At 36.0% G+C, this 124,611-nt stretch overlaps 5 protein-coding genes across 6 annotated transcripts; 1 reads left to right on the forward strand and 4 right to left on the reverse strand.

The window, feature by feature from the left end:
• Nucleotides 1–15,965: 15,965 nt before the first annotated feature.
• On the reverse strand, nt 15,966–23,527 carry LOC129925385 (sodium-influx-stimulating peptide-like). Its single transcript, XM_056025129.1, has 2 exons — nt 23,374–23,527; nt 15,966–16,160 (listed from the first exon to the last, which is right to left on the reverse strand). Exons 1-2 carry the CDS (start codon nt 23,509–23,511, stop codon nt 16,035–16,037), a joined length of 264 nt encoding a protein of 87 aa, XP_055881104.1. The 5' UTR covers nt 23,512–23,527; the 3' UTR covers nt 15,966–16,034.
• Nucleotides 23,528–31,250: 7,723 nt separating this feature from the next.
• LOC106074024 (uncharacterized protein C14orf119-like) lies at nt 31,251–39,207 on the reverse strand. Its single transcript, XM_056025130.1, has 3 exons — nt 38,971–39,207; nt 33,709–33,832; nt 31,251–32,556 (listed from the first exon to the last, which is right to left on the reverse strand). Exons 2-3 carry the CDS (start codon nt 33,810–33,812, stop codon nt 32,319–32,321), a joined length of 342 nt encoding a protein of 113 aa, XP_055881105.1. The 5' UTR covers nt 33,813–33,832; nt 38,971–39,207; the 3' UTR covers nt 31,251–32,318.
• A 4,237-nt stretch (nt 39,208–43,444) lies between these two features.
• LOC106074025 (D-aminoacyl-tRNA deacylase 1-like) lies at nt 43,445–50,644 on the reverse strand. The gene is made up of 7 exons (XM_013234748.2): nt 50,447–50,644; nt 48,199–48,259; nt 47,718–47,808; nt 47,512–47,614; nt 46,569–46,701; nt 46,365–46,456; nt 43,445–44,003 (listed from the first exon to the last, which is right to left on the reverse strand). The coding sequence occupies exons 2-7, from the start codon at nt 48,239–48,241 to the stop codon at nt 43,962–43,964; spliced, it is 504 nt and encodes a 167-aa protein (XP_013090202.2). The 5' UTR covers nt 48,242–48,259; nt 50,447–50,644; the 3' UTR covers nt 43,445–43,961.
• Nucleotides 50,645–50,693: 49 nt separating this feature from the next.
• Nucleotides 50,694–76,442, forward strand: LOC106074023 (cilia- and flagella-associated protein 70-like). Of its 2 annotated transcripts, XM_056025131.1 has the most exons (30): nt 50,694–50,822; nt 51,658–51,738; nt 52,202–52,388; nt 53,052–53,150; nt 53,680–53,762; nt 55,670–55,846; nt 56,060–56,187; nt 56,612–56,758; nt 57,061–57,145; nt 57,644–57,713; nt 59,021–59,082; nt 59,471–59,596; nt 62,161–62,199; nt 64,281–64,429; nt 65,140–65,200; nt 65,371–65,432; nt 65,534–65,596; nt 66,025–66,163; nt 67,004–67,189; nt 67,355–67,435; nt 67,543–67,595; nt 68,420–68,535; nt 69,155–69,289; nt 69,462–69,593; nt 69,777–69,937; nt 72,914–73,066; nt 73,457–73,618; nt 74,045–74,134; nt 74,790–74,939; nt 75,916–76,442. In XM_056025131.1, exons 2-30 carry the CDS (start codon nt 51,661–51,663, stop codon nt 75,994–75,996), a joined length of 3,255 nt encoding a protein of 1,084 aa, XP_055881106.1. In that variant the 5' UTR covers nt 50,694–50,822; nt 51,658–51,660; the 3' UTR covers nt 75,997–76,442. The 2 variants fall into 2 exon arrangements, with proteins under 2 accessions (XP_055881106.1, XP_055881107.1); XM_056025132.1 differs by lacking the exon at nt 62,161–62,199.
• A 5,464-nt stretch (nt 76,443–81,906) lies between these two features.
• LOC106055407 (lysosome-associated membrane glycoprotein 5-like) lies at nt 81,907–115,370 on the reverse strand. The gene is made up of 8 exons (XM_056025134.1): nt 115,163–115,370; nt 102,815–103,070; nt 99,419–99,541; nt 93,225–93,355; nt 91,617–91,751; nt 89,621–89,720; nt 86,590–86,769; nt 81,907–83,895 (listed from the first exon to the last, which is right to left on the reverse strand). The coding sequence occupies exons 2-8, from the start codon at nt 102,864–102,866 to the stop codon at nt 83,723–83,725; spliced, it is 894 nt and encodes a 297-aa protein (XP_055881109.1). The 5' UTR covers nt 102,867–103,070; nt 115,163–115,370; the 3' UTR covers nt 81,907–83,722.
• Nucleotides 115,371–124,611: the final 9,241 nt, after the last annotated feature.

The following is a 124,611-nucleotide window of genomic DNA, read 5'->3' on the forward strand; positions in this document are numbered from 1 at the left end:
GAAGATAGAGAACTATAGGTTTACCAAGAACAAATGTGAAGATAGAGACCTCCATGTTTATTAAGAACAAATGTGAAGATAGAGAACTATAGGTTTATCAAGAACAAATGAGAAGATAGAGAACTACAGGTTTATCAAGAACAAATGTGAAGATAGAGAACTATATGTTTATCAAGAACAAATGTGAAGATAGAGAACTACAGGTTTATTAAGAACAAATGTGAAGATAGAGAACTACAGGTTTATCAAGAACAAATGTGAAGATAGAGAACTATATGTTTATCAAGAACAAATGTGAAGATAGAGAACTACAGGTTTATCAAGAACAAATGTGAAGATAGAGAACTACAGGTTTATCAAGAACAAATGTGAGGGCGCCATTGAAAGCAGGGAGCCTCTCAAACACTTGTGATCATTATAAACGTGTTGTGCTGCATCACTTCCAAACAGAAACAAAACAAGAAAGGGGGGGGGGGCAACCGATACAATGTTTTCGGAAAAACTACCTCCTTTGACTGCACTGACCTTCGACCCCACATCCCTAACCCTAACCCTACCTCCTTTGACTGCACTGACCTTCAACCCCACATCCCTCCCCCAATTCCTATCCCAATTACATATCATGGCCATTTCCTAAGTAATTATGATAGTCAAGTATTTTTTATAACAGTGGGAAAGATAACATGATTGACATAAAACATAACTTGAAATAACGTAAAGTGTACCCTAATATAACATGACCCTAATATAACATGACCCTAATATAACAACTGATTGTAACATAACATAACATTACTTATGGTAAGATAGAATCAGTTCTATTACGATTCAAAACTCCTACGACTAACTAATGATACTAACTAAAGTAGTAAAAAAAAATATTATAACAATTTATTTCATCTCTCTTCCTCTCACATTTCCCGGCTTCCTCTTTCTTTACATCCCTTCCATTCATTACACCAATTCGCACCTTTATTCATGCACACCATGATGCGCTACGACAGTAACAGCCAGGTACCCATCAGAGTTATAGATTCAACATTTTCCAAAACAAAGTATTTCTTAAAATAATTGTAAAAATTCGTGTCAGGAGATAATTATAGAACCTGAGGAATTACTTTGAAAACTGTTTGCCATAGTTATTTTTCTGATTCAATAATTTTGTACACAAGTTCTGATTTCTCAGAAAAAAAATCTTCTGCCCCTTCACCCTACTGAGACTGACTCATTTGTTGAGAAGATTTTTTTTTATTACCCCTGAGTTCTATAAAAAATCTATACACACTTATACACGTAGCATACAAATCTGATCAGTGGGTCACATAACAAGTTGATATTCAGCTCACCTTTTTTTTTTACAAAATTGTTAATAAAATGTTAATTAGTGGAACGACCAACAACAACTCTACATCAACCAATGTCAACAAATCAATAATAGGATTCGAACTCTTGACCTTTTGTTCGTTAGTAGGTCGCCGTTCTAGCAAATGTTAATTAAATGTGTTGTAAACCTAGTGGTGACACAGATGGGGGTGTGCTGTGTGTTCTTAGCCTTCACAAATCGCCCCAGTCCAGCGCAGGACGAGCGGTCAACTGTGACCAGTGACAGTACACGCCAGTTCGGCAACGACCTGTGTGTAAATATTACGCACGCAAGTCACGGCGATTGTGATCATTCTGAGTGGTCAAGAACGTTCCATCCGATTCTAGAAGGCCAGTAGAGACACTATATAAGAGCGAGTGTGTCAGAAAGACGGGACTTCACGTTACCTCGCAATGTGACTAGTACGAGGCGAGAACCAGGACGGTGTGTGAAGTCAGGCGGAGCAAGACTAGGTTTTTGTAAAGACAGTGTTAATGTTTTTGCCATTTGTGATGTATTTGAAATTAAATTGACTGATACTTTGGAGCCCTGAGTTGTGAGGTTCTTTGAGTTTGTTGTGTCGTGTGGTGCAGTTTGAAGAGAGCCTGGATAGTAGAGGAGAGATACGTAACAAATGTATTTACTTCGCTTCTCTACATGTTCGTGTTTCTATTAGTGGGAACACATCTACACACATACACGGGTGTGTGTGTGTGTGTCTTTTACTTATCTGTTACATCAGAGGTTCTCGATTTTTTTTTTTCAGTTTGTGGAACCCTTTACAATCCATACGATAATAGCTGTACTCGGACACAGCTTGATTTGTCTGCCCAAATCACATATTTCTAAAGCCGAGGGCATAATCCAACTCTCCGATACCCTGTGTGACTTTTTGCTCTGCGCTGTTAGTGTTCGTATTGCAATAATATAAGAAGCCTTAAAAGCTTTTTCATTTTCTGTTGTCGAATTGTTAATAATTTTGTTTGACTACACTTGTGCTCGTCGTTTGAAGAAATCAACTGGTTTTTCTTTCAATTTATTGTGACAAGATGACGCTCTGATTGAGCAGATTTTTAGCTTTCGTTCAATAGCACATTTAAACAAATGACACATTCAAACGCATGACACATTCAAACGCATGACTCATTCAAACAAATACATTTGTTTGGTATAAATCCGAATTAAAAATCTTCTGGAGCATATTTACGTAACTTTGTCTTACATGGTGCTGCCTTACATGGTGCTGCCTTACATGGTGCTGCCTTACATGGTGCTGCCTAACATGGTGCTGCCTTACATGGTGCTGCCTAACATGGTGCTGCCTCTCTTATGACATCATGTCTCAGTTCATTGTCACTATTTCCGTTACATTCTTACTCATCTGCACATGTCTGCTAACGCTTCAAATATGTATCCAAAATCTAACGGCTAGATGGACGTGTGAAAGACAATTGAACAAACACAAAGTACCACTGTATAATTTAATATTTAATCATAAAATGTGTGCCAGAAAAATGTCAATGTGTCGCTGAGTCTCAGAGTAGTCGGTTGGAAACTTTAAAACGAGGCTTGGACTACTTCTTTGAGCGGCAGGATACAACAGAGAAATTGAAAGATCAACTTTGATTGGTTTTTGTAAAATAAGTAAATGTTATATTCTTGGGCGAAATAAAATTCTATAATAGGACTGTTAACAATCACTTGTTGTTTTTACAAGCTGTGTCAAAAATGACGTCATCGTAGAAGAGTTCGTAATAGACTTTTTAAACAGTAGTGAGGGCCGAGTGTATTGTTATTCAGATTATCCGATGGGATAAACTGACTTTTAGCGAAGCTATTTTAATTGTATACAATTTTCATATTTCTGCGGACCCACTTTCTGTTCAGTTTGAGAACCACTGGGCTACATACTACACTGTGAGATGGTAAGACATCTTTGATGCAATATTAAAGACATTTCCTAACAGAAACCAAGGGAGAAAAATCTTGAGAACTTCCAACAGTGATCGATCCTGTCCTAGTCTGTGGTTCTATCACTGGACTAAACCTGTGATTTGCTACGTACGTACTGGGGTGTAAGTCAAACTGATCACTGTCAAGGACTGTGCTAACATTTTTAGCAAAACAAATCTGAAAACTGGGCTAACTGTAGGCTTCCATTGATCAGTTACCATCGCAGTCACAAACGAAATAAAATGAAATAAACTTTGTAAAGAGTCGTGATTCGTTGTCACAGTCAAACATGAGTCAGTGATGACACTATAGAATACACATGTGTTATGTATTAGAACTCGCTTAGCGCAACATGTTTTATTATGCACGAGAAATAAATAATAACGTAGTGTAGAATAAATAATTATAATGTCTTCATTTCGAAGATTAAGGAAATATACAGTTTTTCACATAACTGAGCAGACCCAGCTGTGACCTGCATATTTCGTCATATCTAATGCAGACAAAGCAGTTGTCCACCGGAGGTCGATTTCAGTTTTGTTTTCGTCTTCTTAGCAAGGGCTTTTTTTTTGGAAAAAGGGGGGGGGTCCAAATGTCCTGCGGCCATCTTGAGAGCTCTCCAACTTTTTCTGAGACCATCTGCTGCCAGCTACTTTCCTCTATGCCAGTGAAGGCACAAAGTGGATCTTTTTTTAGGGGTGGGGTGGGGTGGAGGGACTCCTCTGTTTAGATAATTAAAAACAGAAATTAGATTACAGACTTCATAGCTTTAACATCTTTCTGCCGATCTTGTGTTTGTCAATCAGTATGACGCTTTGTGGCTTGCTTAGTACATCATATATAGTGACTGCACTGTAATTCACCAGTACAAATAAAATATCTTCTAGTAATCACCCTATGGATCAACATTAGCATTAAATGATACAACAGTGATCTCCTACAAATACTGATCTCATAACAAGAAAATATAGTATGAACTATGAATGAAACATAACAGGTAAATGCACTTTACATAATTATAGATCTAGAGATGTAGCTAGTAAAAAACAAAATATCATCATCGTGTCCAATGAGTCTGTTGAAATGATACTAGCTGAAACCCGTACTTCACAACGTTGAAAAAATAAATACAACGACTTTATTTCACTCTACATGTCTTTACTGTTATTTCGGAGGAAATCCTTCTTGTAGTCAATCATCTCAGCGTACCTTCCCATCAGAAATTTATTGGCCCATGAATATTAGAAGTGCAGGGGCGTAGCTATGAATTTGTCATCATTTGGGGACCAGGGGGGGCTTGACCTCCTTGGGGGCCCCTGCATTTCGACATTCTAAATCATAACAAGATATAATGACTTAATATTTAATGTAAAAAAAAAATATCCGAACACTCATTTGGGGTGGGGCCCCATCAAGTGGGGGGCGTGGGAGGAATATCAAATTCCCCCCACTCTAGCTACGCCACTGTAGAAGTGCCTAAGAATTTTGATGCAAATGTTCTGCGTTAATGTTTTAAATTTAATTATCTCAATTCCACAGCAAGAGAACAGTGAAGTTTTAAATTCTTTGTGGCAAGCTACGAAACAATTTATTGTCCATGATGTTTCTACCCCAACAAAAAAGTTTTCCAAACAACTCAGAACCAACTTTATTGAATGAATGTTGGCGCTGTATGCAGTGAAACAAACACCCACATTACCGAGCTGTTTTGTCGAGGGTTTTTTTTGTTGTTGTTGCACCTAACAATCTGCAATTATTTTCTTAATTAGAAGGCTCAGTGTTGCATGACGCTCATGTATGACACCCTACCCGCTCGTCAACAGATCAATAACGCAACGAAGAAAACATTTCAAGTGTAAAGGAAACAAAATACTAAGTAGTTGCAATTTTGGAAGACTCGGTTTTAAAACAATGTTACAATTACCTGGATTGGAACTGAAACTAGATTAAGTAATTACATTGGGGAAAAAAAACACGATGGCTTCACATTGTGTATTAAGTTATTTCCGGGCAAATGGTATGAAGTTTCGTAAAAGGGACATGACTATTAAATAATAAATGATGTATAACATTGTACACATATAAAGGTAGCCCTAGGGACCAAAGTTTTAATGAGAGAAGTTAGTGAATTAAATATAACAAAATAAAGGACTTCATCGACCAAGGCACGAACCACTGACCCCCAATACGGTAACTCCATATAGCAGGGACGCAGTACTAAACGTGCTAATCTCTTGACCAGTGTTTCCCAAACTGTGTTCCACGAGGTCTGAATAGTGCTTCCACGAACTACTGGAAAATTAACTAGTTGGCCACCACGTGAATAAATCTCTCGTAAAAATAAGCATCGACATTCGTGTTCGGCTAAATACTCAGAATGTTCGAAGTGTTCCGTTAAGGAAAAAGTTTTGGAAACACTGGTTTAGAAGGTAGAGATGTTTAGACCGTAGAGATGTTTAGAAGGTAGAGATGTCTATAAAAACATCATTCTCATCTAAGGCATCTCGCATGCTTTACCACCCCTGTAGTCATTGGTCACATGGCCCATCTAGCTCCGCCCCACTTCGTCAAATCCGACTTCACCAACAATTTGTAACAGAGCCAACAGCATTAGATAAACAAAAGGCTCTATTAATTCTATTCTATCTCTCAATTAAACATTTGAACAACATCAATACATTCCATGTAGAGGCTTCAGTTACATATAGAGGCTTCAGTGGGCTATGTGCGTAGGAGCACTCAAGCTGTAAACGTAATATATAAATATGAAGTTAAGTGCTGAAACAAAGAATGATGCAAACATATTACATATATAAGTGCACATTTGTATTTAGGCTACTATTAAATAATAACTACAAGTTGTTTGGAGTTCAGAAAGTTCAGAGTATAACTCTAACAAAAACGTTCACCTCTCATAATCTATTCAGTGTAGACGATTGATAAGCAACACATTTACTGACGGACTGACTGACTGACTTTCCTCTTATATATATAGCTATTCTAGTTTAAAATTATGTTTTTGTAATGTTACGCTTGAGTTTAGTTGCAGTAAGGATCTTACAGTAGACAAACTCTCGCTCAACTTACAACACAGAAATAATTGTGTATAAATTGTGCAAGAGCTTAGTGTTGCTTTGTATGGCATTACATAACTGAAACTTCACATCTTGATACGAGAACGCAGAAGAGTTCATTAATATCGAGATCTAAGATCTTTTAAATTCAAAGTTTAACCGTAGACTACTTGAAATCTAGGAGTTCGAACTAAGTTCCTCTATTCTGATCAGACATGCAATGAAAACTGATGATGATTCAGAACAGCTGCTAATTAGCTCCCCAACTCATTGGGTAGACCTATTCGATATTCAAACTCAATATCCACCTGCCTAATTATTGTTGTCTAGTAAGCAAATCGAAGTCTATATTTATCTCTATCTATATAAATCTCAGGTTCCTTTATAAATTGTAACTGGCTCAGAGAAAATTGGACATGAAGAAAATATCTTTTAACTCAATCAAGGTCAACTTTAATGGCGCTTTCACAACTTCTTTTAAGTCTTCGGTCACGTGGTGTCACGCGTTTACTTGTGACCTCGACATCCAACTCCTTGCAAATGACATTAATTAGTGTCTCTGCGTAACCATGACAACAGAAACCCACAGCGTACGTTTTAAGTTTGATGAAGCAGTCTTAGCAGTTTGAAAATAAAACAACAACATCACGGTTTAAGTATTTATTTCCTGGTGATTCACCCGATTCATTACCTTTCTTTGTTTGTAATTTTAAAATCCTGATTGGCCGCCTCCATGTCTCTAGCATTGGTTGACACATGTTGAAGTGTTTTGTTTGCGGATCATGATTTCAGCCTAATGTTTTGGCATACATCACGCCGAGAAGTAAATATATGCTTTAAAGATGTCAGGCAGAAAAAAAAATATATATCTATGTAGAGATCTGTCAGACTATATTTCATTTGCCGCATGAATTTTTAACCGAACCAGGCTGCTTAGTGTGCTTGCAGTGTATAGGACTAGAACAAAGAGTTCTATATTCAGTGAAGCTGTATTATAGATAGATAGATAGATAGATAGATAGATAGATAGATAGATAGATAGATAGATAGATAGATAGATAGATAGATAGATAGATAGATAGATAGATGATTGATTGATTGGTTGGTTGATTGATTTATTGACTGATTGTAGAGTTTGATTGATTGTTTGATTGACTGATAGATAATTAAATTAATTTTTACAAAGCATATATCAACTCACACTGTCTGTCTGTGTGTCTGTCCGTGTGGCCAAAAGTTTATACACATTATTTCTCCAACACTCAATTTCGGATCAAGCTGAAATTTTGCACAACCATTTCTTTTACCTGACAAAACACAAGAATCAATTTAAAAATTAACCCATTAGTTTATTAACAATTGGTAATACATTACTTTGTTTCGGTATCGTAAACAATGGAAAGAAATAGTAATTGACAGAAGTGTTGGTATTAGCTGAATTAGTCCCCTTTAGATTAGGCTGCCGTCTCAGGCTTAGTGAACACAAACATGAAATAGAAACAATAGATAACTCTTCAATCTTCTAGACTCTTCGCTAGCAGAATGGTTACTGCGTTGGTTTGAGAAGCCTGAGAAGGCTTAAGCCCACAAGTTCGAAATGAAGTGCTTTTTTTATTGTTAGCCTATATCAATTACAAATTTAATTACATGACTGATCCAAAACTAATTGATAGAAGTACACTTAATATAAACTATGTTTTTTTAAGTTTTTTTTTCTGTTTTTCTTGTTTTATAATGTTACTGTAAAAATGTTAAAGGGAAAGAAAGCCAGGTTAATTTCAAGATTTAAAATTGTTACTGCACCCCCTTAATCTACGTAGATAAAAGCTTGTTTACTTTTGTAAAGATGTAGGCTACTTTCGTATTTATGAGCAATTACAACATCTTTTAAAGCAATAAAATGCAATAAGAGAGAAAATGAAGATTAAACGATAAGGAGAAATATTGGGGGGAGAGAATGAAACCTATTGAAGAAATAAAAAATATTTTAAAAAGTAATAATTGTATATTATATATAGTAAAATTACAGACGCTATGATTAGACTTCACACTTATCAACTAATTGGTGTTAATGTTCCTATACATAGGATCGGCATTGCATCGAGTGGTATGCGCGCCGGGCTGTCGTTTAGATTTCTCGATGGTTCCGGGTTCATACACTTCCCGCTGACATCTCCCGACTTCCTGCGAGAGGTTTAGACAAGAACGTAATTTTCTTCAACTCTGAAGGAACATCCGAAACATGTCAAAGATTTTAAACATTTCCGAAGTGTTAAAAATATTTTTAAAATGCTATTTAAAATGCACACCGAATATATTGAAGAGTGTATTATGATGAACAATAAGGTATTTGATGAACAATAAGGTATTTGATGAACAATAAGGTATTTGATGAACAATAAGGTATTTGATGAACAATAAGGTATTTGATGAACAATAAGGTATTTGATGAATGCTTTTGCAACTAGCTTTTAGTCGGAGCTTCTGTTAAATTCGTGCGTTGTCTCTTAAGATTAAGGTTGACATTGTTGACCTTAACGTATTTCAGTTAGTAGAGTTTATATTTTAAAAAAATGTTTCTTTTACAAAAGAAAAAAAAACTAGCATAGAAAAGCGCATTTCCTTTTAAATTATTGCAAAGCTTATACCAAGTCACTCTGCACTTCGCTGGCACTGTGATGACTTGAGGAGGCTTGAGCCCTCTAGTTCAAACGTAGGTCGTTCAACGTTTTGGTTTATACATTCTTTTAAAAAGCGATCACGGTCACAATTACACAGATGCTGCCCCCCCCCCCCAACTCTTTCCCAACTGGTCCAGACAAGTGCTAAGATCATAATCTATTGAAAACGCTAAAAGCATGGAATAGCGCTAAACAAAACTTTTGGTAAAAATATTTCTAATCGCACAGATTTATTATTGTTAGTCTAGATCTTATACAATTTTAATGACATGACTGATCCAAACTAATTAATACAACTACTCTTAATATAAGCTTTTTGTTTTTAAAGTATTTGTCTCTATTTTCTTATCTTGAAGTTGAAGCACGTGTTGACGGAGCAATATTGAAACGTGACCATGAATGATCTGACTAATAGGAAGACAAGTCACATTGACAGATCTCGGCTATCCTCCAGTTCCTGTCTGTGTCGGACAATGTTTGCCAAGATCTAGATCCAGTTGAAATGTTGATGACAGAGATGATGTCTGTAGCTGTGTTAGACATTGCGTTATTGTGAGAGAGCATACAGCAAATTTAGAGGTTAAAGAGGAAGAATTAATGATTGGCTTTAGGTCATACTAAAATGCATTTCCTTCGTTATTTGATATTTGCCTGCTTTTTTTCATGTTGTAACTCTGGTTATTTACCCTTTCATGTATCTTAGGAATCTCCCTTTGACTTTGTGTGCCGTTCAAAGAGTGAGTCGTGGAAGGGAGGTTACTCGAATGTAGAACTAGGAATGAAATCACGTTCTGATCATTTTTCCTGAGATTTTCATCAATGTCGTAAAACAAAAACTCTCACTAGCTTTTTGGTGTATCTGGTGTACAGAATAGTTTGAGTTGTTAGTAGTTGGCACCATTGAAGTTTGACTTAGGCCTTCTTGACTTTGTTTTTAGTTCAGTCAACCTCATAGTTCAACTTTGTAGACTTCATAGTTCAACTTTGTATACCTCATAGTTCAACTTTGTATACCTCATAGTTCAACTTTGTATACCTCATAGTTCAACTTTGTATACCTCATAGTTCAACTTTGTATACCTCATAGTTCAACTTTGTATACCTCATAGTTCAACTTTGTAAACCTCATAGTTCAACTTTGTATACCTCATAGTTCAACTTTGTAAACTTCATAGTTCAACTTTGTAAACCTCATAGTTCAAATTTGTAAACCTCATAGTTCAACTTTGTAAACCTCATAGTTCAACTTTGTAAACCTCATAGTTCAACTTTGTATACCTCATAGTTCAACTTTGTAAACTTCATAGTTCAACTTTGTAAACCTCATAGTTCAATTTTATATTTGTATGTGACACCATCTTCTCTTTTTTCTAATACTTTGTTGCAAAATAAAAAAGGAAAAAACATAGAATGTTGAGGAAAAAAAAGGTACGTGTACATCAATGACTCACTCTTGTATCTGTTATTTTAGGAGTGTTTCCGAAAGAAAAGAAGAACCTAGATCTAGGTGCCAATTGATTAAGTAGCTCAACTCTGTTTAATGATTTGTTCCTTAGCCTTCATATCATTCGGTCCACTAGAGTTAAACCCAAACATCGCTAACTAGATTTGTCGTCTGCAACCAGAACGAGAGTCTCGTCTAGACGTGATATGGCTTCAGTCACCATGGACACAGGCGGATGTTTGGTTTTAGGCTTGGCTCTTACCGTGTGGAATATCACACGCTGAGAAATACAGTTTGGGAACTCTGGGATACACTTGCACTAGTAAATGTGATACAGGGAAAGTTTACGTTTCCAGTCTGTCTCTAGCCCAGTGGTTCTACTTAGTGGACATGATGCGGCGGCTTCTTTTCATGTTCTCCGAAACACAACGAAACTCGGAACATAATTTTATCTCAAAAAACGTCAGTTGAGTGCTTCTCAAATTTTAACATGTCACACTTCTAAATAAAACATCTTGTGTTTGCGTCCATCGACCATCTAGGTCTGGGGAGCGTTGAAAGCTAGATTAGTGTATCAAGCGTTTTCCTGCATTCTCAACTGCATTGTACTGGCGTCCACAGTACACAATTTACCGTAGAAATTGTCACGTGATCTCTCAAGGCTGAATCGTACAATGCCAGATTTTTCAAGTACAGAACTCTATTATTTCAATAACTTATTAAATTGTTTTAAATCCGACTTTATTTTTAACACCAGTGATTTAAAATAAAAACAATAATAATAATAATACCTAATAATAATAATAAGTCAATTTAATTTCTCAACACTGTTGACAGTGAACTGTAACAATGGTAGTGTCATGGTACTTCCTGAAGTTCAATCTCCTGACCCCTAAGTTCCATAAGTATCCCAGGGGTTCTTGTATAGGAACAGAAATCCCAGACTTCCAATGTCAGAAGTACAACAATGAAATCCTTCAAGTAGACAAGATGAAAAGATTTGAGCTCACACTAAAGATCTAGCAATGATGTTCAAATTCAGTTATTTATTCTCAAAAGTAACTTAAAACAAGAAAAATATTTTTAAAAAACTGCTTTGCTATAAATCAAAGCTTATATTAAGTGTAATTGTACCCGGTATTAATTATTTTGGATTAGTCATGTAATTAAATTTGAAATAGATCTAGACTAAGAATAATAAATCAGTGCGATTACAATTTTTTTTACCAATTGTTTTTGTTTTGAAATATAATGTTCTCTTAGATTCCTCAATACGCTATGATCCTATCACTTGTCCGAACCAGTTGGAAAGAGGTGGAGAATGTGCAGTGTGATACCTGCGTCAATGTTACCGTTTTTTAAATGCTTTTATTAAGAAAAAAAAGGGTGAACGGCTTTTTTTTTATTGATTCTTGTTCTGTCAGATACAATAAATAATTTTATAAAGTTTCAACTTGATCCGAGTATGAATGTGGGAGAAATAACGTGTTCAAACTGTTTACTAGACAGACAGAGTTGAGTTGATCTAGAGGAATTCAAACTCTCTAATAATCTCCCTTACATAATATAATCTTCTGTGTAGATATTCGAAGCTGCTAGAAGGCTAAAGTGTTAAAAATTATGAGCTTGCCTTTTACAGTATCTAAACACTATTAGTGTATTGTTTGCTCAAGGAGCTTTGAGAATGCAACAGACATAAATATTGTTTAAATGTGGTATCGCTTACTTAAATTAAAGTCGCTTACATTAATGAAATGTTCAATGCTTCTAGGCCCAATGTTAAGGGAGATCCAGACCTTTGGCCTGATATTGAAACCGCTCTGAGTCGTACGTCTCGTGAAACACGGCGTCAATAATCATCTAAGACTCGGAGCGTTCTATGACTCGTCCAATAAATGAAACATCAAATATGTGTGTAGCTTTTCAAGAGGACAGTAAATTATTTCGTCCATTTCGTCTGGTGTCTATTCGCCGAGAAAGTAAATTATTTATTTCGGTGCTATCACGGAGGTTTATGCTTGAAAACAGTTCGTGGATTTATTCACAAAGATAGAATAAAGATATATTCTGTGATAGAAGGAATATTTATTTATATACATGATGTTTCTCAATTCATTGTCTAGACAGAGGGAAAAAGAAACATTTTTATTTCAGGGTGTTATTGTTTAGTGTTGGCATCACTGTGTTTATTATTGGCGTCATTTTTCTTGGTTTGTACTTCCCTCACCACACGAGCATGTCCAGGAGCTAACAATCAAACAACTCCCAAGCCCACATGTATAACAAGCCTATTTCTACAACTAACTCAGGAGCCAAAGTGTATTGAAATATAGTTATATATATAACAGTTGTTTTAACTCAATGTAAGTTGTTTTTGTAAAGTAATTTTTGTATAGTTTTGCTTGTTTGTTTTTTGAATGTACTGGGCCTAGGCAAAAGGAATGATTGAAGGATTGTTAAAGCAGATGATTACACACAATTTTCCTTAAGGGCTGCAGATATCTATTGCTGTATACACTCCTGGCTGCTATCCATGTCGTTAAGCTCGTAGTGTAATAAAGAGCGATCAATCTTCGATGGGCTTTATCAACAAATATCAAGAATGCATAAACTTACAAATTGTTTTCTTTTGTTTGAATATGAAGATAAATTGTATCATAAACTGAAACTAAATTTAAAAAAAAAAGGTTCCAGTAAAATAGTTTGTATATCTAGGATTAAATTATGACCATGTGTGTTGACATTTTGTCTCTAGTTGCCAATCCCATTAATCTGCAAACTGTACAACTGTGCAAACATTGAGGTAAAATAGAAACCATAATCCAATTATTTCAACTTGTCTGTATTGGAATGGAATTATCTCCCTTAAAATTGTTCACTTTAAACGAAAAGAAATTGTTGGCATGTGATTTTTGTTGCTATTGCATTACTCTCCTCTCTGTCCCAGGCAAAGTTTTCAGCACTGTTTTGTTGAGACGGCTTCAACAGTCTGTAGATGAAAGGCTCAGAGAAGAACAAGCAGGTTTCCGAAGAGGCAGATCATGTACAGAGCAGATTTTCGTTTTACGAAATATCATAGAACAAAGTCTTGAGTACCAACAACGGCTAACGATCAGTTTCGTGGACTTCAAAAAAGCGTTTGATAGTGTCCACCGAGAATCACTATGGAAAATAGTTAGAGAATACGGTATACCAGAAAAATTCGTCCAGATCCTACGACACCTTTACAGTCAGTCTAGTTGCTGCAATAAAACAGAAGAGGGAACAACAGAGTTTTTTTACAATCGAGACAGGTGTGAGACAGGGGTGCATCTTATCTCCCTTCCTTTTCCTCCTAGCCATCGACTACATAATGAGGAGAGCAATGAACCAGACTGCCTTTGGTATTCCATGGCATGAACAACTCCGATTGACGGACTTGGACTTTGCTGATGATGTTGCACTACTCGGGGCTACAAATAAATGCATTCAAGAAATGACGGAGAGCCTAGACAGAGAGGCACCCAAAATTGGCCTCCGCATAAACTTGGATAAGACTAAAATTATGCGAGTGGGATATAAGGCAAAGGGTGTCCCCGTCAGACTTGGCGAGTCAAAGCTTGAAGAGCTGGACAAGTTCACGTACCTTGGCAGCATCATAACAAATGATGGAGATGCTTACCATGATGTAGCGTGCCGAATAGGAAAGGCAGGGAGCATTTTCCAAAGGCTGCAGCCTATTTGGACTAGCCAAGCCATTGGACTCGAGACAAAAATACACCTTCACAACACAATCGTCATTCCAACTGTTACATATGCATGTGAGACGTGGAAGTCATCTGTCAAAATTGAGAAAAGACTAAATGTGGCTCAACAGAGATGGCTGAGACGGATTTTGGGAGTCAGTTACACAGACCGGATCTCAAACAAGGAAATCCTTTGCCGAACTGGGAGTCGAACACTTAGTGAGGTTGTGACTGAGCGTCGCATGAGGTTTGCGGGACATGTTCTACGTCAAAATGAATTATGCACACCAAGAGTTGCGATAACATGGAAGCCAAAACGAGGAAAGCGCAAACAGGGACGTCCTCGTATTACCTGGCGACACACCTTCATGGAGGACCTCAGAACAGTGGACACCAGATGGGAAGAGGCTTCAGACATTGCCAGTGACAGATCATTATGGAGACAGCTTGCCGCCCAATGCGCCGAACGGCGCGGGAGGACCTAAGTCTAAGTAAATCTCTTATTCAAAGCCTTAAGGAAAAAAAACCTCAGGTTTTCACTATCGATATAGTAAGAACAATATGTGTCCAATGTAGTCTACTTAGCAATTTTATTTCTGTTTCTGGGATTGAAACGTCAGAAAAGTAGAATGGTGAATCCATAACCTCTAGAAATTAGAATGTTCTCATTTGATAAGATATGATAGATTGTCTCACAAAAGGAAACTCACATAAAAAAGTTTCCAGTACAAAAGTTTGTACCTCTAGTATCAAATTATGACCAGGTGTGTTGACATTTAGTCTGTACCCGCCATCAATCAAACAGTACCACTGAGAAAACAGAGATAAAGAAGGAACCATAATCCAACTAAGTCAACTTGGCCTGTATTGTGAAAAAATTATCTCCCCTGAAATTTTGCCGTGAAACAAACATTTGTTAGCTGTTACATTTAGACACTGTGCAAGCAATGAGTGTTGCTATAGAAACAAGGAACTATAGAAACGAAGAATGCATATAATGTGAAATTAGTATCTTATTACCTTCTCTTGTCCAGCAAGTCACAATGTTTGCATTTCTGTCATGACAGTTGCTTTGTCTTTTGATTGTTACCATTAGTTTACCTTTGACATGTATTTATGTTGTATAAGACTAGCTGTAACGTTGACATTAATTACCATTAGTTAATAAAGTGTCTTTATCATTGTACTGATTTCAAGTTAGAGAACAAATGTTTTTCATTTATTTAAAAAGTATTCTGTTGGAGTTCATATTTTTAATTAGTTTTCCCGGCATTACAATGGTGTTTGGGTGTTATAAATGTTTTGTTGACATATAAAGACATAAAACAACGTCATCTCAGCCACATCCTCATTCCGTTTTGTTCAGGTGGACAATTATTAATAGTTTTTAATTAATATTGGGGAAATTAAAGTCCCATTGATAGCATCGTGAAGCCAAAAAAAAAAAAAAAAGAGGCATAAGAAAATAAAATTAATTGGAAAAAAATATAGCGCTAAAGCAAAACGGTATGGAGTCGAAATAATCAAAAAGAGGAATGAGCCCCCAAAAAAATCTCAACCTCAATCTTTGCAATCTCATTGTCTGATTGACACAATAACATCGTTATAGTTTCATTAACCATTGACCAAGTAACAAAACAAATGTGCTTTCCTAATTAAAGATAAATGTCAAAATGAATACTGACAAACAAAAGAAATGCAAAAACAAAAAATGCAACACGCCAATTGTGTATTCCCACTTTGTATTGAATGACTTTATACAGTCAGTGAAGTGCACGGCTTAGAAAGAGTTCATCAGTCAATCCACAGACCTCCTACTCGTGGCGGCTCAGTGTAGATCCTCTTGCAATAATCTCTCATGTCATTAGCGTTCTGGCAGCACTCCCTAAACACTAAATTGGATCCTTGTCTCAAGGCACACTGGAATACAAATATTGAAACTTTAGTGTGAGACACTTAAAGATAGACATTTAAACTTAAGAGTGAGACTTTTAGTTTGAAGACATCTTTCAGTCAGTACGGATTTAATTATGTGAACGCGGCAGGATGCTTTGACTCGATGGTTCTTTTGGTGCAGCGTTTTTTTTTTTTTTTGGCGTGGGACATTTCGTTGTAAAATTTAGAATCCTCATGCTCATTTTATTATGTACTAGCCGGATAGGACCCGCGGCCTGCGGAACTTAGTTTGGGTATTACTAATCTAGAGGATTGAATTTAGATCTATGTAGTGATGGGAACTAAACTAAATGTTTTTAGTTAAACTAAAACTAAGTTTGAACTAAAAAAAAGTAATTAAACTTTTAGTTAAGCATAAATTGAAAAAATTAGTTAAACTAAACTAAGAAACTTTAGTTAAACTTTTACTAACTATTTTGACCTTTTTTAAGGACAAAACAGCCAAAAATGAAAAATTTAAAGTACAACCAATCTCTTTAGCAAAATGTAATAAACATTTATTTGTTCACATGAAAAAAAGATTTTTATTAAATGTCTTTATGGGATAGATGTAGAATTTAATAGAATCAATAGATAGATCACTATTATAGAAAGAAATTAGATGTAATTGTCCAAGTTCTAATATAAGTTACCATTTTAGAAGTAATGATAAAACTGCATGTTGACTCTCTAACTAACTCTAGATTCTAGAATATTCTGGATCTAATATCTTCTACAAACGAAATGATCAGAACATTTTAAAATATTCAGAGTACATCAACGAACTCCCTGAATGTTCAAATAATTATACGAATGTTTTCATAAAGGGCCAAGAACTGTTTAAGGATAGGTTTAAATTATCAATGATATTTACTTTATAGTCATGACAAGCGTCAACACTTTGCTGATGATAGATCTACATTCACATACAGAACAAGATGTTTTTACAAACGTTCTTGTAAGATTAAAAAAAAGCTTGGTATAAACTACACAAAACACACACACACACACACACATATATATATATATATTTATTTATTTATTTATTTATAGGCCTATATATGGGATAATATGCATATTAGTTGAAACATTGTTATTTTCGTAAACTTCAGCTATTTTTAACGTTATGTATTTCATATTCCGCTAATTTGAAATACATTGTGCACATCGATTACATTAAGAATTGTTTTTTGTTTTGGATACATGATGTATTATTATGTTATTAAAAGTTCTATCATTTTTAAGAAATTCACAAAATGTTACATTAAAGTTTCAAAAATGCGTCGACGAAACAGATCTAGATCCATTTTATTACTTAGAAACCAAATTTAACAATGAAAGGGCGGGGTAAGACACATTTGACCTGTGTAACTGTAAGAGTAGATCTCGATTTATCCTTGACTATCAGATGTGTTATTTGTTCGCTAAACAACTAAAGCCTATTACGCACAAGGAAAACCCATGGCAGTCTTTTTATCTTTTATAAGAACTAGTCGACATATCGACTACACACTAGCCCTAGAGCTATCTGACCAATACACACTGGTCTGCTGTCCAACTTTTAGTGTTCTACTCAAGTTCAAGCTTGTTTACTTTTGGGCAGAGGAAAAGGGGGGGGGGGATGAAAGTGTTATTTTTTTTTCTAGGATTGGTTACCCGAATGCTAAGAACTGTAAATGTAGTCATTCATTGTAGATCAAGAAATCTTGATCTCAGTATGGCAGATTATAGGCCAACGCTTCGGTACCTTCTATCAAAGGTTTAACTATTTGATTTAGTTGAAACTATTTAAAAAAAATGTATCTCTAGATTCTCCTGTTATTAACAAATTATAGTTTAGCGCTAATGAGTAAATTGAAACCACTAAATATTGACTTAAAACGATTCAGATTCTCACTACAAACTAACTAAAACTAAGCACGGTGCGCGTTGTATACACACAACCACGTGACTCGGGGGGGAATACGAAACTACCTCATTAATAGATCTAGATCTAGATTATTGACTTATAATTTTAAATTTACATCTAGATCTAAGACTAAGACTACTAAGAGTTAGACTCTACTTAAGACTAAAATAATTAAATATAGACTATTATGACTGTAGATCTAATAGTAGTACTAGACTAATACTAATTGACTAGACATCACTAGACTCTAACTCTACTAGATTCTAGATCTAGTAAAATGTTTTAAAATAAAAAGAGTTGACATTTCTTTTAGATCTATAGTAAAGCAAAATTCTTTGCCTGCAGCTATACAGGAACACACTGGTGTTTAATAAAAATGCAAATAAAAAGCAGCAAAATGTAGATCTATAGAAGCAAGGAATTATCAGGATTTATCAAGCAGCGAAACTTGCTAGAAATTTAATGAACACGTTTTTTTTATTTTTCTCGCTTTTCAAATACCTTGAATTGGCGGGAATAGCGACCATTATAGGGTAAAGGTCAAAAGGCTTTCTAGTGACCTGTGCACCCTCTATTTTATTCTCCTCTCTATTATTTATTATATATATTCTCCTAATAACATAGATCTAAATATTTATTGGTATGTATGTTAAAAAAGTTTGTAAAATTTGTAATTAAACTTTTTAGTTTGTAACTAAAAAAAAAATAATTAAACTAGGATTTTAACTAAACTTTTTTCTTTTAATTAAACTTTGGCCTTAACTAATTTTTTTTAGTTAAACTAAAAGTTAGCAACTTTTTAGTTAACTTTTGCCCATCACTAGATCTATGTCAAACATGGAGAATGTTCCCTATCTAATAATATAATACTGTGAAAACAGGTTAACCCGATTTGTTAAAAAGTTCCGTTCTTTAATAGAGATGCAATTAGGTACGCCATGGTCTAAGGAACATTTCTGCCAAGTTTTATCAAGATTGGTCAAACGGTTTTGATTTCTATTCGGGACATACATACATACATGCGCCTTACTTTCCGCGTTATATATTAGATTTGGAAAGAATAAAACATATATATGTTTTGTGTCTTTATTTCTGTTCAATCGTATGTTTAAGAACAAAAGTTGTTGTTTTTTTTCATTTTACTAACATTAATAATTATACCAATGAAGAAAAATTAAGCAACAAGAAAATGATTTAATTTATGGTATCTCCAACTAAATACAAGAAAAATATTTTTTTTTTTAAATATTATTTTTAAAGACAAAGATTTTTTCAAAGTGTTATTGTATCAGTTAGTTTGGATAAGTCATGTAATTAAATGTGTAGGCTAATAGATCTAGACCTACAACAAATAATCTGTGCGATTAGCTCAATACGCTAGGAGAGAGAGAGAGAAGGGGGGGGGGGAGAGAGATTTAACAACCATTAAATTAAAACGCACCAAAAAATAGAAAATAATAATAATAAAAACAATAAATTATAAATATTATTTTTGTTTCAATGACAACTCCTCCTCTATACCACTAATAGAACGATTGTATTCCTCTCAATAATCAAATGAAAATGAAAGTTCGCTTTTTTTTTTTAAAATAATAATTTATTGTAAAAAATTTTTATAACAATATGAAGGATTTTATTATTAAATATGTTCTATGTTTTAGCAATTTGAAATACAGTAGGTGTGTAGGTCTGCTGCGGGGGGGGGGGGGGCAAACCTTTTTTTTTTTTGACGTGCGCCAATTTTTGTTTCACTTTTAATTCCGATCCACCAATTTTACACATTTCAGCCTTTAAAGTGAGGTCAGTAGTACACCGTTGTACAGTGTGTTTGTGGAGGATGTGATTTGCCAAAACAAAAACAAAAAAAAAAAAAACTAAAACAAGATACTAACCAAGTCTGTCTCTTTTTTATACATTTTAGTTTGCATTTATAATTGTAACAATCTAAAATCTAAAATTATAATAATTTATAAACACTGTTAGCAGTTTTAAATAAAAAATATGTCCCATACATGCAAAAAATATATAACTATCTTTAGCTTTGCTTTTGTGAAATTTGAAATATGAAGAGCTAATTTCTTGACTTCAATTTCACTTTTATTATTTTCATGGATGAAAATGCTTGCCCGTATCAGTCAGTATTTGACAGGCATAATATCTCATAAGAGGACAATCTAAAACTCTATTAAGCAAAATTACAGCACTAGTAACTCTACCAGGTATTGACGGTTTTAGTTTACTACAATTAAATGGATGATTTCCTAGACATGACTTCCTTCCTTCCTTAAATATGTCAATCAATCTAGTTTTTCCTTTAAAAATCTAAAAATTAATATCAATGTTTATCAATGTTTTGTAACCACAAAAAGCTTAGATAAGTAACATAAATAATGTTAAGAGCTTGGTCCGAGGCGATAACGTTGATAGTAGTACGACAATCTTGGGGTGAAATGCGCCACTTAATAATTGTTCAATTTGCCACTTTTGGCGCATGGGTCATAGGTTGGCCTCCCCCAATCTACTGAGAATATGGAACACACTTTTCCGCATTGTCATTTTAAATGAGTATTAAAAGAACCATAACTCAAAATTAGAATAAAAGTTAGGACTAGACATCAGATTCATTGGGAAAAAAAGTTCAGACGTGTTCAAATTTAAAACTGGAGGGAGGAGGAATTTTCCTCTTCGTTCTCTTTTATTGAATCATTTCCTAGTTCTGTTTGGGATACAGTACTCACATTGACTCAATTCTATAGATTTCGATGATTACCTCCCCTTCATCAATTACCAACTTTAACCATTCGACAACAAATTAAAGAGTGGACATTTCCCTCGACTTTAGCACAGACAGAATCAAGTGTCCATATTTTGTTACAACATGCGTGCTGAAAGACAGACAAAGTGATTGATTGACTGATTGATTGATTTTTTTTGATTGATTGGTGCTTATCTGTGAGCCTGAAATTAGTCGCTGAATTGGCAATACCAAACAAAAACCAGAATAGATGAAAGTAAACTGTGGAACTGAAACCAAAGTGAAAGAATCTAAAGATAAAATTTCTAAAATTGTAAAGGTCAAAACTGAAAAAAAAGGTACATAACTTCTAATGTACGCTGCTGTCTTAATCTACAAGGAGATTCTTAATTACTGTAATATAAAAGGGAAGAATAATCTACGCTCCTCGTATATTTCAGGTATAATAGTTAAGTTGAGGTTGCTTTACGGATTCATAATGAAAATATTGTTCTATGAAATTGGTTTATGTTTATAAAATCAATTGAAACTCTCCACCACAAACACAGCAAGGAGACCTCGACACTAATCATCTACATAGCTGGAGAAAACGGGCGTCTGGCTCTTGTTCTACTTGACATTCAAGGAATTTAAACTATCACTGCAGTATTAGCATTAGTATTTTTATATAGCCCATCTCCATACGCCCTGATCGATCCGATTTTGAGGACTTCCAAAAAAAAAAGGGTTGGGGGTGGTGGTAATATCTGTGAAAGATCGCGTAAATGCATCTCAACTTGTAGGTTACTTAGCGAATTGAAAATGATTATGCTTCGTCGAAATTCGAACTTCAGACCATGACTTTTGCATCTATCTAAATGCTCTATTCAACTCCATAACTGGGGAAGCATGGGTGAGTGCTGCATCCTTCCTCTACGTAGTCAGGGGCAAAGCCCAGGGTACAAGGATTTTACCGTATATTTGCTCTTCAGTAAAACATTCTCCAGGCGTATAGAACGCAATAGCTCGGGTAGTAAGAAGTTCGCAGGCCAAATAATACTTCTTCCCTTGTGACATAGGAGAATGAAATGGGTTGCCTGAATCAGCCAGGAAAACCAACGATTTGGCAGAGTTTAAGTCATTAATTAACATGCATGACTAGATTGACACATGAAATGCGTAGGACGTAATTATCTTCTTTTTTTTTTTTTTTTTTGAAGTAATGTCAGTCCTTGTAATCACAACAAATTTCCGTAAGGATCAATAAAGCAGTCTTAGTCTTAGTTTTAATATATAAGATAAGATAAGATTAAATAAAGAAGGGATGTGACATTTAATCAGAGAGGTATTTCACGCTGGAGACATGCAAGTTTGGAATTGAGCTCTTCATGGTCGTAAGTTTCTCGTTGTATTCATCAAGACGTCTTGTAGGGGTTCTGTTAAACTCGCACGAAAGGTGCCAACAGATCGATGCGCGGAAGAAATGTGTCCGCTATCTTGTAAGAGAGTAGTAGATGTTAGACTCACGTTGTCACTAACACTAACTTCTTCAAATGAATTTTTAAATAAGTTAAATATTGTTTTTAGCCCGAAACAGAAAAAAAAAAACCAGACAGGTACTACTTAGAGGTTGACAAGACGTTCCTTAATATATTAATTTATTACAATACCTCTATTCAAGCCATTCCTTCGTGTAGGGTGGGCGGACAGTGATCTCAGAAATAGCTCTAACGATTTTACTAGAAATTTAACGGTTGATGTATATGCTGAGAAAAGAATTTCTAGCTCGTTGGTCAGAAGGAGAAAACTCTAGTTTGACCGTTATAATTTATCAAAGTAAAAAATAATAATTTTGGCTATAGACTAAATCTAGGTCTAAATCCTAAATCGGTTTTGAAAGGACTATCGCGTTCTTGATAGGAATATCGCGTTCTTGATAGGAATATCGCGTTCTTGATAGGAATATCGCGTTCTTGATAGGAATATCGCGTTCTTGATAGGAATATCGCGTTCTTGATAGGAATATCGCGTTCTTGATAGGAATATCGCGTTCCAGAATTTTCGAATGTAAGGCTTTATTGATTCAAGAGTTAAGTAAATCAATTTTCAAGAGGTACTCTTTGAGTTAGGTGGACTCAGTGGTGACCTGAAAATCCTTAAGTTCAAAATCCGAGTCTTGACTGAGATTCGAAACGACAACCCCAGGTTTGGAAGCCAAGCGCTTAACCACTCAACCACCGCGCTCCCCTAGCAGAACCTGCGGCGCTACTGATCCCAAACTGTATTGAATATTCCGTTCCTTTGGTCAAATCAGCTGCTTAGAGAGGGGGGAACTGCTGTGTGGGCAGCGTTTTTCCGACCACAAACAATGCCCAGGTTTTTATCCTGCGATATATGTATACGAAAGTGTGTCTCCATAATATAGCTCCACAGTCACATGAAAAGATGTTCTAGGAGAGGAATCCTAGTCGTTACGACAAAAAGAGGCTAACAGTACAAAACTGGATAAGTAAATGTGTATTTTAGTGTTAAATGTAGACTACACAAAAGATTACCATGTAACAGATTCTGTTAGTTGATATCTTGGCACAATCTGTACTCTGCACATCGAAGCTGCACCGAGATTCTTGTAATGTCATCATGACCACTAGAAACAGCAGACAAGATCTCCAGGGTGCCTTGGACAGTCCCATTGTCGAAATAAAGTGGCTGGTGAAATAATAAGCAATACTGTATGTCGACATTAAGACATAAACATAACATAAACTAGGCATAAACAAAACAGTCTATAATAAACGTAACATGAACAGAACATAAATATAACGTAACTTGAACATACCATAAATATAACGTAACTTGAACATAACATGAACATAACATAAACAAATATACTATAAACGTATCATAAATATCCGATAAATATCTAGATCTAAGCAAAAAGTGTATAGTTTCAGCCTTCAATTAAAATGTTTTACATTTCATTAATACAAGGAATATAAAATTCAGATCTCGGCATTGATATCTTCTCGTAGAGAATTAGCGACGCAAACATTGCCTCGCTGTACTCGACGGCTGCCAATTTGTGTGCTAATGTACTTATGTAGGCCTACTATCGTTTTGACGGTCTCAGGTTTGACCCTGCCCGCCACCATGCCCGGCCGTCCTGTGGGTGCTCTGGGGTAGGAGGTTATAATATTAAACTCTGAAGGAAAGTCAGAGAGATGTCAAACGATGAACAGAAAACAAACGTATAGTTTTAGTACACTGTTGTACTTTAGCTTAACTGTCTAGCTTTTATATGTGATTATAGATTATATATTATATATTTTCTCAATCATTTGTTGCAAATCTTCCAAAACCGTAGCTGAAGCGGCTTTCAGAGTGCGCGGGTCCCCTTACAAGTGTCATTTGCAGGGCCAGCAGGATTACTAGATGTTAGCTATATTTGTCATACCACAACGCTATCGGGTTTGCCTGTCTCTTATGTTGTACCTACTAGCTTTATTTTTTGCCAAGAAAAGTACGTAGGCCTAATTCTTGATTCATGCACCACTGGCCGCTTGATTACGTTCGAATTGCAGGCAACTTGATTTATACGGATTTAGTGGCATTGTAGTGCCTTTAAAACAACGTAATGATGCATTGTAGTGCCTTTAAAACAACGTAATGATCAGAAACATTCAACACGAAGAACACCTCAGTTCAGCCTATAGCGGATTGCTACGGAACATTTAGAGTGTGTGGCAGGAGCCCAGCATACTGCACTATGATCTGAAGCCCAGCATACTGCACTATGATCTGAAGCCCAGCATACTGCACTATGATCTGAAGCCCAGCATACTGCACTATGATCTGAAGCCCAGCATACTGCACTATGATCTGAAGCCCAGCATACTACACTATGATCTGAAGCCCAGCATACTGCACTATAATCTGAAGCCCAGCATACTGCACTATGATCTGAAGCCCAGCATACTGCACTATGATCTGAAGCCCAGCATACTACACTATGATCTGAAGCCCAGCATACTGCACTATGATCTGAAGCCCAGCATACTACACTATGATCTGAAGCCCAGCATACTACACTATGATCTGAAGCCCAGCATACTACACTATGATCTGAAGCCCAGCATACTGCACTATGATCTGAAGCCCAGCATACTACACTATGATCTGAAGCCCAGCATACTACACTATGATCTGAAGCCCAGCATACTACACTATGATCTGAAGCCCAGCATACTACACTATGTTCTGAAGCCCAGCATGCTGCACTATGATCTGAAGCCCAGCATACTACACTATGATCTGAAGCCCAGCATACTGCACTATGATCTGAAGCCCAGCATACTACACTATGATCTGAAGCCCAGCATACTACACTATGATCTGAAGCCCAGCATACTACACTATGATCTGAAGCCCAGCATGCTGCACTATGATCTGAAGCCCAGCATACTACACTATGATCTGAAGCCCAGCATGCTGCATTATGATCTGAAGCCCAGCATACTGCACTATGATCTGAAGCCCAGCATACTACACTATGATCTGAAGCCCAGCATGCTGCATTATGATCTGAAGCCCAGCATACTACACTATGATCTGAAGCCCAGCATACTACACTATGATCTGAAGCCCAGCATACTGCACTATGATCTGAAGCCCAGCATACTACACTATGATCTGAAGCCCAGCATACTACACTATGATCTGAAGCCCAGCATACTGCACTATGATCTGAAGCCCAGCATACTACACTATGATCTGAAGCCCAGCATACTACACTATGATCTGAAGCCCAGCATACTACACTATGATCTGAAGCCCAGCATACTGCACTATGATCTGAAGCCCAGCATACTACACTATGATCTGAAGCCCAGCATGCTGCATTATGATCTGAAGCCCAGCATACTGCACTATGATCTGACAATGGCAGATACATCCCCTCCTTTATTTTCCCCTTATAAAAAAAAAGCTGAACTACGACAGTTCTAGATTTATTTTGTAAGCAGCATCTATCGTCATTTTAAGTTAAAACAGCCCCGTACGTTTATAACGAGCAAATTTTTTTTTTACAAATTTTAAATACTGTTTTAAAAAGCAAAGCTTATATAAAGTAAAGAACTCCACATTTACAGTCATACATCTCAATACTGCAAGATTTATTTCTTCTTTTCAATTTAAACAAAATTAATTAATAACCACTATTTTTATGAAATAATTTGTTAGTTGTTTTTTTTTTTCATTGGTTTCTTAGGAACAATGAATTCCAATGAGTTTAAAGTTTGAAATTGATCCTAGAATGTGAAGTGGGAGAAATAACGTATTCAAAATTTACCCCAGACAGACAGAGTGACTTGATATAAGCTTTAAAAAAAAAAGGTTACCTAGGAACTAAATAAATAATAGACATCGGCTAAATGATAAAATATTCTTATGAAGAAAAACTATGTATGTATACGTTTCATTATATAGAAAGTGTCCCCACTTTGATCATGGCATGTTCTAAATAATTTTTTGTAACAAAATACACAATAACCAAAAATACGTGAAGAGTTACTTACAAAATAGCAACCTGGTGCCTGAACAGTAATTATAGCAGCACGCTAGGACTCTGGTGAAATGTCACTTCCTAATTAAATGTGTTAACCCTTTTGTTAAGTCTATAAAAAAGCTACTACCTGAATAGTTCAACATTACGGCGTTCCCACAAGTGAACAGAAAACGTCAAATAACTATCGGAATTGTATGTAATAATGAAAGGACTTAGATTGCAGGCCTATAAGTAATAGTTACAATAATTTAGTTTGAGAACCAGCGCATGTTCAAATTTTTTCAGCTCGAAGCTAAAAATAATATGGTATGAATATATTGTATTTTTAAGAGAAAATAGTAGGCCTACAATTATATTTTGTTCTGTTAAATGGCTGACTATATAAGCATATATTTTTTAAACAAATTTACACTATGTAATTTCCAACCTTTTCTGAAGAGAGTCCCTCTTGATAACGAGCAAACACGTCAAGTACTGTGCCCTGACCTTCAGCACGTGCTTCGTCCTAACAATACGACTTTCTCTCCAATGGTCAACGGTTTATATGCGCATGGATAGCTCAAGACGTGGTACCGCTGTGACTGTGGCTTTCCGGAAGATCAGACAGTGACCATTCGACTTCCTTGCGATTAGCATACACAATATCATTAGCCTTTAGCCCCCGGGTCTCTGTGCATCACTGACTTGGAAAGATGAATGGTCACCTTGTGTGACCGGAAGCGTCTTTTATTGCAGGGTATTGTGACATTTTGATTCAAGCAAAGAAAAATACCTGGCTAGTTTCAATAAAGTTAGCAGTATGCCGGTTTGGCTAAATTTAAGCGAAACGTTACATTTTTGTAGTTATGGCTAAATGTGTAGGGCCTACAATCTTGTAATGAAAGTTAGTAATTAGAAACTTAGAGCACCGTGAAGCCTAATTAAATCTAATATAAATCTATATCATAACATATGTAAAAGTAAGCTAACAATTGGTTATTACTCATTATGGATGACGAAAGTGGTCATCATTGAACCATGATGGAAGAACAATGTAGGGTCTACTCCTCAAAAACCTTTTCATGTTCAAATTTCTGCACCTGCCTATCGGAATTTGGCTCAGGATTGGGCGTGCGACGTATCACAGAATGCTTCATGTGCGATTTCGCTACTGTTGAGTTTCAAAAGAGCGGATTGTTTCTTTGTCTTAGACACGCCTTTAAGGGATTTTTAAAACCTCCTTTAGTTAAGCACTTGACTAGATAAATTACCATTCCGTTAACTCTTATGAGAAGTAACCCTACTTAAGTAATATTTACATCAAGAAATCCCACACAAAATGATATAGCAAAAAAAAAAAATTCTTTCTTTATGAAGCTGAAGACTTTGAGTAAGAGCGATAACTTCGTTCTCAATAACTCATGAATGATAGATTTTTTTATAAAAAAAAAAAAGGAAAAATTTTAACCCTGCCCAAGCCCCGCCCCCCCCCCCACCACACCCAAAAAAGCAGATAGGCAAACTACGCAGCTGCCTCGGGCCTCCAATGGACTTGAATCCAATCTCAACTATAGCAGAGTTAGCCTAGCTCTGAGTCATTATGCCTCAGGGTTTATTCACAAATGTTGAATCTACTTTCTTAGACTACTTATGCTAGAAGACTGTTGTTTCGTCCTATTGGTGAAACATGTCCAAACGTTGTTTCAAGTCTGATGCATCAAAACGCAAACGTCAAGTGGAGGAGGAAGCGTTTGTTTCAACACTGAAAGGTGGTCGACGGAACGACACTAGCTTAGGCACCAACTTGCTTAAATGACATGGCAGAGAGCAACTTGTGCCTCAGAACGAGACAGCTGGAGATCACTTACAAAAGCCGCGGGATACACATTTGAAACCAAAATAAAATCCACTGCCGAGGACAGACGTAGACGTCGAAACGAAAATCTAAATAGGCCTATGTAGGTCGCAGCCCAGAGATTATTGCTTTTTTAAAGCGCTACTTTCATGCTTATAGCATGCTCAGAGCGCTTTTGGTCCAATGTCAGTTGTGGACGAGTGGGTGAGAGGGGGTATCTAGGAGTTGGGTTTCCGTGTTGCCTTTTGGCGCTCAGTAAACACAACTCTGCCCGAGTCGGGTGTCGAACCTCGAGCCCCCTTCTAGGTAGCCATGCCAAGCCAAGTTCAAGCGCTTCCCACTGATTAAGGAAGATGACATAAAATTACGTGTAAATAAAGACTCATCTGTGACCTACAATTTAGCCACATCTGAGGTAGCTGAAGCAGTTGTCTGTTGTAATTCGATTCAGGTTCTCTTTTCTTCGTAGGCGCCTTTTTTTATTTGGGGTGGGGGGGGGTCTCAAAAGTATATAGATCTAGATCTGTCGCTGAACAATAGCAGCCGTCTAAAAAAAGAATTCTCCTACGGTGTTTTTTTGGAAGCCACTTGGTAGGTTCTAGATCTAAAGATGAAAGTATGAAATACGATGTCGCTAATATCAAAAGAGACATTTCTCTGACATGTGTGGCTCCCTAGAAACTATCCAATGAACGTTTCGAACAAGGAATTCAAGACAATAGAAGATTTATGGACAGATAGTGACAATAGCATCTGATTCATCTCTTGACTTCCGCTAGTATTTTCAGAGGCGTGGACACTATTTTTAGGTCGAGTGGTGGGTACTTACATGGGCGTAGCCAGAATTTTTTTTCTCCCCCACCCCCCTCGAAATATATCTATATATGTATGTATTGTGTGGAATTTGGGGATTGTCGTTTGCATTTTTTTGGTTTTGTTTTATAGAATAGGGGGATTTAACTGCAAAACCCCCCTGTAGGGTGTTAACTCAAAACCCCCTTGGCTGTGCTGGGGCAAGTGATGGTTTAGTATTAAAATCTCACCTAAAAAAAGCAAAAAATCAGTCACTAAATTACGACACCCTCTCCCCGGCTACGCCCATGGGTACTTATCTGTCAGAGGTCAGGAAACTTCCTGAAGTGGCGTTGTTGTCAGCTATGAGAGATGTTTCCAAACCAGCGACGGAGCTTAGGTATGCTAAATATAGTAAATATGCTAATGAGCCGGATGTTGTGAGTATCAGACTGAAGTGGCAAGTCAAATATGTGAAGACATAAGGGAGACAGCGATCACGTGTCACGTGGTCTGATTCCTAATTGTAGACAAATTATTCTATTGGCGTCTCCTTCAATATCTGGACAAATGTCGTCGTCTGGCTTTACACTCCGTGCGTAAATTAGGACTGGTTGTAACTTTACACTCCGTGCGTAAATTAGGACTGGTTGTAACTTTACACTCCGTGCGTAAATTAGGACTGGTTGTAACTTTACACTCCGTGCGTCAATTAGGACTGGTTGTAACTTTACACTCGGTATATGTAACGTAGAACTGGTTGCAACTTTACACACGATACCTAAGACTGGTTGTAACTGTGTACAGGGCCGCCTTTGGCATAGGCAAGCTAGGCAGCCGACTAGGGCCTCCGATGGGCGGGGGCCTCGCACAGGACTGAAAACAATTTTTTTTAGAGAAGAAATCGCGAAGCTTGTCGTTAACGTTATTGTTGAAGTCCATTAGGTTTGAACTAAAGTGTGTTTCATTTTAGTTTTCTAGACGGTTAATTTTTTTTTTTTTTTCACCAAATTCATTTTCAATTATCTATGGCCGGCCTTGATCTGTATAGATACAGGCAATAGAAATGTCACTAAAATTTTCAAGTAAATTATTTATTCAGTAGTTGAGGAAAATCGCCGAGGAAAAAAAGAGAACAGCGCTGACAGAAGAAAAGCGCCAGAGAAGAAAAGCAAGGCCTATGACACTAGCTTCAGCTGGAATAACCTGCCCAGTGTGCAGACGAACATTCCGGGCTCACATAGGTCTCACCACATGAGGAGGCACAAAACCCCAGTGCAAAGCCCTCAGAACCCTGAATGACAAAAGTGGGCATCATCGAACCACGATGGACGAACTATATATATAATGTAAAAGACTATAGCGCCAAATATTTTCTCCTCTAGTCTAATAGAATTCTAAGATTGATTCATATGAGATATGAGATTAGTGTCGTACATGCCACAAAAAGTCGCGAATAACCGCATGGTACAGCAGTCCCAACGGAGAACATCTCAACCAGATCGACTATATCATGGTACAGCAGCGCTTTAAGGCAAGCATCCATACGGTCAAAACAAGAGGTTTTCCTGGAGCTGACATTGGAAGCGACCATGACCTTATTATGATGACCTTTAAATTATACCTAAACACAAGGTAACAATACAAGTACATACCAGGACAAAATTTGACCTGGATAACCTGAAAGACTCCCAAATAGCTGCCATATTCGAAACAAAGTTAGGAGACTCTTTGCAGCCCTCAATATATTGGACTCCAATGATCAGGATATCAGCACACAAGTCAATATCCTAACTACAGCCGTCATAGATACAGCCCTAGAGGTGTAAAGGCAGCTCCGCCCGCCTCCAGAAAAAAACCTGTGACAAGCGTCTGGAGTTTAAAAAGAAAAAGTTGTCTGACCCAAACTATGCCCGCCACAACTACAATGGTGTACAAGGAAATGAAAGAAGTGAAGAAGATGGAGACAAAATGTCAAGAAATTGAAGAGGGCTAGAACAGAAACGACAGCATAAACGCGCAGGCCTACTAACTTGAACAAGTGATAAGAAGATGGACAGAGTTGTATAACTTTGAAATCTCAGGAGATCCAGAGCTACTTTATGTCTTTGCAGTATCCAATGTGATGTGAGTTCAATTACTATAGGCTCTTCAAACGATGAAGAATAAAACTAAACCTGTTAGAACTAGATTGCTTATCGGAAATTGTAACATCACAAACAAATGTAATAAAACTAAACCTGTTAGAACTAGATTGCTTCTAATGTTTTGGAAATTGTAACATCATAAACAAATGTCATATAACTAAAACTAATTAAATTGGTTACCCGGTACTTCCATAAATACATATTTTTTAAAGAAAGTTTTTTGTAAAAAAAAAGAAAAGAAAAGAAACTTTAAAACTGACTAATTTTATCAGTCTGACACTGTACTTGCTTATGCATTTAGACTTTAAAAAAAGAATATATCGAAATAAATGTTCAACAGCACACACATGCACACATCAACTTATGTTTGAACCAAGATACACATATTGACATACATAGTCTCCACCAAGATACACATATTGACATACATAGTCTCCACCAAGATACACATATTGACATACATAGTCTCCACCAAGATACACATATTGACATACATAGTCTCCACCAAGATACACATATTGACATACATAGTCTCCACCAAGATACACATATTGACATACATAGTCTCCAACATGTCTCAACTATGACATCTACTCACTTGTCTATAATATAGAACATCTATTAACCTCCATACATTATATATTTATTTAACAAATAACATATTCTTTAAACCACAATCACATACATATAATATACAGGATCTAATATACACACATATATGCATATACCACCATACTTATTCTTTTAATACTTTAAATATAATAAATACTAACAAAATGTTTCAAAAAATGAAAACAAACTATGATGGGTTTTTTTTAAATTAATAACATAAACTAGTTAACAAAATATTTGCCTCTATATAATAAACAATGTGTTTGACTAAATGAGTTTATACAGTATTATAATGTCTGACACTCAATATAATGATCATAATGATACTTGAGCAAAGTTAACAAACTCTATTATAACAGAATTACTGTGCAGTATGCCTACTTCACATTATAGCCCAAAGATGATGAAGATGCTGATTAGGGTTTGAGCTTAGAACTGTTCCACTATTCTGAAGCCCAGGTTTACTGACTAGGCTAGTTAGTATATATATACAGAGTGGAACTCTTCTGTTTTTTTCTTTTTTAACAATACTAGTACTCATAACATCAAACATCAGGATAGTATTGGCTGATTTTGTGTCAATCTTGAAGCTTCTGAATTAAACTTGGCCATAAAACTAGCATCAATGCTGTGAAGCTTTATCATGAAATCATTCCTTTCAGAGTCTGTCCACTGAGAAAACCATTCAGAAAACAACTTCAGCTGACATTGAAAGATGGATGGAGGTTTATCGCCAACACCTAGTGACTTCATGGAATCAAACAATGTGTCTATGTTATTCGGCACAAGTCTGAAAGTTAACAGATTTTTTTAAAAGAAATTTCAAAATTGAAATAAGTACAAAATTATTACTGTAGTTTAGTTAAATAGTAGGTATTGAGTACTCATACATAGCTTTTAACAAAATGTCATAAATTAAGTTTGTAATTAATTTGCAATAGTCATTGTTAATAGATTTGTAAGAGTATCATAATGAAAGGATCAAATTCAAATCTTTGTGAAGACTGGCATTTTTAATTTCAGGATTTTAAGGACGCCCCTGAATCCAGCCAACTCTTAATGGGTAGCTGACTGTAGTTGGAGAAAGTAAAGGTGATTGATTGTTGTGCTGGCCTCATGACACCCTCATTAACTGTCAGCCTTAGAAACAGATTAGGATTACATCATTTACCCTATAGATCACAAGGTCTGTAAGGGGTACCTTACTTTTTTTTTTTTTTCATTAGCTATCCTATCAAGCTGAAATTTTGCACATCAACTTGTGCTGGATGAAAACACATTTATTACAATTTCAAAAAGATTACTTCATTAATTATTGAATTCTTTTATTACATTGTACAGAAAGAAGAGATTGTTTTTTGGAGACCATTTTTGTTTTCCATTCATTCAAATGTCATTTATAGATCTAGATCTATATATATATGTTTGACCAATTGTAGTATAGTGGGTTAGCTCAGTTGGTTAGAACATTGTGTTAATAAAGCTAATGTATGAACCAATTCTCTTATACAAAAATTCAAAATTCTTTTCCAGTCTTTTGTACTGTTAATATAGAAAGAAAAATACTCCTTACGAAAAATGTTAACAAAAGCAAGTTTGTATTAAATTTTTACTTTCTTTTAACCACTCTATCAAAGTGATCATCAAGCTGATTGTGATAACATATTGGATTGCAAACTGAAATTATTATGAAAGACAATCTTTTTTTTTTTTTTCAAAACTTTTTATTTATTATTTCTAACATGAAAAAAAAAAAGCTTTTGGTTGTTTTTTCCCTGTCAAACTGACAACCAAGTTATAAAGAATTTCTGAAGAAAACAGTTATAAAGAATTTCAAATATCTTGTACAAGTCAATGTTTAATGTTATACCATTATGGTCATGCTGTTGCTTATCCCTATATAGATATTTTTCAGTGTAAAACAAAACAAAAATAAAATTACTTGTCAAGCAAATCTTTCAGGAAATCTTCTTTCTGCATTGCACTCCAACCTTGGAACCAATGTGTTACACACTGGATTTCTCTCTCTGTATTATTCAAAGACATGTTTTTTCACATACTTGGAGCTGCAGAACAAACAATTTACACAATTATTATGCAATTTTTGTTGTTTTATATGGCTTAAACTGTCCTCTTTTTAGAATAGAAACTTGGACTTTTCTGAGAGTTTATTTGTACAAGAAAAACAAACTAGCAGTTGAACTGTTTTATTTTTCTTTAGGTACATAATATTCAAAAAGGCTATTAACATTTTGACATTAATAGAAATGAAGCTTTCATTTTTGAGGTTTCTAGCTACAAAAGACAAAAAGATTGAGGCATATTTTTTTTTGCTATATGCTATATGCTTCTTCCCTAGTGCCATTGCATTAGAGAATAGATTGGCTTGCCTGAATCAGCGATCAAAACCAGCGACTCGGCAGAGTTTAAGTCACTGATTAACAATAAAAACTATGATTAGATTAACACATGAAATGCATAAGATGTAATTATTTTCTTTTTTTTTTAAGTAACTTAATGTATACCGGTATCTGTAAGTTATGAAAAGAATAGATAGACCTGGATCCTACCAAAGTGTCCAAAGTAGTTTTTTAAATTTAAGTCAAATTTAGTTCTATAATTTTACTATTATAGACTACTAAAAACTATAAGCTATAGAATCTACTATACTACTATAGATCTATATTGACTATAGACTTAGATGGGGCTTTAGTGTCTTATCTTATCTTATCTAACACTTGTCATGCATATTAACCAATGACCTAAATTCTGCCAAGTCACTGTTTTTTCTGGCTAGCTCGGCGACCCATTCCATGCTCACTAGGGAAGAAGGAGCATTTGTACAAATTTGTCCTAGCTTATGGAACGAGGAACATACCTTCATCTTTGTGTCTTTCAGAGTATTTTATTAAATTTTGTATTTGAAGATTATGGTTCAGTGTTTTATGTATAATGTTCACTTTACTTTACTTTTGAGTCTTCTATCCTGAAGGCTTTCTAAATTTAGTGATTTTATTAAAGGTGTTATACTAGTCAAATAAGAATATTCATTTGTTATGAATCTCACTGCTCTATTTTGTATCTGTTCCAGTTTCTTAATGTTTCTTGAGTTGAGGGATCCCAAACAGAAGATGCATATTCTATTAATGGCCTAACCAAGGTTAAATAACATTTTAGTTTTTAGTTCTTATTTGATTTATAGAAATTTATTTTAATAAATCCTAATGCTTTGTTTGATTTTTCATCAATATGAGATTCCACAACAGTTTTTTATTTATTATAACACCTAGGACCTAGGTATTTTGCGTTTTTAGTCTGTGTTACTGGCTTACCATGAATAAGATAAGTGGAATTAATTTTTTTTAGTTTTTTTGTTACTCTTAATAACTGACATTTTTCTGGGTGGAAAGACATGCTCCAATTTGATTCCCATTTCTGTAATTCATCTAATTCTTTTTGTAAGATTTCTGTATCTTGTGTTGTTTTTATTGTTCTATGTATTGCTATAACTTAGCAATTAACCTCAACGAAAGTGATATAAAATAGAACGTTTAATAATCAATTATAAACTGGATCTAGAGCCAAACCCAGAATCACATCTCAGGCCTTCTTGTTTACATCTGTAATCATCGGCCATCTTCCTTCCTCTGTTCTCTATCGTATCCTCTGGTATACAATGTCGTGCCAAATGACAGTGCGCAATGTAGAGTCATAACACTGCCCCCTCCTTAGTTATGTTCGTCCCGAACATGACCAGATTTTCGACAGGGCAGTGGAATTGTCAGTGCAGATGAAGTTCTGGCAATAAAGTTATAGTTCCCCTGGAGGCCAGGCCATAAAACACACAGTCATTTCCCGGTATTTATATTGTTCATTCGAGGTTCCGCCCGTACAGTTCTTATTAAATTTCTGTCTGCAGTTAGTACTGGTAGCCAAACAGGAGTATTGGACGCAGACCCAACATTGTCTGATTTGGTCATGCCCATTGAAGCACTCATATCACGGACATCGAAAGCAATAGTTTCACTCTGACTATAGTTCACTCCTCTAGTTTCTTCATCTAGCGTTTTCTTTTCGGGTCTGCGCTTATCGTTAAAAAGGTTGCCACTTTCTTTATCTTGAAAGCTAGACACATCTGATGTAGCTGGCCTTCCAGTTTGTTCCACTTCAGTTTTTACCTTTTATGATACCTGTTTACTGACAGATTAGACCATTTTGGTATGGTCGTATGTTTGATTCACTTCACCTGAATGCCTTCCACACCATCATCAAGCAATGGGAACTTTAAGTGTCCATATTGTACAGTTCCACTTCCAATGTTTAGAGATAACCCGAATTCCTGCATAAAAACCAGACCAAGGATGCAATCGTAGACAACATTGGCGATCACAAAATCCTGACAAAATAGTTGACTTCCTATTTCAAAGTCAAGCCGTATCTGTCCTAGTATAGGTCACAGTTCGCTACCTGTTGTTTTAAGAGTGTAGCCATTCACTCGTATTATTTCTTGATCACCAATCAGACTGGGTCCAACTATCGACCGCGTAGCCCCTGTGTCCAAGAGGAACCTATAAGAACCAGCGCCAATCTTTCCCTGCACTATCAAAGTTCTGCTTTGTTCTAACACTCTGAAAGGAGTCTTTATTCTCAGAGTTTCGATTTCCTGGGTTGCCAGTCCTTGCTCCCTAAACCCGTGGAATCGTAGCGATTTACATTCTGATGCAAAGCCTTGGCCTTGGAACAACATGTTACAATTCCTCCGTACATGACCTGGAGTGTTACAATTCCAACAACGAAAAGTCTTTCTACTACGCTTTGAGGTCTGATAATGTTCCAGTTCATTTAAAGCCTTTTCCACCATTCTTCGAATCAGCCTTGGCATATCCTCCTCTTCCGACACATTTAACATCCGACAACAGTGATATGTTCCTCGCTGAAACTTCGGTCGCCTCGTAAGACATGGCATAAATGAGGGCTTTGTTGATTTTCCATTTTCCGCTTATTCGGAGGGTCTTCTTAAGTTCCGAATCTCGCATTCCATCTATAAAGGCATCTGTGACCAGAACATCCAAAAGTTCCTGTGTTGCCGATGGAGAAGCAAGACGGGCGAGACGTTCTATGTCTGCTGCTAATTCCTGTAATGTCTCTCCACTCTTCTGTTGTCGATTCTTTAATTGCATCCTGAAAACTTCCTGCGGGTGTTCATTGCCGTATCGTAGTTCCATTGTTTTGACCATGGCATCATAGTCCTTCCGATCCGTCATAGTCTGTAACAATTTGGCTGCCTTTCCTCTGAGTGCCAACATAAGACCAGTTGCTTTCTCTGCATGGGTATCCCATTTGCGCCGCCGCCTCCAATTGTAATCGATACACCGACCAAGACACAGAGCCGTCAAACACTGGTGGTTTAATCTTCCCCGTCATTTCAGTCACAGTGGCACCCGCATCTTGTTTCTTTTGCAGCTTCGCCTTCATTTCATTTCATAATTGTTGAATTTTAGAATCAACATCTCCCACCATTTGGGACCTTAATTCAGATACCTCATTTCTTAATTGTTTGAAACTGTCTATGTCATTTTTCAATTCAGACACAAAGGATGCTATAGAGCTAAGTTTATTACCTAATTCATTTTTAAGTTCATCCTTCACCAATTTCAGGTCTTCCTTTATTTGCTCTTTCATCAATTTCCAAATCTCCCCTGTATCAGGTTCTATTTCAAATAAATAGGTGTCCGGATCCTGTTCATCATCTATGATGCTTTGCTTCAGACGCTTCATGAGCGCCTCTTTGTTGCCGCTTACCTTCAGTTCTCTGCATCTGAGTTCTCGTCTAAGTTCTATCAATGAAAGCTGACCAAGTGTTTTCGTAGACGCCATCCCGTATTTTTCTCACGTTGGCCTACCAAAACTTACGTTGGGTTATCCGAAAAGAAAATGATGTAACGGTCGTGTACAAAGACCTTGTTCCCACTTTCGCTGAGAATCCCACTTCTGACACCAATTGCTATAACTTTGCAATTAACCTCAACAAAAGTGATATGAAATAGAACGTTTAATAATCAATTATAAACTGGATCTAGAGCCAAACCCAGAATCACATCTCAGGCCTTCTTGTTTACATCTCTAATCATCGGCCATCTTCCTTCCTCTGTTCTCTTTCGTATCCTCTGGTACACAATGTCGCGCCAAATGACAGTGCGCAATGTAGAGTCATAACAGTATTATGCAATTGTCTGAAAATAATCTGACTTTTGTTCCTGATAAATCATTTATAAATGTAAATTTTAAAAAGTAGTGGACCTAAGGCTGTTCCTTGAGGTACACCTAAGTTTACTGTTTAGTGTTGATTTAGAGCCATTTATTATTACATTTTCTTCTCTCCCTAACGGAAAATCTTTAACCCATTGATGCAATGGACCATCAATGCCATTTAATAATATTTTAATTTTTTAAGCAAACTTTGGTGGTGAACTTTGTCAAAAGCCTTGGAAAATCTAATAAGATAGCATCTATTTGCTCACTATTATCTTATTAATATATAGACTTATATAGATATATTAAATGCTAGAACTAGTATATGTAGGCTATTATTGTAAAGAATATAGTCACATTCGTGTACATTACATAGACCTAGATTCTAGTGATAATAGTGACAGTCCTAGATTCTAGAATCATTCTAGAACTAGAGTCTAGACCTAAGCCTAGAGTGAGTCTAGATTTAGATTTATTAATATTAATTATATATATATATATATATATATATATATATATATATATATTTATATTCTAGATCTATATCAATATCAACCATAATGAATGATATAAATAATATATATAATGATAATGATAGTAAAAAATAGTATTCTAATTGAGTAATTCTAATCTACGTGGACGTGTACTTCTTGTAGTATCAAGTATGATAATTTATATTCATTCATTGATAATGACAATGATCATTATTTGAATATTTTTTTATAATCATTATGAATAATGATTGATATTATAATTTATAAAATTTATTATTATTAATTATAGATCTAGATCTAATTTATAATTATAATTAATTATTATTGCCTGGTAACCTGGTAATTTCCTATTCTAAAGAAATCTAATCTAAACTTAATAACTTAATAACTAAATAAGTTAGTTAGTTAATAAAGTACAAAAGACTTGAAAAGACAAAGACCAAAGACATAAAGTCTACCTTACTAGAATACTAAATCTCGTACTCATATAGATCTAGATCTGTAACAATAGTCTAGATCTAGATCTATTTTATTCTAATCTCGTCTAGAGACTCAGATTCCCTAAGCCTAAACTGAAGTACTAAAGTCTAATTGGCTCCAATACTATTATACTATCTAGATCTACTAATCTAGTCTAGATTTCTAATGTTTTCTTTCAGAAAGACAATTACAAATAAAAGAGTTCACCGCCAAAAAGGCGAATTAAGTCTAGAGTCTAGAAATTATATAAGCTACATTCATAGACATATTTTTATATGTCTATGGGTAGATTCTAGTCACTGACCTATATATAGTATATATAGGTCTGTATATATAGTATATATAGGTCTGTGATTCTAGCTTACCTAAAAACATTCACTTTTTTAAAACTTTGTATTCATTTTTTTTTTTGTCATTCAACTTATCTTACAATTTAGCCTACAGTTGCCACAGCCTACACTGAATTATAACATTGAAACAATGTCCTACCGGTATATCAAATCCTTACTTATTGGTATTGGTAGTTTAGCTACTGGATTGGGTCTTTTTGCCATTGCTACCTCTTCAACAGCAGATTATCCAAAAGAGATTAAGGAGGTAAGCTCGCCCAACCATAACCATACTACTTATACTACCATAAGGTAACCATAGCCATTGCACAGGCCATAGGCATAGTGACACACACATATGTCTGGGTAACTGATCTGCTGTCTAGTCTAGACTCTATTTTTTTTTTTTTTGTATTCTATAGACTATTGCAGTCTTTTAATATTTTAGACCATTTTATTTTTAGGACTTCTCAGTCACAAAATAATATCTAGACTCTAGAATACAAATGTAGAGTCTAGAATCTAGATTTAGACAATTTATAATAAATATTAAAATATTTTAAGTTCAAGACTTCAAGAGATTTTTTCTTATAAGAGATAGATTTAACTATGTCTTTTAAAAATGTTTTTGTGAGAGGCTGCCCGGTCGTGCGGTTTGCGCACTGGACTGTCGTTTGGACTTATCGATGGTCCCGGGTTCATACCCTGCCCACTCCCATCCCCCGTCGTCCTGCAGGAACATTTTACAAACAAACAAACACTATTCAGTCAAAAATGTTTTAAAAAGACATTCAAAAAATTCTATTAGACATCTTTACTGATGTGTGCTTTTTTCTTGAACTTCTTATATCAGAACTGTCGAATTTCTCCCAACACTCAAGGAATATATTTATCATTACGTAGATGACTTTTGTGTGAAAAAAAAGATCTGCGACAAGACATCTTGCTTGATACAAATATGATCTTACGATGATAACACCCATTACAGACGTATGTGCACTGTGTGTACTGGTAAATGCAAAGCCCCTTTTTACATTTTTTTAAATTAGGTTGAATAGTCTGCTCTAGATGCCAGGAGAATTCATTTCTCAGCTCTGCTTTCAAGAAAACACTTAAAATGAGAATAATGTTTTAATGCCAGGATAATCAATTTCTGAAGACTAGAACGCAGGAAAAGGCTATACATCTGTGGCATTTTACATCTCTGGAGATGATCTTTTTCCCTTTGCAACTTCTTTTGTAACTAAAGAGGCCAATCTTTCATACACAGCTGCTGTCACAGGTTGGGAATCTTTAATCACCAGGTGCAATTGCACTTTCACCCTTCTTTCTACTACTGTTGTGTATGGCATCTGCTATCCGTGACCCTTCCTTTATGCTCGCTCTCCATGTGGATCTATCCAGTGCCATTTTTTCCCAACTGTTAGTGTTGATTTTGAAGAGCTTCATGTCCCATTTGCATAAATCAGTGTATATCTTAAAAGTGGATGACCAGTGGCTCTCCTACTTTCTGTTATATCACAATTCTATTTATGTGATCAGGCATGCCAGCCTAGGTGTCTGCTGCTGATTACAGCGTGGATGTCCTGACACCCTGCTCTTTGCAGCACTTCCTCATTGATTATTTTTGCTTGCCACCTTATTTTAAAGATCTGCCCTAGGCATCGGAGGTGGAAGATACTTGGCTTTCTTTCCTGCCATGAGTAAATTGACCATGTTTCACTTCTGTATAGCAGAGTACTCATCACACATGTCCAGTAGACTATGACTTTTGTACTGTTAGTCAGCAAGGTATCATCCCACACTCTTTTCTGCAGCCATGACATGGTGCCCATTGCCTTGGCTATCCTGTTTTTAATGACTTTATCTTGTGCAACACCATTGGATATGATGGAGCCAAGATAACAAAAATGGTCAACAGTTTCCAGTGGTTGGCCATTAATGGTTACGTGAGGTGCAGTATTTGTATTCTGAACTAGTATTTTAGTCTTGCTTTGACTAATATTTAAGCCAAATAGTATTTGTATTCTGAACTAGCATTTTAGTCTTGCTTTGACTAATATTTAAGCCAAACTTCTGGCAGATAGTTTGTCAATCAGAGTCTGAAGCTGAGTAGGAGAGTCAGCCACAATAGCTGCATCATCAGCATAGAGGAGTTCCCTAAGAACCTTCCTAACTTTGGTTTTTGCCCTCAATCTTGATACATTAAAGAGTTTTCCAGAGGATATTGTTCATGTCGCTGTAAGCATAATGCAGTAGAAGAATATGCATAAATGTGTAAAAAAAAAACACCACTGTTGACCTCAAAAGGTGCTGATTGGGCTCCATTGAATTTCGCTGTACATTTTGTTTCCTTATGGAAGCACTCAATGAATTTCAGTAGTTTGGGAGGACAACCTATTCTCCTGATACCAGTAACAGATAGGTTATACGACTATCATAAAATATTTGAAGGAACATCTGTAATTTTTAAGATAAAATAATTGATCTCACCACTATGGAACTTATACACAAAAAGAAATAATGTTTTTGAATAGAAATTAGTATAAAAAAAATTATTTAGATCTGGAAAATCAATACAGATACAATACAGTGTTTTGTTTGTTTAACTTCCACCAGAAAAATAGTTCCTTTATAACATGTGTTTATCTATTGACAGAAACAAGGGATGCTGCCTAGAGAAGTGATAGAACAACAAAAGGAAGCCCAATTATTGATATCAAGGTTACGAAGTGAAGCCAATATGAAGCCAGTTACCAAAAGTTAAATTCTATTGCTTGTTATGCCTGCTTCAGAGGCTGAAGATGTCTTTCAACAAGTGCTAACTAAAATAATGTTTGCAGTAGTGTGCAGAATCAGTTAGCCATAATGAACGGACATTTGTAATTTATTGTTTCTTATGGGTTATAATATTTCAATTTTAAATGCACCATAAGGATTTCGAGGAATTGTTTAGTTGTTAACCCAGATCTATCAAGATGTGCATGCATGTGTGTGGATGTAAAACTAGATATATATGGTCGAGTGGTGCTGATTCATTGATCATGTTGTTTTTTTTAATGAGCCAGTAGGTTCTAATTTTGTTAGCACTGTTTTGGCATTCTGTGTACAAGACTGCATTTACCAAGACTTTTGTTGGATATGCTGGTAGTGCCCATACAATGTCATGAGTTCAGAGGAAAATTAGGTTATTTTGTATCCTAATTTTTTACATAAAATGTTTTTATTGTTATAGTTGCAAGGAGTCATTGTAAAATTTGCTCCCATAAGGATTAACAGTGTGTGATATTTAATCAATTGTGAAAATAATTGCAGGGAGAGGTCACCTCTTCTTCCTAAGCTAGAAATATGTTTTAAAAATGTATCATTATATCTTACATTTGTATGCTGTTTCTCATTGTTGCATGTCCACAGTTAATGGTGAAGATGTGACTTTGACAATGTGCTAAAGTTTGATTGATTGAAGGTTTCTTCCGATTTAGTGTGAATTATTCATAATAAATACTTATAAAATCATATAAATCTGCTGTTGATTTTGTTAAACTTTTTTTTTTCACGATTCTTAAAGACAACCTGCACCCATTAAACCGCTGTTACATAAATCTGAATGAAGTGGTTGTCTCCTTTCCATTAGGACTAAAACAGAAAGATTTAAAAACTCCTTTATCCCACTTTCGGTCAGAGTGTTACAAGATCATCTGTCGTCATCAAGAAGTACATAGAAGTCTAATTTATAAAGCGCTGGTTGTGTATGTGTTTTGGGTGTGAATGTTGTTCGAATTTTTCATCTATATTGTTATTGTACAGTCGTTACGCTGAGGTAGTCAATTGTAGTCAAACTGAATTTCCATTAGATAGGATCAATAAAAATTATCTTATCTTATCTTTAAAGTGTAAGAAGAGAAAAACAAATGGTTAGATGCTATATGTCAATTTGTTTAGTCTCTACTGTATATATGACAACGTATACAATGGCACTAGGGATGGTTTGACTGGATCATTCTGAGTTTGGATTTATTCTTTTGAGTACGAGTAATAGAAATTAATTGACTGCCTTCTAGAAGTGACAAGTAATTTTTTGATGTGTTATTTCTCATAAAATTATATGATAAAAAAACTATAGTCAAAGAAACTTCCACTTTATTCATGCAGGTTCATGTTATTGGCCAAAAAGAAACCAAACAACCTATCTATTAAATGAACCAGTACAATGTCTAAAAAATATAACTGCACTTGGTAGTTGTGCTAGCATGTCAGGTTTTAGTGACTTGTTACTGACTTGTTGACTTAATAGTTTTTTTGCTTGTCTTCATTCTCTGTAACAGATCTTAAGTCTGTTTTTTTTTTGTGTAGGTTGTCCATAAAATCAAATGGTTAATAGCTAACATAGCTTTCATAAAGAAATCTCATAGAGGTAAAGTAAAAAAATAAACAAAAAACAACACTTTTTCTGTTAAAATACTTGTACAACTCAGCAGACTGTTCAATCAATTAATGACTGATTTACATTTTAATGCAAAATCAGGTTTCTTCAGTAATTTATTAACTTTTTAATGTTCACAGAACATAATTAGTAGTTTTTTGTTTTGTTACATTCAAATTAATAGAAATATATTTCTGTCGCTAAAACAAACTTCTTGTCAAGAAAGAGGTTGTTCAGGCTGGTCTTCTTCTTTGGTATCCTGAAGACAATAAAAGTAAGATTTTTAAAAACTCACATATATATATATAAATACTATACCCACTTACAAGGCAGTTGGCAAGGTTCTAGCAAACTGCTCTAATGATTTTCCTGGATATTTGACAGTTGATATCATTGGGACAAAAATTACGAGCTTGGCCATACTGGGATAACTCTAGTATAAAAATATTAATTTAAATTTGGCTAGAAAATATTTATCTTAAAAGACTAAATGTCTTCGGTATTTCCGGATTCAATTCAAAGAGTTTAATAAATTAATGTTCAGGAAATTTTGTGCATCATCTTCTAGGTCTAGATATATAGGCTTATCATTGGAATATTATTTAAAAGTCTAGTAGATCTCTACATTCACTAAACCAGAATTCTTTCCCAAGGGGCGGAGTAAAAAAAATGTTCCTTTTTTTTTATCTTACGCTCGTTAGTTATTAAGAGAAAAATAATTCCACTATAAGTTGTATAAAGGAGGTCCAGGATATTGTGTTTTTTTTTCAAAAAGTATTTTTTGATGTTTGTCTTGTTCTAACACAGTCCTAAAAAAAACAGTTGTCAGTATCTTTGGTCATGTTATAATTAAAATGCAAATTTCTTTGGAAACAGATTTAATTATATGGTATTTGTAATCTCCCACTTATGAATGTCATCCAGAGGATTAATTGTTTAGGAATCAAGTTCCATATCAATAATAACATAAATGTTTTTCACTTAAGTGCACTACTCAGTCAAGTAACATTTTATTTCATAATTGGTATATTCTGCATATACTTTCACAGTGAGATTCATAACCAATGAATATTCACATTTCATTAGAGTAACACCTTTAGTAAAATCATTAAATCTTTCAGGATAGAAGACTATACATAAAACACTGAACCATAATCTTCAAACACAAAAACAAAACCTAATAAAATACTCAGACACAAAGCTAAGGCACATTTCTTGATACATATGCTAGGACAAACATGTACAAATGCTCCTTCCCTAGTGCTATTAGAGCATGGAATGGGTTGCCTGAGTCAGCTAAGAAAACCAATGATTGGCAGAGTTTAAGTGTAAGATTAATAACATGCAGGATTAGATTAGGTAGGATGTAATCATCTTCTTCCTTGAAGTACAGGTAACATCTGTATTATATGAGAAGATAACAGCTTAGTTTTACTCCGCAGTTTCAGAAGTTAAAAACTTGTTATGTTATTTTTACTGTCACTATATGGAATACATATTCTAAGTGTTACAAGACATAACAACACCCAGAGGAGGATAAAAGTTGGACACAAAATAAAAAAAACAAAGTAAACTTTTAAAACAAGATCTAGGATTTCACTGTATTTAATGAAACATCTCAGCAAATCAAAGGCTGTAGAACAGCGGTTCTTAACCTTTTAAGCTTGGCGACCCCTTTTACAATCCCCCACACAGCCGCAACTCCCCACACACACAGCAATAGAAGAATAGACAAAATACAATCCATATTTTCAATGGTCCTAGGCGACCTCTGGCAAATCGTCAATTGACCCCCCCAAGGGATCGCGACCCACAGGTTGAGAACCCCTGCTGTAGAACTTGACTATATTTAGTATTGCAATTCTTAGACACAACATCTTTTCCTAACTGTACATCATTAGTACAAACGTACTTGTGGAACTTACTTTTTTCAGACAGTAGATTGAGAAAAAAAATGCCTCTCACTGAAGGTTGTATTTCCCTCATTTGCCCACTGCATGTTGATTAGCAAAAATGCCTTTTCAACTTTATTATTATATGCCTCAGAATGCAAAATAAACACTAGCAGGTCCTGGTGTATTTTGAGTAACTGGTTTCTTGTGAACATTCTTGAAAAAAAGAATCACTGTTCAAGAAAGAGGTTGTCAAACAAATTGTCATCTTACTTGCAGTCCATTGGTGAGTTTGTGCAATGAATCCAGAAGACAGGAAGGAATAAATTCAATTGATGGATAATATCTAATTGTTGTGAAGAAGCCAAATACTTTTATACTTTAGGCCAATGCTTGCCGGACGGAGGACAGGACCCAAAAAAGGAGGACATGGCCTCCTTCTGCTGGACGTCTGGTAACCCAATATATTTTGTATGTTATGTTCTCTTGAAAGCTATACAAAATACATATTATTCATGTTGTGTACCCTTCAAAGCTATACCTACAAATACATATTATTTATGTCATGTCTGTTTAAATATATTCAAATACATTATTCTTTCAGATATGTACTTTTGGAAGAACGATGAAGAAGAAGAAGGAAGCTATATAAAATAATTTCCTTTCAATGAATACATTTTTCTATCACAGATAACTGTTGTTCATAGTTAAGTATTGTTCTTATTTACCTTTGATGGAGCCCCAGGCTTAATTTCCAATGGGATAGTTACAGGACCATCATTTTGTATATCAACTTGCATATAGGCACCAAATTTCCCATCTGAAAATGGCAGTCAAAATTTGATGCACTAGACATTAGGCTAGGTAAGCTTTTTAATTAATACAATAATTGAAATTCATTATTAAAAAGATAACTTTTTGTTGTTGTTTACCTTGAATTCTGTCTGCTTTGTACTGAGTTTTCAAGGCCTGTAAGAACTGGTTATAAAAAGGCTGAGACAATTCTGGACTCATGGCATATCTAAAATCTGGCTTATTTCCTTTCAAGGTTGATTCCAAGGTAAACTGAGATAGGGTTAAACTAATATATACAATTAAGTAGTACCATATAAATATTGAAAGTCAAATAATAAATCTTAAATTTAAATAATTATTCTTAACCAATTCATTCAGACTTTTTTGTAAGTGCCCCATTCCTAATAGCCACAGAACAGATGCAGTTACAATTATTATTTAGATGTTGTCCTCTTTTCCTAGAGTGCTATTTATTTGATCATTTAATTTCTTAAAAATAGTTGCAAGTGATTATTATTGTGATGTTATGTCAGTTATTTGTTTCACTATACCTGAAATGAAGATTATAGATTGGAAAGGGGGGGGGGAGAGGTATTTCATCACACCTAAATTATTTTAGAATTCAGTAAAAAAAAATTATTAACCTAAAAATACTTTTTTTTTTCCATTTCTAGTTACTCTTCTACTTTCTGAGTTATATTTATAATTTTACCTTTTTTAGAACATTTTAGTTGAAATCAGCATATTTTTCGCATGTCAAAAAAAAAAATAGCTAAGTAGGCTGAGCTCCACTGAATTTTAAACTAACCCAACCTGTCACTGGAAAAATTCTGCCTACAAGTCTGTTTTGTGGCCAATGATAAATGAGAATGACATATATGTTTCCCAACTAATGTCAGCTATTTATTAAAGCTGTATAGACTTTCTTGTTGTCCTTATATGATGTCAAGTCAGATCTGAATAATTGATCTTAATGATTTCAAAGACTCTGTGCAAGTGTTACTAATCCTCAGAAAGATCTTTCATGTGGTAATAAAAATTTTCTTTTGTCATAATGCCACCCCAGAATTGCCCAGTTACCTGACTAACACAAAGTACTTCATAGCCCATGTCCATGACACTTTTCATCCAGCGTTTGTCTTTTTCATCACTGAATACTCTAATGTTTAAAATTTTTCTTACTCTGAAAATAAAGTCATTTTAAATGGAACACTCTTCAAGTTTCAATTGACGAATTATACTTAAAACTAATTTAATCTAAAGTCAACAACTTATTTACAGCTTACATATATTCCATTTCTTTTTCTGTATCATGTCGTGAGATCCCCACTAAAACGCAGAGGCCTTTGCCTATGGAGCCAACAATCTCATTGTCAACTGAAGTGAAAAGATATTGTGTTTCAGTTTAAGCATGTTAATACTAAAATACTTAATTTAAACAATTGTACACATCCATTAAACAATTAATAAAGTTTCATGCCAACATTATTTCTTTTGTACAGTGCTCTTACAATACTTTCAGTGCACTAGATCTTGTTGAATTTTTTTCTGTACATGTGGGAGGGAGGGGGTATCTGGGAAAGTGTTTCAATGCTGCCAATAGGCACTCAGCCAACAAATCTCTGTTCCAGTCAAATCTTGAATTAAAATTAATTATCTATATTGGGATTTGAAACCCCTGCAGTTTACCCATCCCAGAATTGGCTGTGCTGAGATACATATAGGACTATGACTCTTGAATACACACACACACATACACAAACATACCTGTAACACTTGCACTTAACACTCTCTGTATCACAGCCTTCATTTGTGTGCTTACTTGTGACTGAGCGGAAAGAAGAATATATTAATCATTCATATTTTATAGCTTACTAAATAATATTTAAAGAGGAATGATTATCACTTTGATCTAGATTATATTATTATATAAAGATTTCTATGTAGCCTTTTTTTTGTTGGCTTAATATCAACTATTATGTAGTGACTTGTAGAACTAACTAGTAAATTGCTGAACTAAATATATCCATTAGATTTATATCACCTTCACCTATCCCTTAGTCTGTAGGACTGTTGGGGCACCACACAAGATTTGTTGACCATCTTTCTCCATTTCTCTCTGTCTTTTGCCTTAGAAAAAAACATCTTTCAATGACAGGACTGTCCATTCTTTTATGTGTCTTCGCATCACTTTCTCTCTGCCTCCTTCTTTTTCTTGGTACTGTTTCCTGAAGGAAGGTCTTTACGAGCCCCTGAAGATCTTGTAATATGGCCATAGAGTTTTAGTTTGCATTTTTTTACTCGAGTTAGCAGGTCATCTTGGGGACCAATCGATGTCATAACCCTGTCTCTAATCTCTTTGTTTGTGCTGCTTTTTTAAAATGTTATGCATAGGATCCTTCTGTAGCATCTCAGTTCCATTGCTAGGATCCTCCTCTCTAGCTCTGTAGTCAGCATCTAAGACTCCCAACCATATAAGAATGTGGCCATGACCAGGGAGCGCATCATTATGACTTTGGTGTCAAGGGCTACGCCTTTGTCTATCCAGATTCTTTTTAAGTTTTACAAGTTCTGCTGTGGACATTCGAGCCATTAGTTCAGTTTTTGTTCCCTCATCTGAGACAATAGCTCCTAGGTATTTAAAACTACTGACACTTGACAGCTTTTCCCCTCCAATGGTGAAGCCCCTTTTAAAGCCCTGTTTGCTATTGGTCATAATTTGTGTTTTTTCAGCATTTATTTGCATACCATATGCTACAGAAGTCTTGTTTTTGCAAATCACCAAGTCAACTAGTTCTTCTTCTCTCCCTGCTAAGCCATCTATGTCATCCGCAAAATGCAAGGTAGTAATTCTTCCTCCAATGCTTACAGAATATTCGTATATAGGCAGCCTTGTCTTACTCCAAATGTGGTTTTAAACCAGTCCCCAGTGTTATTGTTCTAAAAATCTTAAACGTTAGTATAGGAGATAAAAAAAACGCATAGGGAAGGCTGCCTCGACCTTCGCTAAACTCAGGCCAAGAGTTTGGGAAAACCATAAGCTAACTATGCTGACCAAAATGGAAGTCTACAAGGCTTGTGTTATGAGTACACTGCTGTATGGCAGTGAATCATGGACCACCTATGCAAACCAAGAGAGAAAACTGAACTCATTCCATTTGAGATGTCTCTGTAGGATCTTGAAAGTCACATGGAAAGAAAAAGTGTGCAATACTGAGATCCTTGCGCGATCAGGTATTCCCAGCATCTTTACAGCCCTCAGACAATGCCGTTTGTGCTGACTTGGATATGTTCGCCGGATGGAGGACAAGCGCATCCCAAAAGTCATCCTCTATGGACAACTCGCGACTGACACAAGAAAAACTGGTTGCCCCCACCTATGTTACATAGATGTAATAAAACGTGACCTCAAATCAGTGAACATCAATACTGACAATTGGGAAGAAATAGCTCTAGACCGCACCAGATGGAGAGAGACAGTGACCAAGAAAGCTATGGACAGTGAAAGTACATGGGTCTCAGCTCAGGAAGAAAAATGTACAATCCGAAAAACGGCCAGCTCCTCTACCGCCGAAGCAAAAGCCACCTTAACCTGCGCTATCTGTGGACGGGAGTGTCTCTCCAAAATAGGGCTCCACAGCCACATGAGGAAGTGTGCTCTGAGATGAACCATAGTTGTTCTATGACTGAAGGAGGCCAATGAGTATAGGTATATCAGCAGTATTCTTTAGGTATATTTTATATTAATAATTAATTATTTATTTTTAGGCTATGTCTATATTAACTAGATCAATATAAGACTATAGCATAATATATTTTACACTTGTAAATATAATATACTATACTATATAATATATTTATAATTTTATTAGACAGGTGTATTTAATAATAATTTTTATTTTTTAATATAAATATATCTACTAGAATATATCTAGAATCTAAATCTAATTTAATTTATAGTCTATAGACTATATAGTTCTAGATTAATCTAGATCTATTTTCTTTCAAATTAAACCTCAATTGATTTTAAAATGTCCACAAATGAATATGGATCTAGATTATGAAAATATATTTTCAACAGTTCCTCTTTAGTTAGACAGTTAAGAATCTACAGATTCTTAGAAAATGATTAAAACTTTTGCCTATCGTAATCGAGATTATAGATCTAGATCTAGATCTAAATCTGGTAACAATTTTTCATCCCTTTGTATAGGCTAGAGTTATTTCCGACAAGTGATCTTTTTAAAATTAAAAACACAATAGGTGGTGGTAACTAAGCAATGCGTGGGGACACCAAATGAAAACGGAAGCACAATTTATAAATATGTAGAGCTAAATTCTACATGTAAAAGAAAAAAAGAACTAGAAAATTGTTTTGACCAGGATTTAGAGTAAAATAGCTTTCTGAATTCGATAAAAAATTTAGTGTTACATCTTTTTATGTAAATTAGAACTAGAATAGATCTACCAGTACTACTAGTAATAATAAATAAATAATCTATTTAAACTACATTTGACTAGAAATCACAGAGAAATGTAACATGATAAACATGTTGAATGTAGAAGTTCTAAACTAGATTATAGATAATCTAGAGTAGTCTAGACTACTCTAGTTTGATGTCTAGAACTTCAATTACTAAATAATTATATTAGTATATAGTCTAAGAAACCTCACTCAGACCGAAACCTCCTGGCCCTCTTATCTTTAAAAATTGACTTGTCTCGTGTTAGTCACTAGTGTAGTCTAGATTTCTAGACTCGTTTAGAGATCTTTGTAACTTGTTCTACATTTAACATTATCTAGATTAGAAATAGTGGACTAGATTAACAGTCCTAACAGTAACAGTCATAATTTATTTGAATAGAATTTCTTATTACAGATCTAATAGAGTCTAATGTTTTTCCAGATTAGTTAGATGAGTTGTTATCCATTTAAAAAGTAGATCCATATTAAAAAAAATTTTCTTTACTTTAACATGTTATTTTTATTTTATAATTGAAATTGAAAAAAAAATTGTTTGTGTAGTTATGTTACAACATTTACCCTCATTTGAGTAAGTCTAATACCTAGATTATAGATTTGTTTATAAATCTAGATCTAGAAGAATGTTATGAAAATGTTTTTATCATCTAGATATATGCTCTAAAGTTAAATCTTGTCTGCTTGTGCAGACTTAATATACACTAACGAAAGTATTGAAACTGTGTTTTTATTCTTTTTTCTAGGAGATGACTTCTGACGCTGATGTTGTCCACAATCGCAATGCAGATCCAATTTGCATTAAAGTTTTAAAAGCTAAAAACTTGGTAATAATTTTAAAGCTTTTTCCATAAGTAATAAGTAATACCCCAACTTTGTTCACTGTAACCAAAATAGATTATGAAACATATTATCCTTCTCAATGGAAAACATCAGAAATATAATAAATAATAGTATTATTATTATATAATAAATATTTCTATTTGCTTATGCTGCATAGATTTATATAGAAAACATTGTCCCACATACTTTATATTTTAACTATTCCCATTTGAGCCATCAATGACACTAGGGTGGGGGACAATAACTTATTTATAGATGTATATTTTGTTTACTTTTTCTCACTAATCATTAACTTTAAAGAAAAATCCAGGTCTCTACTTGTAAATGAGTCTATAACTTTTAACATCTCAAAGAATTCCTCTATTAATGTTTTTAATATTATATTTTTTACATGAATAATATTGCCTTAAATATTCTTTTGTTTTGTTTTTATCTATCACATTACAGAGAGGCTCGAGGGGAGAAAATGTAGCCTTTGTTATCAAAGTGGAGTTTGCTGATCGACTGTTGAGTGAAAGTTCTAAGTTTGATACTAATGGGGACAGCCAGTTAGATTGTAACTTTACTTCTTTTCTTAACTGCCCTTCAGATGACGTTGTGGCCCTTGATGAGCTGGCCAACAAACCACTTGTATGTAAGTCAACCTTTAAAGACTTCTTGCTAAAACTTTATTCATTGGGGAAATCAAAGTTATTTAAATATTTGATTTAATTGTACTTGAAGCTTGTTACTTCGATCATTAAATTATTGTTTCTCTTCTTGTCCATGCAAAGTAACAAACTGCTTTAATAACTTGATGGGTATAGCCTAGTTAATAAATAAAAGTATATTTCTGCAGAAAAAAATAAAAACGTTTAGTTGTTCTATATTTTGATTGAATTATGATATTATTGAGAAAAATAGGTTACAATGCTCTATATTTTGACTGAATTATGATATTAGTAAAACTGGCTAAGTCATTCTAAATTTGATTGATTTTTTAAATATTAATTACATAATATCTGTTTGTGTTAATTAGTCTATTCATTTTATTAAGCTTAAATAGTGGTTGTATGAAAAGGCTTGAATTCTTATTAGACAGGAAGGGTAAAGACCTCATTTCGCATAAGCATATGTTCATCTTACTTGATCTTTGATGTCATTAAAAAAAAAGGGACATTGACAATTTTTTAAACATCCATAAATTATATATATGTGAAATAGAGAAAAATAAAAAAGTAAATAAATTTGTTTTAGAAGTTTTGAAATCTATGAAATTCCTTGCAACTGTACTGAATTGGCTACCATGTTTTAACAGTTACTGTCAGTGAAGTTCTACAGAAAGAAAAGAAACAGAAAGAAGAGAAGACAAGTCTTCTAGGTCAATGCTGTTTAGATTTGTCTCCCTTTCTAAGAGGTACCAAAACACATTAACAATTCTACATTACTTTGATATAAATTAGTGTTAAGTATGTCTGTCTAGCTTCGTAGCTGAGAAGTGACCTAATATCCAGGGAAGCAGAATTTTCTATTTCAACTATGATTTAGACTATAAGGGGGGCTGCAGTGGCTGAGTGGTTAAGCGCTTGGCTTCCAAACCATGGGTCCTGGGTTCAAGTCTTGTTGAAGAATGGGATTTTGGGATTTTAGGGCACCCCTGAGTATACCCAACTCTAATGGGTACCTGACTTTAGTTTTGGAAAGTAAAAGTGGTTGGTCATTGTGCTTGTTAATCATTGAGCACAGAAACAGATGATGGGTCAAAGGAGACAATTTGGTCAGACATAGGGCCTCAGTAAAAACATGCCAACCTCCATGTTCTCTTGCTTGTTTTTGTCTGAATGAGGAAGAAGTCAATTTACATTTCTCTTGTATTTCATTTTTTTTTTGTTTAGTTTTACTGCAATTATCAGTTGTTCTCTAACAGTGCATACCATCACATCCAGGTACAACTCATATCAAGCAAACACTGACATTGTGTCCATTTTCTGGGTCACCACTGGAAAACCTTTTTCAAGAAAACCAGAAAGTAGGTCAATTACTAACATTCATATGTTGCATAATTACGCTTAATTCAATTAATGTACTATAAAATCTTTTCTCTTTAGGAATGAAATAATCAAGTCTTTGTGGATACACATGATATGATATCTATTCTTTGATACTATCACTAATTTTTCCACCTAAAAAGTTTTGCTTTTAAATCAAAGACTCACTTTGTTTTTGAAATGATTCTTTTTTTGCTTTGTATGACATTCAGTTTCTTTAATGTTCCATGATAATCATTCATTTAGCTATATCTCACTTTGTCTATATCGCACTTTGTCTATATCGCACTTTGTCTACATCGCACTTTGTCTATATCGCACTTTGTCTACATCGCACTTTGTCTATATCTCACTTTGTCTACATCTCACTTTGTCTACATCTCACTTTGTCTACATCTCACTTTGTCTATATCTCACTTTGTCTACATCTCACTTTGTCTATATCGCACTTTGTCTACATCGCACTTTGTCTATATCTAAATTTGTCTACATCTTACTTTGACTATATCACACTTTCTCTACATCTCACTTTGTCTATATCTCACTTTGTCTACATCTCACTTTGTCTATATCTCACTTTGACTATATCTCACTTTGTCTACATCTCACTTTGTCTACATCTCACTTTGTCTACATCTCACTTTGTCTACATCTCACTTTGTCTATATCTCACTTTGTCTACATCTCACTTTGTCTATATCGCACTTTGTCTACATCGCACTTTGTCTATATCTAAATTTGTCTACATCTTACTTTGACTATATCGCACTTTCTCTACATCTCACTTTGTCTATATCTCACTTTGTCTACATCTCACTTTGTCTATATCTCACTTTGACTATATCTCACTTTGTCTACATCTCACTTTGTCTATATCGCACTTTGTCTATATCACACTTTGACTATATCTCACTTTGTCTATATCTCACTTTGTCTACATCTCACTTTGTCTACATCTCACTTTGTCTATATCACACTTTGTCTACATCTCACTTTGACTACATCTCACTTTGACTACATCTCACTTTGTCTATATCTCACTTTGTCTACATCTCACTTTGTCTATATCACACTTTGTCTACATCTCACTTTGACTACATCTCACTTTGTCTATATCTCACTTTGACTACATCTCACTTTGACTACATCTCACTTTGACTACATCTCACTTTGTCTATATCTCACTTTGTCTACATCTCACTTTGTCTATATCACACTTTGTCTACATCTCACTTTGTCTACATCTCACTTTGACTATATCTCACTTTGTCTATATCTCACTTTGTCTATATCTCACTTTATCTACATCTCACTTTGTCTATATCACACTTTGTCTATATCACACTTTGTCTATATCTCACTTTGACTACATCTCACTTTGACTACATCTCACTTTGACTACATCTCACTTTGTCTATATCACACTTTGTCTACATCTCACTTTGTCTACATCTCACTTTGTCTATATCTCACTTTGTCTACATCTCACTTTGTCTATATCACACTTTGTCTACATCTCACTTTGACTACATCTCACTTTGTCTACATCTCACTTTGACTACATCTCACTTTGTCTACATCTCACTTTGTCTATATCTCACTTTGTCTATATCTCACTTTGTCTACATCTCACTTTGTCTATATCTCACTTTGTCTACATCTCACTTTGTCTACATCTCACTTTGACTATATCTCACTTTGACTATATCTCACTTTGTCTATATCTCACTTTATCTAAATGTCACATCACTAGTTTGTTGAAAATTGTGTTTGAAAAATGTTTTTAATGGCACTTTGGTTTGAGCTGACATTGTTTAAGTTATTTTTACTTGATTACGATGTTGCATTGACTATCTCTTTATGTTGAGCTGTATTGAATCCTTTTCAGGCAGAATTGGATGTAAATGTGACCTTAAACCAACCATTGGTAACTGATGCTCATTTCAAGGGAAGTAATATTCTGACTATATCTCTGGGAAGTCTGTACTCTCCCCCTGAATCATGGACAACTATGAGTCAGTCTTATCACTATGGGGCTTCTCTTCCTATTCCTATCACCCCAGAGGTAACTTCTTCAATATTTATTGTACACTTTTTTTTTAATTAACGAAACAATTTTTTTTTATTGTGACTGATATTTTCTAAATATTAATACAAACTTCTTTCTAAGCTCCTTGTGCTTAATTATAATGAGGATACTGTAAATCTGTAAATATATGACAATGTTTTAACAACAAACTTATGATTTTACTGTACAAATATATTTTGTCTCCTGTAGAGAGAAAATTCAGTGGTCTTCACCAACGGTCTATTAAAACCTGCTCAGGATAAAGATGCTAACAACAAACAGAAGAAATGGGCCAATCCAGGAACAGCATCTGGTAATGCAGCCTATTTACCAACAAGGTGCTTCTACTTTTTTACAAAAAAAATAATATTTCTTTGCCTTGGGTTAGGGTTAGGGTGCTTGGTTGTTGAGCCAAATGTCCAAGGTTCAAAATGTTTAGAAGCAGTTTCACAATTTTTCCTGGTCCACAGTAACATACTAGTATCAGTGGTGGATAAATGTCATCATTCTGGATAAATCTAAGCACTCTTTTTAAAAATGAGCTGTTAAAAATTAACTTTTTAAAAAATTATGAATAAACTTTAATACTAAATTTATAAAGTTAGTTTTGTCTCCATTGATAGGTAAAGTAACTCATCGACCTCCAAAAAATGTAATATTTAACATATTATTTATTTCTTGGTTTTATTTTCTGTTGTTTTGTTCACACTATTAATGTTTCTTTACTCATGTCAATAAAAATGTCATCTCTCTTGGTAACAGCATTTTTAGTATTCCTATTGAAGAAGAAGATGGTGACTTGAAAGGGAAAGAAGATGTAGACCATCGCAACATAGCAGAGAATGATAGGCATCGTGTGATATGGAACATGGAGCGGAGATGTTTCTTGGATTCTTCAACTATCAAAGTGTAAATACCCACTTCAAACTCTATTTGCTGTTTCTACAGTATAATATGTGTCTTTTTCCAAAGTGCACATTAAAAAAATTAATTATGTTTTTTTTTTCTTAATAAACTCATGAACATTTACAGTTCAGTTTCACTTGGTTTGAGAAGATGTACATGATTGCTATATTACCAGCATAACTTTGTGTGCTTGTACTAGACTCTGAGTATTTCTTTTTACATTCTTTGGTGTGTTCTTATTACACTCTCTGAGTTCTATTTCATTATAAGTTCTTATTACTCTGTGTTTTTTTTTTTTCTTCCAGATTTCAGGAGTCTATTGCCAAATGTCGGTATTGGCCATTGGAGATAATGAGAATGTCACAACCTGCTGTAGGGAAAGGGAAAAAAGTAAAACATTATTTACAGTGTTAATAATTTCAATTTACAGATGTCTCTAAAAGTTATAAAAACTGACATTTTTAAGATATTTTTTCAAAAATACAAACAACACAATACAAAATACAAGAAAAAATAAAAGCAGTTGAATGTTTAAAAACATTATTTTCTTCCTATATTTCTGATTGTTTATTAAAAACAAGATAAATAGTACATAAATTATAAATATATACTTGAATTACTTAAAAATAACTGCTTTTTGTATTGAAATATATAGATCTTATATTCTAAAAACATTTAGATTTTTTTATTTACTTATTTACTCTTAAAGAAGAATAGGCTGCATCATTTGTTATTTCTAATATGGCCAATAATTAATCTTTAACTAAAAAATATTAATTGCTTACATTTATTTTTACTGTTTAATGTTGTTTTCTTTTTTTCCAAAACCTTAAAAAAAACAAAAACACAGTAGATTCTAAAAATAATTTATATTTTTGTTCTTTTTAGGATGAGGATGTTAGTGTTGGCTTTCATGGTATAACTTTTTTAAACCTTGCACCACTCTTGTATCCTGGAGGTAAGATTTCCCAATTTTTTGTAACACCTTACAAGCTAGTGATCTTTAACTTTGGATTGGCATAACAAATGTAATTGTTCAATTAAATATGTATACAAAGTTGTTAATTTACATTGATTGAGTGTATTTCAGTTGTAATATTAAATTCCTTTTAGTTCCTTGTCCTTTTATAACATAATTGTAAATGAATACATCACATAAAAATCAAGGAATCAAAATTCAGAACACTTAAGTCCATAGATTCACTAAGAATAATAATGTCAAACATATAGAATAAGATAAACAATCAACTTCTTCAAGTATATTTCATTCCCCTAGTATAATGAATGTACACACCTAGACTCAAAACGTCTTGTCCTGTAGAGTCACCTAGAATGATTTTTCTATGTACACAAGATAATTTGATTGTGTGACTTACTGTTTTTCCCTTACTTGTACCATAGTAGGCTATTTGTCTTTAATTATTCCTCTACTCTGTGACAGTTATCAATGCATCGTATAAAGTATATTTGCCATGAGAGCTTGGAGAAGTGAGAAAATAAACTTTTCTGTTGCTGGTTTCACAAAGATTTGAAGTGCATGTTAGAACAAAACATCTATGTAGATAGTTCTACTTCAAATATGTTGAACCCATAACAAACCTTCCAGTGCATACGTTATCACTTCACAATCATAGGAAAAGGAAAACTCTGAATCCAAACCTGTTAAACCTGTGCTGCCAGACATGGGAAAGGCTTCAGGAGGTATTGAGGCCACTTAGGCAGCACACAGCCTTACACCCTGGTAGAGCCTGTGATGTTGCTTATTCCAAACTGTATTGGGTTCTGTCATTTCTTGAAGACAGTATAGAGAGCAATATTTTTCTACCATAACTACAGTGATTTTGGGTGACATCATTCCAACCTTAGTTAATGCCCAGGCATTCATCTCATTTCTATGAGATGATCCATAGTTGCTTTGCAACTGAAGGAGACCATAGAACTATAATGCCAAGGCTTTCATCTCATTTCCATTGTCGTTCTATGACTGAAGGAGGCTGACAAATCTCAGACATGACATGAAGTAGGGCAAAAAGTTATTCTCCTCAATTTAAATACATAACCCATTGATTTGTTGCCCAATGCTTCAACACAAAGCTACTGCTTACATAACCCATTGATTTGTTGCCCAATGCTTCAACACAAAGCTACTGCTTACATAACCCATTGATTTGTTGCCCAATGCTTCAACACAAAGCTACTGCTTACATTGAAAGATGATGTAGTCAGTATTTCAAATTAAATATTTATTTTTCTTGTAACTTTCAGTTCAGACCATCAGAGGTGCCTTTAAAGTTATTGGCTATTCAGACCATTTACTGGCTGAGAAGGTAAGTAATCCAAGAAATTGTGTTTGACTATGTTAAAAATAAAATTTAAATAAGTTTTTAAGTCAGTTTTAATAGTATTCCTCTTTGTAGAGTATCTTTTATATATATATATATATATATATATATATATATATATATATATATATATATATATATAATTAATTTAGTCCTGTCTTCTTGTTATCATAGTTATTATTCAAATTTACATAATAATAATAACAATAATGGCAACGTCTTCGATTCCAAAGATTAAGGATGAGTGCAGTGTTTAATAAGACTACGCAATCCCAGTTGCAACCTGCATATAAGCTTCTTCAAACATCTATTTTAAGTTTCTTTTTAAACAAAATGTATTAACTTGTCTTTATTATAATTATTAATGGCACAGACCAAAAGGAAGGCAGGTCTGTTAGATGAGACTGTCAAGGCTACTCAGAGCTCTATGAACAGATTGGCTAATTCTCCTGTACAAAAGAAAGGTGGCAAAGATGGGGATAAAAGAGACAAAAAACAAGTAAGTGCCCCGCAGAAAATAAATATTCTTTGTATGATTGGTTAATATCACCATCACTTGAATGTTGTGACACAATCAACACAGGCTTGAGACATTGACTGAACCAGAACCCACACACTGCACATGCATCTACCTAAAGGCTTAACCTCAGTAACTTTTTTTCCTCTTATGGTTTTAATTAATTTTTTTCTATTCATAATCCTATAGACTTGATTTATTCGTATCTAACAAATTGTTTTTCAAAAAAGTTCTGAAGAAGTGAAATGCAAAGGGAAAAAAATGAAGAAGCTTTAAATAGTTTGAATCTTTTTTCTCTGTGCACATCTAGATGTTGATAAGAATTCTTTGTCTTTTTGCTAATCAGCTGAAGTCTCTTTGGCAGACTACCCCATGGAAAAATAGAATGCTGGTCAATTCTGCTGCTTTGTACTGCTGTTGCTATAGGCTGTTGATTTCCTTAGTTTTTGTAGTAATAGATTCAGTTTGAATTGTGATACTGTGGGGCATTTAAATAGTTGAATTTTTCCTAAGGGTGGGAGAAGTGTCTGCTGTAGGGTAAGTGTGCTTGGTTTCATCTAATTACTTGAAAATTAAATTTGTGTGTCCGATTATAAATTGGAGCATTTTTTAGGGGGGGGGGGGTTCTTTGCACTGTAGACAACTGACATTTTTCTGTCTATTGGGGCTGTTCCTTTATGTGAACCTAGTTTGGCCTGTGCTTTCTAAGGCTTACTGATTGAACTCTTCATAACAGTTTCTGATCACATTATTATTATATTTCATAGTTATTGGATCTTTTAGATAGCTGTATTGATGTTCCTTCTTTTGACAGCCTGTAAGCTTTTTTTTTCATGTAATTCTATTAGCCCAAGAATCACCATGTAATGTGACTAGGATAGTAATTATATGAGGAATCATCCAAATTTAATATGTTAACTCTTTGAAACCTAGAGAAATATTACTCTCTTGTCTTAAGAGCTAATTAAGAATAACTAAGTATTATATGCTTGCGAGTCTTGGACGCTGACTGCAGAGTCTTAGGCATCACTTTCAAAGACCACATCACAAACCAAGAGATTAGAGACACAGTTACTGCAACGATCGGACCCCATGATGACCTGCTAACTTTTGTAAAGAAATGCAGGCTTAAAATATGTGGCCATATTACAAGATCCATGGGGCTCGCAAAGACCTTCCTTCAGGGAACAGTACCAGGAAAAAGAAGAAAAGGCAGACAGAGAAAGCGATGGGAGGACAACATAAAAGAATGGACGGGCCTGCCATTGAAAGAGGTTCTAAACAAGGCAAAGGACAGAGAGGAATGGAGAAAGACGGTTGACAAATCTTGCTTGGTGCCCCAACGGTCCAACAGACTAAGGGATAGGTAAAGGTAAAGTATTGGAAGTGAAAAGCTGAAAGTGTCAGTAGTTGTAAATACCTCGGAGCTATTGTCTCAGATGAATGAACCAAATCTGAACTAGTGGCCAGAGTTGCACAGTCCACAGCAGCACTTGCTCAAACAATCTGGAAAGACAAAAAATCAGACTGATGTGCTCCCTGGTCATAGCCACATTTTTATATGCTTGCAAATCTTGGTCGCTGACTGCACAACTTGAGAGGATGATCTTAACAGTAGAATTGAGATGCTACAGATAGATCTTAGGTATCACATACAACGACTGCATTACAAATGAAGATATTATAACTTATAACCCCATGATGACCTGCTAACTATAATACTGTCAAAAATGCAAACTAAAGCTCTATGGCCATATTACAAGGTCCTCTGGCCTCGCAAAGATCTTCCTTCAGGGAACAGTAACAGGAAAAAGCAGACAGAGAAAGCAATGAGAAAAGAAGGGAAAAGAATGAACGGGTCTGTCATTGAAAGAGATTCTATCAAAGGCAAAAGACAGAAATGGAGAAAAACAGTCAACAAATCTTATGTGGTGTCCCAATGCTCAAGGGATCAGTGAATATATTCCAATTGGCTGAAGGGACTTATCTAAGCCTGGAAAATTGATTTACAAAGTGGACATGCAATTGATTTTCTTCTGCTGTGGCTATTTGGCTGTTCTGAGCATGTCTGTGACACTCAATAGATTTTGTGCTTCTGTCAATCCCAGCTTTTGAAGTCTGGATTTGGTGGCCTTTACAAAATGTCACCCTGGAAATGTCTTATGTAATACAGTCAAATTTTTTTTCTTAATTTTACATTAGAACTTTTATATTTTGATTGCCTTTGGATAGTGCTTAAGAGCAAATGCTGATCATATTTTGGTTTGGTTTACATGTTTTGGGTGTACCTTCAGATATACAGATTATTATATCCTAGCTGAAACCTCCCACAGCAGGATGGCAGCAGGCATGGTTAAAACCTGGAACCGGCACATACCACACAACCAGGCAGCTTGTTAGCTAGTGCCACATTTTTTTCTTATTTATATTAGTAGTGCACTGGGAAGCTTAGTGACTTTTTTTTTTTTTCATTAATTTGAAGCTTTAAAAAAACATTTTTTTTCTTTGCAATATTTTTCTGACAACCATAAGATGTTTTCTTACAGCGTCCCAGCAGTGCCATACCACCATCTTTTGATTTAGAGGTAACAAAGGATGAATTTGTTTAACCAAATAGTTTTCGATATGTATCTTATTTTCATTTGCTTTGTTAACAAGTTTTTGTTTGGTTTCAAACATGTGGGTGTGGCACAAATACACCATGTGACTAATAGATCTAATATACTTATTCTAAAAACTAGTTTGTACATTATTACCATTTACCTTGATAACAGAATATTTTGTTTCAGTGTATTACTGATATCCAAAATTTTGGAAATCCATGAGGCTAAAGTATTGCTAATATTTATGTGTGGGACATCCATTAGACGATATGTTACTAATATTAAAATGTTGATGATCCAATCATGCTTGTGTATTTCTGATATTTAAATGGTGGGGATAGGCCTACACATTGACAATATTAAATGGTGGGGGATACCTACAGCCAATATATTTCTGATATTTAAATGGTGGGGATAGGCCTACATATTGACAATATTAAATGCTGGGGGATACCTAGAGTCAATATATTTCTGATATTTAAATGGTGGGGATACATATTGACAATATTAAATGTTGGGGGATACTTAGAGTCAATATATTTCTGATATTTAAATAGTGGGGATACATATTGACAATATTAAATGTTGGGGATACTTAGAGTCAATATATTTCTGATATTTAAATGGTGGGGATACATATTGACAATATTAAATGCTGGGGGATACCTAGAGTCAATATATTTCTTATATTTAAATACTCCTGATATATTAGAGTTTATTTTAATATTAAAATTATAAATTAATAAAATTAGCTGATTTTAATACTTAAATTGTAACTTGAATAGCTTTTAATATGTCTCATTTGTATTAACTGTAAACCTTTAAAAATTGAAAGGCATGACATGGCCTAAGATGAGGTATTGTGCCAAAAAAAAAAAAATAAAAAAAAAATTAATCAAATCAGAGTTTATTGCCAACATTTAAAAGTTAGTGATCTGAGAGAGCAATATATTTAGGTGTTTAGTTTGATTTTATCCACCCCAATACATTTTGATTTTAATAAAATTGGTTCTATATGGCTTCAGGAAATCTAATGTTTGAAATATTGCTAGTTTCATTGTTAAATATATTTCTCTTTACAAGTTAACATAATGTATCCAATGTACAGAAAGAAAATTAACAGTAAAAAATTTGTGTTGGTAAATTTATTTTAGGAGGATTTGTTCATATTACTTTAAAACTGTTTACTTTTCAGTAAATAATTAACATTTTTAATGTGGTTGGTGACAATCAAATTTTTATGGTATTACAAAGTTATAGCTTTTGAGTTATTTTTGAGAAAGGAAATGTTGTATTGTTGCTGTTCTTTTCATTGCTACATACTTTGTATAAAAACACACATATAGAAAACAACTCTCTAACAGAAAAACAAAGCTTTTTATAATCATTGTTATATATTATTGAGATGCTATTATCAGCTAATTGTGCACTAGGAGTAAGGAATGTTAATTAGTTTTTTTATTATATCAATTGGGATGAGATTTCCAATGCTGCTTAATTTTAAAGATTATTTTTTATATTAGCTTATATCAAAGACATGTGGAGCTATTTTAAAATGTATCTTTATTCCCAATTTAAAACAATGAGTTACATAGCATTAGATACTTTATAATATCTAATTTTATTGAACTTTGGTTTAATGAAACAAACCCAAATAAATGATTTCATAAACATTGACTCTATATTTATTTATAGGAGTTTACTTTGGCTTCTTATATGTTTTCCATTTTCTTACTTGAAAGCAGCACCTTATATTTTTTATCTATAATTTCTGAACTTATCTGGCCAGATATACTTCTGCTCTCTACCTTTTCCCATGCACTCTAGCACTATGTGTGATGCATCTGTCTGTCATTCATCTACAATGATTTGTTTCATTTATTTCTTCTATAAAATATTGAATTTTTTTTTGAAACTTTTTATACATACCATAATCTTAAGAAGTTGAGGATTATTCAAAACATTTTTGTAATAACTTTTCCAGAGTTATCTGCACTGATAGTTGAGCTGGTGTTTGTATGTCTATACACAGTTTGTATTTTAAATTGGAATTGTTTTTCCAGGCAGCCAAGTCAGAGGCTGATAGTGAAAGCCAGGCATCTATCAATGTAGAGGGACAGCAGTACAATGAAGCTAAATCTTACATTATGGTAGAGCTGAGCCTGGACAAACCTCTAGTTCCAAAACGTCCTGCAGAATTACTTGCCAAAAGGTTTGTAGTTAAAAGACTTATTTTACTCTTCACAATGTATCTGTATATGTAAATGCAATAATAAATTTATTTATGTGAACACTTGTTCATAATCTAAGGAATCTAAGCAATTTTTTTATTAGTTAGACTATATGGGAGTCAGTCGGTGGTGATAAACAAATTATGGAGATTATTAGTAGGCTGTTTATAATAATGGTTTTGGATATATAAAAGACATGGGCATTCTTGATACTGCTTGTTTATGACATTATGCATTGCTGAGGACTGTTTGATACAAGGAGATATCATTCCTAAAGACTGTTTGATACAAGGAGATGTCATTCCTAAAGACTGATTGTGGTTGCATCAGTGACTCTAGTATGTGAAGATTGTATGGGAAATGCTACTCTCATACCCTGAGGCTGAAAAAAAAATGCAAAACCATTGATATTGTTGATGTTGTAAGGCTGTTGTGAACATTATCGGTGTTAAATTACCAATACATCATCGTACTCTATTAGAAATTTAAAAAGAAAAATTCCTATACATTGATATTAATTATTGATTATTTGAGAGAAGAAACTTATTGTTAGAGCAGATGGTGAACTTAAATCACATATTATTTAATAAAAGTGAAACTCATTAATAAAGATGGCACCGTTAAGGGATTTAAGTATGGTTTGTTTCATGTTGTTGTTTTTTTCTATTACAAAACTTTATATTCTGTCTAGAGTTGCAGAGCTGATCCCTCCAAGGCCAATGTTTGCTAAGCGTACAGATGGTGCTCAAAAAGTAGGACCCTAATTTGTGTTTTTGTTGGGGTTTTTTTTTGTACCGAAAATTGAATCCAGATTAAATATTTAAAAAAAAAAGATATTGTTATTATAATAAAACTTCTATCAGATTTTTTTTTCTAGATATTTTTTTTCTGAAAGTTAATTTTTTATTTTTGCCACTCACAGGCAGTTGAAGACTTCCATTTTCAAGTTGCAAGTGTTGCTAACCTCATCTTAGAAGAGTTCAGGTATTTGACTGCACAATTAATAACAAAAAAACATTTTCACATAATAATTTATAAGTTTAAAAGTTTCAGATTGTTAAAATGAAATTTATGTTTTGTTGTAGAGAACATTTTGGTGACCAGTTTAAAGATAATGAGCCACAATCAAGTGAAGATATGGAAGCTAGGTAATCTGAAATAAAGTTGAAATTTAACAAAAAAATATTTTTCATATACTGCTACTGTTAAATATTTTTTAAAAATCTGGTCAGCTTTCTTTTATTATTACTATCATTAAATGCCTTTCAATGTAGTCAGGTTTCAGAAACTGGAATGGAAAAAACTCTTTCTTCTAAGCTTAAAAACAAAATATTACAATTTAGTCTTACGCCTATTCCATTACATACTCTCATATATTTTTACCATAAGATTTATGTAATTAAATTTTTAACCTTTTTTTTTTACCAATTTATAATTTTTAATACTTAATATCATTTCAAAATGATAGTCATTTATGTTTTCATTTGGGAAAATTCATGCACTATTCAAATTGATTTGTTTTCTTCCCCACCATTCTTCTAGAATATTCTGATTGGGTAGTTTTTTTTATTATCAGGCGACAAAAACTTGTGTATGAATTGAATTCATCAGGAAAATATTTTGCCTTCAAAGAGCAGCTGAAACATTCTGTGGTGAAAATTGTGAGAGAGAAATATCTTCGCACCACTGGGTTTGAAGATAGACAGGAACTTCAAGTAAGTACTCATATATTGCTTCAGTACATAGGTAGAACCTTTAGTTGCTTCAGTACATAGCAATGAATATATTTACATGCAGCTTTAAAAACAGAATATGCTGAAGAATGAATGTAAAGCATGCCATGTGTTTACTCTAAATGTCATTGACTTTCATAGTTTCATATTTTGTCTCAGTTCTAGAGGAATCCAAGAAAACACTCAGTAGTTCAACCAAAGGGAGCTAATGTGGGATTTTAAAAGTTGACTTTGTAGGTTTAGTAGAGTTTACTTGTAATAAATATTAAAGATTGGGGCTATTAAGATTTTACAAGCCAGCTAAAGTTTATATGCAAAATTTCAGCTTGATAGGATAATGTTAAGTTGCCAAAATTGATGATAGAATGGTACTGTACACTATGACAAAATTCTGAGTCAATTATAGGAATTGATTAAGGTTTGTAACTGGTGTCCAGCAAAAGGAATGAGATTTTCTCTGCACATACCGGGTACTTTTACATGTAATCATTATTAGAAATGACTCAACACAAGATTGTTCATTTACCAGCCATGCTTAGTATTTTTATCTCAATTATTTCTGTTTGTTTGCTGATGGCATGCTAATAACTCTTACAAAGATTTTAATTTATTAAACACTTATCTTTAGGGTCTTTACTGTCTTTGGCAAGGATTAGAGTCCATTCCTTAATGTTGTCCCCCTTTGCTACCTGTCTGCTTCTCCTTTTATTCCATGGTACTGTACCCTGCAGAAAAGTCTTTGCAACCCATTTAAATGTATAGTCTTAGCTTTTTTTTAAATTTGAAGATAGCATTTATTATAGATATACTTTTCATTTACAGACATTTTTATCAGAGCTTTATGTTTACTTGATTGACCAAATGCATGTTTCACTTGGTCATGTGATGGCCCATGAAGACCAGCCACCTGTACCCAAACCACTCACTGACAATGCACAGCTCAAACATTTTGCTCAAGAGGCAGAAGTCAACCAAAACTTCCAACTAGCTGCCACATTTTACAAAGAGGTCAATTAACTTTCAAGACATTTGTTTTTTTAAGTTTAAATAACTGTATTTTTTTTAAAACTCTAATAGACATATGAAATGGCAACATAATAACTGTAAATTAACAATGAATCAGTTTAATTAATTATCATTGATGCTCCCAATTTCAATTATTTTTTTTGCCAGCGGATAGCTAGAGACAAAACTGATGCCAACAGTTGGTTTGATTTTGGAACTTTTAACTTGTACATACATGACATTCCCAAGGTAAAAATACACAATTCAAAACACACAATTATTCTGTGAATAGCTAGTTCATGTTCAAATGGTATATAATTCATTTTCCATACATTGATTTTGTGTGCTCCCTTCAGGCTGAAGAATGTTTCAAGGAATGCATTTCTCTCAATCCAAGTCACCTACAAGGGTAAGAGAAATGTGTTGAAAGATTATCTTCTCTTTGTTGTTATGGGAACTAAAATGTTTTGCAAAACAAACAATAAACCTGAAAGTATCATACACTAGTGTCCACTGCACCATTTCCTAGTTCCCATTGAGAATGTAGAGCATTTGTTACATATTTGTGTCAGGCAGTTGCGTAATTTTGGAATTACATAAAAGCAAGTCTGTAGAATTTGGGGGATGTCTGTTAACAGTAATAAAAAAAAGCAAACATAAAAAACAAATAATTGCTGGTTTCATTCTCTGTATTTTGGCTTTGAGTAATCTGGAGTGTCTGTTTGCATAATTACCTAATCTGTATTGAACATTATCTTTGATTATGAGACTGTGTGTTGGAGGGGGTAGAAAATAAAAGGCACTTTAAATAGGGACATTACTAAAGGCATTGAGCCAGGTATCTGTCAATCCGTTTTACATAATGCCTCCCCCTCCTTGATCTTTTTCTCATCTCCACACACACACACACACTTTTGTCCTTTCTGTCCCACCCCTTTGTGTCCTATTGTCCTCTCTCTTAGGCTTTTCTATTTTGCGTACTGTTCTCCAATTTTATTGCTGTTATCAATTTTCACATTTCAATCATGTTGAGCCTTCACATCCCAATCATGTTCAACCTTCACATCCCAATCATGTTCAACCTTCACATCTGAATCATGTTGAACCTTCACATCCCAATCATGTTGAACCTTCACATCCCAATCATGTTGAACCTTCACATTCCAATCATGTTGAACCTTCACATTCCAATCATGATGACACTAATCATGATAGCTGTTCTTTACTTTTCAGATTGATGTTGTATGGGGTGGTGTGTATGATGACAGAGAGGTACGATCTAGCTGAAACTTTCTTTGAATCTGCAACGTGTGTTGAACCAAAAAGTGTCCTGGCTTGGACCATGCTGGGTAGGATTATTCAAATTCTGTCACATTTAACTGTTTCATTTGACTGAACATTTTCCATGTTCATTGATATGTGCTTAGTTACACCAGTTTGAAAATAAGGTTCAGCTTAGCCATTTCGATTTAAAGAAAATTTTAATGAAGATTTTTGAAAGTTCAACTTCTTCACCTTTTTAGCTGCAATGAAATTTGGGGACAAATTTCATAGATTTTGAAAAGCAAACATTTGTACTCAACTGAAATTGTGGTACTGTCACTTGGCTGTGAGGCATCTTGTTTAAGGATCTAAAAGAACTGATATTGAATGGCAGCAGGCAGGGTTGAACCCGAGACCATTGTGACAGCTGATCAGACAGCACTTCTACGGTTGTACTGAGACTCAGCAGTAAGACCTCCTGTTCAAGGCTCTAAAAGAACTGTCTCATCCTTGCTCACTAACCAAAAGCTCATATCAAAGAGAAGACAAGTTGTTCACTTCCTCACTGTCTAATGGCAGCTCTGACTTCTCGCTACTTTAAATTTGTTAAAAATAAAAAGAAAGCTGTAAAAAAAAAACTGAAAGAAAATTTCTTCTATCTGCATGTCAATGACATTGTTCATCATTGCTATAAATCACTTTCAGGTTTATTTTATGATGCTGTTCCAAATGAAATTAGTGCTGAAATGGCATTTATAGAAGCCCAAAAGCTCAACTTAATGCCAGAGGTAGAACCAAAAGAGGAAGAACCCCAAGAAGAGAGCTTTGATGAAGATAAAGGTACATGATCTGTCTATTATTACAATTGATTATTATAATTTTCTAGAGAATCCTCTAGTATAGCTTGATAAGAACAGTCTCTATTGATACATTTCATATTTTAACAAGCGCCTCATCATTGTAATTGCGTTCCACTCTGGCACATTTTTTAAAACTTAGATTTTCTATTCAGGGAAAACACCAGACCCCCAAGAAGAGAAGTCATCTCCAATGTCAGAAGTTTTAAAAACGGAGTCTGTCAAAACTTTTGAAGACAAAACTCCAGATCCAACTAAAACATCTGTTACCGGTGCTGACAAATTAGGTAAGTATTGTATTTGTTTATGTGAAAGATAACTTATTTCATGAGTATTATGTATAAAATCACTACATGAAACATTCAAATACTTTACTCACAATTCAGACAAGTGGGAGAGACTGAACAATGTATGGAACTTAATACATTTTTTATAGTGATATAGCAGATAATTTTCTTTTTGTTAAATAGTTGCAGATGATGGTAATGAATTAGGAAGTGCTGTCAAAGTTTGTGTTTTGTCTTCTACTGCTGAAAATGTAATTGAGATTGAGTCCAGCACCACACCTCAACCACCAGAGAGTATCTACATGCAGGCTGTTGAATGGCTTCTAGAAGTGAAAGCAACCTCAGTATGTACTTTGTCATGTTGAAAGTTTAGAATAATATGTATTGGAGATTGGTCACTAAATTGTATTCCACTGTTGGCAACTAAATAAAAAAAAAATTTGATCCTCAAAATAAATAAATTTCATTGTCTGGCAAGTTGTTCTTTGTCTCTTTTACTACTGCTAGATACTTGCCCATTTGTTTTTAAATGTTTTAATTTATTGAAGGAAATTCTAAAGCTTCTTTCACATGGAAATCATTTTGTTTTATAAACGCAAGAGATTAGTTAATTTGGTTCTGCAATTTCAAAAAGAGCACCAAAATTAGAGACCTTTTAAAAACATCTAGCTTGTCAACACCTTCTATATCCACCCAAAACATCCAAATGCAAGCAAGTTATTTGTTGTATGAAGATCTCCAATACAGAAATGCCTTAAATCCTGGCAATTAGGAAATAATTAAGACATTTGGTCGATGTGCTGGTAACAGGACACCCTCATGTTCTGTTTAGAATTGTTTTCACCTTCTATGAAGAGATGCTATAGCTGTTAATGTTTAAATCTTTTAGGCAAAACAAAGCAAGATATGTCTATGAGTAGTTTATTTCTGTGTGAGTTCTGACCTTGCCAATGTATACTTGTGTGTGAGAATATCTGGTGATTTCTGAAAGCTTGAAGATCTAAATTTGTGTGGTGTCCATTTTTTTATCACATAAATTAATTTCCTTTTAGTCATTAAAAATTATATTATATTACATTAGGAAGCCTTTCATAGGTACTGGAGTGCTTACATCCATATCCACTTCCGGCAATGGCAACCATACATCTCAAATAGCCTCTGACAACCAGTCCAACTCCAAATCTCTGCTGCCTTGCAGCTATACCCAATCATGGGAAAGGCTTTGGGAGTCAACCCTGAGGAAAAATCAGGAGCTGGCGACCCTAAGGCAGTTTGCAGCACCCAGTGCTACACCTTGACAGAACCTGCAACACCGCTGACCTCTAATTGTATTTGCACTGCCATTCCTTTGGATACATCAGCTGCATGGAGAGGGGGGAACTGATGTATGGGCAACATCATTCCGACCACAGCTAATGCCCAGGCATTCATCCCATTTCCATGAGATAATCATTAGTCGCTTTGCAACTGAAGGAGGTCATATTACATTAAGTCTTGTTATGTTATATTTTGTTGTTATTTAATATAATACTTTTACTATTTGTCACGGTCAAGAAGATCTCTAATGGTCTTTGTGGATGATGCCAGATGTCACGTGAATATGATCTTGAGGGGATCTTTAATAAACTTTTGCCTTTGTCAGGAGTGCTGAGATCTTGTAACCATGATGCCAAGGATTCTTTACTTGAAGTTGTCAGCTGATAAGATGATCTAAATATTTACAAGTAGATTTAATGAAGAAGATTCTTTTGATTTAAATACAAGAACTTTCAATTCCTAACTTGAAAACACTAAATGTATAATACAGTAATTACAAGAGTGAACTGTATCTAATATAAAACATACTTACTAGATTCTAACTCAAGATAATACGTCTACACCCTATGAATATCTCTAGATCGACTGCCGAATTCTATATCCCGCTTCTTTGTTCTCCACCTCCAGTCTGCTCCTCCCACTTCCTGTGGCGCTACCAACAAAATTATCGCTTTCTAACACGTGACAAGCACGTCTTTGGTTTGAGTGATGCGTGTCACAACGTCACAGGAAAAACCAGCGGCCTGACCTTTAACCTCGACCTAAGTCCATTTTAAATAATTGAATATATTATTAACAAGGTTACAAAAGACAGTTTGTGTGGAAACACAAACTCAAAATCGGCCCCCGAAGTAAAATGTTTTACATAATTCGGATAATCCTTCAGAGTTGAAGATAGTTTACTTCCTAGTCCAAACCTCCCGCAGGACGACGGGGGATGGGAGCAGGCAGGGTTTGAACCTTCGATAGCCGATAAATCCAAACGACAGTCCAGCGCGCAAACCGCACGACCAGTGGTCCACCCAGGTAGGCTTCAATATTTTCAGAAAGAACATCCGTATGAAATTATATCAAAGACAAATGAGAGATAAGAATGGAGAAAGAAGGTTAACAGATCTTGTGTAGTGCCCCAACCGTCCCGCAGATCAAAGGATACGTGAAAGTGAATGTAAAGTTAGATGTGAACCTGGCCTAACTAGTTTGTGGTCTATAGGGCAGATGATGTAAAGTTCATCTGTTTTTGTGGCCTACGGTTAACGAGGGTGTCATGTAGCCAGCACAACGACCAACCCCCTTTGCTTTTCCCCAACTAATGTCAGGTACCCATTAGAGCTGGGTAGACTCAGAAGTTGAAAATCCCAGTCTTCACCAGGATTCGAACCCGGGACCCTCGGTTCGAACTAAATAAGTTAATTGTTTTGAAAAGGCTCAAACTCATATTCGAATCCTCAAAAAAAAAAAAAAAAATTTTCGCTATATAGAAAAAATGTTCATGAAAATGATGCTTATAAGATTACTATTCGTCTTAAATTAGGTCTAACATATAATGCATACTAATTAGCTTTTTCTTATAAAAAACTGCTTGCATAATTGATTTTAAAAATTAGAATTTTCGCTTTCAGGAAAAAAAAGTAGCCGTTGCATCAGAACTTTGAATGGTCTAAAATATTGTGAAGTCGGATTTTCAATATCTCTTCTAGTTTACGAGATCTAAACGGGACGGACGGACAGACATTTCGCACAAAACTAATAGCGTCTTTTCCCCTTTCGGGGGCGCTAATAAAGTATTGACAATGAAACGTGACACTATTACTGTAACAATTACTGTTATTATAGGCTTGTTATACTATTTGATGCTATATTATATTAAATTTTTTTTTCTGTGTTACTTTTATGGCATTGTTTGTTTTCAGCATGATAGTAGTCATGTGCATAATATCATTGCATTTAAACTATTTCTATGTTGCTAAAGTTTTGTGTATAACAAGTGAAGGTAACTCTAGTTTACAGAAAGAGCTCTAGGGCATGAACTGGTTACCTGCCCTAATGGTCCCACACCAGCCTATTACATTGCACTAGCACAGCTGAGGTTACAGAAGGGGGAATATAATTTAGCAGAAGAGAGTCTCAATGAAGCACTTCAGCTGGATTTTCAGGCATGTATCTTTTTAATAATCTATTTCAAACTTTTTTTTTAATGATGTTCTTTTTACTGGTTGCCCAAAGTCAAACTGTCTGAGGTTATTAGTTTTAACATGTAAATTATTAGTTGTTCCTATTTCCTGTAGGATTGGAAGTTTTTTTGTTTTTTTTAGATAATCTCAGATTTTTCATAATTTGCAGCATGTTAATCTAATTAGTTTTTGGAGCTAAAAATGAAATTTCAACCTTTGTGATTCTGACTAAATAAGATAGTTCCTTTTCATGTACCAGTATCAATATTTCTAAATTATCGCATTAAATACATGTTTAATGTATACCTATACTTTTTTTTTTTGGCTTTTTCTTAAACTATAAAAGAAAGTCATTTTTTAAATGTTCAACAGAGTCCAGATGCTTGGTCATTAATGGGTCATGTGAAATATATGACCAATGACTTTAATGGTGCCAGAGACTGTTATGAAAGGACAGTGTCATTCATTGAGGATGCCAGGGACATGCATTCAACCTACCTAAGACTTGCCTCCATTTATCTGCAAGAGAATAAGGTAAATTGATGTTTTATATTGGCTTGTTTGATATTATTTTTTTATAATTCATTACCATCTATTCCCATACCTTAATATTGGTCAGGTACTGAGGTATACTAAGGTAGAGTGGGCTTTAGAGGAGTGTTTGATTTCTTGAATGTTTTTTTTTGTGGCTATAAGATATAGACCTGGTTCATTTTATTAAGGAGGTATCTCTAGAGACCTGAAATGTTCAATTCATTAATGGGTTATTGTGACTATGATAAGATATAAACCTGTCAATATCATTTATCAATTTGAGGTATCATAATGCATTTATGTGTTTTGTTGTTGTTGCTATTTTTAGAATTGGATGTTTGAGCTTAGTGAGTCAGACCTGATTTTTTTAAAAATATTATGTGCTATCAATCGTTTATTATTTTATCTTTTGTATATTTTAAACAGTATGAAACAGCAAAAAGAACTTTTCTCTTGGCATGTAAAAGGTCTCCTTCTTGTGTATCCTGGCTTGGTGTTGGCATTGCCTGCTACAGAGTAGGTCATTTAGCTAGCCATTTAGTTGGTCACTTAGTAGATGACTCAGATTTTGTAGGTCATTTAGTATGTCACTAAGTAGGTCACTTAGACTCAATAGGTCACTTACTATGACACTAGGTTAGACTTAGCAGGTATCTTAGTTAGACTTAGCTGGTCACTTAGTTAGACTTAGCAGGTCACATAGTTAGACTTAGCTGGTCACTTAGTAGGTCACTTAGGTAGACTTAGTAAGACACATTTTTTGACTAGCTGGTCACTTAGTAGGTCACTTAGGTAGACTTAGTAAGACACATTGTTTGACTAGCTGGTCACTTAGTAGGTCACTTAGGTAGACTTAGTAAGACACATTGTTTGACTAGCTGGTCACTTAGTAGGTCACTTAGGTAGACTTAGCTGGTCACTTAGTTAGACTTGGCTGTTCACTTAGCAGGTCACTTAGGTAGACTTAGCTGGTCACTTAGTAGGTCACTTAGGTAGACTTAGTAAGACACATTGTTTGACTAGCTGGTCACTTAGACTAAGTGTATTATCTAAACTGTGTGCAAATGGTAGTTTTCATTAATATTTTTAGTATCAAAAAGTTTTTATTTTCAAGAGTGTCATTAATTACTTAGCCTAATCTCACTGTTATTTCTATGAATATTTTATCCAGTTGAATGAACTGACGGAAGCTGAAGATGCCCTATCAGAAGCTAATATTTTAAATAATAATGATCCAGAAGTATGGGCTTACCTGTCATTAATTTGTCTCAAAACAAAACGTCAACTTGAAGCAGAGCAAGCCTATAAATATGCTATCAAAGTAGGTCTTGCAAATATTCTTCTAGTACTCATCTCATTAGTTGTAATCCTGGCTAAATAAAACTAGTAAGTCCTCACATAATGACAGGTCTGTTTAACGACAACTCAATGTTACGTCAGACTTTCACTAATAGTCATTAATTCCGATATACAACCAAATTTCAAAGATACAATGGATGGCCAAGTGCAATTTTTTAAATTTTGCATGGTGGGTGGAGTAGTAGCAGCACAGCAGTGTGTTGTGTACGATAAGATGGACTGAGACATGTCTCGGCAATCCCTATTTTTTAAACCCTACTTACAAATTTTAAAAGTTTTTTTTTTACAATTTTACTATCAAAACGTATCATCTACATGGTTGATAATATGAAGAATACATGCATGCAGTTAGGGTCTACTATATATGGATGAAATATGTTATCTCCTACATTTGAATATTTACAAGTGTATACTATCTACTCTACTCCATTTCAAATAATACATTTTCTTTTACAAATATATATTTTTATCCCCATTTAAATTCTTTCTGACATGAAAGACACAAACTCTTAAAATATTTGCACAATGAACAATGTTGAAGCTAAACTTATAGACATCATTGTCTATCAGAGGAAGTTCTTGTTAATGATACATACCTTTTTTAACTAAATTATGTCCCTTTGGTGATAGCATAACTTTATTAACTAGATTATGTCCCTTTGGTGATAGCATAACTTTATTAACTAAATTATGTCCCTTTGGTGATAGCATAACTTTATTAACTAAATTATGTCCCTTTGGTGATAGCATAACTTTATTAACTAAATTTTGTCCCTTTGGTGATAGCATAACTTTATTAACTAAATTATGTCCTTTTGGTTAACCTCACTTCTTTTTTCTTAGAAAAAATCCAGATGATACATCTTTATACTGCTATTATTAGAAAGTTCATTTGTTCATGCATAGAAAAAAAATATTCACACTTTTGCATCCAATAGCTCAGCCTTGATGATCCAGCCCTTCTGGCAGAAATCCACAGAGAACAAGTTATTCATGGATTTGGCAACCCTGCCTTTTAGAAAAGATTTGTTTCCACTCCACAACTGCTGATAAAACTGCTGAGCATTAGTGGCAATGAAATATAAAAGTAGATTCCATTCCATTGGAGTTATTTATTTATTGCACTTTTGATATGTTAATAAAAGAAATTATTTCAGGAATCATTTTCCCTGATGTTAGGGACCTGTTTATTTTTCTGTGACTTATTTTTTTGAAATATGAAAATGATAATTGTGATAATTCTATAAATTTTTGAAACATTTGAAAAGTATACTTTTAATTTACACATCTGACTATATTTAAATATGCTGTTGTTAAGGAGATTTAAGATGTGTAGAAACAGATATGCAAGCACTTTCTTTTCATATTTGTGGTAATAATCTCAGCACATAATTGTGTGCCACTCATAAAGAATTCCAGTGTGTACTGTGATGTAAAAAATAAAAAAAATATTTTTATTTCTAAATGTCTTGTTCATTACTTGACTGTTTGCATGGTCGTATTTTAATAATCCAATGTTTATAAAGTTGAATTTCATGAACTTTTGTTTTTCAATGAGATTAAACTTGTAATCAATTTATATTTTAATGATATTTCAAACAAAGCTTTGTATACTCTGGAAGACCATACGGTATGTGTAGAGACATATGAATGAGTTGCAGTGAGACATATGAGACATTATACAAGTCATATGAGCTATTACATGAGATATTATACAAGTCATATGAGCTATTACATGAGATATTATACAAGTCATATGAGCTATTACGTGAGATATTATACAAGTCATATATGAGCTATTACGTAAGACATTATACAAGTCATATGAGCTATTACATGAGATATTATTCAAGTCATATGAGCTATTACATGAGATATTATACAAGTCATATGAGCTATTACATGAGATATTATACAAGTCATATGAGCTATTACGTGAGATATTATACAAGTCATATATGAGCTATTACATGAGATATTATACGTCATATTATGAGCTTTTATATGAGACGTATCATGAGACATTTTACAAGACATATGAGCTTTTATATGAGACATATCATGAGACATTTTACAAGAGATATTATGAGCTTTTATATGAGACATATCATGAGACATTTTACAAGAGATATTATGAGCTATTACATGAGACATAAGAGATTTGAGATTTTGCATCAGACATATCATGAGACTTTAACTAAGTAAGAAGCACCTTCAATCATCTAAAGAGCTTTAGATTGTTTTAAAACTGGTACCTACAGTTCATGAAGCTTCAAGTCAAAACTTCATTGTTTGCTAAGAAACAAAGTCACGTGACATCTACACACTTACCTGTTGATCTTATGAAAGAATTATCTACTGACTTATTGCTAAAGGGAATTAATGAAACAACTTCAGGTCTATCACAGTTTTATGAAGTAGCAACAAAGTAATTACAAGGTTTGCTGTGTATATATAGCATGCCACAAGGGTTACAGGGGATCCCATAACATAAGAAACTGTAACAAAAATATCTTGTAGGTGAGAGGATAGGGCAATGACCATAATACATAAGTGCTCCTTATATTTATGTTGGCCAAATTCCTTTTAACCATTAGCCTTGATAACTTTCCAACGACTTTTGCCTGTCTTAAAATTTGCTGGACACCACAAGTGATCTGCTTACCAGTTCTCATCCAGACATCCTTATTGTCTTATTCAGTTTCTCTTGCCTGAGTTACTGGTCTTTACACAAGTTCTTTTGCCTGAGTTACTGCTCTTTGCACAAGTTCTTTGCCTGAGTCACCGGTCTTTGCACAACAAGTTCTTTGCATGAGTCACCGGTCTTTGCATATGTTCTTTGCCTGAGTCACCGGTCTTTGCATAAGTTCTTTTGCCTGAGTCACTGGTCTTTGCATAAGTTCTTTGCCTGAGTCACCGGTCTTTGCTCAAGTTCTTTGCCTGAGTCACTGGTTTTTGCACAAGTTCTTTTCAAGTCTTTACGATCTTGTGACATGGCAGTACGACCCGTTCTTGCACATTTTTGAGAAAAAAAAACGAAATAGTTCGTTAATAGACCCAGCAACATTGATTAAATACTGAATATTTTGCAAAGCGTTTCTGTGGTAATCGGAACATTGAAACTACGCGAAGTGAAATGTAAAAAAAAAAAATCTTTAAAGCTCTTTGTTGCTTTTTTTTCACTTGCGTAAATTTTAAACTGCAGTTTTATTTCAAACACGTATGTCTTTACACCTTCACTAACCTTTGGTTGTACTATATAAGGTCTCACAGTCGTGGTAGAGGATCACTTCTTATTTTTGGCTAAATCTTAAAATGAAAGGGATAGCACTCATGTCAAATAGAAAAGCACACGAGAAAAAAAATGGTGTATTGATTTTGCTCTAGCCAGACTGGAATGATTTCCTCAGAGGTGTGAATCAATAAATTCTCTGGTGAGGCAACAGATGGTGTGAATTGATCGTCTGCCAACAGATCTCCAGTAGTCATTACAACAAAACAAAACAAACACATTTCAAAAAGCTCTTAGCATTCATTATTTCTGTAAACCACTAGATCTGACTTAGATCTATTGTTGGAAAAAACACACAAAGTAGTTCTTTGTTTCAATTATTGTACTAGAGCAAATATGATAATATGACATTAGATACTGGTTTAAAATTGTTTTAAAAATACATAACACTGAATACATTCTATTACTCTCCGAATCAATTTTGGTGTAAACGGTAAACCTAGGCCTAAGTCAGTGTTTCCCAATTTTTTTTCCTTAAAGGAACACTTCGAACATTCTGAGTATTTAGCGAAACACTTTGTTTATTAATTTTTTTAGTTAATTTCATGTGGTAGCCTAAAGGCTAATTATTCCAGTAGTTCGTGTAACACCTTTAGGGTTTCGTTAAACACAGTTTGAGAAGCATTGCATAGGGCATCCACTTACTCTGACGTTATCTTGTTCTAGGGAAATATTTAATAATATAAAGCTGGCTTTGAAAGTATGAATATATTTGTATACCATCTTGTGTTGTGTTACCCTGTTCCCCCTTCAAACCATGCGATTTATAGGGCAGATAATGTTAAGGTCATCTGTTTATTTGGCCAACGGTTAACGAGCAGCATGTCATGTGGTCAGCACAACGTCCAACCTTCTTTACTTTCCCCCCAACTAAAGTAGACTCTGGTGAGCCCTGCAAATCCACTATTTACAATCTTAGTCTTCACTGAGATTTGAACCCAGGCCCATTCAGCCAATGCCCCCCCCCCCCCTTGTATTGTATGGTGAATAATAATTAGCAAGTCTAGATGGTCTAGTGAGAACAATACTCCAGTGTAGCCAGGGGGTTAAGGGTTAAAAAGTTACCGAAACGTGGTCTAACGAATAAGGAAAATATGTAATGTAAAAAAAAACAAACTTGAACCCTAGAAACATACACAAAGTCATCCGGATATAAATTCATGATAATAAAGATTTAATAATGATTCCCCACGGCGAAAAAAAACTTAACACAGCACACAGAGCTTAACCTTTGAACTCTAACATTGTATTGAACTCTTGACATGAATGAATAATTTTTCTGTATTTGTATTCTAAGCTCGGTTCCAGCTTCCAGAACTCTCCAGTGTACAAGAATCTCCAGGATTCATCGATCAAAATTAGAAATAAATAAATATTATAATAATAAATATTATTTTCATCGGCATTCCTTAACGTTCGTCGATATGACCCGAACTATATGGAAGGCGGCAGTGGCGTAGCTAGGGATTAGGGGGCCTCTGCATTTTGACATTCGACTTCATGACATGAGATAATGAACTTAATAAATATATAAGTTAATATATATCTCAGGTTACTTCCTGGATGTAACCCCTCACGAAAAGAGTTAATCTGTGTGGAATACATGCAAGAGTTTCACTATCACAGGACACTCGTTTGGCCCCCCCTCAAGGGTGCCTGGGGAGACTTATATTTTGACCCCCCCCTCCCACCACCCTGGCTAGGCCACTGGAAAGAGGTCACATCTTATGTCGAGATGCTAGGATAGGCCTACTAAACAACTTGCTAGTTAGCATTGAAAATAGAATACATTTTAATACATAGGAACTAGTAGGCTATACATTTGATTTTATTATAATAATCAGTGGTGCTTTTTTTGTGACGGTACGCACCGGTACGGCGTACCGGCACCTTTTTCAATGGGGGAAAAGTATTACTTTTCTTGTATTTTATTAACATTTATTATTAATTTATTAGTAGTTAAAATTAGGCAATCTATCACTGAGTACCGGCAACAATTTCTTTACACTAAAAAGCACTGATAACAATTATCTGGTTAATAAAATTCGTGGGCGGGGAAATGTCTTCATTTACACCTTTCTTTACAGCTACTTCCATTTACATCTTTATGTACAGGAACGTCTCAAGAGAAGTGTAAACAGGAAGTGTACTTATACATTGACTTCTCGAAGATTCAGGATTCTACACAGAATAGAAAACATTGATTTCGTAAAGAGAAATTCAGTATTTTTCTTCAACTAAGCAAGTATCTCCTGCATACTTTAAACATTGGGTCATTAGATTTAACTTCTGGAAATATCAAGACATATTAATCACCCAATGCCATGGTGACAGCTAATAATAATCAAAGTTCAGAGGCGGCGAACATCAAGAAAGTAGAAGGAAGTTTGTGAGGGTTGAAATGCTCATCTTGGCATTTTTTTTTTTTAAAGCTTTTTGCACTATCAGTTTCAAATAAGTTTTAGACAACCTTTGAAGATGTTTAACTCAGTTTATTTTTAACTCAGACTTGTTTGTTTGTTGGTGTTTTTTAACTCAGACTTGTTTGTTTGTTGTTTTTATCTCAGACTTGTTTGTCTGTTGTTTTTAACTCAGACTTGTTTGTTGTTGTTGTACTTTAACTCAGACTTTTTGTTTGTTGTTTTTTATCTGACAAATAAGTATTGTTTATACATCAAAATAAAAAGCTCCAGTTTAAAAAAAAAATAGATAGGTGTCACCTAGCATAAAGCAGCTGTTGCATTAAGTTTATTTTTAGTTTTCTGCAAGCGTCTGTAGAGCAGGGTCAAGATTAATTGTCGACGGGTTCTTGGAACAATCCTGTTTTCTTGGAATAGAAGAGCGGGCAAGTTAATTCCATAAAATGAAATTTAGTGGGGCGAAAGGAGTTTGGTTTCGAATAATAGAGAGAGAGGTTCATTAATAAACAAAAATGTAAGGACGGGGAAAGTCAGTTGTAATTATGAGCTTGAACGAAGGCAGTTCACTTATTTAATTGTAGTGTACAGTGTGTGTATTTCATTCAAGGGATTCCTAGTTTCAGAATGAAAGCTTTGTATTTATTGTTGGGAGATCTTCGTTGTTTGAATTAATAGTTTACATTTGAATCTCCGGCATAACGATGTTATTTGAGTGTTCAGTATTTGTTTAAAATAGAAATCTACACTAAATTATAACATCAGAAGAAACGCATTGTCTGATCAACACAATCTCATCCTAACATCAAGACAATGTCAAATTTAGCACTCAAAAATTATCTTTGCAATAGGATACAAAAACTTTATAAGACTATTACGACACAAAACTCTTGAAAAATAGTAGATAACAAATAAACAGATACTCTCAGGTTCCAAGTTAGAAATACTTGAATGAATAGTATCACAAATGACGTAAACATGCTAGTTTCAACTCGCTCCATGTCCCATCTCTTCCGGCTTCCAATTTTTTAACCTCTCTTCCATTCAATTACCACGTTCGCACCATTTGTCATTCACAACATGACCGTAACAAAGACTAACCCTTATTTTTTTTCTTTACGTTTATTATAGATAATAGCATCAGTAGTATTTAAACATCAATACACTTTGTGTTAATTTAACATGTGGTAGAAGTATGTTGTTTTTTTTTCTTTCATACAAAACACTTGCTATGGAGAGTCTATAGAAACTGACATAGTAGAATAAATAATTAGCTATTTTCAAACAAATAATGGTATTCATTGGTTTATTTAAAAACTGCTCGCGCACAGTTTCAAAAGAAAGTTAGGGCTGATGCAAGAAACTACACACGCACAGTTTCAAAAGAAAGTGAGGGCTGATGCAAGAGACTACACACGCACAGTTTAAAAAGAAAGTGTGGGCTGATGCAAGAAAATACACACGCACAGTTTAAAAAGAAAGTGAGGGCTGATGCAAGAGACTACACACGCACAGTTTCAAAAGAAAGTGAGGGCTCATGCAAGAGACTACACACCAAGGTTTCAAAAGAAAGTGAGGGCTGATGCAAGAGACTACACACGCACAGTTTCAAAAGAAAGTGAGGGCTGATGCAAGAGACTACACACGCACAGTTTAAAAAGAAAGTGAGGGCTGATGCAAGAGACTACACACGCACAGTTTCAAAAGGAAGTGAGGACTGATGCAAGAGACTACACACGAGCAGTTTAAAAAGAAATTTAGGACTGATGCAAGAGACTACACACCACAGTTTCAAAAGAAAGTGAGGACTGATGCAAGAGACTACACACGCACAGTTTAAAAAGAAATTGAGGGCTGATGCAAGAGACTACACACGCACAGTTTCAAAAGAAAGTGAGGACTGATGCAAGAGACTACACACGCACAGTTTCAAAAGAAAGTGAGAGCTGATGCAAGAGACTACACACCACAGTTTCAAAAGAAAGTGAGGGCTGATGCAAGAGACTACACACGCACAGTTTCAAAAGAAAGTGAGGGCTGATGCAAGAGACTACACACGCACAGTTTAAAAAGAAAGTGACGGCTGATGCAAGAGAATACACACGCACAGTTTAAAAAGAAAGTGACGGCTGATGCAAGAGACGTATGCATAGTAAATGGTGATAGCCAAAAGATTTAAATGAGTTAAGTGAAAGCCTGGTCGTGCGAGATGCGCTATGGTCTGTCCCCTATGGTCTGTCCCCTATGGTCTGTCCCCTATGGCCTGTCCCCTATGGTCTGTCCCCTATGGTCTGTCCCCTATGGTCTGTCCCCTATGGCCTGTCCCCTATGGTCTGTCCCCTATGGTCTGTCGTCTGTCCCCTATGGTCTGTCCCCTATGGCCTGTCCCCTATGTTCTGTCCCCTATGGTCTGTCCCCTATGGTCTGTCCCCTATGGCCTGTCCCCTATGGTTACCAGTGAATAAAAAAATGAGTTCAATTTTGTTGTATAGAAATATTCCAAGCTATTATTTAAATGTGTGTATCACGTTCAAACTTACCTCTACACAGAAGACTGGCTAACTGTATTATGTCAAAACTTAACGATTTTTTTGTGTTCCTTCTAGATCTATATATATATATATATATATATATATATATATATATATATATATATATATATATATATATATATATATATATATATATATATATATATATATATATGACAACTACATGTACACATAGCCCTACACATTTCGTTCATGAAAACAGGTCTCTGTGTGCGGCAAATGTTGCCTCTCTTCGAGCTCCAAAATACAGTCAGATTCAAAGTATACAAAGCAGACTTTTTATCTTGAATAAACTTTTTATCATGAATAAATAAACAACTTTCGAAACATGCAACACTTACATCATTGGACATAAAGATATAAAAAAAATGTTCATGTATTTATAAAAATAAATATGAAAACAAAATAATGAATACAGTAATGGCCATTAGATCTTAGATCTAGTGCATACACTTAAGTTATGGTTCTTGACTATTGTTTTTCTTTATGCCATCTGTTTGTATGAGTTCTGTTCCTTGATCCTGATGACCTTCCTTGTAATGACGTAACCTATAACAATACTGACCGCAAAGAAACTGAGAATGGAGGCGACAATTAGTGGCACAAGTATCTCCTCGCCTGGACCGTAGTGGTCAGTCTTTAAACAATAATCTATACCTGAAAGGTAGACAATGGGACAACACAGTAACATCTGGTGACAATGTTGTTAGTAACTTAATTCTATCACATTTTTTTCAGTGAAACTGTTAAAAGTTCATTTTAACAACAACAAGATATTCAAGTAATCAACAAACCAAGCTACTTCGAGATACAAACACAAAATACTATAAAAAAAAAAAAAGTTGAAAGAAATAATATTTACATAGGCTTTTGTCCTAACAAATTTCGGAAAGTTTTTTTTTTGTTTGTTTTTTTTTGGAAACTAAACTGCCTGTGTTCTCATTAATTCAATTTTAATCATATTTCTGAGAAAGAAAATGTTTGATTTATTCCATCATTAAATATGTGATACAATTTCGCACCACTCTTTGTACTGCGTTAATAGACAAAGTTAAGGTTCAAAACCTGATGAAGAGTAGTTTCATAGCTCGTTGCCTTGTCGTACAGACTTGTGACGTGCTAATGAGCTATTGGTCTCCACTGCCCACAGGTTGTGACGCTGCAGTTCAGTGTTCAGGCATTCAATAACGATCGGCTTGAGCCCTGCCATCTGTTACTTCCTGTCATTAGCTACTTCCTGCCATTCACTACTTCCTGCCATCTGTTACTTCCTGTCATTCGCTACTTCCTGCCATTCACTACTTCCTACCATCTGTTACTTCCTGTCATTCGCTTGTTCCTGCCATTCGCTACTTCCTGCCATTCGCTACTTCCTGTATTTAGCTACTTCCTGTCATTCAATACTTTCTGTATTTAGCTACTTCCTGTCATTCAATACTTCCTGTATTTAGCTACTTCCTGTCATTCAATATTTCCTGTATTTAGCTAAGTCCTATCATTCGCTACTTCCTGCCATTCGCTACTTCCTGCCATTCGCTACTTCCTGTATTTAGCTACTTCCTGTCATTCAATACTTCCTGTCATTCGCTACTTCCTGCCATTCGCTACTTCCTGCCATTCGTTACTTCCTGCCATTCACTACGTCCTATCATTCGATACTTCCTGCCATTTGCTACTTCCTGCCATTCGCTACTTTCTATCATTAGCTACTTCCTGTCATTCGCTACTTCCTGTCATTCGCTACTTCCTGTCATTCGCTACTTCCTGTCATTCGCTACTTCCTTTCATTCGCTACTTCCTGTCATTCGCTACTTCCTGTCATTCGCTACTTCCTGTCATTCTCTACTTCCTATCATTCGCTACTTCCTATCATTCGCTACTTCCTGTCATTCGCTACTTCCTACCATTTGCTACTTCCTGCCATTCGCTAAATCCTATCATTCGCTACTTCCTGCCATTCGCTACTTCCTGCCATTAGCTACTTTCTATCATTAGCTATTTCCTGCCATACTCTACATCCTATTATTCGCTACTTCCTGCCATTCGCTACTTCCTATCATTCGCTACTTCCTGTCATTCGCTACTTCCTGCCATTTGCTACTTCCTGCCATTCGCTACATCATATCATTCGCTACTTCCTGCCATTCGCTACTTCCTGTCATTCGCTACTTTCTATCATTAGCTATTTCCTGCCATTCGCTACTTCATATCATTCGCTACTTCCTGTTAATCTGTTTTAAACAAGCAATTGTTCCCTCTAGTCTCTTTATAATTAACATTGTCAATTTGTTGTTTAAACAAAAATCAATATATTTTAATAATAAAGGAACATGTGTGACTTAAGGAGAGGAGGTGGGGGCCAGCCCATCATTCACTTGGGAAACAATAAACAGCGTGTTGTTGGGTTCTCTGTGTGCTGAATGTTGTTTGTTTTACCAAATGTATTCTGTTCAAACATGCACGCATGCGCACACATAGGACCACGAAAGGGAAAGAAGCGGGTAATCTTAGATTTGAAGTTTCTTGTATGCTTTAAGGAGGATTTAACTTTATTTTACTTAGTACAATGAAACTATGGGATAACCATCTCATTAGCTATTAAACCCCGCCCACCCCCTAGTGCATATAACATTTTGTCCCCGTCGAAAGCCATTGAGCTCAGATTTAATCGTGTTCCTTTCTGGCACTAGCAGCTGGGAACAGTGGCACTGGATAGATCCACATGGATAGTGGCACTGGATAGATTCACATGGATAGTGGCACTGGATAGATTCACATGGATAGTGGCACTGGATAGATTCACATGGATAGTGGTGAACATAAAGGAAGGGTCCCAGATTGCAGATGCCATACAAAACAGTAGTAGAAAGAAGGGTGAAAATGCAACGGCGCCTGGTGATTACTGATGTCCAACCTGTTACCGCAGCTGTGTATCAAGGATTGGCCTCTTTAGTAACACAAGAAGTTGCAAAGGGAAAAGATCGTCTCTCGAGACGTACAATGCCACACTTATGGTCATTATTCATAACACGAGGTTTGATTTAAAAACAACTTTTGCACCGTCCACACACACACATACACAACAACATTGAAATGCAATATGTCTAGGTCTTGGTCAATGCCGTTTATAAGTCATGATATTATATGCCAGCGCTAAATATATTTCTTAGGGGCCCTGAGCTATAGCTAATGGTAACTCCAGCCCTGGTAATTGCTTAAAAAGGAGGGAGGGGGAATAGTTGGATATTGAACCCACACAAGCTGCTATATCTTTAAAGTGGCTATCAGATGTGGACAAAATCATAGTGTGTGCTCTCCTGATAAGGGAAGGAAATAAAAGTTTCACCTTACCTTCGGGATACTTCCGTGACGTCACCCCGAAAGCGGCGATGTTGACATTGTGGAAGGTGAGCTTGACTCCTCGATCTATGCTGCCCAGTTGGACGTCGATGTCCTGGTCACACGCGTGAGTGTTGCCCACCTGGGTTCCAAACAGAGACAAGCGCTGCCTGTCCACCGTCACAGTCTCTTCTGTACAGAAAACATTTCAAGTTATAACATTTTCAGGTCATAAGGACAAAAAGTTTGATCAGCTTACGTTCTGCCCTAAGATTTAATGGCTATACTACTTGTCCAATGGGAGTCAACCCTGAGGCTGTAACTCTTAAGCAGCTTTCAGCACACAGTGCTACACTCGGGCAGAACCTGCAACGCCGATGATCCCAAACTATCGGTTCTCGCCGTTAGTAAGACTAAGGAAGTCCAATGAGTACTTGTCAGCTAAGGTGCACTGAACTGTATGGCTGGAAGGAGTGGCGTAGCTATCTATGTGCGGGTGGTGTGGGCCGCACGGGGCATCAAGTGACAAAGGGCATCAAACAAAGGACAATTTAAACTTTCTCAGTAAAAACTGCACAAACTCAGACTAGTCCATTTGTAAAATGTTGTTTGTTCCATTTGAAATGTACACGTTTATTTATTTAGCTACTTAGTTGATATCCTCTATTCTTTCTAAACTTAAATATTAACTAAAGACTAGCCTGAGTTGACTAGGTTTGTTTACATCTCTAATTAACGCTCTTTTAGACGTCCACGTTACTTTCTTCTAAGGAAAATACTAAACGGCAAAAAAAAATTTCAGAAATTGTTACCATCTCGCCCACCCAAAAAAAAAACAACTGTTTAGCTTCCCCTGCAAACTCTTTTCTCCAGATCAAGTATTAGGCTACATCAGCATGAAAATGGATTAAACGATAGATGGAGGTTATCACCAAGAACGGAATAGGAAGAGACCAGAACATTCAGACAGCTGGGAGGAAATGTGTAAAGGGCGGTATTCACAGCGATGGTCAAGATTTATTGAAACAAGAAGGAAAAAATGGAAACCCTACATAAAGAGACTCTTGGACATCATTTGTTTTGCTCTCCAATCAGAATCTGGCACTCTTGGGCATCACGAACAATTTGAAGAAGAATTGGAAGAACAAAAAATGAAGTCAATTTGTTGAAGTTAGTGATATTACTATCCTAGTGGACTCCACTCCTGAAGGAACATTGGGTTCGAACCAAACTTTCAAAAAATACATAAGAATTTATTGTAATTATGGGTGGTCATGGAAATAGATCGTACAACAATTAAAACTAGCCATCTATTTTTCGATTATTTTCGATTGTATACCTGGCATCTAAAAGTTGGACCTAGCTTCCAACATTGACGGTAATGGATAACGACGAGTCTTTCATGGGCTTCATCCATACTATGGAATCTCTGAGGTTTTTAGAAAAACTACGTTCGTATGGCTCAGAAATAATGGACTGCGGAGGTCAAGACTTTGATATTTGCTGTTCTCATGAAAGTTCAACACTAGGATGTCCAAATCTCTAAATCTGGGCAGAATTTAAGTTGCTGAAACTGAAGTCGTTGTAGTTCTATTTTTCGATATACTCTACCATTTCTAGAGGACATCATTGAAGACAGTATTACCTTTTTCTGAAAGCATATGCTCAGACCTAGGGACTAGTGCAAAACCTTTTCGTATTGGCCACAAGAAAAAGATGCCTAGCGAAATAAATGAAGATTCTGTATTGACACACAAGAAAGTGATACCGAGGGAAATTTATTACCTGTTGTACCGGACTGTTTAAAAGATTATCACAAAATTTGAGCACCTTATAATGTGACTGAAAATTTTGATTTTTTTGTCACTATCCCAACTTTTGGATCCTCAGATTGAAACAAATCTTGACAGAGCTCCTAGCGACATTAACAAAACTGAATTTTGTCTGGAGCGAAAGAGGCTTCAAAGACTTATCAAAGTTTCTTCAGAAGTATAAAATTTTTCAAAACAAGAACCTGGTGAGCTCGAGTTTAAAAAAATATTGCCTTTATAGCTCAGTCCACAATATCGTGACCTTGATTCGCATATATGTGACGTTTGTGTATACATACACATAGAAGTTTGTTTAAAACTAAAGTTGATCAAGGTTTTTTTTTGCAACTAACAATGAATAAAATACGACTGACATAATTGGAAATTTCATTTATTATACTCGAATTTCCGGGGAAAAAAATTGATTTCGCCAGCAAATTAAACACGTAGAATTCATTGGAAGTATTTTTTGTCTTTGTTAGATTAATTTTTTGCGAATTAACAATAGTTATTTTCTGGGGGTGGGGAGTCTTTGTTTTGCTGTTATGTTGTTGTTGTTTTTTTAGGGCATCATGAGGAGCTCCCGCACAGGGCATCAAATACCCTAGCTACGCCACTGGCTGGAAGTCATTCATGCGTGACTAATCTACGGAGAGATAAACGATGGCCAATACACAAAAGTATCAAGGACTAAGTTTTCCCTTTTGGAATGTGGAATCAACAATTTCAATAAATGTTTAACAAAATGGACTTACGATCGCTACTTTTGGAGTGGGATTGTGGGTTTGAGATTTTTAGTTTTAAAGCAAGAGAAATGTTTATAGCGATGTAAACAAAGCAAAAAGAAGGTAAAAATAGCAACAAAAATAAAATCCAATCTTCTCATCAACCAAATTTAATTGGGTTCAAAGGTTGCAAATCATTCATCTTTACATCCATGGAAAAGGAGGAAATGTTTAATTTCTTGTACATCTTGTGGTCATCTTAATGGGAAAAGTAATTTTAAAGAAATAATAAAAACTTTTTTAGACTTTTCGATCTACGGGGCAGATGTTTCTATGGCCGGCATTTAACGAGAGTGTCATATGGCCAGCACAACAGCACAGCACATTAAAACATGTTTGAAAATAACATATGAAACAAAACATGTAAAGTCTATAAAACACATGCCAAACATTTAAACATTACGTGTACGACTTGTAAAACCGTGGACTTCGCTGAGGAAAACTTACTTGTAGTTGAGGCTTTGAAAATGTCGGTATTTGAAAGGTTATAGGTCACGGAAATAGACGTTAGTGACCAGGTGGAGTTCTCGCCCTTGATTTCGGACTCCTTGAAACAAAGAAGAAAGAAGAAGAAAGAACACTTGCATAATTGTAATATGATATTATGGCATCTGATACAGATCTAGAACTTTCCAGATTAGATGGCTCTTCAAAACTTACTCTTCAATTCAGTGTGGCGTACTGCACGCGAGACACGCCCGGAGCAAGCTTTTCGCCCCCCCCCCAAACACACACCTCCATATAGTGACGTCAGTGAAACCAATCGTTATAGTTCACCTCAACACAGACCTGTGACGTGGCACATGTGGTCAGAGGAGACCAATCGTTATAGTTCACCTCAACACAGACCTGTGACGTGGCACATGTGGTCAGAGGAGACCAATAGTTATAGTTCACCTCAACACAGACCTGTGACGTGGCACATGTGGTCAGAGGAGACCAATCGTTATAGTTCACCTCAACACAGACCTGTGACGTGGCACATGTGGTCAGAGGAGACCAATCGTTATAGTTCACCTCAACACAGACCTGTGACGTGGCACATGTGGTCAGAGGAGACCAATCGTTATAGTTCACCTCAACACAGACCTGTGACGTGGCACATGTGGTCAGAGGAGACCAATAGTTATAGTTCACCTCAACACAGACCTGTGACGTGGCACATGTGGTCAGAGGAGACCAATAGTTATAGTTCACCTCAACACAGACCTGTGACGTGGCACATGTGGTCAGAGGAGACCAATAGCTCCCTATCAAAAAAAAAGTCTCGGTCCAACTAACCCTTTACAATTTATTAGGCCTACTTAATACAGGAGAGAAGACTCAAAAGTAAAGTAGCAATCATACATAAAACACTGAACCATAATCTTCAAATACAAAAACAAAATTTAATAAAATATTCTGAAAGACACAAAGATAAAGGCACATTCCTCGTCCCATATACTAGGACAAATTTGTACAAATACTCCTTCTTCCCTAGTGCTATTAGAGCATGGAATGGGTGCCTGAGCTAGCCAGGAAAACCAGTGACTTGGCAGAATTTAAGTCATTGGTTAATATGCATGACTGAATGCATGACGCGTAGGACGTAATCATCTTCTTTTTGAAGTAACATCTGTATTATATAAGATAAGATAAGAACGTTTAAAACGTATTTTCCACTTCAGCTTTACTTAACATATATTTTCAATTTGAATGTTAACATACACACGCACACGCGCGCGCAAACATATAAATCAAGAATCATGTCAGGAAGAAAGAAAAAGACGCGGATTGATGCATTCTTAGCCTTTATAAACAAACATAAATGTTTTCTTTTAAATTTAACAGCTTGTTGACCATAAAAAAACATCTTAAACTAATATTTATATTTGTTGTTAACATTTATTGTACACGCGGTACGCGGTCATGACCTAGTGATACTGAAAATACACATAAAATCGCCTTTCTTTGTTAACATATTGTAACATTACCTCCCTTACATTTATGTAATTGTTTTAGAATTGGTGTATTTTTATGAAAAAATCGCTTGCATAATTAATTTTATAAACTAAACGGTTTGCTTTTAGAAAACAAAAAGTAGCTGTTGCACCTAAACTTTTCAAGCTGCATCGCATGGTGAAATAATATTTTTCATTTCTCTTCTAGTTTTTTTAGATGACGGACAGACAGACAGACGGATATTTTGCACAAACCTAATAGCGGCTTTTCCCCTTACGGAGGCCGCTAAAAAAAGAAATACTCTCTAAGTGACAAGACACTTTATAGTGGCATACAAAAAGCGAAACGGGAGTAATAGACATCTCATTGAGTTCTTGGGGACATGTGCTAAAATAGTAAACAACACATCAACTTTGTCACATGGTATGGCAGCACCCCCCCCCTTATTTAATGCTATTACTTCTTCGGGCAGTGGAAAACGAAAAAAAAAAAGTGTCATTACCTTTCGTGTAAATGTCATGTTGACATAGAAAGTTGCATTTCCCCAGTCCAACAATAAGCTGGAAGCATCAGGGGCACAAACTCCTTGGGCAGAGACATCGACAGGAAGTTGAATGTCTGCAAACGCTATGTAAGTCTAAGGGGGACAAATAAAGAATAAATCAACTTGAGATGAAACCAAGCTAGATAAAAATCTGATTGTAAAAGCCTATATAATATTTGTGATAAATGATAAGCCCGTGTACACATATCTTGCTGAACTGATTGTTAGATCTTCACTGACTAATCGACTGACTAACTGATCAGGATATAAACTGCTGACTACAATTAGAAATAATGATCTGAGAATGGTGGGGAAAAACGATATTTGTACAATAAGAAGTTATTTTGGAAACTTTATAAACAAACAAACAAACAAAAAATAAAGCGGCGTCGCACGAAGGATTCCCATGTGTTTTTGCATAGGTGCCGACTCATTTCTGGCCTTGAATTTTCGCGGGCTGTTGCCTGTTGGTCAAATTATTTTTTTCAGTCGAATAGCCCGCCCTGTTAGTAGATCTAGTCATTAAACAGTCAATTAAAAAAATCTATTTTTTATTTTAAATTGCTGTTAGGTAAGATTAGAATATCTTTGGCCGATGTCTAGATGTAGATCTTCATGAAGTTCATATGTGTTCTAGTTAAAAATCAATTTTTAGCGCCCCCGAAATGGGGAATAGACGCTATTAGTTTTGTGTGGTCTGTCTGTCCGTCCGTCCCTCCATTCCGTTTAGATCTCGTAAACTGGAAAATTTATTGAAAATGACCGGGGGATGAAATGACCGGGGAATGAAATGACCGGGGATGAATTGACCCGGGATGAAATGACCGGTCACCCTTTACGCCATGTCTGAAAATCTTCAACAGACAATGTAGGATGTAGCTTTACACCATGTCTGAAAATCTTCAACAGACAATGTAGGATGTAGCTTTACACCATGTCTGAAAATCTTCAACAGACAATGTAGGATGTAGCTTTACACCATGTCTAAAAATCTTCAACAGACAATGTAGGATGTAGCTTTACACCATGTCTAAAAATCTTCAACAGACAATGTAGGATGTAGCTTTACACCATGTCTAAAAATCTTCAACAGACAGTGTAGAGTGTAATTGAAACTAGATCGAAAAATTAATTTAAAAGTTCCTGACGAGCTTTATGATATAGCTAGTAGAGATTTTCATCTATGTTGTAAAAACAATAAAAAGCCAGTGGCGTAGCTAGGGTGGGGGAAGGGAGGAGGGAGAATTTGAAAATTCCCCCGGCCACCTCTTTAGGGGGGCCCCAGAATTAGTGGGGTTTTTTTTATTGAATATTAAATATTACGCAAAATGCAAGGCCCCCAAAAGAGGTCAAGCCCCCCTCCCTGAACCCCAAATGATGGCAAAATCCTAGCTACGCCCCTGTAAATAGCTAGCTTTTTTTGGTGTATCCGCTGTATAGGAAGTGTTGATGTACATCAGAATCCAATTCTCGAAGCTCTTCCGGTTGTAGCTCTATCTACACAATTGCTCCTCTACACAAGCATCCAAATTCAATGAATAACTTGGGGAACTAGTAGCTGCTTACCTCGTGGACAATAACTTCTGGAACACGGTAGTAAACCTGCAAGGTAGCATTCAGTGTAGCCAGTAGACAAGGGTGGCCATTGCCGTCTGCTACAACCAAGTGAGGCAGTGCTGTCCCCTGGTCTTCCGAACCTACGACATTCATAACCATTTAATAAACAATACATATAAATAAAGATATGTAATATGAATTAATCTATAAACCCATAAACTATTGTTTATAGTTCCTTATAGCCTTTAAAAACATTTAACCCAATCAAAAGAAAATCGAGCATAAAATATGGACGGGTCTAAGTCCCTTGATCTAGCGCACATGTATTGAAGTTTCTGGTACCATTACAGGTGCGGAATCTGGCATTGAGCATCACAACAACACACATCTTGGTTCTTTTTGATCCACGCATTTGTTGTAATATAGCCCATGAGATGCTCTTAGCTGTATCACTTGATCTGATTATTTCTTCTAGACTGTTCGTCCCTCTGCTTCAGTTCCCAATTACAGCTTGTGGGATCACAAGAGCGAGAATTAAGCGAGAATTCTGTAAGTGCCCCAAACACCAAAATAGGTCAGACTATTGATGGCAGCTACACAGAAATGATCAATATTGGCACGCCTGAGATCAGGTCATTGCCATATTGGAGCTTTTTATCGTCAGAAGTCTTCAAAACGTTGATTCCGAATGTCGACACCGTCTGGAAGATGCGGAAACGGTAGAACACATTCTCTACGACTGCATGTTTTCTTCTTCTAAATCAGAACAGAGTTTGTTAGTGTGAACGGTCTTGAGAAACTGATACCAGTTTAGGCCTCTTCCTGTGCGGAGACAAGAAAACCCTGAAGAGCATTGCCAACTTCCAGTCCTCGCTGCATGAATGATCTCAGCACAGAGCATCTAGGGCAGGGGTGTCCCGTCGGAGTGTTTTACGCGGCCCGCCGACACTTTGCATAAATCAGGTGTGCACAGTACATACATATAAAAAAGGAAATATATTAAAAATAATATCTTTATAAATTTTTGAAACTGTCTCATAATAAAAATTTTCAAATAAAAGAAAATTATGCTAATTGGCTATACATCAATACACTCAATGAAAGTCACAATCTCTGATCAGTATTTATTCAATGCTATAATAATAATAATTTTATTTATAAAGCGCTGTTAACAAACACAATGTAGGCTCAAGGCGCTGTAACAACATTACAAACAAAAACACGAGAGCTAAAATGACAGTTAATCTAAAAAAGTTTTAAACAGATAGGTCTTAATGTTCTTAAAAGTGGCGTGGCATGTTGTCTGTCTGAGATCAATGGGGAGTGAGTTCCACTAGCGGATCCAGAACTTTGGAGTGGGGGGGGGGCGATTTTTTTCCAAACCCTAACGCTAACGCCCAGTAAAGCCTAACACTATACATAAACGTGCGTACAGCACACACACACACACATATATATATATACATATATATAAGAATAAATAAGCAGTATTTCTCAGTATTTTCATGCATTCTTCACTGCAGAAACGCATTCACCTGACATCTACAGCTCTTTATCCATCAGAGGAGTTCGGGGCGAAGCCCCGACCCAAAAAACGTTTTGATGCATTTTTCACTGCAGAAACGCCTGCTCCTGACATCTACAGCTCACTATTCATCAGTGAGTTTCGCGGCGTAGCCCCGACGCATAAAGCGTTTTCATGCATTCTTCACTGAAGAAACGCATTCTCCTGACATCTACAGCTCATTATTAATCAGTGGAGTTCGGCGCCTGCTTCTGACATCTACAGCTCTTTATCAATCAGTGGAGTTCGGGCCCCGACGCCAAAAGCGTTTTCTTGCATTTTTCACTACAGAAACGCCTGCTCATGACAACTACAGCTTACTATTCATCAGTGAGTTTCGGGGCATAGCCCCGAGGCATAAAGCGTTTTCATGCATTCTTCACTGAAGAAACGCATTCTCCTGACATCTACAGCTCATTATTAATCAGTGGAGTTCGGGGCAAAGCTCCGACGCCAAAAAGCGTTTTCTTGCATTTTTCACTGCAGAAACGCCTGCTCCTGACATCTACAGCTCACTATTCATCAGTGAGTTTCGGGCGTAGCCCCGACGCATAAAGCGTTTTCATGCATTCTTCACTGAAGAAACGCATTCTCCTGACATCTACAGCTCATTATTAATCAGTGGAGTTCGGGGCGAAGCCCCGACGCCAAAAAGCGTTTTCTTGCATTTTTCACTGCAGAAACGCCTGCTCCTGACAACTACAGCTCACAATTCATCAGTGATTTTCGGGGCGAAGCCCCGACGCTAAAAGCGTTTTCTTGCATTCTTCGCTGAAGAAACGCATTCTCCTTACCTAAAGCTCATTATTCATGCTATTAAAAAAGGACCTTTTGAATAATATTGTACTTGAAAAATATTCTAATTTGAATGTATACGCCCTTAATTGATTGCAAATAAAACCGATTTGTTCCTTGAAAAGATCAGATACCCCACATATTTAGATTAAGGCTTTGAGGATCGCCGCCGAAAAAAAAATTCGATAAATAATATTCAATAAAATTCAAACATAAATTGTGAGTTATAGTCCTAAATTTAACTAGAAAAATATTAGATTGAGTAGAGGTTGGAAAAAAGGCTACTCATCTCAATCGTGACTCTTATACTGAAATTTTTGTTTGAATTCTAACTTTTCCGAAGCAAAGTCTTTTTTAAAATAATTATGATAAATTCATGTGAAATTACATAAACTCTTTCTGGAAATGGGAGGGGCGGTAGAATGAAAACGCTTTATCCTCGCTCCTTTTTATAATTTCTGCTAATGATTGCATTTGGCATTAAAGAATAAGGGTGGGGCCACTCGATACGAGAATTTAATTTATAGCATATATAAATTATATTAGTGGCTGATTTTTTTTTTACATTTTGTAATTTCTTAACTATAATACAAAAAGAAAAATTATTGCTTTGTCCGAGGAGGGAAAGGAGATGGCATGTATCGCCCCTTCCACCTTTTTCCTTTTATATTTACTAATCATAAAATTTGAGATTAGAGTTTGGTGGGACATAATAGACTAATGGTTTCACATATCAATTATATAGAAATTCAACTATTTTTGTTCACAAACTATGATTCCTCCATAAAAATATGACCGCCCCCCCCCACTCAGAGGGCTAGAGCGGGGAGGGCAGTACATGCAATCGCCCCCCCCCCCCTTACCCCACCGAATCGGCCAAGATACCTGAAGGAGAGCACATTAATATCAAATTTATATATCAATGCAACTAATCTTGCTCACAAACTATGATTTCTCCATAAAAGTAGGACCGCCCCCCCCCCAACCACTCAAAGGGTTTAGGTGGGAAGGGCAGTAGAGGTTTCCCCCCCCCCCTACACACCAATCGGACAACAAGGGAACGACATAATATAAAGATCAGTTAAAATATCAATAACAAGTTTTAATCATATAGATATTTAATTGATTCTTTTGGCAAGCTGTGATTTCTACAAATAAATTGGACCGCCCCCCCCCCACTCAAAAGTTTATGGTTGGGGGGGGGGCGGATTGATGTCCATCGCCCCCTCCCGACCCCACCTAATCGGCCAACATACTAGAGGGGGGGGGAAATAATCTAAAAATAGTTTGAAATATAAATAATTAGTATATATTATTAACATAAGTAATAAATTCGTATACAAATTGTGTGACTTCTATAATAAAATTCGTCCGCCCCCCCCCTTGGGGGGGGGGGGTCGGCCGAGTGGGGGGGGCGATCGCCCCTACCGCCCCCCCCCCCTGGATCCGCCAGTGGTGAGTTCCAAACCTTTGGTCCGTGAACTGAAAAAGCACGCAGACCGTAGCTTTTGAGGGAAAACGTGGCACTACTAAAAGCGTTGAGTCCATTGAGAGCAGGGCTCTCTGGGGGACATATGGAGTAATCAGTTCGCTAAGGTACAAGGGCATCTCATTGTTATATATACACTGATGACAAAGTGTGGCGACCTTGTAATCGATTCTCGCTTTCACGGGAAGAACTGTGCTTGGAACAAAATGGCAAATTTTACAGCTGAGAAAAATAGTTGTTGTTTTTTTATTTAAAACCATAAACTCTAAACAGGAAAGTTTGCACAAAGCTGCACAAAATTTTAGTTCATAATTGGGTTACATACCGCATCTCAGAGACTAAACAATCATGACAGATAGTTCCGCATTAGGAACTAAATAATCCAATGTATCCGCTAATTTAGTATGGGCAAGGCAATTAAGAAGAATTTAAATTCTCAAAGAAGAAATTAATATGATCCTTGAAGGAAATTGACTGTGACTTTGTTACCTATATTTCTAATGAAGAGTGGAAGACAGACTTCATGTTCTTCATAAATACTGTTGCAATGGGTTGTTTGCCTATGAAATGTAAATGCATGTTTCTAAAAGCACGCTAAAGAAAACAGGTTTTGTCATTTTCCTTTGCTGAAAGGTGAAATTATTTCTAGTGAAATGATTAAAAGTACAACACTTATTTAGATTCTCTAATTGTGCAATTTATAAAAGCAAATTTTAAGACGTCAAGATCCAGTTTTCAATACCATGAGCTCACCATATAGCGCAGAAGCTGATTCAGCTCCAGAGGACATAACTCTAAACAAAGAGAAGTTCCAGTCAGTACTTCCACGGGAGTTTTAAGTGGTCCAGAAGCTGTATTTCTACAATTTTAAAAAAATTGCTGCTGCTGTCCACACTATTTGGGTACACATACATCTCTTCTTCTTCTTCGTTCTTATTTTATATGTTGGAGGGTTCAGATCAGCAATCCTATATCTGAGATGAACCGCAAAGTTGTTTCCAGATCAGTCAGTTCTCCGAAAAGTTTCTGTTCTATAGGAGGGCTTTGAGGCCAAAGTCTTGTTCGGGCCTCTTGATTAAGTATGCACAATTGAAGGTCATGGTCAGGATTCTATTGTGTTGCTCCACAAGGGCAGGTTTCAATGGTTCCGACATTTAACATATATTGTCTCATTTAGTGAACAAGTACTTTTTTTATTATTTTTTTTTTTCTGGAAACTAAGCAAGTATAATCACTGGTCGACGTTGTAATTTGACAGTAGTCACAAGGGTAACAACTAGTAAGCTAGTTCCACAGTTCGGAACATTATGCACGAGTGTAAAAAGTAAAATACTGCACATTAAGTACAACTGTATATTTGTGATATAAAAAGACAACAGCAATTTAAAAGTAAATCGTAAAATTGGTTCCAAAAATTGCTAAATCTTGTAATTCCTCAAGGTGGAGTGTGGAAAAGAAAAAGAAACGTAAAAATAATACAGCGTAAATATGAATTAAAAGGTATTCTGCACAGTTATCTAGCGTATATTTCTAAGTTGTATATACATATATGCGGCCCTCCATTCACATTTTTTTTTAATGCGGCCCTCGATACAAAAAATTGCCCACCCCTGATCTAGGGCGATTATTTGACAGCACATTGTAAAGTCATTTGCAGACATAGTCTGTTTTCATTTTTACTTTTTTTTTTATAGTCACTATTAAAGCCTCTTTTTTTTTCCATAAAAAGGTTGTCCATCAGTTAAAAAAATATACTCTCTCTTTTTAGCTCTTTTTGGGTAGCTATTAAGAGTTTAATTACTAATTATTATTAATCTGACCTATGATCATACACATGCAATTTAATCAGTGTGATTTTAGTTCTACCATATTGATTGTTTTCTAAAAACTAGACAAGAAACCAGAACTGGAAGAGTTGTCGTTAGCAAACTGTTTGCTACTTTTGAATTGATATGGTGAAAATGGCCGGAGTAGTCTGCTGTGAGCAGCTGTCTGGCCCAAATGTCTGCTGTATGTACTTTTCTTTCATTTGAAATGTTATGAGCCATGGCGTCTTCTTATCATAAACTATAACACCCGGACGTTGACTGTCATCACACCAATCAACTCATTCTTAAGGAAAACTAAATTGTTTGTGTGTATCAATTAAAAAGCAGTCAAGAAGCTGTGAGAGCAAAGCGTGAGAGTGGTGAATTGACGAGATATTTGGTAGAGAAACGTTGCTAAATAGATGCATCGGTTACATTCATTTTTTGACATTTTAAATCAGGTAGGTAGGTGAGGTATTAATGTGTTGATACATTATGCTGTGGTAGTAGGTTCTAAGTAAATTCGTAGATGAAATGATTGACTAACCTGTTATCTCTCCCTCTCCAGAACCATCTTCGGAACCAAATTTTACTGTGTCCGTAATTCCAAATATTGGTTCCTCCAAGTTTGTAAATACAGTTCCGTTACCATGTGAATAGCTGCATATACCTAGAAGTTGAGAAATACACAGTAAAGAGGATTTTAAAGTGAGTTGTTTGGGTCGTGTTGACATAGCTACCTGTCCATTGAAACAACAGCCAAACTGACCAGGTTGAGATTTATTAATGGGCTTGCAGAAAGACCTTCTTTCAGCCCCTCTCGTACTTGGAAATTCAATCATGTTTTTGAACAAATAAATGGAGTACTTGAAATCGCAATTTCATATATATAGACTAAGACTAAGACTGCTTTATTGATCCTTACGGAAATTTGTTGTGATTACAAGGACTCTTTTCTCATATAAAGACAACACAACAGAAAAATACACATAAATACAACAGACAACATAAACAGTTTATTCAGCGACTACACACAGGTATCTTGGTGCATTTCATATTCCCTGAACAATGAGTGGCGGTGATAGAGTCTAACCGAGTGAGGTACGAACGAGTTTTTGTACCGCTCCGTTCTTGTTTTGATTGACAGCAGTCGCCCACTTCGCGACGACCTGACGTAGTTCTGATGGAGCGGGTGGCCGTTGTCTTCCATGATTTTTTCGATTTTTCTTAGGCACTTTTGTTCAAAAAGTTCTTTTAAATGTGGTAATGTTGTGATTGTAATTTTTGATGCTTTTTTAATGATGTTTTCTAGACGTCGCAACAGTTTAGATGAGGCGTTGCCTTGCCAACAAGTTATTCCGTATGTTAGCAGATTTTGTATAGTCGCGCCGTAAAAAGTCTCAAGGATCTTCTTGTTAAGTTTAAAGCTATTGAGTTTGTATAGAAAAAGAGCCGTGTTTTCTTTGTCAGAGTTCCAAGGTGGTCTTCCCATGAAAGCTTGTTGTTGATGATAACGCCTAGATAGTTATATGCGTTTACTTGTTCTATAGATGTAGTGTTTATTTGCAGTTCACGTATAGTTTGTTTTTTCTTTCTAAAATCTATTATAAGTTCTTTAGTTTTTGTGACATTCAGTTCTAGAAAGTTATCGGTGCACCAGTTTGTAAACTCTTCTATCGAGCTTCGATACTGAGTTTCGTCTCCTGAAATAAGACCGACTATGGCAGTATCATCAGCGAATTTAATGAGTTTAACTGAGTCATAGATGCTTCTTATGTCATTAGTGTAAAGAGTGTATAGTACAGGAGAAAGTACACAACCTTGTTGAGCACCCGTACTTAGTACTCGAGTTAACGATTTGGTGTTGTTGACTTTAACATACTGGGGCCGTTGGGTTAAAAAGTTTAGAACCCATGCTTGTACGTAAGGGCTTACATTTAAGTTACTGAGTTTGTGTATCATAGATGTGGCTGTATGGTATTGAAAGCCGAGGAGAAATCTACGAAGAGGACTTGTGCATATGTTTTGGGTATATCGAGATGCTTATAAAGCTGGTCCAAAAGCAATAGAATGGCATCCTCAGTTCCTCTAGCTGCTTTGTATGCAAATTGGTGAGGGTCTAGGCTGTTATTGACTTTTGCTACAAGTTGTTTAAGCATATATTTTTTCAAAACATTTCATAACAATAGGTGTTAGTGCTACTGGGCGGAAATCATTTAAGCAATCTATTTTTGGTTTCTTTGGCACTGGTATGATCTCTGAAGTTTTCCAGATGTGTGGAATTACGCACGTTTGCAATGAGTGGTTAAAAAGATGTGACAGAAGATAGAAGAGATATGCTCCGCACATAGCTTGATCAGCTTGCCACAATATATATAATTAGTGAAAAACTGTAAGGCATCTAGCCTACACTGGAGTGCGCGGGTCACAAATTTGAGACCCAAAAGAAAAGACTTTATTGAAGACAGACGTAGCGGAGAAGACGAGCAGGAAACTCAAATAGACCGCCGGTGGACAGCGGCTTTGTCTGCACGAGATTCCGAAAAATATGCAGGTCACAATTGGGTTTGCATAGTCATGTGAAACACTGCATTCATTCTAAATCATCGAAATCGAAGCACCAAGATAACTGTATGTAGTCGCTGAATGAACTCTTTATGTTGTGTCTGTTGTATTTATGTGTATTTTTCTGTTGTGTTGTCTTTATATGAGAAATAAAGCAGTCTTAGTCTAGTCTTGCCATTATGATTATCATATATAATATGCATTTTTTTAATATATGCCATATTTTTGAGTTTTTGGAAGCCCCCCTCCCCCCCCCTTTAAATATATATGTATATATGTGTGTGCATTATATTTATCTGACATCAACGTATATCATACACAATGCAGGCCCCTGTTTACTTTCATTCAGACCAAAATAAAATAGTAAAACTTCGTTCTAACAATCATCAAGTGAATGTGTCGCTTCATCGAAGTCTTGCGTCCAATAGATCTTTGTGATGATTTCACTCTTACAATGTGAAGTAAAAGTGATTCTAAGTTTGGTATAAAGAAGTAAAAGTATTTTGGTTCTAAGTTTGGTATAAAGAAGTAAAAGTATTTTGATTCTAAGTTTGGTATAAAGAAGTAAAAGTATTTTGGTTCTAAGTTTGGTATAAAGGAGTAAATGTATTTTGGTTCTAAGTTTGGTATGAAGGAGTAAAAGTATTTTGGTTCTAAGTTTGGTATAAAGGAGTAAAAGTATTTTGGTTCTAAGTTTGGTATAAAGGAGTAAAAGTATTTTGGTTCTAAGTTTGGTATAATGGAGTAAAAGTATTTTGGTTCTAAGTTTGGTATAAAGGAGTAAATGTATTTTGTTTCTAAGTTTGGTATAAAGAAGTAAAAGTATTTTGGTTCTAAGTTTGGTATAAAGGAGTAAAAGTATTTTGGTTCTAAGTTTGGTATAAAGGAGTAAATGTATTTTGTTTCTAAGTTTGGTATAAAGGAGTAAAAGTATTTTGGTTCTAAGTTTGGTATAAAGGAGTAAAAGTATTTTGGTTCTAAGTTTGGTATAAAGGAGTAAAAGTATTTTGGTTCTAAGTTTGGTATAAAGGAGTAAAAGTATTTTGGTTCTAAGTTTGGTATAAAGGAGTAAAAGTATTTTGGTTCTAAGTTTGGTATAATGGAGTAAAAGTATTTTGGTTCTAAGTTTGGTATAAAGGAGTAAAAGTATTTTGGTTCAAAGTTTGGTATAAAGGAGTAAAAGTATTTTGTTTCTAAGTTTGGTATAAAGAAGTAGAAGTATTTTGGTTCTAAGTTTGGTATAAAGAAGTAAAAGTATTTTGGTTCCAAGTTTGGTATAAAGAAGTAAAAGTATTTTGGTTCTAAGTTTAGTATAAAGAAGTAAAAGAATTTTGGTTCTAAGTTTGGTCTAAAGAAGTTAGAATGTTACAACACTTACCTGCTAATACAAGTATGACAGAGATAAATCTATTCCTGAACTTGCTATACATTTTCACGTCTTAGAGTACCTTCATCAAGATCTTCAAATCTCTCTCTCTTCAAGTGGCTACCGTGTTAGCACCAGTTGGCGAGTGAGGGGAAGGGGGGTACAGGGTGGCTGTCACAGATGTAATATTGGACACTGGATGACGAGATGTCCCAGACGTCAGGACATGACTGGGCGATATTGAATGACACGATTTCAGACGTGGTCACTGTGGATAGTTAAGGGTTGAGAGAGATCTTACTTTCACTTTGACATGGTACAACAGACACGCAGTATACTAATATATAAGGATGTTCACACTCAAAGTTGGCAACACTCATCTGTTCTTTTTATTACAAAGCTTGTATCAACTCACTCTGTCTGACTGTCTGGTATAAAGTCTGTACACGATGTTTCTCCCACACCCAATCTCGGATCAAGCGGAAATTTGGCACAATTATTTTTTTAACCTGACAACAAAAGAATCAATTTAAAAAAAAAAAAACAATTAGTTTATTAACTATTGGTAATTAATTATTTTGTTTGGTATTTATTGTACTTGACTGAAACTGGTGGTATAAGCTGAATTAGTCCCCTTTATAGGTCGCAGCTTCAACGTAAGTTTGAATAAACCATAGGTAACTAAACCATCTTCTATATGCATAAACTCTTCATTAGCAGAGTGTTTAGAATGTCGGCTTAAGCCATGAGTTCGATTTCAGGTCAATCCTTCAGTGGGCCGGTAGTGTCGCCGAATGAGTCGCTTTCAATGGCAATAATTAAAGTAAATGTGATTTGCATTTTTTTTTTACCGTTTATAAAAGAACTTTACAGTCTTTACTGTGTAATACTAAACACATACTCTCGTAATACTGGAGTCACATAGATCTATTCTAACTCCATATAGCATCCTACTGGTGATTTAAAATCATCTATATACACTAAACGATTTTCGCAAACAAGATAAGATAACATTAACTCTTTCTCTCCTAATTGACGATGCAAACGTTGATTTGACCCCATTAAACTAAATTGATGTTTGGATTTATAAACTTTAATTTGTGTTGATTAAAAAGAGCATGCATTCTCCTATAATTCGATTCCAATAGGCCTATAACATTTTCTGATAACAAAAAAGTTATTGAAGTTTAATCATAACAGGATAGTGAAATACAAATGAGCAAAATGAATAATTCCATCGGAAATAGGTAAATAATTACGGAGAGAAAGAGTTAACATACGCTAAGATTAAGATTGATATTTTGCTTAGTCCTATAGACATTGCATTAGTTTGAAGGTACTCGGCTAAATTTATAACGAGAACGTGAGCCTAAAAATTAATAATAATAATAATAATAATCTTTATTATCCGTAAGGAAATTTGTCTTACAATTTGTGCATTACACCAAACAAAAAACATTATAACTATAAGAAACCAAAGTGTACATTCACACCAGACTCACTCATAATTTACGTGACAAAGTTTATACCAGATTGTTCTTATTTAATGATTTGATTGCCAGGGGAACAAAAGAGTGTTTGTGTCTGTTTGTCTTTGCTATCGGTGTCTTGTATCTCTTTTGTGATGGTAAAATCACAAAATCCTGACACAAAGGGTGATTCTTTATTTCGAGGATCTTGTTAGCTTTTTTATAGATGTTTGTCTCAAACAACTGCCCAAATGGGGTTTCTTTGGCTAACGAATATCCGGTTATAATGGGGGTATTATTGTATACAATAATCTATAGATCCTGACTCAAATATAGCGTGTCCAGCCGAACGTACATTATATCATAAGGTCGGTTCGTCGCAAGATGCCAGGATTTCCCAGCTACGAACTTTACGTCATTAGGGATAGAGAACCCGGCCATGCTACCCTGCCTCATAGTGGCGCCCGGGTGGAAACGATCGTAGGAGGAGACGATTAGGCTAAAGGGTAGCAAAACAAGACTCCCGAGGGGGTGCCTAAGGGTGTGCGAGAGCATCCTCATTGCACCGTGTGGAGTTGTAAAAAAGTTCCCACAGCCTTGTCACAATCCAGGCGCTGTTCCTCAAGGGGCCGTTACATAAATGGCGTGTCCCGTACAGTTAGCCTGGTATAGAAAAAGGAAAATGGCGGGGGTCTTAGTGTACGCGGTCTCTTGCCGCCAGTCTGACCCAGTGTACACTGGTCTCATTCAGGCCGGTGAGAGGGAGCTCTTGTTCATTTTTGCTGGCCTAGAGTTCCGAGAGGCGAAGGCTCAACTCTACCTGACAGTTGAAGAAGAACGGATAGAGAAACGTTTGTAGGAGAAGAATATGAACAGAACACTGGGGGGGTGGGGGGTGACAGAACAGAACACTGACGACTGGGGGGTGGGGGGGTGACAGAACAGAACACTGACGACTGGGGGGTGGGGGGGTGACAGAACAGAGAGTTGTCTTGTCATGTTCATTGGTAATGACTGAATGTTAAAAGAAGTAGGCCTACCATTGATTCCCAGGGGCGTGTTATCAGCAGCTCTGCTATTGAGTTCATGCGTACGTACATTACGTGTGATCGGAAGTTTCGGCACATTGAAATGTTGACACTTGCAAAGTTTTAGGTTTAAGGCTGTTCATAAAGTTTGTTGATGTTGCATACGTTGTCAGAATATTTTAATAATTTCAGGAGATTTTCATGACTTTTTTGTATATTTTGCAATTTCAGGAGAATTCCAGGAACCCTTTAATAATAATTAAAATGGCTTATTTTAATAATTTACACCTAGAATTCGCGCGGGGCCTAGGAAAGTGCGGGGCCCACAGCGGCCGCATAGGTTGCAGTGACCTACGACCGGCCCTGCTTATATGGAATGCCGAAATTCACAAACATAAGAGTAAAATAGCAGATGGAATGTCTGGAAGTGGAAAACCAAATACCTGAAAAAAAAAAAAAATGTCGAAACTCAATCAAAAGATTTCCAGGAAGCATTCTTTGTACAGATTGAAATAGAGCTGGTCATGTCTGAGTGGGAAAACAAATCGATGGAAATCAATTTTTAATTAAAATTGTCTATGTTGTTACGTAGCGCATAAAGTCTTCTCTATTACAAAATTAAAGCTATGATCATCCTTTTTTTAAAAAATCTTTTATGTTGTTGTTGGTCTATGTCATTTATTTAATCTTTGGAGAAGTCTACCAGGCGTTATACCCCCCCTGCGTGTTCTATGAACTGTAGAGACTAGAAGAATGTGTTGCATGAAACGTGCCAGACAGTGTGTATGTGTTGTTTTTGTTTGTTTGTTTGTTTTTGTTTGTCTCCCTATGTGTTTATTTTGTTTTAATTAGGAATAGTCTGAAAATGCAAAAAAATCGTCTAAAAACTTTTATGAAAAAAACACTTCACACTTTTGACATCAGTATAAAGATAAAACTGTGAAAGATGAAACTAAATAGGAGCTACGCTATTGACAAGCATACAAATTGTAATAAAATTAGATTTTAGACTAATGATGACAATAATAGGTAGAGACAGTTTCAGGTTTTAAGAATAGACAACAAGGCTCTCTAATTATCAGATCCGTGAGATCACATCCAAACAAGTAGTTTTTACTTAAAGTGTCTCTACATGATATACAGCCGAATGATAGGTCATTGGTTAATATGCATGACTAAATGCATGACGGACGCGTAGTACCTAAACATTTTATTACTTGAAGTGACGTCTGTATCATGTAAGAAAAGATAAGATAAAATATGGTATTACAGCCCAGTGATGTCTCTACATGGTGTTACAGCCCTGTGGTGTCTCTATATGGTATTACGGCCCAGTGATGTCTCTACATGGTGTTACAGCCCTGTGGTGTCTCTATATGGTATTACGGCCCAGTGGTGTCTCTACATGGTGTTACAGCCCAGTGATGTCTCTACATGGTATTACAGCCCAGTGGTGTCTCTAGATGGTGTTACAGCCCAGTGGTGTCTCTACATGGTGTTACAGCTCAGTGGTGTCTCTACATGGTATTATATCCCAGTGGTGTCTCTACATGGTGTTACAGCCCAGTGGTGTCTCTACATGGTGTTACAGCCCAGTGATGTCTCTACATGGTGTTACAGCCCAGTGGTGTCTCTACATGGTATTACATCCCAGTGGTGTCTCTACATGGTGTTACAGCCCAGTGATGTCTCTACATGGTGTTACAGCCCTGCTATGTCTCTACATGGTGTTACAGCCCTGTTATGTCTCTACATGGTGTTACAGCCCTGTGATGTCTCTACATGGTGTTACAGCCCTGTGATGTCTCTACATGGTGTTACAGCCCAGTGATGTCTCTATATGGTGTTACAGCCCAGCGATGTCTCTATATGGTGTTACAGCCCAGTGATGTCTCTATATGGTGTTACAGCCCAGTGATGTCTCTATATGGTGTTACAGCCCAGTGGTGTCTCTACTAGGTATTACAGCCCTGTGATGTCTCTACATGGTGTTACAGCCCAGTGATGTCACTACATGGTGTTACAGCCCAGTGATGTCTCTACATGGTGTTACAGCCCAGTGAAGTCTCCATATGGTGTTACAGCCCAGTGGTGTCTCTATATGGTGTTACAGCCCTGTGATGTCTCTACATGGTATTACAGCCCAGTGATGTCTCTACATGGTGTTACAGCCCAGTGATGTCTCTACATAGTGTTACAGCCCAGTGATGTCTCTACATGGTGTTACAGCCCAGTGGTGTCTCTACATAGTGTTACAGCCCAGTGATGTCTCTACATGGTGTTACAGCCCAGTGGTGTCTCTATATGGTGTTACAGCCCAGTGATGTCTCTACATGGTATTACAGCCCAGTGATGTCTCTACATAGTGTTACAGCCCAGTGATGTCTCTACATGGTGTTACAGCCCAGTGGTGTCTCTACATGGTGTTACAGCCCAGTGGTGTCTCTACATAGTGTTACAGCCCAGTGATGTCTCTACATGGTGTTACAGCCCAGTGATGTCTCTACATGGTATTACAGCCCAGTGATGTCTCTACATAGTGTTACAGCCCAGTGGTGTCTCTACATAGTGTTACAGCCCAGTGATGTCTCTACATGGTGTTACAGCCCAGTGGTGTCTCTATATGGTGTTACAGCCCAGTGATGTCTCTACATGGTATTACAGCCCAGTGATGTCTCTACATAGTGTTACAGCCCAGTGATGTCTCTACATGGTGTTACAGCCCAGTGGTGTCTCTACATAGTGTTACAGCCCAGTGGTGTCTCTACATGGTGTTACAGCCCAGTGGTGTCTCTACATGGTGTTACAGCCCAGTGATGTCTCTACCTGGTGTTACAGCCCTGTGGTGTCTCTACTAGGTGTTACAGCCCAGTGATGTCCCTACATGGTGTTTCAGCCCTGTGGTGTCTCTATATGGTGTTACAGCCCAGTGATGTCTCTACCTGGTGTTACAGCCCTGTGGTGTCTCTACTAGGTGTTACAGCCCAGTGATGTCCCTACATGGTGTTACAGCCCAGTGATGTCTCTATATGGTGTTACAGCCCAGTGATGTCTCTACCTGGTGTTACAGCCCTGTGGTGTCTCTACTAGGTGTTACAGCCCAGTGATGTCCCTACATGGTGTTACAGCCCTGTGGTGTCTCTACATTGTGTTACAGCCCAGTGATGTCTCTACATAGTGTTACAGCCCAGTGATGTCTCTACATAGTGTTACAGCCCAGTGATGTCTCTACATGGTGTTACAGCCCAGTGATGTCACTACATGGTGTTACAGCCCAGTGATGTCTCTACATAGTGTTACAGCCCAGTGATGTCTCTACATAGTGTTACAGCCCAGTGATGTCTCTACATGGTGTTACAGCCCAGTGATGTCACTACATGGTGTTACAGCCCAGTGATGTCTCTACATGGTGTTACAGCCCAGTGATGTCTCTACATGGTGTTACAGCCCAGTGATGTCACTACATGGTGTTACAGCCCAGTGATGTCACTACATGGTGTTACAGCCCAGTGATGTCACTACATGGTGTTACAGCCCAGTGATGTCCCTACATGGTGTTACAGCCCAGTGGTGTCTCTACTAGGTGTTACGGCCCAGTGATGTCTCTACATGGTGTTACAGCCCAGTGGTGTCTCTACATAGTGTTACAGCCCTGTGATGTCTCTACATAGTGTTACAGCCCAGTGGTGTCACTATGCGGTATTAACTCTGTGTGACGTGATAGAATTGGTCCTATGATTGTTAACAAGTATAAGTTGGGTTGTTGGCCTGTGTGCTGGCCACTACGTTAGCTACACAACCAGATGATCTATTTCAGGGGTTCTTAACCTGTGGCTCTCGATCCCCTTGGGGGGTCAAATGACTATTTGCCAGGGGTCGCCAAAGACCATTGAAAATTTAGATCTATGCCAATCTCGAGCTTCGTCATTCTTTTTTGTTTAACTAGTCACATGACTTTGTTTTGTTTAACTAGTCACATGACTTTGTAACATTAAAATGGTGAATACAAAATAGAATAGTAAATAGTGAACTGTTTCATAACTTTGTGAAAAGTTACTTAGGCTTAAGATTTCTACGTTTGGGCGTCGCCGCATAGTGGAGAATCGTAAAAAGGGGTCGCCTACCTAAAAAGGTTGAGAACCGCTGATATTATTTTCTATTCACTTTCTCAAACATCATAAAAGGAAATGTCGCAATGGTGTTTAGTAAGTGAGAGATAGAGAGAGAGAAGAGAGAAAGAGATCTTACTAACTCTGCAGCTACTCTAAAGCTCTATAAAATGCTTTATTGCTAAAAATTGAATGTTTCATATCTCGATCTATGAGTAGAACAAGTATTAAAGTGTTTATTTCAGAAGTAGATCTAGAATTATGTCGATCTATGAGTAGAACAAGTATTAAAGTGTTTATTTCAGAAGTAGATCTAGAATTATCTCGATCTATGAGTACAACTATTCAGCTATATAAAAACTCGTATAAGGCAAGTAGGAAATAACATAAAATAGGATGTAGGCTTGCACCAACAATATCTTGAAATGTGTGTACAGTTTTTATTAACTGCATCTCATTCTGTTCTTGTAGAATAAGGATGAAAATGGTTTCTTGTAGGACAGATTACATTTCAAAAGTGAAAGGGGGGCAGAAAGTGGTAGTTTCAATGGCACCTTATAGTTTGAGATCAGCACCCCGGGGAAAAGCAATTATGATTGTACTATTGTCGCGATCCCCATCCAAATTCCGTTAAGACTCCAATTAAACTTAATTACTGATTGGTTTAGTTTGTCTTGTGCTTCAACACAGTGTCGTTGCTGTCGTGGACAACTCATTAATTAGACAAATATCCCTCCCCTGAACCCACCGATCTTGCGACAGCTTGTGCTGTCAGCTGATGCGTTTTTCTTCTATTAGTGGTAGTATTAGAAGCTTCCATTGCAATAGGTCACATCGTAAAGCAAATGTGCACGTGTGACCTTTGATTATCTCCCTGCCGCACATGCGCATTTGTTTCAGGTGACTGGGTTATCTACTCTTTTTTTTTTATATCCGTTTATTGAATAATTCCTACGCCTGCAATGTCTTTGAAAATATAACAACTAGATCTTTTCTGGGTGTACATCTATGTGTGTACATCTATTTCTCTTCTGGGTGTACATCTATTTCTCTACTGTGTGTACATCTATTTCTCTACTGTGTGTACATCTATTTCTCAACTGTGTGTACATCTATTTCTCTACTGTCTGTACATCTATTTCTCAACTGTGTGTACATCTATTTCTCTACTGTGTGTACATCTATTTCTCAACTGTACATCTATTTCTCAACTGTGTGTACATCTATTTCTCAACTGTGTGTACATCTATTTCTCTACTGTCTGTACATCTATTTCTCAACTGTGTGTACATCTATTTCTCTACTGTGTGTACATCTATTTCTCAACTGTACATCTATTTCTCAACTGTGTGTACATCTATTTCTGTACTGTGTGTACATCTATTTCTCAACTGTGTGTACATCTATTTCTCAACTGTACATCTATTTCTCAACTGTGTGTACATCTATTTCTCTACTGTGTGTACATCTATTTCTCAACTGTACATCTATTTCTCAACTGTGTGTACATCTATTTCTCAACTGTGTGTACATCTATTTCTCTACTGTGTGTACATCTATTTCTCTACTGTCTGTACATCTATTTCTCAACTGTGTGTACATCTATTTCTCAACTGTACATCTATTTTTCTACTGTGTGTACATCTATTTCTCTACTGTGTGTACATCTATTTCTCTACTGTGTGTACATCTATTTCTCTACTGTGTGTACATCTATTTCTCTACTGTGTGTACATCTATTTCTCTTTCTCTACTGTGTGTACATCTATTTCTCAACTGTACATCTATTTCTCAACTGTACATCTATTTCTCAACTGTGTGTACATCTATTTCTCTACTTTGTGTACATCTATTTCTCTACCGTGTGTAAATCTATTTCTCTACTGTGTGTACATCTATTTCTCTACCGTGTGTACATCTATTTCTCAACTGTACATCTATTTCTCTAATGTGTGTACATCTATTTCTCTACTGTGTGTAAATCTATTTCTCTACTGTGTGTACATCTATTTCTCTACTGTGTGTACATCTATTTCTCTACCGTGTGTACATCTATTTCTCTACTGTGTGTACATCTATTTCTCAACTGTGTGTACATCTATTTCTCTACTGTGTGTACATCTATTTCTCAACTGTACATCTATTTCTCAACTGTGTGTACATCTATTTCTCAACTGTGTGTACATCTATTTCTCTACTGTGTGTACATCTATTTCTCTACTGTCTGTACATCTATTTCTCAACTGTGTGTACATCTATTTCTCAACTGTACATCTATTTTTCTACTGTGTGTACATCTATTTCTCTACTGTGTGTACATCTATTTCTCTACTGTGTGTACATCTATTTCTCTACTGTGTGTACATCTATTTCTCTACTGTGTGTACATCTATTTCTCTTTCTCTACTGTGTGTACATCTATTTCTCAACTGTACATCTATTTCTCAACTGTACATCTATTTCTCAACTGTGTGTACATCTATTTCTCTACTTTGTGTACATCTATTTCTCTACCGTGTGTAAATCTATTTCTCTACTGTGTGTACATCTATTTCTCTACCGTGTGTACATCTATTTCTCAACTGTACATCTATTTCTCTAATGTGTGTACATCTATTTCTCTACTGTGTGTAAATCTATTTCTCTACTGTGTGTACATCTATTTCTCTACTGTGTGTACATCTATTTCTCTACCGTGTGTACATCTATTTCTCTACTGTGTGTACATCTATTTCTCAACTGTACATCTATTTCTCTACTGTGTGTACATCTTTTTCTCTACTGTGTGTACATCTATTTCTCTACTGTGTGTACATCTATTTCTCTACTGTGTGTACATCTATTTCTCTACCGTGTGTACATCTATTTCTCTACTGTGTGTACATCTATTTCTCAACTGTACATCTATTTCTCTACTGTGTGTACATCTTTTTCTCTACTGTGTGTACATCTATTTCTCTACTGTGTGTACATCTATTTCTCTACTGTGTGTACATCTATTTCTCTACTGTGTTTACATCTATTTCTCTACTGTGTGTACATCTATTTCTCTACTGTGTGTACATCTATTTCTCAACTCTGTGTACATCTATTTCTCAGCTCTGTGTACATCTATTTCTCAACTCTGTGTACATCTATTTCTCTACTGTGCATCTTAAACGATAATTCCATATTAAAAATATGCTGAGGACGCAAAAGAAAAAATACCAGGTCTATAGTTCTTGAGAAGCCCTGGGCAACATCTACGCCTATATTTTTTCGGATTAGTCTTTACGTTAAAATACAGAAGGTTAGGAGGCTTTCAAAACAGAGTGTCAGTTTGTGTATGATTATAAGTGAGTATGTAAGTTTCTGTCAAAAGATATGAAGGATTAAATTAGATTAATGAAAATTATGCAATAAAAAAAAGTCGGACATTTCACAATTTCAGGCCATACTTGCCGGGATAACACGAACCAATAAAAAAAAAAGCGCTTTTTGACAGACGTCTGGTGACCTACTTAAGGAAAACCCTGCTTATGATATTAGTAAACTGTCTAAAGCTGTAGTTTCAAAGATGCAGGAAGAGCATGTAGGCTTCAGACAATACGTAGCAGAAATAAACAAATACTAAATCTAAACAATCAGTACGTCACGTAACTTTTAAGCATAAACAAAACCTCTTAACTGCGCCTTTACAAAAGAAGAAAAATATATAAATACTTTTTAAAGAAAACAAAGCTTATATTAAGTAATATGTATTAATTAGTTTGCAATGATGATGTAATTAAATTTGAAATACATCTAGACTAACAATATTAAATATGTACAATTAGAAATATTTTTAACAATTGTTTTTGTTTATCGAGGGCTCAAGTCTCCTCAAGCCAACACACTAACCACTGTTCCAGGGAAGTGCTTATGAAAATAGAAAGTTTTTATATTTATCTATTGTTAGTTTCAAACTTTAAAGCTTTCTCTCTACAAAATATAATGGGGAATAATTCAACTTATACCACCAAACCAGTCAAATACAATTTCTTTCTCTTGTTCGATACCAAACAAAATGATTAATAACTAAGCCTCAGACGACGACCTGTAAAGAGGAAAAATTCAGCTTATCCGACTACTTCAGTCAACTGCAATTTCTTTCCCTTGTTCGAGATACTAAACAAAATTATTAATTACCAATAGTTAATTAACTAATTGGTATTTTTTTTATTCTTGTGTTGTCAAGTATAAGAAATAATTTTTCAAAATTTCAATTAATCCGCAATTGGGTGGGGGAGAAATAACGTGTACAAACTTTGTACCAGACCAAAGACTGACAGATAGTGAGTTGAAGCTTTGTAAAAAGTATTGGACATAGTGTATCAGTGAGACCTTTGGTTCACGTTGACAACAGACAAGGATCACAGTTCCATAACTAAAATAACGGTAATTTAGAACTTCGGTGACCAAACAGTCATCATCATCATCATCAAACTCCAGTTGAGTGAGGGCTTGAGAGGTTCAAATCCTCTCTTGCAAGTATGAGCCAACAGGACAGTGGCCTGTCCTGCACTGTGCTATAATAGCTTGCTCAGGCTTGGACATCCTCCACCACGGGGAAGTGTGGTCAGGGCGCCCCATGCGCTCCCAGACTCCACCGGCTTTTTGGGACTTGTCCCAGCACTCAAACCACTTTTCTATTTCTGTTTTTTTTTTAATTATAGCCAGAGCATGATGAAAACTTACAGCCTGTTCAGTGCGTGGAATTTGCCCTCCCTGGTGGGCCAAGGAGTCTGCAATAGTGTTGCCAATCACACCTATGTAGAGGACCTCAAATTAAAAAAAAAGCGGCAAAGGTGAAAAGTTACGATCATGCTGCATTGAAAGATGAAGACAATGGTGTATTACATGATTGCTTCCTTTTCAGTGTTCTCTTAATAAAAGTAAAGTTCCTTTATCCGACCTTGCGATCTAGGGGGCAGATGATGTAAAGGTCATCTGATTCTTGGACCCACAACGACCGTCTTTACTTTTCAGGTTAGACGGGGTGGACTCAGGGCGCCCTAAAAAATGCGTACCGGTATTCAAATTTCCAGTTCAGAAGCCAGGTGTTTAACCACCCAGCCAGCCCCAACGCCGCCCGCTCTTCTAAGTAAGGTCAGCAAAAGTCCGTGGACGACGCCTTTTCGCTTCATTGCTATGAACTATTTCTAAAAGGACTGCCAATCTTGAACACAGCCTATTTAATGTCTTGTTAGCTCACAGTTTCTACATAGAGGGTAAAAAGGGGAAAGCTGTCTAAAGACAAAAAAAAAAAGTTGAATTATTTCAAGCTGAAATTTCGCACGTAGTTGTATGCCTGGATGGCCAGGTCGATAGAGCGTCAAGCTAATAACGAGAATGTCGTGGGTTCGTTCAAACTTTGTTCCTCAACAACCTGGCCAATTTTTTGCTCTTTATTGACTAATAAAAAAAAACAACAACACAGTTCTATATTTGAACATAAAATAGGAATTACATTGTAGTCATAGACACACATTTTCCTTGTTTTTATTGATCCCTAGTTATGCATGTTTGGTTCAAAGAGTCTAAAGGTTTGTATCTGGAATTCTGGAATAAAATATAATTGTTTTGTGTCTTGCGAAAATTTATGGAGTTCTAGCATGCATATATTCAATTAAAACCTATATCATGGCTTTATGCTATTTTATTAGTGTAAGCCTCCCTCTTTAAAAATATTTTTTATTTCAACTTATACAAAAAAATATTGTTCGTTGTACTTACATACAATAAAAACTTGATATTAAAATCCCATGCTGAAGACTATCTCTACAGCCCAGTAAGAAGACTCAGATTTGACACTTTACTCCAGAGAAATTGATACAAAATGATACTCCTTAAGGCAATGGTAATTAGCAACTGAGAGCAACACACTTTTGGACTAGCAGGCCAGATGGTGGCTAAGTCTTTGTGAACAGGACAACAAGAACCCTAACGATTAATTTATTGTTGAGGTGACGTCGTAAAGGGAGACAATTAAAAACCACTAGATATGGGATTCTCCAGGCTTGTGTTTTTTTTTTTTTTTTAAGGGAATTGAGCATCAAAAACAACTGGGTTTACAGAGTCAGGTCAAACACTCATCCTTAATCTTGGAAATCGAAGACATTGCCATTATTATTAGTCTGAGTTAGTCACGCAACAATTTTAGACATAATTTAAAGCTCCCAAAGTTTTGTCGGAGTGTCATATTCATATATAATCTATATATATAATTATCTTCTTCCCTAAACAGGTCAAACAAGAAGTAAAGCAAAGGTCACTCTCTTATTTCTGCGGATGGTCACCCCACGAAAAAAAAAACAAGAAAGGGGGGGGGGAGAACACGTTTTTACAGCTCGCTACGGATGGATGCTCGCTGGACTGTCAAACCCTGCCAGCTCCCATCTCATGCGGGAGGTTTGGACTAGGAAGTCTGTGGCATTTTACGTCTCGTGAGACGATCTTTTCCCTTTGCAACTTCTTGTGTGACTAAAGAGGCCAATCCTTGATACACAGCTGCGATCACAGGTTGGGCATATAAAATCACCAGGCGCCATTGCATTTTCACCCTTCTTTCTGCTTCTGTTGTGTATGACATCTGCAATCTGTGACCCTTCCTTTATGCTCTCTCTCCATGTGGATCTGTCCAGTGCCACCTCTTCCCAGTTGCCAGTGTCGATTTTGAAGAGCTTCATGTCGCGTTTGCATACATCCGTATAACGTAAAAGTGGGCGACCAGCGGCTCTCCTGCCTTCAATTAGATCGCCATACAGGATGTCCTGTGGAAGTCGACCTACTGGCATTCTACGAACGTGGCCAAGCCAGCCAAGGCGTCTGCTGCTGATAACAGAGCGGATGTCCTGGCATCCTGCTCTATGTAGCACTTCCTCATTTGTTATCTTATCTTGCCACCTTATTTTAAAGATCCGCCTTAGGCATCGGAGGTGGAAGACATTCAGCTTTTTTTCCTGCCATGAGTAGGTTGACCATGTTTCACTTCCGTACAGCAAGGTGCTCAACACACAGGTCCGGTAGACTAGGGCTTTAGTACTGCTAGTCAGCAATATGTTGTCCCAGACTCTTTTCTGCAACCGTGACATGGTGGCCATTGCCTTGGCTATCCTGTTGTTTATGTCTTTATCCAGTAGAGTGTTGTTGGATATGATGGAGCCAAGGTAACAAAAGTGATCAACAATTTCTAGTGGTTGGCCATTAATGCTTACTTGAGGTGCAGTGTTTGTGTTTTGGACAAGTATCTTAGTCTTGCTTTGACTGATGTTTAAGCCGAACTTCTGGCAAGCAGCAGATAGTTTGTCAACCATGGACTGTAGCTGAATATCAGAATCAGCCACAATAGCTGCATCATCAGCATACAGGAGTTCCCTGACGAGTAGCTTCCTAACCTTGGTTTTTGCCCGCAGCCTTGATACATTAAATAGTTTTCCAGAGGATCTTGTATGGAGAAACACACCTTCGTTTATGTCGCTGTACGCATAATGCAGTAGACAGGAGAAGAATATGCCAAACAGAGTAGGTGCGAGCACACATCCCTGCTTGACACCACTGCAAACCTCAAAAGGTGCTGATTGGGCTCCATTGAATTTGACAGTACATTTTCCGTATGTTCCAGCTTGCTAAACGCATTAATGTTGAGGGTTTTCTTTTCATTTTATTTGCAGGTGCGGGTGAGCAGCTTGCTTTTTGATTTTGTCTTAGCACCAAGCACCCAGTGGTGCGGCAAGCTGTGGCGGGATAGCACTTTATTGTCCGAGGGCTGCTCGGCTTAAGGCAGGCAGTAGCTATCCAGTGAGGCTAAAAAGCCCCTCCTACCGTCAAGAGTGGTCCCTGGCGTTCCAGCTTACGCCAATCGGCTAGGAACTTATCACCGGTAACTACCACTCTCCGTGTTTTTTCAAAGACATTACTGTCAGAGATGGAGTGACCTCTCCATTGCTGGGGGAAAGCCTGGGCGGTAAATTTGCGAGTGCTGGGCTGCCCACACGTCAGCACCCGCCTCTCTTCCATACTGACCGGGTCCAAAGGGATGGCGAGCCATCACAATTTGGGGACAGGTGGCTGCAGGAGTTTGCCAGAGAGCAGTAGTCGTACTACTGTCCCCCCGCCTACGGGGCTCCAGGACCGGATTTTCTGTTAGGGTTTACTCCCTTAGCCTTAGACCTTACAGGGACACACACACAAGGCAGTGCGGCTATTGACCTATAGCTAGGGGTTTGGTTTGTGGGCAACAGGGCGTGTCCGCACGCCGACGGGCCATGCCTGCCTCACATCTTGGGGCCAAACCTCCTCCGAGACCCTTGCAGTTTAGCCTGAGGCTTCGCAGCCTCAGTTTCCATCTGCCACCACGAGGAGGTACTGCATAGGACTTGCTGTGGAGAGGCTATGTACTGGCAAGAGAGACTTACAAAGTTGCTCCCCTTTCACAAATGCTAGCCAGCGGTGGCAACAAGTTAAGCTACCACACTAGACGCTTCACACAGCCATTGGGAAGTAAACTATCGACAACTCTGAAGGAACACACGAAACATGTAAAACATTTTACAAACACTAAATAGCAGGGCCGGACTTAAGCATTGTGGGGCCTCATTCGAAACGGATTTCGCGGGGCCAAGTTTGGGTAGGGAAGCGGACAATAAGTCAAATTTAAGAGTTTGTATTAGAAAATAAATGTCTATGCATTTTATTCATTCTTTACTACGTACAGAATTACTTTACGAGCCTTGCGTGTAGCAAAGTCATACAGTATATCATAATAATTCTGTTTCCCACATAGATCCCGCTCAATAGCAAGAATTACAAATGTTTCGATCTATCTTTGAGAATTGTTGACATCAAGTAATTCTTCATTAGTTTGAGGCGCGAGAAGCTTCTTTCACCTGATTACACAATTACGGCTAATGCATAATGCCGTTTTTATTAATAGCGCGTAGGATTGACGTTTTCCATATTGAATGACACCTCAAAATGACTTTTTTTTTCTATGTAGGCCTATTTCCGTATATTTTAAGGACTTTTTCGTATATATTGCAATTTCGGGAGATTTCCAGGAGCTCCTGGTAAATCGACAGGAGTGCGCGGGAAATCTGTTTTAAGGTATAAAATGGTTTAATTTAATCATTTATACACCTTGAATTAGCGCGGGTTCCATGAAAGTGCGGATCCTTCGGTCACATAGGTTGCAGTGGCCTAAGACCGGCCCTGCAAAATAGCGGCGTATGCTATGCCGCCGGTCGACTAGTATTATATACTATGCTTCGCCCACTAGTTGAACCTTTCACTGGAAGGTCGGCATTACAATTTCCCTCTCTTTCTCTCTCTCTCACACACTGTTGGCAAAACAAAAATCAGTTCGCCTCTTGTCTCCCATGCATCTTCTTATCTACTAAATGACAGACTTCTAGACAGAAGGTCAAGACGTCCTCAGTCAGACCTCCTTCAGTCCAACACCATTTGGTCTCACTGTGGAGCCTTGTCTCGGAGAGACATTCCCGTCAAGATTTTATCGCAGGTCAAGGTGACTTTCGCTTTGGTGGTAGAGGAGCCCGCCATTTTTCGTATGCAACGCTTTTCTTCCAGAGTTGAAGCCCATGTTTTTTCCCTCTCCACTGTCTCATTCCACGTAGTGCCATCTAGGACCTAGGATTAGGTCTTCCCAGTGGTCAGTATCAATGTTCACTGTTTTGAGGTCCCGTTTTATTACATCCACGTAACGGAGGTGGGGGCGACCAGTTTTTCTTGATCCAGACGTCCTACTCGTATCAGTATGTTAATCTAGTCGTGCAAATCAACTCGAGACACAAACTTTGTTAAATTACTAGCCTGGCTATTGTACGCATCCGAACCCCAACAGTCCTCATCTATTACATACGCATCTCTTTTTTTTTTCTACGCGTGCTTTACTGAGTGGAAATAGTTTATTTAGATAGAAACACTGAATGAAACAGTCCGCATCATAACAGCCTTCCCCTACAACTTCTCGTGCATCCTACCGGTGTAACATCATTTCGTGCCACGAAACATTTGTAATTCTTCTACGAAAGTTATTGGGAATAAATGAAGAAAAATATCGATGGTGGAAAATTGACCGCTGGTTATTTCGAACGTGAAAGTGACTTAGTCGTTGCAAGTATATGGTCCGCCATCGTGGGATCGTATCCTCTGTCTATCAGGTATCAGCCTAAAATTTCCAATTGTCCGGTTTTACACCATTGTTTTCTGCAATGCATATTGTCAAACAAACGAATTCAAATCCTTCATATCTTCGGGAGTTGACATGAACCCTTTCATAAAGAATGTTTTTGTCATGTGTAGAGTGCTGATGGGAAGAGTGGGTAGGGGTAGGGTTAGGCTACTGGTATGACCAATGTTCAAATGTTTGGCCAGTTCTGCAACCTGAAATCATTTTCAGTGCAGAAAGTGAACATTTTTTACAACCCCCTTCGTGAACAGTGGAGTTCGTTGACAAATGTTCAAGTGAAATAATTGGCTTCTACTAAAATATTTTTTGCTAATCAACGCACTATACAATAAAAATAATTGTAGCTTTTATATAACGCTAGTTTCATGCTTATAGCATGCTCAGAGCGCTATGGCCCAATCTCATCTGTGGAACCAGTGGGAGGGGGGTATCTGGGAGAAGGTTTTCCGTGCTGCCTGTAGGCGCTCAGTAAACACAACTATGCTCGAGTCGGGTGTCGAACCTCGAGCCCCCTTCATAGGCAGCCAAGACAAGCCAAGTCCAAGCGTACTTAGCCTCTAGACCAAGCTTCAACACAATGAACTAAAGAGGGTACTGCATCGACTCAAAGTTCTCTTCTTACAAAGTAGGCCTACTACCTGAAGAAAGCATAACTTCGTCTGAGAAATTCAAAATCCCAGTCTTCGACCGAGATTCAAACCCAGGACCCCAGGTTCGGAAGCCAAGCGTCCTACCTCTGCTTCAATACATCCTTACCAGAAATGTCTTCCTCCTTTCCAAACTTCCGTCTACTATAGAGCAGTGATGCCCAGCCTAATTCAACCTGCGGGCCATTTTAATTTCCAACTCTCGTGTCGCGGGCCACATGAACGAAAAGATTCAAAAATGAAAAGGAACTACAACTATTTTATTAGAAACCCGTGGATGTATCACTTACATTAATTAGTGAGATGTTTGAAGTTTATCTTCTTTTATACCCTTCGGAAAAATGGCTTCATTTCTCTACTTAAAATGTGAGCTACATTATATCTAGCTTAACCGTCTCTTTTTGGCAACTATATTCAATCATATAATCTCTAGGCGTGGTTTAACAATATTTTATTCGCGACTCAATTCAAGAATGCTGCCATATTTGTTTGTTGTTGTTTTTTTAAACAGTCACTTTTTCTTTACAAATCAAATACATTGGCTTATTATCATGTTCCACAAAAAAGTAAAGATCCGTTCACTTTTCCCGTTATATTAAACATCTAGTCCCATTTCATAAACACAATGTTAAAGGTCATGGTAGCAATCTATCAGAGAAAAAGGGCGCAAACGTATGTAAAAATAACTTTATCAACCCTTTGGAGAGGGGATTTTCTACACTTTGTGCCGTCGTTTCGGCGGGCCGGATGGAACCAGGGCCGGATCAGGCCCGCGGGCCGTATTTTGGGCATCACTGCTATAGAGTGTATGTGTGTAAGGTAAGGGGAGCGGAACTTTTTGTTGATGTTTTTTTGTGGTGTACGTTGAAGACTTCCAGATGAAACCACGTGATGTCATAATGGGTGTTAATATAAGTCACGGTAGTGATAGTTGAAGTGAGAGAGACGTGAGACCATAGACATAAATAAATACAGACTGGCCGATAAAAGAGTTTTATGAAACGAAAATTTGTGACTTGCAATTTTGTGTACTTTATTATACAGCATTTATGAGCAGTATAAAAGTTAAGTATTCATATCTATTTCAGCCATAACCTATATAAGTATTACAATATTTTCACTTTTTTTTTTTTTTTTTTATTCTTGGACGACGCATGGTATGAGATTCGCCAATGGGAAAAGAAAAGAAACACTCCACGGAAAATTCCCGGCTTTATTAGCTGGGGACAACATTGACAAGGCTGCTTCCTTAACTCTTTTTCTCCTAACTGACGATACCAGCGTTTATTCCACCAGAATGTGGTAAATAATTACGGAAAGAAAGAATTAACATGGCTCAAAGCAGGTCATCTCAACCCTGAAACAGAAGGTTTTGCTACAGCAATACAGGACATATTAATTAGGACAAAACATTACGAGAAGCGTATCAATTTGTCGACAAATGCAGAAAATGTGGGTGGGTCAATTGAACACATAATGTTCAGCCCTATCAGAATCTGCCTACGGTACCTTAGACTAAAGTCCTCCCGCATTCCTAAGAAGTCTCTCGTTACCTGTCAGAGGGCGGTACTGCAGCAGACCTGCCACATCACCTGAAAATTTCTCAGTGGACACTGATAAAGGGACTACAGTGAAATGTGTTTCTCTTTAGCGAAACTCGACCCTGGCAGTGCCAGAGAATGAATACTCGTTCGTTTCTAACATAATGGTGATTAAAAAATAATTTAGGCGGCTATAACAATTTACTTACGATGTTCATTCGGTTTAATGTTTTATGACATATAACAAATAAATGTTAAATTTTGTTAAAACGGATACCTATCAGCACAGTGCAAGTACCGGTATTCATATATTTCTGAAAGTAATGTATCCTACATTTCACAAATCTTTGTTTCAGATTTAGGTTTCTAATGGAATTTTGATAATTTTGCTGTCTAAATCTTCCATCTATAATTGGATGCAGAGAGAAATTAATTTTAGCTAGCTCTTGAACGATGTTTTAAATAAAAAAGGTTTCGAAGGATATTTTTGCGTAATAAATTAAGTATATCTACTAAATTAAGACTGTGAGCTGTACATAGTACAAAAGAAATCCTGGGATGTAAATCCAAAATGTAAATAGTTAGCCTTGGATTATTCCCCCCTCCCCTTTTTTTTTTATCACTGCGCAATAGGTCAGCGAGGCCTGATGAAAATATCTAAGAATGATACAAAACAACACTATTGAATTACCCAAGTAGGCTTTGATCAAGTTTAAAAAAGGACGCCATCAGCGTAGGCTACAAAGTTGTGCAATGCCTATGTAAATTACTTTAGTGAAAAACACTTCACAAACTGGTTAATCCGGATTATAGTGTTTCTAGAGAATATCCAATTTTTGGTAGCACAAAGAGTGTCAATCACTTGTAAGAATACCAAAACGTGAGGTGCTAATGTTTTATTGTATCGAGTGGTCGAGTTGAAGTCATTGCAGTCCAAGAATAAAGTATTCTGCCTCCCGTTGCACAGATTTACAGATAGTGAAGAAGCTACAAGGACCATTAATCTGTTTTGTCATTGCTGAAACTGCGTCTCTGAAACCCAAGTTCATTGGAAGCCCACCTCCATCAACGCGAATAAAAGCGATCTTAATTTCTGAAGGTAGTTTAAACCTAAGGCGCTCTGACTAGAGAGCGTGGCCGTAGGCAGAGCAAAACCGGGGAGACTGTTTCAATTTCCTTCTCTATACCACATCTGTCCAATAATGGGAAAACGGCGTGTGGATTCTGACAGACTGTTAAGAAGCGTTGTCTGGAATCAGGGGCGGAGTGAGTGTCATATTAGCCTTGACATTAGCATACAATTGCTTTCCCTATCATGGTCGTTAGCCAGGGCGCACTGAGGCACTTTGTCCCATGGTTGCTACATTACTGACTGTAAATTCCATAAAAGATCTTTAATAAACAGTAAGGCGGGAGTAAATCAGTACTCTGCGTTGGGGGGGGGGGCTTTTATAAGAGAATAGCGTCAAATATTTTACGAGCCTTGCTATCATTGAAAGCGTCCCATTTGGTTCAGGTCAACCGGGCATTGGCCCAACTGCCCATATAGCCAGTCCGCCCCTGTCTGGAAAACAATTATCTTGAACCTGACAAAACCACAGCATACGTATACTGACACACATTGATTTCTTGAGCAAGAGGCCCGAACACTGGCCCCAAACACCCCTATAGAAAGAAAACTATAAGGAGAGTTCCCTGTTTTGGAAACCACTGCGCTGTTCATCTCATATATTGGTCGAGTCATCTGAATGGTCCAACAGTTCATCTCATATATTGGTCTAGTCATCTGAACGTTCCAACAGTTCATCTCATATATTGGTCTAGTCATCTGAACGTTCAAACATCAAAATGAGAACGAGGAAGAACACAGATGTTAAAAAAAAATTGATCTACGTTGTATATTCAATAGTCTTAGTACATTTCAGAGTTGTTGGCCTTTTCCTTAAACGACTGACACATGCAAAGCTGTTTTAAATCACTCTGTGGGAATTCAATTACGTACACAACAGTTGAAAGGAATTTCAAACAATAAGAATTCTAGGTGAAATGTTCAGTGATTGGATCACACAATGCAAACATTACATGACATTTTCTAAACCCGCGTGTGTATTGACGACCCAAATAAGGAGTTGCTGAATTTGGTTTTAAAATATCTAATAAATTGATTGCCATACTGTACACAAAACTGAGTGCGAGGTACCAGTATTTGTAGACTTAGATGAGAGACGTTAAGACGGCTTTTCTTTTTTACACTTCTAGCTTTATACACCTTGTCCATTTCATGTGACATCTCTCCAAACAGCTACCGGTATTAAGAATGTCTTTTAAACTGGTAACCTTTTTTTTTTCCCTTTCTAGAAAAGAGATATTGTAAAAGTTAATCATTTTCCTTAAAAAAAAAAAAAAATGATCAAATGAACTTTCCTTATTACAGTAACTTTATTATCCTATCACAGAGTATTTTATGTAACATTCGAACTTTATTTACAATTATTTTTGTTGTAACTAAATTTTAAATGCAAGTATTTTGAATAAAATCTTTTCATATTATACATTATTTTATTACAACCTTCAACAGTAAAATATTTCTACAAATTTACCAAAAAACTAGGCGCAAAATTTTCAACTTCTTTTTGTAGTAACAGATCAATGGCATGCTCCATATGGATTTTTTTTTTGGTACAGTATTTAATAATTTTGTTTTTATTGCTCCAGAAACTAAATACTGTGCAGTTGTATGTACAACATTGTTTTTTTCCCCCTTGTTTTCAACATTTGTAGACACTG

The sequence above is a fragment of the Biomphalaria glabrata genome, chromosome 3 (assembly GCF_947242115.1).
Source record: "Biomphalaria glabrata chromosome 3, xgBioGlab47.1, whole genome shotgun sequence".
Taxonomy (NCBI): domain Eukaryota; kingdom Metazoa; phylum Mollusca; class Gastropoda; family Planorbidae; genus Biomphalaria; species Biomphalaria glabrata.

Coding starts and splice junctions, on each gene's coding strand:
- LOC106074023 (XM_056025131.1), top strand. CDS start 51,661: ATGACTTCTGACGCTGATGTTGTCCACAATCGCAATGCAGATCCAATT. Junction 64,430..65,139: donor GCAGAATTACTTGCCAAAAG/GTTTGTAGTTAA, acceptor TATTCTGTCTAG/AGTTGCAGAGCTGATCCCTC. Junction 65,201..65,370: donor GTACAGATGGTGCTCAAAAA/GTAGGACCCTAA, acceptor TGCCACTCACAG/GCAGTTGAAGACTTCCATTT.
- LOC129925385 (XM_056025129.1), bottom strand. CDS start 23,511: ATGGGACTGTCCAAGGCACCCTGGAGATCTTGTCTGCTGTTTCTAGTG. Junction 16,161..23,373: donor CTAACAGAATCTGTTACATG/GTAATCTTTTGT, acceptor TTTGTATTCCAG/TGTGCCTTGAGACAAGGATC.
- LOC106055407 (XM_056025134.1), bottom strand. CDS start 102,866: ATGTATAGCAAGTTCAGGAATAGATTTATCTCTGTCATACTTGTATTA. Junction 99,542..102,814: donor TGTCATACTTGTATTAGCAG/GTAAGTGTTGTA, acceptor CTCAACTTCTAG/GTATATGCAGCTATTCACAT. Junction 86,770..89,620: donor TTTCAAAGCCTCAACTACAA/GTAAGTTTTCCT, acceptor TTTTCTGTACAG/AAGAGACTGTGACGGTGGAC.
- LOC106074024 (XM_056025130.1), bottom strand. CDS start 33,812: ATGTCTTTGAATAATACAGAGAGAGAAATCCAGTGTGTAACACATTGG. Junction 32,557..33,708: donor CTGAAAGATTTGCTTGACAA/GTAATTTTATTT, acceptor GTTAACTTTCAG/ACTTGTGCCGAATAACATAG.
- LOC106074025 (XM_013234748.2), bottom strand. CDS start 48,241: ATGAAGGCTGTGATACAGAGAGTGTTAAGTGCAAGTGTTACAG. Junction 47,809..48,198: donor GTTAAGTGCAAGTGTTACAG/GTATGTTTGTGT, acceptor TTTTCACTTCAG/TTGACAATGAGATTGTTGGC. Junction 44,004..46,364: donor AGCCTGGGGCTCCATCAAAG/GTAAATAAGAAC, acceptor TATTGTCTTCAG/GATACCAAAGAAGAAGACCA.